Source organism: Solanum verrucosum, unplaced genomic scaffold (assembly GCF_900185275.1).
Source record: "Solanum verrucosum unplaced genomic scaffold, falcon-dt-bn FXZP01000198.1, whole genome shotgun sequence".
Lineage (NCBI taxonomy): Eukaryota > Viridiplantae > Streptophyta > Magnoliopsida > Solanales > Solanaceae > Solanum > Solanum verrucosum.
This window is the reverse complement of record NW_026020173.1, coordinates 725,037-869,215: the sequence shown is the minus strand read 5'-3', so window position 1 is coordinate 869,215 and position 144,179 is coordinate 725,037. Positions and strand designations below refer to the sequence as shown.

At 36.0% G+C, this 144,179-nt stretch overlaps 6 protein-coding genes and 1 pseudogene across 6 annotated transcripts; 4 read left to right on the top strand and 3 right to left on the bottom strand.

Moving 5' to 3' along the window:
- Nucleotides 1–15,881: 15,881 nt before the first annotated feature.
- On the bottom strand, nucleotides 15,882–17,276 carry LOC125828842 (uncharacterized). Its single transcript, XM_049508165.1, has 4 exons — nucleotides 17,014–17,276; nucleotides 16,557–16,897; nucleotides 16,040–16,249; nucleotides 15,882–15,943 (listed from the first exon to the last, which is right to left on the bottom strand). Exons 1-4 carry the CDS (start codon nucleotides 17,274–17,276, stop codon nucleotides 15,882–15,884), a joined length of 876 nt encoding a protein of 291 aa, XP_049364122.1.
- Nucleotides 17,277–26,302: 9,026 nt separating this feature from the next.
- LOC125828828 (uncharacterized) lies at nucleotides 26,303–38,078 on the top strand. The gene is made up of 3 exons (XM_049508152.1): nucleotides 26,303–26,493; nucleotides 37,311–37,418; nucleotides 37,520–38,078. Exons 1-3 carry the CDS (start codon nucleotides 26,398–26,400, stop codon nucleotides 37,736–37,738), a joined length of 423 nt encoding a protein of 140 aa, XP_049364109.1. The 5' UTR covers nucleotides 26,303–26,397; the 3' UTR covers nucleotides 37,739–38,078.
- A 6,008-nt stretch (nucleotides 38,079–44,086) lies between these two features.
- Nucleotides 44,087–44,905, top strand: LOC125828841 (uncharacterized). Its single transcript, XM_049508164.1, has one exon. It carries the CDS (start codon nucleotides 44,087–44,089, stop codon nucleotides 44,903–44,905), a length of 819 nt encoding a protein of 272 aa, XP_049364121.1.
- A 5,628-nt stretch (nucleotides 44,906–50,533) lies between these two features.
- On the bottom strand, nucleotides 50,534–52,367 carry LOC125828831 (uncharacterized). The gene is made up of 2 exons (XM_049508156.1): nucleotides 52,188–52,367; nucleotides 50,534–50,919 (listed from the first exon to the last, which is right to left on the bottom strand). Exons 1-2 carry the CDS (start codon nucleotides 52,304–52,306, stop codon nucleotides 50,697–50,699), a joined length of 342 nt encoding a protein of 113 aa, XP_049364113.1. The 5' UTR covers nucleotides 52,307–52,367; the 3' UTR covers nucleotides 50,534–50,696.
- A 3,913-nt stretch (nucleotides 52,368–56,280) lies between these two features.
- Nucleotides 56,281–59,132, top strand: LOC125828813 (uncharacterized). Its single transcript, XM_049508141.1, has 7 exons — nucleotides 56,281–56,754; nucleotides 56,826–56,911; nucleotides 57,895–57,973; nucleotides 58,054–58,113; nucleotides 58,287–58,408; nucleotides 58,483–58,554; nucleotides 58,814–59,132. The coding sequence occupies exons 1-7, from the start codon at nucleotides 56,356–56,358 to the stop codon at nucleotides 58,914–58,916; spliced, it is 921 nt and encodes a 306-aa protein (XP_049364098.1). The 5' UTR covers nucleotides 56,281–56,355; the 3' UTR covers nucleotides 58,917–59,132.
- A 1,511-nt stretch (nucleotides 59,133–60,643) lies between these two features.
- LOC125828840 (protein NETWORKED 1A-like) lies at nucleotides 60,644–85,548 on the bottom strand. The gene is made up of 4 exons (XM_049508162.1): nucleotides 85,082–85,548; nucleotides 69,958–70,181; nucleotides 62,513–66,708; nucleotides 60,644–61,984 (listed from the first exon to the last, which is right to left on the bottom strand). The coding sequence occupies exons 1-4, from the start codon at nucleotides 85,546–85,548 to the stop codon at nucleotides 60,851–60,853; spliced, it is 6,021 nt and encodes a 2,006-aa protein (XP_049364119.1). The 3' UTR covers nucleotides 60,644–60,850.
- Nucleotides 85,549–86,720: 1,172 nt separating this feature from the next.
- Nucleotides 86,721–90,523, top strand: LOC125828806 (serine/threonine-protein kinase STY13-like; annotated as a pseudogene).
- The last annotated feature ends 53,656 nt before the right edge of the window (nucleotides 90,524–144,179 follow it).

Below are 144,179 nucleotides of genomic sequence, written 5' to 3'. Positions count from 1 at the left end.
ATCACTAATTAAAAACACATTTTTAACTAAACAAAAAAATTAGAGAAATTATTTATTAGACTATACTTCAAACAAACAATATAGACTACATCACATAATAAAAAATATGGTCTAAACACTATTAAGATAGTCTGAATAAAAAAATTACAAACAAAGTTTCCAAAACTATCAAGAGTCTCACAAATTTTCAAATACTCATACAAATGTAAAATTCATTGGAGCGATTATAGCTAACAAAAGTCAGATGCTCACTTCTAAGTTGTATTACAATAAAATACGATAGAGAACACAAATTTTCATCATGCACTAAAATAAGATATTACCAATTTGTAGTGAGCAATAAATCACTATAGTTAATTTACGGTAATTAATTTAATCCCAACAAATTGATGACTAAATCAGTTAAAAAAAATTACTTTTCAAAAATACCAATAGTCAAAACCTCTGCAACAAAAGTTACAATTATTATTATTAAATCATAAAAAAAAAATTGCGATCAAAACTCTCTGCAATTCGTTAGTATATTTCCTTTACTACATATGTGGAAAATATTAAAGTTTAAGATATTTTCTACTAATTAACATGTAGACTTTATAATCAAACCAAAAAATACATATTACCAATAAAAAATATTAACATGTTGTAACAACACAAGTATATCATTATAAAGTAGTATCATTAGCCTTACCAACTAAATTTAAACACAACATTCAGTTCAATCATTCTAATATGTATAAGCGGAATTACATTATCGTAATATCTAATTAAATTAGAAGAAACTTTAATAATTTCAATAAGATTACTAGTTGTGAATGATTTTCTAGTGTCCATAGTGATATGCATTCACTAGCTAAATTACTTGTGTGACTATCAAATTTAGAACCGTAACTGATACTAAGGAGTAGGATTCAAAGCAAACCTTAACAATAATTTATATAAAATTGGGCAGAGTTTTCCCTATTTTTGGGCTTGTCTAAAAATATTCCTATCTTAGAAATCAATAACATATCCGACCAATATCGCCAAAAACAAGTCATAATAATCATCAACATTCTATTCAAAATATAATAATACTAAATTCATCTCAAAATACGAAAAGATACTAGTCACAAGTCGATAATGACAAAAGAATACATATCACAATAGTGAATTGACTAATGAAGCGACTTTAAGAGTTAAATAGAAAAGAACGATATCAAATGAATATCTTCTTGCCCACACAAAGCAATTTTCGCTAACCAAAAATTTGTCAACTCGTGCACTCTAGCTAAAGAAAGCATCATCGACATCACTTGTGATCTCTGTAATATAATATAGCAGAGAGTGAGTCGCTAGCTCAATCAGTAATAACAATTAACTACATATTTTTATAATAATAATAAAATATAATGAAATAAACACCCTTTTCAGAAATGATAACAATAATCAGTCTTGTTTGTTTCATATAAGCATAACTCAATTAACAATTCGGTAATAAAATCAATAAAAATTTACTAATGAGCTCACTCATTGCTAAGAAGGACTGAATTTCCAATGATCTCTCATCACCACCACCCCTTGGTTCTTAAATTACTCGCAGCACCCCAGATTTACAAGACTATGTTCAGATTGTTCAATGTTTAAGTTGATCATGAATAACTTTTCCCTATAGTCAATTATTTGTAGAGACAACAAAGAGACCAATGGAGTATGAATAATGTACGACTTAAGCTGAGAGAACTCAAGTCACTACTCAAAAGATTGAATAACAGAGAATTAAGGAATGTGAGGCAACAAATTGACAATGCTAGGACACACTTGAAAGTAATCCAATAACAATTGACTAGGCAATGTAGTGATGTGATGATCAATGTAGAAAAGACCCTCCTCCAGGAACTAGAGAAGTGGTCAGAACATATTGAAGTAAAAATCTACAACAAGATGAATTAAGCTTGGAGATTCCAACACCAAGTATTTTCTTTGTTGTTATTAAGGAAAGGACCTAGAGAAAACAAATATCTGAAAGTAGGTCGTTATCAAGAACAAATCTCACCACACCTGGAAAAATACAAAGAGAAATTATAGATTTCTACACGAGTCTTGTGGTTTTAGTATACGTTGTATTACCAGTAATAGACAAATTAGTTATGAGAAGAAAACCTACACGAAGATATAAGAGTAGGAAACAGACCTATGTACTGAAGTCATTGGGCACATCTCTATTCCTACCAACAAGCATTATGAAAGTTGTTGATGCCTATTGTAGGAGCTATGTGTGTTAGAGACAAATAAGATGACTAAAGCTTTAGTGGCTTGGGAGAAGGTATGCTAACCTAAGGTGTGTGGTTTACTCAATCTTACTAGCCTAACATTGTGGAATAAGGGTGCAATTGCTACAAAGTGTTGGGACTATGCCAACAAGCATGATCGGCTAAGATTAAATGGGTTCACTTATAATATATCAAAAATCAAATTATCCTCACAATACCCATCCCTCAATAGGCAATTGAGATGGTCAAACAAATTATTGGTACCAGATAGATACTTAAAGATAGCCCAGTAGCCAGAAGACGAGGCATAATCATGATTGGTCTAATCTATTTTCAACTACTAAACATAACTAAAGCAGGTAAGGTGGAAATGCATGATGTTCCAGAGTGATGCAAAGCCAAAAGATAAGTTACCACGTGGTTACACTTTCATGGGAGGATGCTAACAGCTGACAGATTGATCAAATGGAGAATAAATATGGAGCCAAAGTGCAGCATTTATAGAATCACCGGTGAAAGCAGATACCCTTTATTCTTCTCATGCAGTTATAATCTTAACATATCCTCAAGACTCATGCAATGGATTAGAAGACCAATGGTTACTTCCAAAGCCTGGGAACTACATTTAGATTGGGCAACTCATAATCGAAAAGGGAGATCACACACTGTCAAGCTTTTAGAATGGTTTTCACTGAAGCAATTAATGCCATTTGGATAAAGAGGAACTTGAGAATTTTCGAAAAGAGGAGCAGGTATGTAGAGAGTACAGTCGGGGAACTAGTTTGCAATGTTAGAGCTACCAATGGAAATCAACTCCTATTCCAAGAACTCCTATTTTAAACAATTGAGCTAGACATTAAGATTAGGCTATGTAAATAACTATGTATACTGATTTAGATAGCTAGTTTGAGATTTAATCATATATAATCAAAATGTGTATATATATATATATATATAAATGATTGAATTTCTACAAAAAATATCACTGAGAAATAGTTTTTGATTCAACTCCAAAGGGTCAAGACTACCATAATCGACATAGCTTAGTTAATATTTTCAAACCACATGAAATTTCAAAAATAATCTCAATTATATTGAATCACTTCAGAACAAGTTTAGGTAAAAACAACACTATAACTAAGATATTAGTAATATAACGATATCAACAAAAAAAGAAGAAGATAAAACTCCAAATGAGTAATTGAAATCCAAGAGGCGATATAAAGATTTCAACATAAAGCACATAATAACATATGCAATTTGTCAAAAAAAGTTGATAATCAGAGGCAATACATGCAGAAAAAAAACATGTTCATCCATGAGGATGCCTCGAAACTAAGGCTGGCAAACGGACCGGTTTTTGTCCGGTCCGGTCCGATTCCGGTCCCGTTCCCGTACCGGTAAGACCGGTACCGGTTGAACCGGTCTTATAGGTACCGGAACCGGTACCGAAACGGAACCTGGATTTTTATCCGGTTGATCCGATTCGGTAAGAACTAGTTCCGGTCCGATAAAACCGGTTCAACGGTCAATTTAATTATTTTTTTTTCAATAAAAGTGAACGTTAAGAGCCGTTGGGCCCTTTTAGCCGTTGAGCTGGGGCCCAAAACGGCTCCAAACAGCCCCCCCACCCCTCTCTACCCCTTAACACTATAAATACTCATATTTTTTCATTTAAATCACAAATTCACAAACTATGTCATTAATATCTTATAAAATCTCTTAATTTTCAATCTCTCATAAATTCATAATTATTATTTTGTGATATTGACTTGGAGTTTGAATTTCGGAGATTTATTTGAAGTAAATCGGAAGCTTCAATTGGCATCTCTCAATTCCGGCTTTGGTTATACGTCTACTTTTACGTAGACGTTCGGTACATTCGTTCCAACTTTAATTTTTTATTTGTTTATTAATTAAGTTATTTTATTTTTTTGTTATATTATCTTTGCTTGTTTTTCATAATATTAATTATTTTAAACTTGAACATGAATTTTGAAAAATATAGTGGTAAAAGACCAATGTCGGAAAGAAAAAATAATAGGGGAGGAGGAAGTAGTTCTAATTCTAAAAATTTGCCACCTCCTAGATTTAGAATTAATACTAATGATTATACTCATGTTAATGAAACTTCTTTTACACGAGACTCACGACCTATTGAATTTAATTCCGAAAATGAAGTAGATCATGAAACTTTAAATAGATGTTTTACTAATTTTGAGGAAGAATTAGATGAGGAAGTAGAAATAAATGAGGAAGATGATGAGACCCCTACCCCTACTAGTCCGGCTACCGAATTACCGGAACAAGATGAAGTCCCCTCTTTACCTACTTTTTCAAAGACCGTTGTACGTGTTAAAAGATCTTTAGTATGGAAATTTTTGGTACAAAATGAGGAAAAAACTACTGTTACTTGCACGAAATGTAAATTGATCATGAAACATGTAACTACGGGTACACAAGGGGGAACGGGACGACTAAGAACACATTTGAGAAAGTGTAATAAAGAATTTGCTCGCCTAGATGATATAGAAAGGGCTAATAGAAATGGAATACCTCAACCTGAAAATTCTATGGGAGCTGGAGGTTCTAATATGGTTCAAAGTGTATTAAATATGACTAACCCGGCTAGCTGAAGCACACACCGCACATATAGTAAAGAAAAAGATCGTAGAGAATTAGCTAAAATGGTTGCTGTTTGTGGTTTGCCTTTTTCATTTCCTTCACATCCTGGTTTTATTCAGTATATTCGGAAATTGTATAACCCAGATTATGAAGGTATTCCAAGAAGTACAATTAAAAGTGATCTTTTTAAATATCAAAAAGAATATTGTCATTTTCTTCGTTGTTTATTTGTTTATTATGATGGTAGATTATCTATTACTTCTTATATGGGACGTAGTCCTAATGGTAATGATTATTTTACAATTACTGTCCATTGGATTGACCATGAATGGAACATGCAAAAACGAATATTAGGATATAAATATGTTGAAGAAACTAAAACCGGTGCTTATATAGCAACAAAAATAGGCCTTGTTTTACAATTTTATGGAATATGTGATAAAATAATGAGTGTCACTTTAGATAATGCTTCTAATAATTTGAAAGCAATTGATTATTTAAAATGTAGACTTTGTCCAATTGATAATGATTCTTTTCATATTAAGTGTGCCGCACATGTGTATAATTTGATAGTAAAAGATGGTATTTCTCAATTTGGAATTTCTTGTGAAAAAATTAGACTTGCTTGTAATTGGATTTTTAAATCTAAAATAAAAGCTAGAATTACAGAATTTAAAAATCGTTGTAAAGAATGTGGACTTGAATATAGAAAAGTTCCAAAAGAAGTATGCACTAGATGAAATTCTTTATTTGAAATGCTTCAAGTTGCTTAAATTTATCAAGAGCCGGTACAATTAGTTTTTAATGTTCATAATGCGGACCCGAATTTGAGAATTGGCTATGAAGATTGGGAAAATACAAAAGAACTTATTGAATTTTTAAGTGTTTTTTATAAAGCAACAAATGCTGCTTCTGGTCAATATTATCCAACTATTTCTTCTGTTTTAGTAAATATTTGTGTTATTTCATCTGAATTTGTAAAATATAAAGGAAAAGATCGATTTGAAAATTCCCTTGCTTTTATTATTGAAAAATTCAAAAAATATTTTTTCCCTATTCCTCAAATCTATTTGACTGCTACTACTTTCAACCCAAATTACAAATTAAAAGGTGTTGAAAGAATGGTTGAAAAGATTTATGCAAATTTAGAAATTAAAGATGATGAAACTCCTAGTGTTGAAGATTGTAAAAGTAGCATATATATAAAAGCTAGAGAGTTATATAATACATATAAATCTATTGAAAAAATATTCCAATAGTTGAACCTCCATCTTGTAAACCTAGAAGCGATGATACGGATGATTGGATGGATGATTATCTTGAGCTTGAATCAACTACTAATAATGATTTTGATTTATATTTCAATCAGGCACGGGAAAAGATTAGGCATGAAGAAGGACAACTTCAAGCTCCAATATTAGTATGGTGGAAGAATCGTGAAAATTAATTTCCGACCCTTGCTAGGATTGTTCGAGATGTGCTAGCGATTCAAGCATCATCGGTCGCTTCGGAGCAAGCCTTTAGTGCGGCGAGATTTATGATTGGAGATCATCGATATTCATTAGCAAAGGATAGTTTGTAAATACGGTGTTGTTTCGAGATTGGGTCAATGCCGAAAGAAGAAATACCGGACTACCACAATTAAATAGCCAAATAGAAGATGAAATAGATGAAATATTTGGTGATAATAGTGATGATGGTATGGAAGCAATGGAAGAAGAACGACAAATACAAGTTCCAAAAAATGTTTCTTTTGAAATGATACAAAAGTTACGAAAAGATTTTAAAAAGAGTTTCAATTGTTAGTACAATAATTAATATTCAATACCTAGATTATGTACTCTTTGTCTCTTTCTAATATTTTTATTGTACAATTTATTTATTTGAATAAATATACGGCTATTCGCCTTGATTTTCTTTTAAAATAGTCTCTTATATTTAATCCAAGTCATTTTAGAAATTTAATTTTCAACTATTTTAATATTAGTTTAAAGTTTAAACTTTAATATAAAATTGAATTTTAAGATTTAAACTTTAAATTCAATATAAACTTTAAACTTTAAACTTTAAAGTCAATTTTAAACTTTAAAATTTAAAGGCAATTTTAAACTTTAAAGTTTAAAGTTTAAACTTAAATTCAATTGAAACTTTAAAGTAACTTTAAAGTTTAAAGTTTTAAATTGAAGTTTTTTAATAATATAATATTATATAATAATTAAAGTTAATAAAAAAATAAAAAAAATTACCGATACAAAATGATCCGGTAAGAACCGGTTGCGGTCCGGTCCAAACCGGTTCCAATCCGGTAACTAAGGGACCGGACGGAACCTTTGGAAATTTCCGGTAAAATCGATTCCGGTAACAAAATCCGGTTCCGGTACCGGTTCTGGTAAAACCGGTCCTGTCCGTTTGCCAGCCTTACTCGAAACTAAAAGCTAAACACGGTAAAACCATTTTAAACAAGGTAATAACACTAGAATTCTTAGTTGATTCACTATATTAGAGATAAGTAGCTACAAAAAGAGAGGCAAACCTGCAATTTCATCTCCTTCATATACATTTAGTCTGAAAATATGGATCCCTACACGAAAATATAAAAAACAGAAGCGCTTAGTGATGTAAAGAAGGGGGGGGGGGGGGTGGAGTCTCTAAAGTAAAAAAACTAATTTGAGGAAAAAAGGAATTATCCTTTGAATGCATAAAAGAAAAGTAGGGAACGAAATAAATTATGAATGAAAGATAAAAATAATAAATTTTAAGTACTTGATAATCTACTTGACCTTTACTGGCTATTACCTTCAAGTACAGACAAATAATTTTCACTAAAAGTGATTTTCATTGTAGTGATAAAGACTACTACTTTGACAGTTTTCAAACATGATATACATAATGCAGAAGATCTATTAACATGTAATTGCCTTACTATTATGAGGTTACATCACAAGCCAATATCATCACCATCACTTGTTGTATCAGCTTCATTGTCATTAGTACCATTATTACCTCCATTCTCCTCATGATCACTGATGTACTCTATCATAGTTTCATCCTCTCGGTCAGAATTTTCTTCATTATAATGAACTTCATGTTCTTTTTTAGCCTCTAATTCAATTACATTTGCATCCAAGATAACTGAATCAACATCATCTCTATGTAATTGACTCAACATATCCACTGTATCACAGACAACTGAATTACCTTTCAATGACATGTCTTGATACACTTCATCATATGTAATATATGACTCATCACTTTCAGTCTCCAAAGTTTCTTTCTCAAGCACATCATATAAGTGTCTATCTTGAAATTTGAGCACAATTTGCCAATTCTCACCCAATTTTGGGTCATCAATGTAAAATACTAGCTTTGCTTGAGTAGCTAGTACAAAAGAATCACGTTCATACCAAAATCTTTTAACACAAATGCTCGTAAAAATTTTATCTTTTTGCATCCTTGTTTTCTTGCGGAGATCAAACCACTTGCATTTGAATAAGAGAACTCGATTTTCCTCAACATACTCTAACTCAAGGATGTTAATTATAATACCATAAAAGTCAATCACCTCATTTTCATGATAGCCTGCAACAACTATACCACAATTTTGACTTTTACGTAATTCATCGCGTCGTTGAACATGATACCTAACACCATTTACAATATAACCGTTCTTCCACGCACATCAGGTCCCATTGCCAAAGGATATAATTTCTTGATAGATGTTGACATTTCTTTAGTATATAACTGCATAATCTATGAGAAAAACTTATTGTGTTCAATTAGTAAAGAAGAAGAAGAAATTAAACACAACAACATGATTATTATCTAAAAACACTTACTTTTCTTTTGAACTATAAAGGAAATTCTTCTTTGTGTTTCTCATCTATATTTACAACATCTTGGTTCAACAACTCTTCTTTATGCTCCCTGCATATAATAAAAAATTATATATAAATAATTAAAATAATAAAATGTCCACATAAATATATAAAATAAAAAAATTACTTACTGAAAAAAAGGTTCTGCTTCTTCGCAATTATTCAACACATACCACCGAGCTATATCAAAATCTTTGTTTGGTCTGACATCATATTTTCCATCTCTATATGGCCTAAATCTCTTTGAAAATATGTCTAGAACAAGTTCACCATTGTTGCTAAATCCATCATCATTCCGATCTTCACGATTAAATCTTGTCTCAACGTCAGTAAGATACATAGAGCAAAATGTCAAACACTCATCAATAATATACCCTTCTGCAATAGAGTATTTCTATTTTTATTTTGCTAACTCAAACTTCATGTTTAATAAATTGTAGTGTATACAAATTCATTTATATCATGATGTACAAGTTAATACCTTACCTAAAACAGATCAATATTAAAAACATGTCCAATACTTTAAATTTCAGTTGCTTCTAATGTTACTGGAAAAAAAGTGTAGAAAATGATATAGTACATTATAGAGGGAAGCATTGCTAGTAGCTAGAGATTAAAAGGAGATTTCCTTCTTATTACAAAATTTTGTAGCTTTTAAGACCATGTGAGTAGGATATGAACATTATAGAGTTACAATTGCTATCATTATCAGTCTCTTACTCCTTGTTGCTAGTGTATATGTTCATCGAGTGATGGTTTGGTATGCTTTTTGTTAATTTTTTATAGCAAAATTTGATAATATGAGGCAACTAGTTTGATAGGTATTCAAGAAAATGAAGATTGACATAAAGTGGGGGTGTCTCAGTATGTATATGATATAGTAGTTGTAAACAACTCATATTAGGACAACCAATTCCTTGAAACCAAATACTGCAAGTGTCACAATAGTCCCTTATTTTCAACCCCCCTTGCAGCTTTGGTCTAATCATATTAGATCATTTAACTAGGAAAAACTTGTGTGCTTTACTGTTACCCTCCAAAGGAAGGTCCTGGAAATTGTTGTTAGAATTCTTAGTAGTTAAAAAAAGCATGTTTAGACTTGTTTGTTACTTTTGAGATCTCTTATTATCCATGATAGTATTCATTAATCTCTTAATTAGAATGTTGTTATTGTTAAAGCTTATATTACTCCTTAGAGTTGTCTTGGAGGTGTGTTACTTTGTAAAGGAAAAGTTAATTAGTACATTACAAGATGATGTGGTAGTCAACAACTTGAAGAGAGTAGGAGATCAAAAGAAATATAATGTCTATCTTTTTTATTTTGGTAACCATCTAAACATTACCATTACTAAAACAAAAACAAACACCTAAAGAGCCCTTGAGCACAACAACTGCATCTCAAGCCTCCAACAAGACACAAAACTAGTTACACTTTCAGCCTTTGCAGAAAAACACTACATCTGGAAGCTCTCTTTAATGAACTAAGTATGTCTATTATATGTAAAATCTCCCTCTTAATTTGTGTGTGTATCTCAGCTGTTTGTATATGTATTCCTTTGAAAAAAAATCAGTTCTGGGCTCTCCGAGTATGGTAGATCATTGCCCCCCAACTCGCAGCTATCACTTATTTCTGAGACTGCTTCCATTTCTTCTTTTTAATTTTCAGCATTACTTCTTTCACCTCCCCCAGTTGTATAGGCAAGCATGTCCATTGTTCAACACACCTGTTGACCTCAATGATCCATGGGCATTCACTGAACAAGTGTTTGATTGTCTCCAGCTTTTGAGCATCACATAAACACCAATTAACTTCCTCCACTGAGATGTTCATCTTCATCATCCTTTCCTTAGTTAGTAGTCTGTCTTGGACAACTAACCATAGAATAAATCTATGTTTAGGTTGAGCCACTGCACTCCAAATGAATTCAACAATATGTGAAATGTTGTGGTGCCCTCTAATATCAATATAGCTCCTTCTGATTGAGTATTCACCCCCCTTAGTCAGCCTGTACCTATCATGGTGTGAATCTTACTCCAGTACCAGCTGCTAACTACAGAAGCTTTCTGGTTATGCATGATAGAAGGTGATTCTTTTTACTATTGAATTACAAGTAGTTATAAGCAGATTAACTTAGTAACTTAATTGAGCAAGAGATTAACTAATGAGTTTAGTAGCTTAAATACTTCATAGAGTTTGTAAAGAGGTTGGGTCTTAGTCTTAGACTAAAGTAGGAAATTTTATTGAAGCAAATGCTTTGCAGGAACATATATAGGGCTGAGTAACTTGGTACAAAGAATGCAAAAAAAATTGATTGCTTATATCATAATAGAATTACTGTGCTTGGTAAGTAGGATAAACCATGAAGGCAAAGCCTTACTTGTACTAATTGTTAACAAAAACAAAATGAAGTCCATTTGGATAAACTAATGAATCAAAAGTAAACATCAACCCCCACCCCACGAGCATAAATCCTATTATTATTATTACTTATTATAGTTTACAATCAATCATATTGGTCCTAGCAGAAAAGTAGTTGTCGTATCTGAAAATGAAAATGAGACTGAATAGAACTCTTCCCAGATGGAAGAAATTGAATTGTAATACCAGGGACTATCTATCCAATAATCTTATCAAATTTGTGCATTACAACATATGAAAGACAAATTGTGTTGTATATTTTACTTTTAAACTTAGCATAAATAATTTAAATTAAATCTTAATTTTGTTTTATTTTCTTTTTTCACAGGTATAAAAGGGGAGAATTGGATCAAAATCGATTGCAAGCTATGTGTCACCACATTATTGCTACTTTGGAAGGAACTTTTAATTATTTGTCTAAGTTTACGAGTAATATTTAGTATATTTCAATTAGATTTTCTTGTTATTGGACATATGTTACTTTTATTTAAGGAGTTTATAATGAGATATTAACTCAATATTTTCGTTGTTTTTAATTATATGATCATGGTTGAATTTTATTATTTTCTAGCATGTTTTAATGTTTAATTTTTAATTTATGCAACTCTAATTTAATAAATAATACCAATACAAAATAATTAAATGTCATTATTTATTTGTAATTAGTGACAAAATATTTTATCATCAAAAGTAATTTTTAGCAACAACTATATTAAAATTTTCAAGACAAATGTTTTTTCACAAAATAAATTAGTTCATTACAAGTTGACTAAATTTAGTGACAAAAAATGTATTGTCCTAGTACCTCTTTTTTATTGAATACGAATTATTTTTTTATGTTGTGACAATTGTAATTGTCACTAATCGTGATAATTTATAATGACAATATATATATATTGTCAGTAAAAATAATACTTTTAGTGACAAAATGATAGATTTAACCACAAAATTATTATGTTTTTTTATAACAATAAATTTGTCCCTAATTTATACATTTAAGGACAAAATATTTTTTTGTATATAAAAAGCAGTCATTAGTGACGAAACTACATTTGTTCAACTACGAAATACATATAACTTTAGAGACAATTAATTTCGTCACTAATTGAACTAAATAATTCGTGACGACATAATTTTGTCAATAGTAATAACATTTTTAGTGACAAAACATACTATTAACTACAAAAAATTATACTTTTTATGACAAATAAATTCCTCACAAATATTAATGCATTTGGAGACGATTTTTCTTTTTGTAGTTAATATAATACTTTTAGTGATGAAGCACTAAATCGTTTTTGTATACTTTTAGCGACCCATGTTTAGTGACGACTGATTGATGAAATTTTTTTCGTCACACAAGATTTTAAGTGACAAAATTTGATTTATAAATGATGAAATTATTCATCCCTGATAATCGAATTTGTTGTAGTGGTAGTATTCATGACAAGTTATTGTTGTTGGTTTAAACTTGGTATTAATCTTGTATAAAATTTGTAAGAGACGATTTTAATGCATGATTTTTTGTATAAATTATTAAATGATGTCTAAATACACTTTATTTAAATGTATACATTAGGATGATACACATCAACATGTTCAAGAATCTGACAAAGTTGGAATGGATCAGCCATCAATTTCAATGAAAGAGTATGTAGATATTTTAAACACCGATGGTATGAAAACCAATCTAGTATAATGTGTATATTCACTTACAAAGTTTTTTTAACATTAGTTTTTCTGTTTTAATAGATAGCTGAAGCGCAAAATTCAATTGACTAAGCAGTCGGTGGTGTTTTTAATTTGGACATATCTGGATCATCAACTTCAAAACCACCAACATTGGATGATTATCCTGATTTGACCATGACACAGATTGTTGAACTTGATCCAATTCTCAATGTGATTACTACTCTAGACTTGCAATCAAGAAATAGGAACCTCGATAAGAATGGCACATATTTGTACATTCGATTGTCGGAAGGCGAAAGCAGTGTAAGAAAAGGTCCTATTTTCTCTCGAATCAAACATCCTTTTGAAAGTCATAATGGGTTTGAGGTTGCAGCTGAGTTGATTGATGAGTTTAACAAATGGGTTTTCAAAGATGTTTCATCTAGGCGTAGCAGGTATATGTGTAAATAAAGCTAATTTTTTTTTTGAAATACTATCCAAAAGATGCGTATACGATATTTTTTTATATTTTTAATGAACACAGGAAATCTGCTTATTTCAAGGCCAAAGATAAATTTGAACCTCAAATGGACTTTGGTGTTGTCAAAGTTTCAGAAATGGATTTTTTCAATATACTGATTAAATCTAGCAGGCCATGGGAAGACAAGGTAAGTCATATCTATCAACTTTTTTAATAGTTAATTTATGATTCATATTCCAGATTTTTGTAATTATTTTTGGAGTTTTTGTTTTTAATTTGTTATGAAATGTATTTTGTTTTAAATGGGATTTTATATTTTTAGTTGGCATGAAATTGATATCCATTATGTATAATTTTTTTATACAATAGCCATCATGTATGCATTTTGAATGATTTCCGAATAACTTTGGTATAAAATGTTCACTAATATGAACAGTACCTTGCATGAATTTGATATCCAACAATATGCATATATGCAATTGGTATGATTACTGAATGAATTTGGTATAAACACCAACTTACATTAACAGTACATTAAACAAGTAGCTAGAATGAATTTGATATCCATTATGTATATATATATTTAAAACCATTTTTTGTGGCTTGTTTTTTGGTAACACCGTGTTAATATCATTATGTATTATATGCGGAAGAAGGTAAAGTATTCTCCACAACCACTATCATATAGTACGGTTGTCTGTTGATTTATGTCGTGGGTTCATCATGGATATCAACTCTGTGTGTATGCAAAGATACAATATAAACTCTGAAATGTATATAAAAATACAAAATACTGCTATGGGAGTTTCTCTAACCGACAACCATCACTTAAGAGCTATTGTGATGATACAGTGTTTTGCCTCACACTGCCAGGGCCGTCATATACCTTGTCGAGGGTATAGAACCTGAGTACTAAGTGGATCCACTAGTCTATGCTAAAAACCACTAAGGAATCATCTAAAAAGTATGACCCTTTACTACCCATGGTGGCTACATGGTTTATGAGGGCTGGGAGTTGTCTAAACTCTCCCCCATATATGTGTTCAATATTACTCCCAAAATATACTAGCTCAATATGTTTAAAAACATAACTCTGTGGTTTGAGATAATTGCTCAAAACTTAGCTCAAAGGCTCTCTTGAAAATCAAAGTTTCCTCTCTTGCTTAATTGTGAAAGCATTTACTCTTTACTGAAAAACTAGCTCAAAGGCTTTTTTGGAAATCAAAGTTTCCTTTCTTGCTTAAATGTGAAAACATTTACTCTTTACTGAAAAACTCACTCAAAGGCTCTTTTGGAAATCAAAGTTTCCTTTCTTGCTTAAATGTGAAAACATTTTAAACTCTTTGGGAATACATAGTCAACATATACTCTTTGAAGAAATGTACTTCAACCTTTACTCTTTACTCAACTAAAAACTCAGGTCTTAAAACAAAGTTAAAACATTTGTAAAAGACTCTTGGAAGACTCTATGAACTTCTCTTGACTTGGCTCTTAACTTTCCTTCAACAGAATTATGGATTCAAGGATTGTGATTTGTGATACGAAAGATCTCATGATGTTTAGAAGTGTTTTTAGATAGTTAAACATGAGAAAAGATCAAGAAATCACTGTCTGGAAGCAAGTCCGCGACACAGAGATGCATTTAAATATTTGGTCGTGAAATAAATTTTGAGGCAGAACGGTCTGTGACCACTCCGCGACGCGGAGAAAATCTTGTCAATCCTGAGGAACATGTCCGCGACGCGGACCTGGTACCTAGATTTTCCCGACTTGTTTCTTTTTTATTTTCTAACCCCAATTTGCCTAAACTCGATTCTTTTTGTCAAATTCCCTTTAGATTCAGATACCCAGTATGTATACACAAGAATCTAACTCAAACAACTCAAGGAAACAACATTATAACCTTAAGGAACTCCTCAATCTCAACCTAACTCAAGAACGAAGGCCAATTTCAAGAACACCATTCAAGATTCATCAACTTTCAACTTTGTAGAACGAATTTCACTGAAATAAACATGATTGGCGCGTGGGTGAACGAACCCAATGCTATGAAAGTCTCACATACCTCGTAGGGATCACCCCTTAACGAAATCCACGATCTTAGCTTCAAGAACTTGACGATTCCTTGTCTCTTCTCCTCTTTTCTCCTCTTCTTTTCTCTTCTCTCAAAACCTTAAATCTTTTGAATGAAATGTAAACTGAACTAAATCAATCTAGACCCCATCTTAATTACCAAAAATCAAATTAAATAATTGGGTAGTGAAAAGACCATAATACCCTTCTAAAATCCGGTTTTGACTTTCCTTCTCTAGATAGCCCAACTTCAAATGAACATATCTCCCTCATACAAACTCGGAATTGAGAAAACTCTGCAGCGTTGGAAAGATAAATCAAAGATATTTCCTACGGTATCTTGTAGCACACCTAACTTATCCTAAGCTAGGATTTATGGTCGTTTGAAGTTGACCTAAAACTCATACTTAACTTTGTCAAACTTTCCAAATTTGATTATTTCCAAAAACGGTTTCTTTCTAATTTTAGTTCTTTCAAGAAGCGGGGTATTACATCCACGATGCATCATTCTCAGAATCCACTATGGCATAAGCAAGTGGAAGTATGTGACCTGATGCATTATTTTTTTAAAAAAAATCATACATAGTGGAAACACACCTTATATCATAATTATTATTGCATATAAATATAAAAGATCCAATAATACCTCCTGGATTCATAGTGCTTGCAGTCAACATTGTACCACCATATGTGCCTCTTAAGGCTACCCCATCAACCACTACAACTAGCCTACAATACTCCCAACCTCTAATACATACTTCTAATGCGACAAATACATATAAGAAGCTCTCACCTTCTTTTCTTTTCAAGCTCAAAACAGAACTAGGATAGGTCTGCTCCAATATGTATAGATAACCTGGAAGTTTTTCCATTGTTACAATTATTTTTATAATTTGATATCTAAATATCACAACACAATAATATATTACTTGGATGCAAAACTAGATACCAATTAAATTCAAATTGGATACAATATGGATTTCAATTGGATACACAATGGAAACCAATTGGATAATGGATACCAATCTGTAAACAAACTGCATGCCAAATGGCTACCAATTTTTTGCTTTGCTAAAATTCATACCAATTTAGTTCCACTCTTAATTTTCAGTTTGATATTAATTAGACATAAAGTAAAATAAAAAATTTAATTCGAAAAACACCTGGTAGTTTAGCATATGACTCAACCGGATCTCCACGCAATAATTTTATTCCCTTTTCTTTAGCTCGCCAGGCCTGCTTGTATGTCAGTGAAACATCATGTAATTTCAACATGTCTTCGGCTATATCTTTTGGAGTGTATACAGTTGTTGGATCAACAAATTTATCTAATATCATAACATATACAACGTCAGTAATTACCTGACACCTTGCATAAATTCTATCTCTAACAGAACAAGTGTGACCCCCACAGTATTTTCTGATTTTGAATAGCCCCGGTTGATTTATACATGATGAATTCATTAACCAGGAACGATTTTCAGAAGGACACTTCAGGTAATAACTATTTCAGAAAACAAAAGATGATTAATGAAAAGTTTATATACCAAATTCATACAAAAAAACTACACATACAAATAAGCAAATAAATTATTACCAAGAAGAACTAGAACGATATACAAGAATTTTTTGACAACTCCATAATGTCGCATCACCTCCATAAGTGTGCCCTTATCTTTGTAAATCTGATTTTCAGATATCAACAAATTAGTAAGGTCACTGATTACTTCTTGTCCTTCATCATTATTTTCATCAACAATTCCACCCGAATTCATTCCTATCAAGCGGATTGAATTATTTGAGTATAAATCAAGATTTGTTAGAGGTCTACTAATATCATATTGTCTTCTATCCACAACAACTATAGATTCCAGATTATCCATTGTTATATTCTTCAGAGTTTGCACAATAGATACTTCGTAAAGAAATCTACATTAACTTTCTTTTGATCCAAAAACATCTGCACACCTACATCATTATGGATACAAACAGGTGGACATCGATCACTAACTATATATTTAATCTATATATCATTAATATTAACATCTATCCTAAGTTGCGAAGTTATCGCATTCACTAGACCACTATACAGACAAGAAGATTCATAGATAATCCCCTCCATCTGAAAATCAACATATTTCCCTATTTCATTAAAAAAAAATAACAGTCAGTCTTACATAATACTAAGGAATAATAAATATGTTGTATTTATATTCACTTTTCATACCAAGATAATACAAATTTCACCCAGAACTTCATTATTCTCACATAAATTTATACACACTCATCATTACTTATTCATATCAATATCATTCCAAATAGTCTACCAGAATTCATACAATAAAACACATTTCATACATTTATTTTTGACACACATTTTATAGATTTATAACAATAACATCATCACTATTTAATACACTGTCGCGAAACAATATAATCAAATCATTCAAATATAAATACAAAAATGTCACTCCATGGTGTTTACAGTATACAAATTAAAAAAACTATTATACAAAAAACTCATAACATTATTTATTCGTGTTTCACAGAAATTATTTTGTAATATGAAACAAATGAAGGTTCATACAAAATAAATCACAATTTAAATCTATTATACACAACCAAAATCAGAAAAATTCATTTTCAGTTTCATTGTTTTTAAATTTTTTTAGTGAAGTTGAAATTAAATTACAAATAATAAATCGCAATTAATACTAAAAAGAAGGATCTTATCTATCACTGTAACACCACGTATCCTAAAACAGACCAAACCAGCAGATTTTCAGAAGTTGCAAGTGCGACCCACTATTGTCACCCACGGTCCGTCCTGGTGGTCCGTGGATGGCCACATGCAACCCTTCCAAGAAAAGTCTAGAAAAATTGGCTAAGGGTAGACCCACGCCAGGACCTACGGACCGTAGGTCAAACCACGGTCTGTAGTCCAGGGTTGTAGGTCAAACCCTCGAATTCCTTCCCTTTGAAGCCAAACGATGGTTGACCAGAACGGACCGTCGGTGGCTTCGGTAGATTCTTAAGTCAAGGGTCATTTGGTCTTTTCCTTATATGTTGGACCTTAAACTACGTCGTTTAACCCCTAAACTACGTCATTTAGGAAAACTTCCCTTTCTTGATATTCTTATCGTGCGTGAGGTATGATCCAATTTTCTCGTTCTAAGCCTTCATTATGCATTTTAGATCATGGCTTCTCATAGAGCCTATGGAAGGAATCTGAATGTGCACAACGCTAACGCAACTCCTCCAGCCCCAGATTAGGAAGTTTTGAATGTTGAGTTTCGGAACGCCATTTAGTTTTTTGCTCAGAGTATGACCAACTAGAACTACCAGCAAGTTCCAGTTCCTGCAAATTCTAGTGGTGGATCAGTGGCAGCCAGGGTTCGTGATTTTGTTAGGATGAATTCGCCTAAATTTTTAGGGTCACTGATTGGTGAGGATCCCCAAAACATCATAGATGAGGTCAAGAAGATCTTTAGAGTGATGCAAAAGACTAGTAATGATAGGGTAGAGTTGGCATCCTATCAGCTTAAGGATGTAGCTCACATCTGGTATACTCTATGGGAAAAAAGCAGGGGTACAGATGTAGCTCCTATCACTTGGGAATGCTTTAGTGAGACTTTTCTTGACATGTTCTTCCCAAGAGAGTTGAGGGAGGCAAAAGCTCAAGAGTTCATGAATTTTAGGCAAGGTAGCATGACAGTCCAAGAGTATGGACTCAAGTTCACTCAACTATCCACTCAACTATGCAGGTATGCTTCTCACATGGTTGCCGATTTCAGGGCTCAAATGAACAAGTTTCTATATGGGGTATCCCACTTAGTGAAAACGGAGTGTAGGAATGTTATGTTGCTGGAAAATATGAACATCTCTAGGTGATGACTCATGCTCAGTAGGTTAAGGGAGATAAGCTTAGGAAACAAGCTAAGGATAATAAGAAGGCTAGAATAGGAAACTATGAGTATTCTCAACAGAAATTGGGTGGTGAAAATCGCTCGTAGTTTCAGCAAAAGTCTTCAGCTCTAGCACCTTCGTCAGCTAGTGTTCCATCCTCCAAGTTCTGACAAGATCAGAAAGGTAGGGCATCAGGCTTTAAGTCTCAGGGGAGTATTTCAGGTACCAGAACCTACCCAACTTGTCCAAAGTGTGGTAAGAACCATCCGGGCGAGTGTCTTGCAGGAAATGAAGGATGCTTTGGGTATGGTCAGTCTAGTCACAGGTTGAGAGATTGTCCTTCTGCTAAACAGGGTCAATGGGGAAATAATGGTAGAGCTCAATCTACGACTTCAGCAGCACCAGCAGGTTGAGCGACTCAACAAGGTAACTCATCTGGTGCAGATGGCGGACAGCGCCAAAACAGGTTGTATGTTCTTCAGGCTCGCCAGGATCACAAAGATTCTCCTGATGTAGTCACTGTTACATTACGAGTTTTTAACTTAGATGTTTATGCTTTGTTAGATCCACAAGCTACTCTTTCCTTTGTAACTTTTTATATAGCAGTCAACTTCAATGTTAGTCGAGAAACTCTCTCAGAACCCTTCTCAGTCTCTACTCTAGACGGTAACCAGTTATAGCTAGACGGGTATACAGATATTTCCCCGCCATAGTCTCTAAGAAAGTCACCTCAGCAGTCTTGTAGAGTTAGAAATGGTAGATTTTGATATCATTCTAGTCATGGATTGGCTACATTCCTATTATGCGTCAATTGATTATAGAACTAGGATCATTCGTTTTCAGTTTCCAGACGAACCAATCTTAGAATGGAAGGGTAGTAGCTTAACGCCTATGGGTCGATTCATTTCTTACCTTTAGGCCAGAAAGATAATATCTAAGGGTTATCTCTATCATCTAGTTCAGGTTAAATATTCAAGCTTCGAAACCCCAACTCTTGAGTCAATTCCTGTAGTTAATGAGTTTCCAGAAGTGTTTCCAGAAAATCTTCCCAGAGTTATTCCCGAAAGGGAAATCGACTTTGGAATTGATCTCCTTCCAGATACCCAGCCTATTTTTATTCCTCCTTACAAAATGGCTCCAGCTGAGCTTAAGGAATTGAAAGAGCAGTTGAAAGACCTTCTAGATAAGGGTTTCATCAAACCTAGTATTTCCTCATGGGGTGCACCAGTGTTGTTCGTGAAAAAGAAAGATGGTTCTCTCAGTATTTGCATTAACTATAGGCAATTGAACAAAGTCACAATTAAGAATAAGTATCCTATCCCCAGGATTGATGACTTGTTTGACCAACTTCAAGGTGCTAGTCATTTCTCAAAGATAGACCTCAGATCTGGTTATCATCAGCTTAGAGTCAGAGATAGTGACATCCTGAAAATAGCCTTCAGAACTCGGTATGGTCATTATGAATTCATAGTTATGTCATTTGGACTAACCAATGCTCCTGCAGCTTTCATGGATTTGATGATAGAGTGTTCAAGCAGTATTTGAACTTGTTCATTAGCGTCTTTATTGATGATATCCTTATTTACACTAGGAATGAGGAAGAACATGCGAATCATTTGAGGGTTTTTCCTGCAAACTCTCAAGGATCGCAAATTATTCGCTATGTTTAGCAAATGTGAGTTTTGGTTGAAATATGTTTCTTTCTTTGGGCATATTGTATCTAGTGAAGGGATCCGAGTGGATTCCCAGAAAATAGAAGCAATGAAACAATGGCCCAGACCTACCTCTCCTACAGATATCAGAAGTTTCTTGGGTCTAGCGGGTTATTACAGAAGGTTCGTGGAAGAATATTCATCCATAGCCTCTCCATTGACTAAGTTGACTCAGACAAAGGTTAAGTTTCAGTGGTCAGATGATTGTGAGAAAAGCTTCGCAGAACTAAAAACTAGGTTGACTACAGCTCCTGTTTTGACTCTACCAAAAGGTTCAGACGGATATGTTATCTATTGTGATGCATCCAGAGTCGGTCTAGGTTGTGTGTAGATGCAGCGGGGGTAAAGTTATAGCATATGCTTCTAGATAGCTTAAGGTGCATGAGAAGAACTATCTAACTCATGACCTCGAGCTTGCAACAGTGGTGTTCACACTTAAGATTTGGAGACATTACTAGGATGGTGTTCATGTAGATGTGTTCACAGACCATAAGAGCCTTCAGTAGGTGTTCACTTAGAAAGAGTTGAATCTTCGCCAAAGGAGATAGCTTGAGTTCCTCAAGGATTATGATATGAGTGTGCATTACCATCCTGGTAAGGACAACATAGTAGCAGATGCTCTTAGTAGACTATCTATGGGTAGTGTAGCACATGTTGAGGAAGAAAGAAAGAAACTAGCAAAGGATGTTCATAGACTTGCTCACTTAGGAGTTCGTCTTATGAGCATATCAGATGGTGGTGTAACAGTTCAAAATGGGGTAGAATCTTCATTGGTAGCGGAGGTTAAGGAAAAGCAAGACAGTGATCCGATATTGCTTCAATTAAAGGGTGCAGTCCATCAGCAGAGAGTTGAGGTTTTCTCCAAGGGGGAGATGGTGTGCTTCGCTATCAGGGTCGATTATGTCTTCCTAATGTGGGTGAGTTGAGACAGCAAAGCCCATAATTCCAGATATGTTATTCATCCAGGCGCCACTAAGATGTACAGTGACCTGTGGAAAGTCTTTTGGTGGAATGGTATGAAAAGGGATATAGTGGATTTTGTGGCTAAGTGCCCAAATTGCCAGCAAGTGAAGGTAGAACATCAGAAACCAAGAGGTATGACTCAAGAGATTAACATTCCTACTTGGAAGTAGGAAGTGATCAACATGGACTTCATTACAGGTTTCCCTCGTACTCGCAGACAAAATGACTCCATTTGGGTGATAGTTGATAGAGTTACTAAGTCTGCGCGCTTTTTGGCTGTTAAGACTACAAATTCGGTGGAGGACTACGCCAAGCTTTAAATTAATGAGATAGTCAGGTTGCATGGAGTTCCTGTGTCTATTATCATCTCAGATAAAGGTCCTCAGTTTACCTCTCATTTCTGAAAGTCATTTCTGAAATATTGTGGTACTCGGGTTAATCTTAGCACAACATTTCATCCACAGATGGACGGTCAGGCAGAGCATACCATTCAGACCTTAGAGGACATGTTGAGAGCTTGTGTGATCAATTTCAAGGGTAGTTGGTATGATCACCTTCCTCTTATAGAGTTCGCCTACAATAATAGTTACCATTCCAACATTCAGATGGCCCCTTACGAGGCATTGTATGGGCGTAGATGTAGATCTCCAATTGGTTGGTTTGAAGTAGGTGAAGCAGCCTTGATAGGGCCAGATTCGATTCATGATGCTATGGAGAAAGTGCAACTCATTATAGATAGACTTAAGACAGCCAGAGTCGCTAGAAGTCCTATGCAGATGTAAGGAGAAGGGAATTAGAGTTCCAAGTTGATGATTGGGTTTTCCTGAAAGTGTCACCTATAAAGGGGGTGATGAGATTTGGCAAGAAAGTGAAACTCAGTCCTAGATATGTAGGCCCTTACAAGATTTTGAAAAGAGTTGGTAAAGTAGCATATGAGTTAGAGTTGCCATCATAACTAGCATCAGTGCATCCAGTTTTTCACATTTCGTTGTTGAAGAAGTGTATGGGTGATCCAGCATCCATCGTACCTTTAGAAAGTGTGGATGTGAAGGATAGTCTCACTTATGAGGACGTGCCAGTTGAGATTCTTAATCGTCAGGTTCGAAGGTTGAGAAAGAAAGAAGTCGCTTCAGTTAAGGTTTTGTGGAGGAGTCAGTCCGTAGAGGGAGCTACTTGGGAAGTAGAAGCTGCCATGAAGGCCAAGTATCATCATCTATTTCCTTCTGATCCTATTCCATCTTGAGGTAATAGTTCCTCTTAATTTTTTCAGTCATTCATGCATAGTTTCAGTCTTAGTATCATGTTCCTTCAGTTTGTACTTGTATTTTCATCGTATTTACATGTTCTTGGAACTTAGTTCAGTCAATAAGCAGCTTCCAGTATTTTAGTGGTAGGGTTATTGCAGCTTTTCCCCTCCATATTCAACTAGTTTAGTCTTCATTCGAGGATGAATGTTCCCAAGGGGGAGATAATGTAACACCCCATATCCAAAAATAGACCAAACCAACAGATTTTCAGAAGTTGCAGGTGCAACCCACGGTCCGTCCTGGTGGTACGTGAATGGCCACATGCACCCTTCCCAGAAAAGTCCAGAAAATTTGGCTAAGGGTACACCCACGCCAGGACCAATGGACCGTAGGTCAGACCACGGTCCGTGGTCCAGGGCCGTAGGTCAGACCCTCAAATTCCAGCCCTCTGAAGCCAAACGACGGTTGACCAGAACGGACTGTGGGTCAGTCCACGGACCGTCGGTCAGTCGGTCAGTGGTTTCGGCAGACTTTTAAGTCAGGGGTCGTTTGGTCTTTTCCCTATGCGTTGGACCCCTAAACTACGTAGTTTTGGTCATTTTTAGCATAGTAAACTAATTAGAACCCAACATAATCAATTATTCACCAAAAATCAAGCGAAACTTAGAGCAAAATAGAGGAGAAAGTCGAGCTGCCCTAGTTTAAGAACGCAACGAGTTCTCATCAGTTCCAACCCCAAAATCGAAAGATTTCTTCGTGAATTTTGTCACCAGGTATGTGAGATTTCACTAGTGGGTTTCTTTCATCCATTAGGTCCCTAGATTTCAGTCGAAATCTTGATTCCCTTAATATTATCTAGACCTAGGGTTTCTTGAATGTTAGAAATTGTTGGGTTTTAACTGTTAGAATGAGCAAAATCAGATTGTCATATTATTGCTTAGTTTCTTGTATGATATTCAGAACCCTAATTGTGTAGATTCGTTTAGTTCATGAATTACACATGCTAGGTCAATCTAAACATAAATACATGTTTCAGTTTACGAATGTCACATTATCAGTTATAATTGTTGCATTCTCAGAGCTTGCATGTCAGTAATTGAGTTATCCAGTACTTCAGTATTTCAGTCATAATATTGTTTATATACATTCTAATTGGGAGTAGGCTTAGACCGAGTGGACTAGGGTTCAGAGTACCCGAATAGTTCCAGAAATATGTGCACCCGTAGGTTTATAAGTCCCCTCTGTAGGCATTACATTTTAGTGATCACGCCAGTCATGCCTCTATACCTCTAGCAGGGTATATTGGGTCCTCTCGATGGGACGTATACATCGAACTCCACATTTAGCTCATGTGGTTTTATGTCGGTTATTAGTAGTTCCCACAGTCAGATTATATTGCATTGACTATGTTACTAGTTACAACCAGATTTCAGTTTTAGCATGTTATAAACTTGGTCATTGCATTCAGTTATTTCATGTTCAGTATTCTCAGTATAGTATCATGCTTATCTCATATCATTGTTCAATTATATGCTTTGTTCAGTTATGTATATTGTTCAGCTTTACTCTATCATGCATGTTCAATACCCTTCAAGTACTGACGCATACTCTGCGCTACATCTTCTTGTGATGTAGGTTCAGGTCCTCAGTTCTCAGATCACGCATAGATCGGTTCTCGATCTTCAGCTCAGTAGCATCAGTGGTGAGTCCTCGTTCTCCAAGCACGACAAGCATGTTTCTTTTTTATTTTTAGTCTTTAACTTTTGCTAGATTTGGCAGGGGCATGTCTCAGCACTTCTAGTCAGTTAGAGGCTTATTTTCAGACATAGTTAGAATCAGCTTTAGTATTTGAGATTAACCTTTCAGTTGTTGTTAAACTCTCAGCTTTTATATATTCAGATAGTTTATGGGTATTCCCCCATCATTTCAGTTTATCTTATGATTTAACTATCGCACAATATTTCCTTACTTCAGTTTATTTAGTATGCTTATGATATGCAAGTAGGGTTAGCTTGGGGTCACTCGTGATCCTAGGTCCCGTGTCTACGTCCTGGGGATAGCTTCAAGATGTGACAACCACCATGTTTTATTAATATTGATAACAATCCGTCCATTACAACAAAATAAAGATTTTTGAACCAAGAATATTTTGGAATTAGTCGTGAATGACGATAATCACAGAAAAAAAAAATTGAGGGAGAGAGAAACATTTGAAAAAAAAAAGAAAATTTGATTTTTGAATTAAATTTAACTGATTGAGTAAAAAAAGGAAAATAAATTGACATGAAAAAAAATTAGAGGGAGAGAGAAACATTTGAAAATAAAAGAAAATCTGATTTTTTAAATTAATTTTAACTGATTGAGTAAAAAAAGAAAAACAAATATTCCTATTTTGTTTTGAATCCCCTAAATTTATGGCATTATTAATTATCCTTAATGTATTCAAATTAATGACTATAACTATATCCATTTTTTTCTTTTTATGATTTTTAAAAAAACGTTTTTACTATTATTTTAAAAATCCTTTTTATTAATAAAATGTTACAACCTGAAATTTTTTATTGTTACAACTTAAAAGTTTTATTATACTGTCATAACTTGAAAATATTAGTCTTATATATGTCATTTATAAAATTTTCACATACAAAAAATGTTACTACTGTGAAAAATACGGAAATACAACACCAAAAGTATATTATTACTCCAACTAAAAAAAAGTGATACCAGGGGTACTTATTTTTCTTTTTTTATTAATATAATTAAATAGGAACCAAATCTTGGAGGATAAGAGACTATGAGAATAAAATTACGTAGAAATAATAAATAAAATTACGTAGAAATAATGAAATGTATTAAAACTTGAAACATAAAGATCTTTTACGAATATGAAAATTAAGAAACATATTTTTAAAATATTTATAACTTTCAATATTATATAAATGATAATTTATAAATTTAATAAGTTCGATCAGGACCGCGCGAGCGCGGCCAAGTTAACTAGTAATGCCTTTTCGGATATTAATGTTGATACTTAAGAAACACCCATAATTCAATTTTCTCGCAACTTTGAGGTGAGTATTGAAAAAATAGGGGCCGGAGTGTAGTAAAAAAACCTCATCGTGCCACAGTCGATTTTCGTACAAGCTGGAATCTGCTAAAGAAAAATCGTTCCAGGTATGGCCGATGGAAGCAAAGAAGGTCCAACATCACCTCAGGCAGCTGTGGCAGCCAACTCCCAACTATTCGGAGTTCTCTCCAGTCTTCTCCAGCAGGTATGCAACTTACATATTCTTATTTCAAATTTGGGCCTAATTCCTGATCTGCATATCTGGATATAGTGTTTTTTGGGATATGGGAGTTTTGGTCTGAAGTGGGCATATTTAATTAGCTGAATCATCAATCTTGATCTGACCCATTAAAAATGAAACAAAGAACAATGTCAATCAGCTTTGCTGTGATTTGTTCATTATTCATTAGCTTATTAAAAATCCATTGATTACTGGTAGCTGTGCCCAAGAGAAATGTGTATGTTTGGTTTGAGTGTCTATGATCAGATGGATCTATATGTTTCCGGGTGGTGAGGGGTATTACAGTATGGCCAAGAGGGCTAGTTAGCGCCATGAAGTACACAAAATACCTTCTCAAACAAAGCAGGTGAGTCGAACCCACTAGTGGGGCAATTGATGGTTCAAGCAGTGAAAGGCCTTGGAAGTTAGTTGTAAGGGATTGAAAGAAGATGGTTCCTTGAGGTTGGTGGTGTTTACCCAAAAATTCGTACAGTTGAATTTATATGTGAGGTTTAAAGGACACGTGGACCGAAATGATGATATATGTAAGTAAATAAAGTTGTAAATGATGAGATAAAGACAAATTGACTGAATGAAATATAATAGTATATAAATACAACTTGTGTTGGTCTGGTTCCAATGATATCTTCGATGGAGATATCCTCGGACAAACTTCACGGTTATTGAGAGCTGATGATCCAATAATGATATTGACAAATATAGGTAACGAGAAATTAAAGTACTTAGAGAATTCAGCGTCTTTACAAGGTGGTGATTCTACTGTAACGTCCGATGTTGCTTCTTGGATGGTTTCATAATGGCTATTGTTGGCAGGGCAGCTGACATTTCCTCTGGGTGTTCCAAGCTTGGTCGGGTTATATTTTTGCAAAATGAGCTGACTTTTTGTTCCCGGTGTAATACTGCTGCCCTTGTTTCTTTTCACATGTCACCATCTAATACGCCAAGCGTCATGTCTATTTTTACCCTATGCAGGTAGTATCTTTGTGCTTTTCTTTAGTTAAAGCCCCTTTTATGCTAGGGAACAGAGAAGGCTCTTTAAGATTTCTTCATGTGCTAGTTTCTTTTCCTAATGTTTCTATAAGATCAGGGTGTAAGATAGTACAATTATCGAAGTCATTTCAGAAAACTGAAGTCAAAAAAATGTAATTTGTTGTTCCTCCATCTGCCCCTTATGTTTTAGCGGAACAACTACCATAAGAAAGGTTATAATTCTTTATCTTTTGAACAATAATAGCCTTATGCGTAGTGGTAAAATGCTGAGTAACTCTTCTGAAATTCTTTGACATAATTATTAAGGAATAGAGAGTCTAGTGAATATCTTAACATATCTGTGATTTACAGGAGAAAGGGAAGTAGTGTGCCAAATCAAGCAGTTAGAGGGCACCTGAATCATTGTGGTGAAATTCTAGAATTTGCCAAACTAATTTTTAGAGCTCAAATCAAGATGGACACTGATCCATTGTGGTGAAATATTTCCCATTTAGACTCAAAAGCATCTCAGAAATGCTAGCTAATGCTTGTAGATATCGTTAGAGGGCACCTGACAGTATTCCGGTGCACTTTTTGACTTTTCTCTCTTTAACAAGTTAATAGGGACAGAGTCACCTAATACACGTTGCTAGTGGGAGGTGGTGGGTACCCCGTGGAATTAGTCGAGGTGCGCGCAATCTGGCCCGGACACCACAATTATATAAAACATGAAGAAGTTAAAAAGGATCATTGGAAGCATTGTGTATAAAGTTCGTAATGATTATGTCATTTTTGATGCTTGAATGAGTGATTAAGTGTATTTTGTATAATAACAGTATGTTGTAATTAAAACTCATCAAATAATTAAATATTGTATTCTTAATGAGTATGCCTTCATAATTAAGAATCTAGAGAATATGAAAATTTTTCCAGTTCATCAGCTCACATTCTTACCTGAAGATCCTCTTGTTTGTTATCAATCACTAATTCAACAAAAAGTGTTTCTCTTTTCTTTTACAGCACATTCATTATCTTAAGAAACCTTAAGAACTTTTACCCACTGGAAGGATGCCTTACACATTCGCCCAGCAAAACTTTGTTTCCTTTTCTTAAATGATTTTACTACTCTTATCGGTTCTGGTTGCTATTTCAACAGCACTGCATCTCCCATCCCTATGCGTCTTATCAATTGTGTAGTGCTGATGTCATGAATCCTTGTCAGCTAACATGTCGAATCAGCTCTCTATATTTTTCTTGTCATTAATTTATGTTTGCTAACTTGTCAAAATTAGCTGTCTATGTCAGTTAACCTTTAGGACAATTTTCCCCAGTCAACAACATGTTATCCACAATCGATGAGCAAACTGGAAAATATAGAACCATATTTGTCTTTGTCACTAATCTAGTTAAGCTGACTATGCATATCCTCAAATTCTCTATATTTATCTAGTCATTAATTTACTGTCTAGGTCATTAACCTTTAGGCCACAGCCCACAGGCTGTTTGGAAATAGCTCCGCCAGACATAGAAGAAAGGAGTGTAGGATTGGAAAGCAGTTTTCCCCAGTCAACACCATGTTATCCACAATCATTGAGCTAACAGGTAAATATAGAATCATGTTTGTCTTTGTCATAAATCTAGTTAAGCTGACTATATGCATATCCTCAAACTCAGTCAAATCTGACTGATTCATCCATTGTTGTCGAATCCCTCCTGTTGACGAGACAAACCATCATTCCTTTTGTACTGGTGAATTAGCTACTAGCATATGGAAACTTTTTGGTGATCGCTTTGACATTCCTTGGGATCCTGGATCTATTGTAGGTTTCTTTGCTCGATGTGGTCTATGAAACCTTTTAATTCATTGCATCAACAAATTCTTAAAATTGCTCCTATTGTTATTTGTTGGGAACTATGGAAAGCGAGATGTGCGGCTAAGTATGGCTCTAAGAGAATTTCCTATGCTAGGTCGAAGCATCAAATTATTTTCCATCTTAGATGGTCGATAAACAAACTGGCTGGTGGCAGAGATTGGCCTTGGCAGTGGCCAGATCTATGTTCTACTATTTTGTCTCTTAGGCCTAAAATTGATAGCATTGTTGTTCTACGGAAAAAACCACAATGATTGGGTAAAAGTCAATACAGATGGCAGTTGCAACTCTGAAGGATCAATTGGTGTAGACGTTCTTATAAGGGATTCAACGGGCAATTTAATAGTACCCTTTGCAAAACATATTGGCAGAGGTACAAGCAATATAGCAGAGGCCAAAGCAGCCTATTTTGGAGCCAGATGATGTGTGGAAAATTGCTATCCGAACTTTATTTTAGGATGTGATTCCCAAATTACAGTCAATATTGTGAGAAATATATACGAAAAATATTATTGAATTGTGTATCTAAATAGTTACATTGAGACCCTATTTATAGACACTACATTGGAATCCTTTTCCAACTAGGATTCCTATTCTTATTCCTATTCCTATTCTTATTCTTATTTCTATTCTAAGTAGGAAATACTTATTTCTATTCTAACACTCCCCCTCAAGCTGGTGCATACAAATCATATGTACCTAGCTTGTTACAGATGTAATTAATACGAGGACATGTGAGGGACTTGGTGAAGATATCTGCAAGCTGATCATTTGACTTCACAAATTTCGTAACAATATCTCCCGAGAGTATCTTTTCTCTGACAAAGTGACAGTCAATCTCAATGTGCTTAGTCTTTTCATGAAACACTGGATTTGATGCGATATGAAGAGCCGCTTGATTATCACACACAAGTTCCATCTGATCAACTTTGCCAAATTTTAGTTCTCCCAGCAACTGTTTGATCCAAACTAGCTCACAAGTTGCTATCGCCATTGCTCGATATTCTGATTCTGCACTAGATCGAGCAAACCACATTCTGTTTCTTACTCTTCCACGACACCAAATTACCTCCTACTAAAACACAATATCCGGATGTCGAACGTCTGTCAGAGGGTGATCCTGCCCAATCAGCGTCTGTATATCCAATGATATGCTCATGGCCTTGATCCTCAAAGAGTAGTCCTTTACCGGGAGCTGACTTTATATATCGCAGAATACGAACAACTGCTTCCCAATGACTATCACAAGGGGAAGTCATAAACTGACTTACAACACTCACAGGAAAAGAGATGTCAAGTCTAGTCACTGTGAGATAATTCAACTTTCCAACAAGTCGTCTATACCTTTCAGGATTACTAAGTGGCTCCCCCTGTCCTGGAAGGAGTTTAACATTCGGATCCATAGGAGTGTCAACAGGTCTACATCCCATCATTCCTGTCTCCTCAAGAATGTCTAAGGCATACTTGCGTTGAGAAATAACAATACCTGATCTAGACTGAGCAACCTCAATACCTAGAAAATACTTCAATCTGCCAAGGTCTTTAGTTTGGAAGTGCTTAAAGAGATGTTGCTTCAAATCGGTGATACCATCTTGATCATTACCGGTGATAACAATATCATCAACGTAAACAACCAAATAGATACATCGACTTGGTGCAGAATGCTGATAAAACACAGAGTGATCAGCTACACTACGAGTCATGCCAAACTCCTGAATTACTGTGTTGAACTTCCCGAACCAAGCTCGAGGAGACTGTTTTAGACCATAGAGTGACCTGCGCAATCGACATACAAGGTTACTAGACTCCCCCTGAGCAACAAAACCAGGTGGTTGCTCCATATAGACTTCTTCCTCAAGATCACCATGCAGAAAAGCATTCTTAATGTCCAACTGATGAAGAGGCCAATGACGAACAGCAGCCATAGATAGAAAAAGACGAACAGATGCAATTTTAGCCACAGGAGCGAAAGTGTCACTATAATCTAGCCCAAATATCTGAGTATACCCTTTGGCAACAAGGCGAGCCTTAAGTCGATCAACCTGACCGTCTGGACCAATTTTGACTGCATAAACCCAACGACAACCAACAGTAGATTTACCTGCAGGAAGGGAGACAAGCTCCCAAGTACCACTCTTATGTAAAGCAGACATCTCATCAACCATAGCCTGCCTCCATCCAGAATGAGAAAGTGCTTCACCTGTAGTCTTAGGAATGGAAATAGAGGACAAAGACGACACAAATGCATAATGGGGTGATGATAGACGATGATAACTTAAGAAGGTATAATGTGGGTTAGTATTTCGAGTGGATCGTATACCTTTTTGAAGTGCAAGCGGTTGGCTAGGAGGAGGCAAGTCCGCAGTAGGAGCAGGGTCCGGCGCATGACATGAATCATCTGGGACTAGGGTTGGACGTGGACGGCGATGATAAGTTAGTAGTGGTGGCACTACAACTGGAGATGTAGAAGTAACCGTAGATTCCTCAAAGGTTGGCACAGGTAAAACCTGAGGTATGGGTAAGACCATAGAGACATCAGGATGATCAGAAGATGTATAGTAAGGCTGAGACTCAAAAAATGTAACATCAGCGGACATAAGGTATCGATGAAGATCATGTGAATAACAACGATACCCTTTTTGGACTCGAGAGTAACCAAGAAAGACACATTTGAGGGCACGAGGAGCTAATTTATCTTTTCCTGGGGCTAAGTTATGAACAAAGCATGTGCTCCCAAAGACACGAGGAGGGATAGGATAGAGATGTGACTGAGGAAACAGTATGGAATGGGGAACCTGATTCTGAATAGAAGAAGAGGGCATTCTATTTATCAAATAACAAGACGTAAGAACTGCATCTCCCCAAAAACGTAGTGGAACATTGGATTCAAGGAGAAGAGTACGAGCGGTCTCAATAAGATGCCGATTTTTTCTTTCAGCTACACCATTTTGTTGAGGGGTGTATGGACAAGTAGTCTGGTGAATAATGCCTTGGTGAGTCATAAACTCCTGAAATTGGGAGGATAAGTATTCTAAGGCATTATCACTACGAAAAGTACGAATAGAAACACCAAACTGATTTTGTATTTCAGCAAAGAAACTTTTGAAAATAGAAAATAACTCAGAACGATCTTTCATTAAGAAAACCCAAGTACATTTTGAATAATCATCAATGAAACTAACAAAATAACGAAATCCTAAGGTGGAACTGACTCTACTAGGACCCCAAATATCAGAATGAACTAATGAAAAAATAGACTCTGAACGACCCTCAGTACTACGAGAAAACGTAGCACGAGTGTGTTTCCCAAGTTGACACGACTCACAATCTAATGTGGATAAACTAGACAAACTAGGCACCATCTTTTGCAGTTTGGATAGACTCGGATGTCCCAAACGTTTGTGAATTAGATCTGGGGAATCTGTAACGGAGCATGCTGCTAAGGAATTTGAAGAGGTAAGATAGTAAAGGCCTTGTGATTCATGTCCTGTTCCAATCATCTGTCTCGTACTGCGGTCCTGCATGAGAAAAAAATCATCGAAAAAAGTTATGCTACAATGTAGGGCTTTCGTCAAACGACTAACAGATGCTAGATTAAAAGGAGAACCAGGGACATAAAGAACAGAGTCTAGGGTGACAGAAGATAGGGGTTTGGCTTTTCCAACCCCTTTTGGTTTTGTTTGGATCCCATTGGCTAAAGTAATAGCTGGAAGAGATTGTGAATAAACAATATCGGATAAAAGTGATTTATTACCAGAGATATGATCAGAAGCCCCAGAGTCCATGACCCATGTTCCAAGAGTACTAGATTGCGACACACAAGCAAAAGAATTACCCGCAACAGAGACATCAGGTTGTGCAACCGAAACTACTTGTGGAGACGTTTGCTTATTTGCACGATACTGAAGGAACTCATCATATTCTGTCTGGGCAATATGAGCATTATTGGATGGTTGATTAGGTTGAGCACCATATGCTACTGGTGGAGATGTTTGTTTACTTGCGCGATTTCGAAGGAACTCATTATATTCCTTTAGAACAATAGGATCATAACTGGGTGGTGGACCATGCAAACTATAACATATATCACGAGTGTGTCCAGGCTTATGACAATGACTACACTTGGATCGAGGTTTCCCAAAACGCCCTCCCCCTCGCCGATTCTCCATAGATTGATATGTACGCTTTTCAAAGGTTTGAGATGCGAGAATAGATGAGTCAACAGTGGGTGATGAAACTACCTTGTGACTGGGAGGTGCCGCAAGACGAAGGAGACGAGAGAATAATTCATCGATTGTAGGAACTGTAGGGCTAGCTAAAATCTGATCACGTACAGAATCATGATCAGGAGGAAGTCCAGCAAGAGTATGAACTAGAAACAATGTTTGTCTGTGTTCTTGTTGTTTTTCCACGTTCGTAGTAACTGGCATTAATGTGTCAAATTCCTCCATGACTGCTTGTACCTGTCCCAAGTAAGTAGACATATCGGATTCTTGTTTCTTTAAGTTGGTCAATCGAGATATCACATCATAGAATCGAGATATGTCATTAGTGTATAAAGCACGAGCCTTTTCCCAAACTGTATAACACGTCTGGAATGGGCGAAACAAGGGCATCAACTTGGAATCAATAGAACGCCATAGGAGACTACATAATTGAGCATCTACTTTCTCCCATTGTGCTTTGGCTTTTGCATCTTCCTCACTAGTCTTTGCCTTTACATCTACCACATAAGCCTTGTTCGTTAAGTGATCTTGGACACCTTGACCCTTGCACCAAAGCTCAACCGAGGAAGCCCAAGATAAATAGTTTGAACTTCCCAATAAAAGTTCTGAAGTGATTATAGGGCTAGAACTTCCAATCCCCATATTTTTGGAACCAAAAACATCACACCCAAAAGACATTATGCTAAATTTGTCTCGGAAAATTCAAATCTTGAAGAAAAGTCGCCGGAAACTGCCTGGAAATAGCCGGAACCCTAATTCCGGCGATCGGATCTGGTCAAAAATAGTATGGGCCTGGTCGGAATGGCTGGACGACCCCAACTGTCAAAAAAAAGCTCAAAAAATATGCACAGAAAAGCCCTCACGCGCCGGCGCGTGAGACAGATCTCGCCGGAAACTACCACCTCCGATCGGCGCGTGAGAGCGCGTGGGGTGGTGTTTTCCGGTGGTTTTGGCTGGGGTTTGGTCGCGGGGGCTTTCCGAGCCTCGTGGTGGTGTTGGTTTTCGCACAACACCAACAGAAAGAAAAAAGAATAACAAAATCAGACCCAACAGTCACCGGTAATTGACATAGACATACGGTGACTTGTTTGTTCTCACCAATGCTCTGATACCATGTGAGAAATATATACGAAAAATATTATTGAATTGTGTATCTAAATAGTTACATTGAGACCCTATTTATAGACACTACATTGGAATCCTTTTCCAACTAGGATTCCTATTCTTATTCCTATTCCTATTCCTATTCTTATTTCTATTCTAAGTAGGAAATACTTATTTCTATTCTAACAAATATGATCAAAGATAAATCTAAAATGCCCTGGAAATTGTGGGATACTATTATGGAGACTAGAAGAATTACTTTACAGGCCAATGCGATAGTTCGACATTGCTTCAGAAAGTCAAATCAAGTGGTGGACGCACTACCTAAATACTGTTTATATAACAAGGACATCTTATTTTTTATCCTAAAGATTTGCCAAAGGATGCAGCTGGCCTATACACCCTTGATGAGATTGGGATGCCCTCCATAAGACAGGCAAAGAAAGAATATATTTTGAGTCACTAGCTATGATCTGTCTTTCTTTAGTTTTTGCTGTACATGACCTGTTTTCAAGGTTGTATATTAATGCTTATTTCCGGAGGTTTAGGCTATCGTCCCCCTATGCTTGTTCTCTGTATAGATCTTGGATGAAATAAAAGGTTTGCGCCACCGAAGGCATAAAATTTACATTAAAAAAAAAAAAAAAATCTGACTGATTCGCAGTGGTGTCATGGTCAAGTCAGTCTCCATTACAAGCCCAGTCAATCTTATTTTCTGCTACACTTTACAAATATGATTTGCAAACTTGAGTTGTTTCACCACCTTGTGTTTGTGGGGTTTGTTGAAGTGCAGAGGATCATTAAGTATATTGTAGACTATTCTTGATGATAATAACATTATCAAATGTCGAGAATCATGAAGAGTATGTGCTGAATTATTATGATTAGGTCATGATACTAGTGATCTTAAGAATTAGAAAACTTTCTTATAGGAGCTATCTAGATTCGTCACTAATTCAAAGAGTTTCTCTCTTTAATTTGTCCTTTTTGCTTACTCGTCAAATCTTGGTGAGACTCTTTTATGCATTGATCAGAAAAGAGAAGTGTTAATTGTGTTGATTAATTAGCATGATTTTTGGAGTTTCTATTATTTTTTGGATTGAATAGAATATTTTATTTTGTTGTAGTTGATTGTTTTTCCGTAATTAGTTGAGATTCACGTGTACAAATACACCTTCTTATGGGATGTAAATACATGGTATTAGAGTCATTGTTGCCTTCTGTGGTGAGTTTTTTCTCCCTCACAGCACTAGGATTCCTTCCTTTCAATAAAGAGGTCGAGTTTTCTCCTTCCTTGATGTTGTCAGCAACTAAAGCTCTGTTTATGTCCGTGTTTTTGAAAAATCTAATACCACCACAGTTTTGCCAATCAATTTCGAGTCTACCCTCTAAATTTCAGATATTTCCAATCGTCGGAGATAGGGTTTCCAATGATTCCTTTTGGATATTAAAAATAGTCTTCTTTTGATTATTTATGTGACAATGATCGATTTGAAGTACTAAATCCCTTCATTCAACTGCAAAATATCCTACAACCGATCAAAGTAGTGAAGAAATTGAAATATGTCTTACGATTAATTAATCAATAAATTCCTTAGGGAATCAAAAATCAAATAAACACATGAGAAAAGGTGAATAAATCACTAATTAAACCTTAAGGTTCATCAAAACTCAACTACAACAGAGTTACTCCATACATGGAGATAGGTAACTGTGACTATAATAAAGATCAGCAAGTTCATGATCCAAGAGAATAAAAGAGAAGATAAATTGAAGTCAAGAAGAAACTCCCAACAAATCTTCATTCTCTCATGAAACGTTGGAATCTTCCGCTTCCTTTCTGTATTTGTTCCTCCAATAGCTGCATCTGTCATGGTGTCTGCCCTTGCAAGTCTCCAAAAAATTCTCTATATATACGTCATTCAGCCCTAATAACCTAAATTCTAAGAACTATTGCATTCAGGTCGCATTGTCACAGTGGTCAATACTCAAGCACTACGATGGTTGGGCTGTTTAATGTGTCCTACAAGTGCTGAAGGAGTGTTGCAGCGCCCAAAGTTCCAGTGCTGCGATGGCCGGGGCTGTTTAGTGCACAACAATTCTTCAACAAGTTTTTTCTTCATTTCTTGCATCTGTTTTGCTTGAATCTTGTTTGTTTCCTCCTTAACTCCATTGCATATTTATCATCAAAACAACACAAGTATGTGAGGAATAACATCATATAACAATTTAAACCTAATAATTCAAAACATGCGAAGACATAAATACACATATAATTGTGGTTCATCAACAAGGAACTCAAATGATTTTATTATTTCCCCCCTTCAGTTGAATGTTTAAATATCATACATTTTGAGTTTTTATGTTCCTCTCCTTGGTCAATTTTTTTCGTAAAAAATGGGTTAGTTGGAAATTTATCTTTGTTTATAGGTAGGATTATTCTTGTTCAGCTTTGGATTGAATATCTATCTGGGTGCTATCACCAACTTTTCTTTTCTTCTTATACCTTATGGTGGTGGTAGGTGTCTGTGTTTGACATCAAGTCCTGCTGTGGTTTAATAAAGTACTTCAAAATGTCCTGACTAGAAAGATTGTAAACAAACATGTGCAGGTGGAATCATTGACTAATCAAGAAGAAGTGGAGTTGCGCAGTAAGATCCAAGCACTAGGACTGGAAGTTACAAAAGTTCCTTCAAAATCAACACAAAATCTTGACGAGGTAGGTTGGTATTTATTTTGGTTCGAAAGAACCGTATTTTCATTCTTTCCTCTTTTTTTTCCCTGGTAAACATAATTTATTCATTTTCAAATGTATATTAGATGGAGATTGCGAAGCAGATGGATAAATTATCAGAAAAGCTGGATGACGTGGATAGGATGATATCCTCCGCTGTTGCTGCGGATCCACAAGTTGGGTCTCTCTTAAGCAGTACTGCTGATCTTTGGATGCCAGTTATTACAGCTGGTTCTGAGGAAAGGTGTAACCTTAATGCGTCAGTTGAAGATGATGTTGAAGTGAAAGGCAAAAACTCTCAGTAGCTTTTAGTTAAAATCATCGTCATATGTTGATTTTGATTCTTTAATAAACGGTAAACAGATTCCTTCTATCATCAATTACAAATCATAGCCAGAGGGTTTATGTAGGTATCCTCAAGTTGAAATCACATTTACATCTTCTGATGACAAAGATGATACTTCAATTTGTTAAGAGATGTTCTGTAAGTCATTTCTAGATCTTGAAAAGGCAAATAGGACTTGGTGATGCTTGAACATATTTCTGTAAGAATACTTGGAGACCTTCCTCTCTGGTGTAAAATAACTATACATGATATGTTTACTTTTTAGCTGTGAATGAACAGTGCGTTGAACATTTTGTGTATTGATGTTGTCTCACTATTATGTTTAATACTAGACACAAGTGCACGGATCCAATATTTTGTTAATTTTGTCTCAATTTATGTGATATAGAAAGAATTTAGAGTCACTTACATTTTAATATGAATTTTTTATATTTTAAATTGTTAATTATTGTGATTTATATACATTTTTTATTTTTAAAAAAAATAGATGTTAGTCTCTTATCTCAATTTATATTACACTGATAAAATTTTGAGAATCACCAAAAAAATTTGTCTTTTAATTTTCAATTTTTTAATTATTGTGATCTATATTACTTTTACATCATTTTAAAACAATATATGTGACTCATCTATCCCTATTTATGTGGCACTGAATTGAGGGTCAATTGAATTTTTTATGTCTTTTAAATATTTCAAGTTATTAATTATTATGATTTTTACTACTATTAATGTAATTTTAAAATATTATATGGTACTCCATTTGTTCCAATTTATGTAGCACAAATGAAGTTTCAAGAGTCAATCATTTTCTTTTAAATATTTGAAAATTTTTAAATTGCTAATTATTGAGATTTACAATACATTTTATGTAGTTTCCAAATGACACATTTTACTTCTTTTGTCCAATTTTACGTGGCACTGATAGATTAATTTCAAATGTTAATTATTATTATTTTTTGTATGAAAAGGATTTTCATATATATATAATAATATACTAGTCGTCCAGGAGTATTGAGCATCGACCGCGGTGGCATATGTACATTTAGTTATAGTTTGGCCACACCCTAGTCCTAGGAAATATTAAGATCTTTCTAACATAATTAGTTCCTAAAGTGCCGGCTTCCATCTCCTTTTTTACAAACACCGGAGGAACAGTTGGTTCATAAAAAACGGCCTTCTTGGCTATTACATCTGCCACTCTGTTTTGTTCTCTACACATATGAAATAGTCTTTTTATTTCCAGCTTCTTTATTAAATATATGTACTCAACAAACAGATTATCATAGAGCAAATTGTTATGATTTATTATGCATACTACTACTTCAATTGAGTCGATATTGATTTCAAGAGGTTTAAGCTTATGTTTTATTATTGCTAATAAGAGCCCTCTTCTCAGTGTTTGGTGGGGTTGGTGAAGCCTAGAACCTAGCCCCATGTGGTTTCTAAAGTCCGTCTGATCCAGATTATTTGTTTGTCACAAAGCCATATATATTGAGCTTGAAGTTTCTCATATCAGGTGGTTCCCATTTGACATGAATGGTTGTTTTAGGGTCTTTAGCTTCTGTAATATTAGTTTTCAACAGTGGCCTGATCTGGGAGTATGTTGGGTGGTAATGGTCTATTTAAGGCATTTGTGCATTGGAAGAAGATGTGATCTATGTCTTCTTTGGCATTTCGGAATAACATTCATACCCTTATTGTGGAAGGAATAGTTTGTTAGAATTCTACAATAGTATAGGAGCCATATGAATGTTAATTAGGGGCCTTAATTGACCAGATCCAACTGAATCTTTTGTAGGTTTCTTATTGATTTTTTTGAAGGCTTTCATTGATGTTACTGTAGGATGAACCAATTGAGAATAGGCCATTACTAGTTACAAGAATGTTCTCTTTATTCTCACCAGGTGGGAAGGAGTAGTTGGTAATGATGTTTTTGAGGTTTTAAAGGAGGGAGAAGGAGAGTTTTCCAAAGTCCCATTCTTCATTTTCATGAATGTCTCTTATCTTAAGGTGTTCCTCCTCTCTCAAGATGGGTCCCTGGATACTCTGTCGAATAGCATTTGAGTGTGGTATCCAATGAAGTTGACTTTATCTCTCTTATGAACTATCCATCTAGCTAGTAGCATCAACACATTCTGCCCATCCCTTTTGGATGTTGTTCCAGGTTCTGGACACAGTTTTACTAGATTTGTTGTTAGTATTGGGCATGTGGTACTTGTAAATCAGTACTTTTCTCCAGAGCTTATGGGATTTCGATAATTCTCCATGCAGTCTAGCTAGGATGGCTCTATTCTTGATTTCACTCTTTTGGAGCCCTAGGACAACATTCTCTTTCTTGCTAGTAATGGTATCCCAATTGATTAGATGAAGCTTTCTTTTATCTATTGTTGTCCTGTTTAGATTTTATTTATGTTGTCAGTTATTTTCGTAGGGAGCCTGGTGTATTGCATCACATCTTAGGGGATACTGCTCAGTGTGGACTTTGGGAGCACATTCCTACCAGTCATGTTGAGGAATATGACTTTCCATCCGGCAAGTCTTTCTCATGTTATCAATCAAGAATTGGAAGTTGATAAGTTAGAGATTTTAGACTCAATTGAGGCTTTTAGTTCACCAAATAGTGTCCTCAATGCCTTTTATGTCCATTTCTGATATAAATTTGTTGAATTGCAGCTATGAAGGATAAAAGACAAGTCAAAGACAAAAGAATTAAAAGAGAACCCTTCGGGGTGGCCCAGTGGTTTGAGCTTGGGACTTCCATGTTGGAGGTCTCAAGTTCGAAACCCCTTGCCAGCGAAAGCAAGGGGTTTGCCTTCTGGGTCGAGCTCGTCGCACCAGGCTTGCCTAGTGCGGGTTACCTCTCCTATGTGGTTTGCGAGCTATTGCATAAGAGCGGGGGTTTTACCCTGTGCGCACCAAAAGGGTAGCGGATGCGGGTTTCCCTTGTCATCAAAAAAAAAAAAAAAAAGAATTAAAAGAGAACCCAAAAACTTAAAAAAAACAAAGAACAAAGGCAAAGTTAAAGCTCGCCAAGTGCAAAGGGCAACTCGCCAAACAAGCTGGAGCTCACTAAAAATGTCAAAGCAGATCGACAAGGAAATTATTCTAATGACGACTCACCAACAATGTCGGTGAGCCTTGGTGTCTTCGCCGAATTCATCTGAGAGTTCTGCTACAAATAAAAGTCAATTTAGCGAGTAGTTATTGAAGTGGCGACTCACTGAATAGTAATGTAGAACTCAATCGAGCTCACCAAAGGTGTTCAACACATGAAGCCTTGAAGCGAAGCTGAAAGGCGAGAAGAAGTGATAGTTGACGACTCATCGAGTGAGTCAGTGAGCCCGACTAATGTCGCTGAAGTGACCTAGAAGTGCAATTTTTGTCAAACTTTGGGAAGGTATAAAAGGTTTTGAAGAAAAAGAAAATGTATCTTCCATTGCTCAAAACTCACAGTACTTAGAACATTCTTGGGACTTTGGGTTTTTGACTTTTTTACCCTTAGAATTTTGATGGTTTTGAATTGGGTGTCTTTGAATTGAAGCTTGAATCATCTTTCATTGAATGGACTACAACTTCTTTGGTATAATTCAATTAAGTTCTAGCATATGTAGTTAAACCCCCTCATTCTAAAGGTGTGCAATGTAGTTGAGTATTAGATTGTTTGTGGGTTTTTTGACTGCTCAAAACTATGTTAATTTACAATGGATTTCATTATCTTAACATGTTTTAATGTATGATTAGGGGTTGCAAACTCAAATCTATTTATGTTAATTTACAATGGGTTTAATTATCTTAACATATTTTAATGTATGATTAGGGGTTGCAAACTCAAATCTATTTTATATGTCTATGCTTTCTTGTGAAAGATGCTTAAAGTAGATGAGTTAATTGCTAATTGTTGATTGATTTCAATTGCTAGTTTTTCTTGAAAGAGGAAACTATATTAAGGTATTAGATCGATTTTGTGTATTACGCATGTTGAGATTTGAGAGAACTCTCATGAAAGATGATTTTTTTATTGAAAAATGCTTCTTGTATTACTCGTCGATTTAGCCTACCCATTAAGAATTAACTATGTTGAACAACATAATTACACATATTTGGAATTGATACTCAATTACACACACTCCTGGAATTCATCTCTTACTTAATAAATTCCCTTGTCCTTTGCTTTTGTTAACAATTCGTTGACCAATCTCTCTATTGACAATTTAAAACTTCTCGAATTTGAATTTATGTTAACGTTGATTCTACAACCTTACAAGAGATTAGTACATAATTGTTATTTCATAATTGAAGTCTAGCCTATACTACTCCCTGTACATTCGACCCGAACCTCTTGTTGGGTTTTTTATTGCTAACGATCGTGTGTACGTTGAATAATAAGGCATACACTTGAGCATTATCAAAATGGCGCCGTTGCCGGGGAATGGTGCATAGATTTCTTTAATTGATGTGACTTTGTGAACTAATTTCTTGTAGTTGAATACTCTTACCATTGTTTGGTTGGTTGTTATCTTGATAGGTGATGACACGAGTGTCAATGGCAGTGATGCTTCTAGCAACCATGGTCGAATGGGTGATAGTGGTGATTTGGAAGATCTCGGTAGCGCTAGTGCTATCTGATACCCCTAACCTTGGGAAATGCAATATTTCATGTTACAAGTACAATGCTCCAATTGCTTCTAATGAAGGGGTTGTGTGGAGAGTTAGCTCATGAAGACCCTCATGATCATCTTCAGAATATTGTGGAAGTATTTGGCCGTTCACTTTCAATAACATCACCCAAAAATCTATCCGATTGAGGTTATTCCCATTCTCCTTGATGGGTGATGCTACGAAGTGGTTGGCGGAGTTACCAAGGGACTCAATTTCTTCATGGGAGGAGTTAAGCGAGGCATTTCTTGAGAGGTTCTTTCCTCCATCTAAAATGTTAAAGCTCCAAGATGGAATTCAAAACTTCCAATGTGATGATGGAGAGCCAATTTACGAAACATGGTTGAGGTTTCAAAGAAGCTCTTGCAATGTCCTACTCATGGGTTGTCAGATAAAGTCCTTTTGCATATGAGATGACAAAGATAAACTGCGCTTGGCACACAACTATTTTTTGGTGGAATCACGAGACAACTATTTCTAGTGGCTTCTACTTTGCTTAATGAGATGACAAAGATAAACTGTGCTTGGCACACAAGGGAAAATCAAGTATCACCTCATGCTATGGGTATGACTAAATAACAATTGGAGAAGAACCAAGAGTGAGATGAGAACATGACAAAGATGATGACTCGGCACGATGTCTTATTAAAACATGTTATGGTTGGCGGTTTCGAGAAGGTGAATGAGGTTGGAACAAGTGATGGATTATGTACGGAAGATGAAAAATTTGAAGCTATGTACAATAAAGAAGTTCCGTTTTTGAGTAATCAAGCGGGGGGTTCTCGTTGGAGCTATCCAAGGCCAGGCGGGAATTAAGGTTGAAATAAGGAACATGATAATGTTTGGAGAGATAGAGAAAGAGATTGGCATGATCAGGGTACCAATTGGAGAGAACATGGGGGTGATCAGGATCAGTATGTGCCACCACATGACTGACCAAAGCCCAAGGAGCAAAATGCCAATCCGAAAAGTTTTCGGACTGAAGATATGCTTGAAGAAACCTCAACAAGGTAGAAGGTTCCGACAAGGTACTTAAACTTATGAAGATAGACTTCTCATCCTTGAATCAAACTATTACCTCACCTCAGTCTTTATAAAGCAACTTGAAACTCAAATAAGTCATATTTTGGTTCATTTGAACCCTCGACTGAAGAGAGGTTTACCTAGTGACACGGTCGCAAACCCAAAGAATGATGCTCATATCATGGCAATTGTAACCCGAAGTGGTAAGGTATTGAAAAATGATTCTATGAATGAGAATGATGGCTCAAAAAAGTGATTGACGATGATGAGTCACCGATGGAAGTATATGTTGATGAAGCAAATGTTGTTGCTAATGATGCTAGTACTGATAATATCGGGGTTGATTATATTTCTAATTTGGGAAGGTGATATTGCTACTCTATCAAGCAAGGTGAATGTGCAAGTATCGATCAAGGTGACCCCTCCTTTTCCATAACGCTTTGAAGAAAAAATATTGTGATGCTAAATTTCAAAAGTTCTTGGCCATGCTTAGGGGTTTGTCGGTAAATATCCCTTCAGTTGACGTGATGCTTGAAATGTCGGGGACACAATTTATGAAAGAGTTGGTAACCAAGAAGAAAAGGATGGAGTTTGAGACTTTGAAATATCACATAGTTATAGTGCCATTATGTCAAGTAATGTGATTATTAAGAAAGATAATCCAGGGGCCTTCTCCATTCCTTGTACCATTGGGGTATATCTGTTCTCTAAGGAACTTTGTGATCTAGGAGCAAGTATCAAGTTGATGCCCTTAGCTATCTTCAAAAGGCTTGGGTTAGATGCTCTGAATCCAATAACAATGCTGCTCTTGATGGCTGATTGGCCTATCAAACGATTGATAGGTGTGCTTTATGATATCTTGGTAAAGTTGGATAAGTTCATTTTCTTTGATGATTTTGTTGTGTTGGATTGTGAAATTGATGTCGAGATCCTAATTATCTTAGATAGACCTTTCTTGGCTACCAAAAGGGCCTTAGTGGATGATGAAAGTGGAGAGTTGAAGTTTAGAGTGAACAACAAAGAGGTCAATTTTAATGTGTGCAAGTCTATGAAACACCCATGCGATATGCATGTCGTATCTTATGTTGATGTTATTGATGATGATGTGGCAAGTGTTAGTGAAATTACTTGTCATGGAGAGTCGTTGGCGGTTGTATTATTGAATTATGATGGGGAGGAGATCTGTGATTATGATGAGGTAGTCGTTGCACTTGTGGGGTTGGGTTCCTTTCCATCCAACCCCAAGAAACTTGTTATTGATTTTAAGAATAGGAAAAGTCCATCAATTGAAGAACCCCCAAGGTTAAAGTTGAAAGCCTTGCCTTCTCATCTTCGCTATGTGTTTTTAGGAGGTAAAAACACCTTGTCAGTTATTGTTGCAAATGATTTATCGGAGGAACGGGTTGATGCATTGATTGGGGTGCTAAAAAGATTCATCAAAGCATAGGTTTGGTCGATTGCTAACATTGTCGGGATTACACCCCGCATTGCACACATAAAATCCAATTAGCTAATTATTGTAAAACGAGTATAGATAACCAAAGGAGGTTGAACCCTCATATGCAAGTAGTTATGAATAAAGAGATTATAAAGTGGCTTGATGCGGCGTGTCATGTATCCCATTGCGGATAGCAAGTGGGTTAGCCTAGCATAATGTATTCGAAAATCATAGGGGTATGATGGTTGTACCTAAAGGAATGAGCCTCTGGCTACGAGAGTTGTAACAGGATAGCGAGTGTGCATGGGATATCATAAGCTTAACACATGGACTGAAAAAAACCATTTTCCAATGCCATTCATGGATAAAATGCTTGATCATCTTGCGGGTAGGGGATGGTATTACTTCTTGGATGGGTACTCAGAGTATAATCAAATATCTATTGCCCCATATGACCAAGAGAAAACTACATTCACATGTTCCTATGGTACATTGACATTTAAAAGGATGCATTTTGGGTTGTGCAATCCCTCAACGACCTTAAAAGGGTCATTATTAAATACTGGTCTAACAGTTCCTAATCCAGGCAAAGTTCAACTTCCTAATGGTGATTCTGGTATAACCACTCAGTTTGGCAACTATCAATTGGAAGGAGGTGTGTAGTTCACAATGTTTTATGTATAATTGAGTTTCACTTCACTCTCTTGTCTTTATCAAAATTGACAAGAGAATTGAACTGTTGTGCAGCATTTTTTCCTGATTTTATTGTCTTTTGGAAGGTGAAGGGGATTCGTAATGAGAAAAATGGCCTATACACAATGAGATCACAAATAAAAAATGAGGACTACAAGAATAAGGCTCTAGATGTGACAGATTAGAGAGAAGAGGGCACTATATGGCATCAAAGAATGGGGGATGTGCCCATGATTGTTATTAGAAAACTAGTTTTGTTAAAAATAGACATAATCTAGTTTTTAAGCATTGTGATATATGTCCAATTGCCAAACAAGTCAGATTACCTTTTCAGTCTAGCAGTAGTAGATCATCTCAGTGTTTTCATTTGATTCACATGGATGTATCACTACAACAAAATTACTTTTTAGCGGCAATAAATATACACATTAACAAAGAGTGTTAAACCCTTTATCGACATTAGTTAATTGTCATTGGATTCAATGTTACTAAAGGCTTTAGGGACATATACAAAGAGTACTAATTGCCGTTAAAAATATATATTTAGTGGCAATCAAGCTATTGTCGTTAATTAATTGCCGTCAAAGATCATTTTTGATGTAGTGTATGGGGACCATATAGGTTGCTACTCATAATAACATGAAAATTTTCCTTACTTTGGTGGATGATCACTCTATATGGACTTGGGTGTTCCTATTGCATCTTAAATTTGATGTGTGTACTTTGCTTAAGAACTTTCTAATCATGATTGCAACTGAATTTTGTAAGAAAGTAAAACACTCAAATCTGATAATCGTGGTGAATTTTCCAATACACAGTGCAGAATTCCGGAGAGAAGACACGTGCACATACTTAGAACTGTAAGGGCTGTTCAAGGCCACTTACCTATTAGGTTCTGGGGTGAATGTATTCTAGTTGTTGTCTTCATCATCAATAGAGTTCCTTTTACTGTTCTAGGGAACAAATCACCTTATTACATGTTGCACTTATTACATGTTGCACAATAAACAGGATGACCTCTCTTATCTCTTACATGAGAACTATTGGCTATTTATGTTATGCCACCAACTTAATCAAGGGAGACAAGTTTGGAACTAGAGTCATTAAGTAAGTCATGTTAGGTTATATTCTACTCAAAAAGTCTATAAACTTTATGAATTGAAATCTAAGTCCTTCTTTGTTAGTAGAGATGTACATTTTTAGAGCACATCTTTCCTTTTCAATCTTGTAATGGAGGTACTCTTGATGTTCTTGTCATTGATGATAAGTTCTTGGTTCCTATAAATCAGTCATCTGCTCCTCTCACATATGAAGTTCGACATGAGTCCCTCCAATCAGAAGCTCCTATCCTACCCACAACACCCTTGAGTGTTGCACACTTGCCATCAGGATCAGAGGTTACTCTCCTTCCACAAAAAGTTCCTATAGATGTGCTTGAAACTGTAGGAGTTGCCCCTGGTGAGGATCCAGAATTTTCTCCTATAATTCTAAAAAGACGTGATGAGATTTTATCCCCTACCCAAAAAACCTTAGGTAGATCAAATAGGCCTCCTATCTGGCAAAAGGACCTCATTACTGATCCAAAGTCCAAATCTGCACTTTTCTGTTTATATCCTATTGCTAATAGTGTTGCTTATAGTAGTTTGTCCAATTCATACAAAAGTTATGTCTCAGATGTCTGCAGAAAAAGAACCAACTTCTAATAATCAGGCAATCCAGGATGTAAGATGGATAAAAGTAAGCAAGATGAGACACAGGCCTTGGAGGACAATGGGACTTGGAAGATTGTTTCCTTACCAAGTGGGAAGAAATCCATTGGGTGTAAATTGGTGTTCAAAGTTAAATACAAACCTGATGGACAAATAGAAAGGTTTAAGGCCAGGTTAGTGGCCAAAGGGTACAGTCAGAGGGAAGGTCTTGATTATCAAGAAACATTTTCACCTGTTGTGAAAATGGTAACAGTGAGGACTGTGATTTCTTTGGCTGCTACTAATGGCTGATCCATTCAACAAATGGATTGTTACAATGCCTTCTTGCCAGGTGATTTACAAGAAGAGGTGTATATGTAATTAGCACAAGGTTTTAAAGAGAATGGGACAAAGGATGTCAAGTCAATGAAATGTAAAGCTTACATTTGCTCTTCTCACAGCAGGATTCCAATATAGTCACCTAAACTATTCCTTATTAACAATGAAATCATCAGATGGCATAGTCATTGTTCTGATTTATGGTGATGATGACTTATTGATTATAGAAAGTAGTAGGACATTGATAGATGATGCTAAGAAGAATCTAAAAGACAACTTCAAGATCAAGGATCTATGTGATCTTAGGTATTTCCTTGGTATTGAGTTTGCTAGGCAGACAAGTGGTATCCTCATGCACCAGAGGAAATATGTCATGGATCTTATATTAGATTTCGCTTTGAGTGGATCTAAGCCTATTGCCACACCTATTGAACTGAACCAAAAGCTGACAACTTGTGAGCTTGACACTCATATTGGAGATAGTCAGGGTCCTTTTTTAGTAGATCCAAGATTGTATCAAAGACTTGTGAGCAGGTTGTTGTACCTCACCATTACTAGGCCAGTTATTACCTTTGATGTCCAAAGCTTCAGTCAATTTGTGCATGCTTCTAAACAGTCTCACTTAGAAGCTGCACTTAGGGTGGTCAAATACATCAAACAATCTCCTAGCATTAAAGTTTTGATGTCCTCTTCTGGTTCCAACACTCTTCAAGGATTTTTTTATGTTGATTGGGGATCCTATTTTAACACAAGGAAATCCATTATTGGTTACATGGCTAAGTTTGGTGATTCCCCGATCTCATGGAAATCCAAAAAGCAACCTACCATTTTCAGAAGCTGAGTATAGACGCCTGACCTCAGTTGTTGCTGAAGTTCTTTAGTTGATTTGCCTATTCAAGGAACTGGATGTTAATTTACAATTGCCAATACCTCTATATTGTGACAACAAAGCTTCTCTACAGATTGTTGCTAATTCAGTCTTTTATATAAGGACTAAACACATAGATATAGACTGTCATTTCATCAGGGGGAAAATCCAATCTGATTTGGTGCATACAAGATACATATCTACCACAGAGATATCCTCACTAAGAGTCTGGGACGATTTCAACATTCTCATCTAATTTCTAAGCTAGGGATGAAGAATATCTTCATACCATCTAGCTTGAAGGGGGTATTGAGAATATAAGAATTGATACAGTCTAAGATGATTTATAAGTTGGTTAAAGTTAGTTAGAGTTGGTACAGGATATGTTCACATTTATAGTTAGTAGGCAGTTAGTTAGTTAGTTAGTTAGAGGTTTGGTTAACGTAACAAAGGTGATTAAATTAACTATGGTTAGCTGAGGTGGTTACTAGTTAGGACTACTATATAGTCATTTGTACATCATATCAAGATTGAAGAAGCTATTTGTAAATCATTTTCTTTCAATACAATCTGAAAATTCTCTTGACAATGTTTTCAATTCCTCTTTATTCTGGTAGCTTAGAACTCCAATTGGAAATTTGTTCTTAGTTTTAACGAGGAGAGAGTAATTTGCTGCTTGATTGGCGTGTCAAAAATTATGGTGGAGATCACTCCATCCTCTTCAGAAGCAACCTGCAAGAGTCAATCACATGAGCATAAATAGGTTGAGCATAGCATTCCTTTTTCTTTCTTTTTTTCATTTTATGGGAGGAAAGGAGTTAAGATCCTCGTTGACAACATGAATTGGTACGCAAGATGATCTCTTTCATAGATGGAAATTGATGAATTAAGGAAGCAATAGCAATGAGATTCAAACTATGGGTAATGGCTACTTGCGGACCATGAAGAAGGGCCTCTGGTTCAGCCATTACATGATTCTGAGCGTTGATATTTTTACAATAACATGATCGCCAGTTACCCTTGTGATCTCTAACACCCCCAACTACTCCTCATATTCTTGGAGTATGAGTCATCCGTGTTTAGTTTAATTTTTTTGGCGGGAGGGGGAAACCATTTGATGTGAATCAGTTTTGTGGAGTTAGAGTTGGTCGAGTAGTTTGAATAGAGGACATATTCGCTGGGTTTGTTCGACATTAACATATACTATAATTTTAATATATATTTTAAAACTTCATATATTTGTTTAATTCATTATCAGTTTTTATTGGAGGTTAATTTAGTTGTTCTTTTATATTCGCATTTCAAGATATAATAAAAAACGTTTATATTTCTTCGAATTGGAGATGCTATAATATTATCTGTAATTTTGAAATTTAACAAAATATTAATTTTTAGATTTTATACTGACTTTTATGTTTAATTACTAAAATTTGGTTAAGTTTGAACAAGTACATTGTTGAAAATTTATTGATAGACTAGCAAGATAACTATTATGTGTTTAATAGTAGATATGTTTGTCAATTTATCAATTACTACTAAAAATATAGTATTAATTAATCAACCAATATAGTTATTTTGATTTGGTTTGATAAGTAACAAATCAAACCACCCCGTGTAAACCCTATTAATGGCCAACAATGGGTTTTAAGTTTTTTCTAAAGAAAGTCAATAAATCAGTGTTTGACTAAAAAATTATGCATAAATAATCAACAGTACTCCAAAGATTAAGTAATAATCAATCCATATCCTATAGTCTTGTATCAACAGTCAATACATAGTTGGCTCTGAAATGTCTTTATATTTGAAGAAACATTCAGGCAGTTAAATGAAATTACATGATAAATATCCAATAATGGTTAAGTCAATAATAGATTGGCAAAATCTCAAGGTTGGATCTGTCATGCCTTAAGAATAAAGTATAAACCTCTTATTCAGAAACTAAAACAGAAAAAAAAAAAAAAAAAAACTTTGAAATTTAGATGAAAACAGAATGAGTGATACTTCCTGGTATGCTCTAACTGAAGTATTATGCCATTTGAGCTAACCAGAAACTCCACAAATGTTTCAGCATTGTTAGAAATAATTAGCAACTCAGTATTTATCTCACACTTGGTAACATAAAGGAAAGCATCACTATTTAGGCTGCAATCAAAAGATGGCTTTGTCTAGCTAGTGATCAAAGCGCAAACAAACTACAATGCACACTCTGGTTTTATTTTGATGGCGGGACATTAGTTATGAGACTTATGAGCCAGATTACAATAGATCCTACGATCCAACAGACGGCACAAAAGACTAAGACACCAGCCAAAATGGTGGCTAATGGTGGGCTTGATGCATCCTTGTTTTTCTCTGGTCCTCCTGAAGGATTGGTGCTTGATTTTGATATAGGTAGTAGTCTCTGCCTTAGATGTACACTCAAAACATTGTTGAATCTGAAAAACAAAACAGAAAACAAAGTAGTTACAACTATCTCTGATAACATCCCATCAAAGTATAACGAAAAAGATATCATAAACCACCAAAGTTATACTAAGGAGACATCAGTAATCATCTGACTAACACAACACCTCGACCTTAAAAAGTCTGTATTTTATTATTTTAGGGGGCTCCTTATATACAACAAAGTCAGGCTACATTAATTGTGTCCAAATTTGGATAACATATACTGAAAAAGGGGTCTTCTATTTCCAAACATCTGATCCAATAATAAGAACTGGAGCTGACTGTTATCCGCACTCTAGTCTTGGGTAGTGAAAACAACTATAGACCTTTTAAGGCGTGACAACGTAATGTAAGATTGCTAATGCCTGTAGGACATGAAAGACAAATTCATTAACAATAATATGAAGATTGAAAATTGAAAATACTTCACCCCATAAACTAAGCTTGTCTAGATGTCATACAATATTATTTTTTTTGTTTTTGTTGCCCACCCGGTGTCCGGAGCCCACATTAGAGCTCCGACTAAATTTGGATCGCGCACTACAGGGCCCAATCGGGGGTGACGCTCCCAACATAATTTTCTCCATACTCAGGGCTCGAACTCCAGACCTTTGATTAAGAGTGAAACACGTCCACCAAAGCACCATAACTCATGTTGGTGTCGTACAATATTATTAATTCAATTACCTTTAATAGTTTCTCTTTTGTACTGTGCAAGTGTGGTTTTACATCAAATAATCAAACCGTGAAGGAGGGGAAACATCTTTCAGATCTATTTAGCAGATTTATGAAATCCTGGTACATTATTAAGCCTAACAATAAACTGCAGGGTTCAACCAACAAGGATTGTGATAGAGTGATAAGTACTCATTCATCCTTAATTAGAAGTCTTGGGTTTGGGTTTGGGTCCCCTGGTACGGAGTCACATTTGTATCGCCAATGTGGGCATGTTCAATCACATTCTCGTCCTCCCTCCCCCCTCTGAACTGATACCACACTCACTCAATTACTTGGTATCTAATTAGCTGAAGAAGCATTGTATGTCACAAATAAATTCTACGGAAACACGATTTATTCAGAATTCAAACCCCTGTTTTGTCAAAAATGAAGAAAGAGGAAAATGAGAGCAAAAAACTCAATTTTGGATGCAACGATTGCTACAGCCTTTATTAAATTACAACAAATTATAGACTTAGACAAGTAAACAGGAAGAAGATAAAATTGAGTAGATGAGAGCTTAAAATTGAAGCTTTTGTACCTGAAATTGAACTGGGTAGGAAAGGCATCGCGTGTAGAAGTAATGAAGGAAGTTTGAGGTCTGTGAAGGGGACGATGAAACCCTACAATACTTTGGAACGGACAATGGAGAGACACCATTTTTGCGTAGCAGGACGTTTGTTTGTCTCTACTCTCAAAGTCCTAGTTGATATTGTGAACTATGAATCTGAAATTGTGAATGCAAATAAACGATTGTGACATGTTCAAATAGGGGTGTGCCCATAAATATAAAAAATCTACAAATTGAACTCAATCGATCTAATTTTGTTATCCAATTTTGATTATTTCATGTTTCAGTTCGATTTGGCTTCGGTTCTTTGGTATTTCGGTTTAGTTTAGATTTTCTTTTTCTTCACAAATTCAATATTTTGGTTCGGTATACGGGTCACGATTAGAGGTGTTCACGATTTTTATAAAAACTTATCAAAATCAAACCAAACTGATTTTATTTGGGTTTGGTTTGATTTTGATTTTGTTGAAAATGAAGAAATAACCGAATTATCTGTTATTGTGATTTATAGGTCTTGTGTTACGTCTAGGGATAGCCTCAGGGAGTGACATTTTTAATATGATTTTAGAAATTTCAAATTATTTGTTAACAGTACTTTACATAATTTTTAAATTTTAAATAATATACGCTACTTCCTCTGTCTCAATTTATGTTGCATTGTTAAAATTTCGAGAGTTAAACAAAAAATTATGAGCCAGTGAGCTAAGTTTTGTCTCTAAGGAAAGAGTTATAGAGCATCTAACAAGTACAAACACAATGAGGTAGTGTCAAGCCTTATTTATGGGGAATAATGTATTGTTGTTCGAAAGCCCCTGAGCAAAGTTTTGCCTCTAAGACAAGAGTTATACATATTCTCATAAATCAAGATACAATGAGGTAGTGTCAAGTCTTGTCTATGGGGAATATATATGTATATATTTATGTTCAATTTAAAATAATAAATATTAAAAAGTTTATTTTGAACCTTGATACTTGAATCTTGGAGTAAATATGATTTAAAAGAAGTACAAAATGAATGAAAGAATAATATTTAGCTTCTTATATTTAACAAGAACATAAATAATGATATAATATAAAGCGTCCTTCAATTTGTTATTGTCCTGGATAACATTTGGAATGATGAGATTATTTATAAAATTTCGAGAGCTAATTCAGAATCACTTACTCGATTGACAAGCATAACTTTAATAGCTTCTTTATCTATTTGAAGTTTTGTAAAGTAACGAGTAATTTATGATAAGTATGGTATCTAGGTATTAATTAATGTATCTACTAAGGATTATTTATGTAATTGTATATGTATAAACTCTTGTATAAATACCTAAATATATGATCAATGAAGGTTATCTTGAACCTTGATACTTGAATCTTGGAGTAAATATGATTTAAAAAAAGTACAAAATGAAAGAAAGAATAATATTTAGCTTCATATATTTAACAAGAACATAAATAATGATATAATATAAAACGTCCTTCAATTTGTTATTGTCCAGGATAACATTTGGAATGATGAGATTATATATAAAATTTCGAGAGCTAATTCAGAATCACCTACTCGATTGACAAACATAACTTTAATAGCTTCTTTATCTATTTGAAGTTTTGTAAAGTAACGAGTAATTTATAGATCTCGATGACAATTTTGTTAAATTAAATATCATTAAATAAAGGGAAAAAGATCAAAATTACCTCTCAGTTTTTATTTATCAGTTGACTTTATCATTACCTCTAAAATGAAGTTATTCTTATCCCTACCGTCTACAAGCTTAATAAATATACCCTTTAATTTGATGATTTTCCCAAATCGACCAAAATTATCCAATTGAAATTGAAATTACCCGATTCCTTCTTTAGCCCAAACCCAACCCACTAAACTAAACAGAACCCAAACCAAATTAACTCATTTCCAATGTTCTTTTTCTCAGTGTTCTCCCCCTTCTTTTCAGTGTTCTTGGTTAAGAACCGTGAGAACTCTCACATCCTTTATCATAGTCTACACATAAATTCTACACAATCTAACAAAATCAATCAAAAAGACCTGAAATTCATCTCCGAATTGTTGGTTTAAGGTTGCCTTAATGGCTTCAGTAAATGCCTTGTGGCCCCCACATCAGTAGCACTCATCAAAATTAGCACCTTTTTTGGACATTCTGATTCAACACCATTAATGGATACAACTCCTTCATTCTTGGGAACATCTCCATCTTCTCTCAACCCATTGCTATCCTCACAATTAACACCAACAAAGACAGACACAAGTGAAATTCTCTCACAATGTAGCATCATATCTCTATAGAATTGAAGAATAACTCTTTTAATTGCTCGAAATATCACCATTCTACTACTATTCAAACTAAATAAGGGTTGTAATGACTTTTTCTTATGATTCAAACACAAAAAAGCCCAACTTGAGTGTACATATACAATATATTACTCTAGTTTATTTGGGTTATCAAACGCAAAAGACCCCAACTTTGATACAAAATCAAAGGGGTTGGCAGATTCTTGAGTCATAGAGGAAGGCTGTATCATTTTTAAAATTTGGGAGATGATAATATGCTGAAAATCAGTGTGCAATCTGAAAATGTGATAAAATTGGGAATTATTTCTGACTTCTTTGGGAATTATTTCTGACTTCTTTGGGAATTATAGGTCAATAATTTTGATTGGATAGGCATATTTCTTTGGGTTAATTTAGTTAGATGGGTCGGGTTTGGGTTATATTAGGGAGATGGGTTTTTTTATATAAAAATTGAGTAATTTTAATTGATTTGGGGGTTTCCGTCTAAGGAGGGGTACAAATGATAAGTTTGTAGACAGTAGGGGTAAAAATAACTTTATTTTAACGGTTAGGGTAAAGTCAACTAATAAATGAAAGTTAATGGGTAATTTTGACCCTTTTCCCTTAAATAAACAAAAGAGGATAAAAAAAAATGTCCTTAAACTATGTAAAATGGATAAAAATGCCCTCGTTTTATAGTTTGGTCTAAAAATGCATATACCATCAATATTTTTGTCAAAAATTGTCCTTATTATTATTTAATGGGTCAAAAAAGCCCTTTTCAAATAAATGTATTGTTTGCTTTTTTTTTCTTATATTTTTTTCTAATAAATTTTTTTATTAGCAAATGTTTATCATACTACAATTCAAAAGGAATTTAAACTAAAAATTAATGATGGGTTTACTATGATCTTATATATATGACATATATTATCCGTTAAAAGGATACATATAGTTATTCTATTTTAATTGATAAAATGAGATTAAGGAAAAAAATAATTTCCTACGTTTCTCTTAGTTAAAGTAATCTTAAAAGACAGAAAAAAAGTATATGGTTCTTTAAAAGTAATATTTTTTTATCAAGAACCACAAGTGTTAAAAAATAAAATAAAAAAATTGTTTGGGAAAAAAGCATTATTGACCCATTTAATAACAATATGGATATTTTTGAATCAAGCTATTAACGGCAAATTTTTTTTAGATAAAGTATTAGTAATAAAGACATTTTTAGATCAAATTATAAATAAAATATATTTTTATTCATTTCACATCACTTAAGAGCACTTTTGACTATTTTTGTTAAATAAATAAAAAATATTTTGTAAAGTTTTTTATGGAGGGGACAAAATATAATTCGACTTCTCCAATGAAAACCAATGTCCTCAAAGACAAGGTTTTAATTTTTGGTTTATTATGTTGAACTTTTTATATGTTCATAAAATTAAAAAAGGGAAATAGACAAATATATCCTTGAACTATCGTAGATGATATGCAAATACCTTCCGTTATATTTTTGGGACGTTGATATTTTTGTCGTTCAAAAACTAAAGCATATATACCGTTTATGCTAACAGACATACACGTGTCATAATCTTATCTACCGACCCGATATTTATTGAATATCGAATCGACGAATTAGATTGCGCCATATTTCCTATTTAGTCTTCTATTTGAGTGAAGGGCATATATACTTTAATTTTTGGACAGAATGACACCAATGTCTTAAAGTACGAGGCTCTATAAGAGTTTAGTACTAGCCCAAGGATAAGGGTTTTTGTAGGATTGTTTTTTCTCAAAGGGTATGTTTGTGCTTCTTCTCTCTATACCTATTCTTTATCAATCCTCTATATTTTTGTGATGATTTTAGTTAACTCTACTGTAACGATGCATCTCCCTCATTTGTCGTATACCAATTTGCGTCTACAAATTACTGAAAAATTGTGTTTGCAGATGTTTACACTGCAGCACACTGCATTTCTTTTCCAGGTGCCACGGAACAGGGTTTCACCTCAATGGCTGACATATCTAAGCTCTCCCATTCGTTCCCCTTTTCATTTTCTACCTAATCAAAGCTCATCCCAAAGGGCAAAAACCACAGATTTCCTAACCTTATTTGAAGAAGAAGACAACAACGATGCTGATGGGGTTGGCGATTTTCAAGGTAGAGAAGATGATGAGAAGAATTATGACAAAGATCCTGAACTTGCTGATATTCTTGGGACCTGTCTTGATGATCCCGATAAGGCTAAGTCAAGGGTCAGTTTTTTGTTATGATCAATTGATTTAGAATTAGAACTGTTTTCTTATCATATTTACTTTGTTATTAGTTGGAGGAGAGATTGAGAAAGAAAAGGAATAAAATTGTACATACAAAGACAGGCTCACCAACACCCATGACAGTGGAATTCAACAAGTAAGAATATTACTGCACTCCATCTTTTTCATATATCAAATAGAATCCGCAATGTTTTTTTCATTCCAGCAAGTTGGTGAGACATGTATGCTGATGCATATTGTCTAGCATACATTCACTCTGAATGTTGATACAAATTTGTAATTTAAAATTTTAAATATACCATTAAACACACATGAATAATTGCTGAGAACATATTTCATCATTTTGTAGTTTGCAATATACATAACAAGAAATAGTTCACATAACAAAAAAGTGCCAAAATACACTAACCTTTGCCTTTTTGTGTTTGGTCGAGTTTAATTGTTCTATTTCTTATTATTACATGAAACAAATCACCTCTACCTTCTGAATGTATGAGATTGGTTCATAAATTATCGAATTGAGGAGCACTTGGTGCATCTTGTGTCCTGTTATTAAATTGTAATATTTCCATTTGTAAGAGACACCATGTGATGGTGTTCTATTTGTGTCATATGTGTCGTTAAGAACTAGTAAGCAGCCATAGATTTGATATTAGCACTTCATAGGTTGTGCATGACATTCTTTGGAACTGCAGTCAGTTCCATTCCAATTAAATTTCAGGGAAGGATTTCTAATTCAACAATAGATGGCTATAGGCTAGAAACACCCCTTTGCTGATATTTGAAATTTTGTTTGGCAAGTATAGGAAATGCCTGTTTGAGAGAGAAATCAAAAGTACAAGGACATATTCTTCTTCTGGAACCCTCCCCCCCCCAGCAACTGTGTCAGCAATTGAACAGAAAGTGTTAGTTCTAGCAATTTACTGTTCTAATACTATGTCTTTATTCCTAAATCTCATTAGAGTTACTTTTGCCCACAATCCAGACGGAAGGATAATTATCTGACAAGTATTCTGCACGCCATAGAAAGACTGAAGGAGTGTCTTGCTTATTTGACTTTTGCTGGCAGATCCTTTTAGGAGTGAAATTCATAATAAGTTCTGTTTACTTCTGATTCAGATTTGATTATTCAAACACCTACATATGGTTTGAGTTCTACAATGCCCCACTGGAGAAGGATATTTCCTTGATTTGTGACGTAAGTAATTTATTCTTCATAATTCTGGACACATTTGCGTATGGATTTTATTGACTTAAATTTCATCAACTTTGTTGCAGACAATTCGGTCTTGGCACATTGTTGGACGTCTTGGTGGATGTAATTCGATGAATATGCAAGTAGAGTTTCTCAAATTATCTACTACTTATGTTCTTCTTTTAGATGGCGGTAACAAAAAGACATAACCAATCATTCTAACATGACAGTATGCTTAGTCGACAAATTTCAAAGAGTAGCTTTCAGGACACTTGAGTGTATTATATGTAGGCTCAACCAAGCTTCTTCCTTGCAGTTGTCCCAATCTCCTTTGGACAAAAGACCAAATTATGATGCTGTTCAGGGGGCAAATGTAACACCTACTACATTCTATAACATTGGAGATGTTGAGATTCAAGATAACTTGGCTCGCATATGGTAAAGGCTGAATCTGTTATCCTTAGATCTGAAATGATGCTTGATGCTTATAATCTGACCTTTTCTCACGATAGGGTTGACATTGGGACAAGTGAGCCTTTACTGTTGGATGTATTGATTAATGCTTTGTCACAGATAAGCTCCGAGTAAGCTTCAGTTCCTTCTTCATTTTGAAGTAGAATCTCTTTCTCCCAACATCAAGCTATTTTTAGACTCATGATGAATATGCCTGGAACGTAAATCCTAGCCATTGCAGACCCTTTTTGCCAATCACTACCTTCTTTTTTTTATTTCAATTTATCATATATACTAAGGTTGTTTATGTTGTATCCTTGCCATTTCTTTTTCGCATGTTTCTAATAGTTTGCGGCTACAAGACTCACCCTGAAAATATCTTCTGTACAGTTATGTAGGTATCAAACAAGTAGTATTTGGCGGATCTGAATTTGAGAACTGGAAGGAGAACTTGACATCGGAGGATGCCGGTTACAGTGTCCACAAGATATAGATGATTTATTGATTCTGAAAGCTTCTGGTTAGAAGATGAAACACAGTCATAGGAGGTAAAGGGCTCTAAGAAGTGGCATTTGGCAACACAAAAGCAACTAGAGAGCAGGTTTTACCACTCGGGCTTTCAAGCTGCTAATACTAGTGCATGCTAGTGTCAGTGTATGGGACAAAAACAGTTTTAATAGAAAGCTGCAAGTTGTCCATACCATAGAAATGTATGTTTGTTTGTTTGTTACTATCTTTGCTTCCAGATGGAAAGAAAATTGTTTAGAGTGAGGAAGAAGAGCGTAATTCGGATTCATACAAGGTAATGAGTTATTCTAAGTGATATGAGACAACCACTTGGCAAAAGGGTTTCATTTCTAGGGTGAGTTGTGCCCTGCATCCATGAAATCTCCTGTCACCATTTTTTTTAAAATCAGCTTTATCATATGAGGCAGCAAATAAGGATCTTAATTTCCCAGTAGCCATGTATTGGTCAACTCTGAGATTCAAGTCTAAACAAGTTGATGATTCAAGTTTCTTTCACCCCATCCAGGAGATTATCTTCTCTCAACACATTCTACTTTGACAACATATTTGCACACTACGTATCTGTTTGTCAATCAAGGTCAACTCAAAAGAGTAGGATCAAATATATAATGTATTTATTAATAAATCATGATTAAAAATTTACTTTGATCAATGCTCTTTTGACATTTTCTATCCCATCAATAAAAGGGGGGGGGGGGGGGGGGTTAAATATGCTCTCCTTCCCCCTTTTTGTATTGCTCCAAAGTCCAAACCTTCACCTAGGTAGGGGGCAGAAATGCATAAATTTGTTCCTTTATTTTCAGACTTAAATACTCCATTAATTGTATGATTATGTTATTTAGTTTTAATTAAACACGTGATATTTATTTATTTATTTATTATAAGTCTACATAAAACTTTTGCTCAACCCAAAAGGACCTAACCCTTTCATGACCCAACATAAAACCAAGGTAAATCACATAACTATGAGTTTTTAAAACCAAAATCAGTTAAACTATCTTCTCTAAAACAAAAAATATAAATGCCGGAAAATTGAACTTAGTGGGTAAATCTTTTTTACTATTTTTTTTTTGATCTAATAATACAAATAAGATCAACCCTCCCTATCCAATTCAAACCTAAATTTGATGAGTAATATTTTTTTACTCTTTTATTTTTAATTAGTTTTTAGTTGAATAAATACAACCGGATCAAACCAAAATTTATGTACAAAAAAAACTAAAGTACTCTTGTACTTGCTTTAAACGTTTTGCTATATAAGGAACATATCTTATGCTATAGCAACTAAATTTGTCAATAAAAATATAAAATCGTATGGTTCCCTTTCTTAAAAGGATAAAGGTATGTTTTTATTCTTTTCAACTAGAAACTCCAAAATATTATGTGATGGAGCTATTCCAGCCCAAATTCCCTTGCTAAATTATTATCTACTTCAATGTAATCAGTTTGATGATTTACAATATGAAATACAGATGTGGTCATATATAATAGAGGTCAAAATGAGATAAAAGTAGGTTGATTGGTGAATATGTTTGACATCAAGAAGTAGTACTAATAAATACAAAATAAGCAAATGTTGGTTAGAGAAGGAGATTTGAGTAGCTTGACTATTGAAACTTGGTGCTTTTGCAGAAACTCTACATACACAAGATGAAGATGAAGATAGTTTCACTGTTAAACACCTAAATTGGCTACCAATAACTAGAAAGCTTAAATTACAAATCCAGAAAGTATTGTTGTTACTAAAATAGTCAAAACTGAGTTAAACAACAAAAATACTCCAATCTAACTGTTATGATTCATCTAAAGGGCTAAAACTGAATGCGTATCAGTTTTCCAGTTTCGTACTACAGAAGAAACGACACAAACAGTAAAATATCTTGGAACATCTGAAGCATTTCAGATGTGATATCTATTACTACTGTTGTTGCTGCTACTACTGTAAGGTGTAAAGCATCCACAAAGATGGGCCTTTTTTTCCTTTTCACTATTTCTCTTCCCAATATGAATCAACTTCTTCAATGCAATACTTGTGTAAAATCTGCTTCTGACAATACTTTTCTTTTCATCCCCCGGTTTCAGTAACATGCACTCAAGTTTTTGAACCTCCAATTGTACATGTCCAATCTTCTCGGACCCCTTTCTTGCCTCTTCTGAAACTCTCTGTCCCCTGATATTCAACAACTCTTTTGAATATGTCGAAGTGCTTCCTGTGAAATGTGTGCTTTCTTCTGTATTCTTCATCAAATGGCCATTCAAATTCACCAGCTGCACAATTGTTAATTCAACTTCTTGTAACTGTTCTTGTGCTGCTACAAAATCAACATTTTTGTCTTTCCTAGCCTTTCTTTTCTTATCCAATTTCCTTCTCATGTTATCAACAGTCATTTGAAGACTAATCAATTTCTCTGCATCAGAGGAAAGCCGGTCCAGAATCTGCTTATTTGTTTCAACACTTGCATCAAAGGAGTTCATTAACTTATCAACACCAAACTCCTTCTCCACCTCTGATTCTGTTGGTGGATGATTTGCCCGTTCCTTCATAATTTTACTGGGACTACCTTCCTCTATGGTTTCCCATAGCTCAAGCATCTGATCATCTGCTCCGTCAACATCAGAAGAACCTCTTGTTCTAATTCTTTGTAGTGAGCCATCAGAAACATGATCAAGTGGTATATCTTTCATCAGTATCCTCTTTTGGACGTCAAAGGATTTAGGCTTGGTTTTTCGCCTGTTATGACCTTCACCATACTCATTCCTTGGACTCCTCCTTTCTATATGCTCATCTTTTTCTAGATCAAAGCTATGCCGAGATTTTAATTCCTCAACTTCACTTTCAGCACTATCTCGACGTATCTTGTTGTATGAAGATACCTGTAAAATAGGCTTGTTCCTCTCTTTCACTACTTTGGCAACTGCTTTAATCCTATCTCTGAGCTCCTGCAGATCTTGAATGTCTTTTGTCATGACCGATTGATTTTCTATCAGATTTACAAATCCACTTTCATCTGGATGAACCTCAATGTCAACACACTGCAAATATATGCAAGAAGAAGAAATTTCAACACAAAATTGCAGCTGATCCCAAGTTCTCCACTTTTATGTCTAGGTAAAAACACAGCTGGGAATGACCTTCATATTCTTTTGCTTTAATTTTAAACTCAAGTCCATACAATATTATACTTACAAGTAAATTAGGAAATATCAAACCAGTGTAAAATTAATACTTTTGAACTAGATATCCTTTCACAATCTAGATGCAGGTCATGAGACCAAAGCAAGAAACAAGTCAGTCTAGTCCTAAGAAATGCCAGACACTGGAAATAGTTCTGAGAGAATGAATCCTCAAGAGGAAGAACTTCAAAGAAAATCCTGAATAACAATAGTATTTAAAGTAATAGCAAACATATGCCATGTTAATTCCGATCAAAACACTGATTGACGTTCTAAAGCTAAGGCCATGTAAAAATGCAAAAGGCTTGAGTAACATTCAGGCCCAATTTTCAGTAAGCAGGATAATACAGAGACATGTATATCACTTATTATAAGAAAGTACATTACCTTTGGTTCCTGAGAGCCAGCTAGCTTAAGGCTCGTCTGGAGGAGCACATTATGCTCAAGCGATACCACATCATTCCTTAAAGAGGCTATTACAGGAGCATATGCATGTAACTGTGACTTCTGTTCTCCAATTTCACTCTCCATTAAATTGATTAACATTTTCATATGTTCAATCTCCAAACTTTTGGAAGCATTTTCATTCTCGAGTCTCCCGTAAATCTCGGTTAACTCATCCATCTTGTTTTCCATTAATGCTTCTCGTGTGGAGGAAATCTGCAAATCGAAATAAAATGTTGCTGCCTCTGCCTCCCATAGTCCAAATTCATAGTCTTTCTCTTGGAGCTCTGAACTTAGGCAGTATTCTCTGATTCGCTGCTCTTCAATTTCTTCATGCAATTTTCCTAATTCAACCACCAAATTCGTGTTCGCTTCTTGAAGAGATTCAATTTCCTTGTTCTGAGTGGTATTATCTCTCAACATTTCAAATATCTTCTTTTCTAGATCTTCATTCAACTTCGAGGATTCTAGACAGTCAGTCTTTAGTACATCCAGAGCCCTATGCAATTCTGAGTTCAATTTTTCAGATACTTTAAAGCTCTGTTCTGCTTCAAAAAGCTGAATTTCCTGCTTACCCTGAAGTTCTTTTCCAGTTGACATTTCCAACTTGCGATGATCATTAGATTCCCTCACCCCATGGAGCTCTTCTTGTAACCTTTCAACTGATTTCTTCAGGAGTAAGTTTTCAGTTTCCTTCATCTCCAGCTTCCCATTCAATACATCCATCTCCTTCTCAAAGTCAAGCATAACACCATGAAGTTTGCGCATATCTTCAAAAATTGACTTTAGCTCAGCAGTTCTTTCACTACCATAACTCTTCAAAATGGTAGAGAAATTACCCAGCGCCAGTGTCTCAAGTAGAAAAACATCATTTTCCTGCTCCACTATCCATTTCTCCTCCTTGATCTCTGAGATTTTTGTCAACAATGTCTCGTTCTGATGAAGTACTTGAGAGTATTTCTTTTGTAATTCAAAGTAAGCTTTCTGCAACTCACCATGCTTGAGACAGACAGTCCGAACCTCCACCTCAAGTATGGCATTTAGCTGAGTACTGTTGCTCATTTCTGACTGTAATTTCTTGTTCATTTCTAGTAGGCAATGGTTGTGTTTCTGCACTGTAACCAGCTTCTCTGCCACGATATTAAGCTCCTCCTCTATAGATTTCTTCATTGACTCCAATTCCAGGCCCTCTGATTTCAGCTGAGCATGCGTAGTTAGAAGAGCTGAGTTTTCAATCAACAACTGTTGCTTATCATACTCGAACATTCTGAGTGCACGTTTCAGATCCTCAACACTGCGCAATAAACAATGCAGGAAAGTTTGTTCATTTTCCACCTTTCCTTCAGACACAAAGTCAGAATCATTTCCAAGGGCCTTGAAAACTTGATATATCCCCATTCTCAACCTTTCAATCTCATGTACTAAAAGGTCTGCTTCAACCTGCTGTTTCAGGTTGTGATCTTCTAACTCTATAATCAGTTTGTCAGACAATTTTGATGTCTCAATATGTTTCTGGCATTCAATCAACAGAGAAAAATTCTTTTCTTCCATATCTTGCATAAATTTTTGCAGGATGAAAATTTCAAACTGGGATTTTAAAGCTTTGTCGAGTTCTTCTTCAAACTCTTTCTTCCTCCACTTACTCTCTTCCTGTAGGTGATGGATATGGTTTTCCATATAAATTAATCGGGTTTCACTCTGATGCATAAAGTTGATCTTTTCTTGTTTCTCCATTTCAACAGAAACTCTAAGTTCTTCAAGTTGTAGCTGTTCTGCTTGTTTATCCTTCTCTAGGCAAGCATACTTCTCTTCCGATTCCTTAACTCTTGTCTTCAGCAATTGACATATCTCTTCAAAACTATTTGCTTTTTCAGTTAGACCTACAAGTTCAACTTTTGCACCCAAAAGAGAGTTCTCGAGCATAGCATTTTTCTCCAGGAGTTTCTGCATTTTCTCAGTTATAATTTGCAACTGAGAGAGTAAAGCGGCTTTCTCAGCAACAAGAATGGATTTTTCTCCATTGAGAATTTGACAAGACTCTTGCAATGCTTTCACCTTTTCCTGCGATCCCTGCAACTCACCAGTTACACCTGAGAGGGAACTCTCCAGAACAGCCTTCTTCTTCAAAAGTTCATGAACGTCCTCCAACTTCTTGTGGAGGACTTCTTTCTCGCATTTGGTGTTCTCACAGATTATCCTGAGGTTGGAGTTCTCTTCCTGCAAGCTCTTTATCGAAGAGTCGACACATTCAGGGCTTATACCTGCCGCCTTCACTTTCTCTAATAAAGCTTGGTAGCTCCTGTTCAGGTCCTTGATTTCCTCTTTCAAACATGCAATATCTTGTTGAAGGTTGCTACTTAGTCCAACTTGTTGTGCAACCTCCACTTCAAGTTTCTCCTCCATCTTCCTCAAGCTAAGGATTTCATTCTCCAGCTTCTCGATCGAATTGCTTGAGGAAAATTTCAGTTCATTCAGGCTATGGTTTTCATCCGTCACTCGCTTAAGTTCACCTTTCAAACTACTTTTGTATGCTTCCACTTCCTTCAACAGCTCAAGACTATTTCTGAGCTCCATGGCCAGAGCTCTCTGCTCTTCTTGCGATTGACAGTGCAAGTGTTGCAGAGCCTGAAGAGTTGCTTCAACTTGTGCATGGCTTAAGTGCTCATTTTGCAAATCAGTTTGAAGTTTCTCTAATTCCCTCTGCTTCTCATAGAGTTCTTGATCTTTCATTGCAATCTTCTTTGCCAAATTATCTATCTCTAGGTACAATGAATGCTTTGATATCTCCAGCACAACACACTTGTCTTCAGTATCTTTAAGCTTTGCAGCTCCTATTGAAATCTCACCATTCAGGCACTTTATATCCTCTTGGGAACAAGCTAGCTCATTCTCAAGGTTTGATATTCTGTCCAGACAATGTTTATAGTCACCAGCAGCAGCTTCTTTCTCTTCAATTAGTTCCATCAGAACAATTTTCAGTTTGTTGATCTCAGCTTCAGCTTTATCAGTTATCTCCATAAGCATTCTGGATTCTTCCTGAGCCACCAAGAGTTTTTCCTCAAGGTCAGATATGTTTACCATTCTTAGCTTATACTCATGAAGGACAGCATACTTTTCAGACTCTAAATTAGAGATGTCATTCCTAATATTCTGAGCTTCGGTTTCTGCCTTAATTGCTCTCTTTTTTAGTTCTTTTGTGTCTTCAAGTGCTTGAGAAGCTGTAACTTCCATATTAGATATCCTTTCCAGACACTTGTTGTGTTTGCTCAAATCAGCATCTCGTTCAGCCTCTAATTTGATAAGGGATTCCTTCATCTTCTGAATTTCATTTTCAGCTCTGCTAGCTTGTTCACAGAACTTCACGGAGTCCTTCTGTACGCTATTGAGTTCCCTCTCTGCAGCATATAACTGATCCATGCATTGCTGATACCGAATGACGATAGTTTCTTTTTCTGCTTGCATGACAGCTAGGATTTCCTTTAGGTTTTGAACTTCAGCTTCAGCTTGATCAGCGTGCTCCGACTCAGCGAGAGTGAGGATCTTGGAATTGATATTCCCATTCTCATCTGACAATTCAGATACTTTATTATGCAAACATTTTTTCTTTTCTTCTGTGTTTCTGTTCAATCCTTTACTCAATTTTCCTTCGAGGAACTTTGTGTTCTTTAGCATTTCTTCTCCTGCCCCAAGCATCTCAAGCAACTGTTTTAAGCCCCAGTCACTTGTTCCCTTATTAGAATCACCATTATGAGATCCAATCTTCTGAGCAGCATGTATACTAGATGGTATTAAACCCGTAGTGGACTGATGAAATTCATGTGTATCAGACGATGCACTAAGGCACAATATTTCTGGAGTATGTGGTTCAGTAACTTGTGTGGAAGATCTCATGGGTGAATCTTCAGCCAGTAGAAAAGGTAGTTGGTCGGGAAATGCCTCTGACATGGTTTTTTGGGCCTGCCTGAGCTCCCCAATTACATGATCATATCTTTCTGCTAGTGCCCGGTATGCCCTGTAGAGCTCCTCAATTAGCTTCATTAGCTCAGGCCTTCTCTTGTAATACATTTCAGCCCTTCTTGTAAATGAATCTGCATCTTCTTCAATGATCTTGAACATTGCCTTTACTTTAGCATCCATTTCTGTTGAAATAAGATACAAGCAACATCAGTTAAGTTTCCTATGAGATTTTAGAAAAAAGAGAAAAAAAGTGCATGAGAAGAAACTTATAGATTAGAAAAAAACTACTACAAATAGAAGACCATGTAATGAGATATTCAATGTTGTGTGAACTATCGTAGCTAGGGTTGTCAAATGGGTGGGTTGGGTTGAAATTGGAGATATTAAAATGGGTTGGAGATAGAAATCGGGTTGGGTCTTGACCCGCCCAAGTTTACTTTGGGCTCAAATGGGTTGGGTTCAAATGGACTAAAAACGGGTTGGGTCTTGACCCGCCCAATTTGACCAGATTAATCTCAATAATTTTAACATAGTGATATTTAACTTTTATAATCACAATTCGAATTTCCGCTAAAGATTTTTTTTTTTTTTTTAAAAGTACCAAATGGATAGATAAATCCTAAAGATGTTAAATATATAATAATTCATACATTTAATATAGGAACATATCTTAGTAAAGAGTTTTAAAACAGGTTGAAATTGGAGATTGAATTGGGCTCAATTGAGGATTCTCTTAAAATGGGTTAGGCTTGAATGGGTTGAGATTGAACCCAATCCAAAATCCAAATTATCTTGAGCCCAACCCTTAAAATTATGGGCGGGTTACCTATGTTTGGGTTCATTTTTGACACCCCTAATCGTAGCATTAAATATGAGTCCTACAATGAACTTTCGGGAAAGAGTAATAGAGAGTAAACTTAGCGACACTACAAAAGTGACAGAGATATAGTTTAAATTTATGGCTGGTAGGTTTCGGAAACAGAAGTGCTTCAAAACTGTGTGGTCAAACTCAAATTTATGCAGCTCTAAAGTACTTATACCAAGAAGGATTTTTCAGAAAAAGCAGATCCTGGAAGCTTAGCCAAAATTGCCCTAAGAGTTTAGGAGAAGTAGTAGTGGGAAGAATCATTGTGAATTCGGGCAGCATAAAGAAGAGTGAAGATGATGTGTGATTAGACACGAATGTGGTGCTAATGCAAATAATTCAGATACTTAATATCGTTGTCTTAGGAGAATGACATATAGATGAAACTGTGACATATAGAATCAAAATAGCATTGTTAAAATAGAGAAGTCCTACTAGAGTGTTATTCCATGAGAGGATACAAGGCAAGTTCCATAGATGGTTGTAAGACTGATAATGTTGTATGGAATTAATCTTGGGCCACTAAGGTCCAACATATCCACAAAAACACGAGTACAGCGGAAATGTGGATAATAAGATAGCTGTATGGTCATAGAAGATTAGAGATGATAGAAGGTGAAAGTAGCAATATAGAAGATAAAATAAGAGAAGTCACTTGAGATGTTTTCGTCATATCGTACATTGACTTCCAAAGGCACCCGTCCACAAGTATGAGATCATGGTGATTAAAGGTATCAAAAAGAGGAAGAGGTAGAGACCTAAAATCACATGTAACGAAGTTGTCTCAAATGACCAATAATTTCTTGAAATTTACGACAGCTAAGCGAAAAATAGGACACCACAGAAGAACTTTAGGTTGAATGTTTGTTTGCAAGGAGTCTTCTAGTCTTGTAGAGATCTGTATGTCAGTAGAAACTGTAGAGAACTCATAGTGCTAGAGAACCTAAATTTTCTTAAATATTAATTGGTCTGAAACATGTCTAAATTGTCTGACATAGATAGAGAAAATTCATATAGCTGGCTGCAACTTAACTTGGGATTGAGGCATAGTAGTTACAGCTAGAAGACTAACGAGAATATGGGTAGAAGACAAAAATGTAAGCCTAAAGCTACCGGCTTCTCAACTACTGTTCACCTCTACATCGTCATTTTCTGCTCCTTCTCAACAGATTTGTGTGTAACATAACAGTGATGAACTTGAACAGATTTAGTTTATAGAATAAGTAGCTATTGCCAGAGGCAGAGCCAGAATTGGGAGTTTGGGTTCTAAAGTTTAGGATAGAAGAGAAAAATATTGCAAAACATGCTTCCTTGTGGGGTTTGAACCCATAATACTAGTGTGAAAGGCAGTTTCACCGCCGCTTCCTTATCACTAAGTTGTCAATCAATTTTGTCAGGGGTTCACAAGTGAATATACACATATATTTGTTTAATTTTCTAATACAAATACAGAATCTATGAAAAAGCTAGTGAGTTCGTCTAAGCCATGATCCCCCACCTAGCTCCGCCACCGGCTATTGTGCATATAATCTCTTACACCATTTATAAGATATCCACATAAAGGAAGATGTCTAAGTAGTTGGTAAGTAGATTTGGTTTTGAATGCACAAGGGAGCTTGTTGGGGATAGCAAGGGTGGTTGTAATAATATGTATGGATGTGATGGATCTGCAAAAGGAGCGTCCATTAATAATGCAGTCTCTTGTGGAGTCAGCATAGCAATTCCTTTACTAATAATGCATTGAATTGATTTCTCCTGTCTAGAGAATTTCCTATCTATGTTCCAGTTTTTACATTAACCCCCTAAAACCAGATATTTTGATGATTGGTATGTCCAACTGCCTCTCTATTCATTGGTAAGTGAAACTGCCTCTGAGGTCGCTCGAATCACTCAACCTAAGATGTGAAACACAGAATTTTCAGGAACCATTCCAATGGAATTCCCAATCTGCAGCGGATTTTTAAGAAATGATTATCACAATAGTTCATTGATCCTAAAGCATGAAGATGAAATCATCAAAATCAATATAATTATATGGTTTCTAGTTCGGAAAAGAGGACAACGGAAAATCTGAGATCCAAAGCAGATTATCTATCCTTGTATCACAATGTATGTAATGCAGAGAAGAGAGGAAAAGGAAAACAGGAAGAAGTGTAACCGCTCCAGATACGAGTATCAACTTATCCGATAGTCTAAAGTAAAGATATAACTTTATATGGTAATGGAACAGCAGATGTATGCATATTCAATCATGTGACCTCTTGATTGGCAAACTAATCATACTCTAGTTCATACCACATGCTGGTAATAGACTCACAAGCACAAATTGCATACACACATTTTATGTCAGTGCAATGCAGATTTACTAAGTTTTTGTAAAACCAGAAGATATACCATCATCCATTAATCGGAGTAAAAGCTTAACATCAAAATGACAAGAATCATATAATATTGAAAGAAAGCGGTAAATAAGAGGGTTGAAGTCTAAGGAAGATCCAACAGGGAAAGCAAATCTATTCATGTATAGCCATTAGAAGAAGAAAGGTTTTGATCCCTCAGCACTCACCAGTAAGATTATGTTGAAGCCATTTTGAGTTATTTGGAATATGGCCAGTATCCCACCACGAAGAGTATAAGCGTTTGGTTTCAGAATGTAGCAAGGTGGCCTTGACTCCAGCAAAGAACAAAATGGCAACAGGTTTTGTCCTTGCAAAATCCTGGTCTTTGAACCAGTACAAGAAATTATCAATCCACGCCAGTGTTGCAGCTTTGGCTCTCTCACATAGGCAACTGAAAATAATAGAAAGAAACAATTTAGAAGTAATAACTATAACCCATAGATAACAATATAAACTTAGCTTTGCAGCATACCTGCTCTGCTTCTATAATTCTGTAGTTCTTCTGAAAATATATGCAAGTGTTATCAGTTTCGCTGAGGCAAGTGTAATTAATGCTCCCCTTGTCTCAATTTATATGATTTACTTTTTTTTTTAGTCGGTTTAAAAAAAATAATGACACATTTCTATATTAAGTAACATTTGATTTATAATCACACAAATATCTATTACTTATTTTAGATCACAAGTTTCAAAAGTCTTTTTTTTCTTTCGTCAAATCAAACTAATTCATACAAAATGGGACAGATGTGAGATGGAGTAATGTATATACCAGCATTGACAACAAGCATCACAATCACAAATGAGGAAAAACACACACACTTTTTATCAAGTAGTAATACTCTACTCCTATCCAATGTCAAAGCCCAAAGCCAATGGAATTTGCAAATCCTTTGGATCAAACAAAGAAATCTATTTTAAAATTATCATTGACCTTCAAATGGACATCAAAACAAAATGAATTGAAGCTTACGAAAATACTGAATCTGATCAGCTCAGCAGCAATGGGGTTCACTGCTTCATTGCCTCCTCTGCATTCTTATTCTTCAATACTCCCAATGTGCTTAAAGTGGAAACAATGTCAAATGCACCATTAAATGTTGTTGACTAAATTGACAAAGAGAGGAGAGGGGTAGTTCCGGAATACGAAGATTTCAACATTAGCTATTTGCACGCCCAAATCAATTCAAACAAGAAAAAAAAAAGCAAGTTTGTTTGAACCTGTCCTTAGCAAACTTTTGACTTGTACAAATTTTCAAATATTCTAAAACAAAACAACTAATATATAGCCACTTTTTACTTATCAAATTTTGACCTCACACATCTATTAAAAAAAAAAATTGGTGCAGTGAGTTTACTATTTTAACTTTATTAATCAATAGGGTCCCAAATATATTTACTCACTATATTTTTCAAAGATATTAACTTAATTTTAATAAATTGAAGGTATAATAAGAAAATTGTCCTTCCTTGATTTGTTAAAAAATGACTAGTAAAAACAAAAATCAAATTAGGAAATATTTGACAAGTAAATAAGAACGGAAGGAGTAATTTTTGGGTGACGCTCACTCTATTCCATATTAAATTATTTCAACTTTTTTATAGTTCAAAATAAGTAAATTATTTAATTTCAAGAAAATTGTTGGAATTTATTTTTATTTAACCGTTCATATAATGACAATCCTAACTTTGAATAACTTGGGAATAATAAAAAAGGTAATAGTGAAAGTAGCATTTTATCTCCTTAAATATTTTTCTTAAAAGATGTAACATGTCTAACAATTCACTTAATATGAACTAGAGTGAGTATTGTAATTAACTAGGGTGTGTTTGGTATGAAGGAAAATATTTTTCAATTTTCTCATATTTGATTGGGTTATATGTTGTGGAAAATGTTTTCCAAATCAACTTATTTTCCTCAAATTTAAGGAAAATGACTTTCTTTCAAAACTTAAGGAAAACACTTTTCAAAACTCTCTTCCAACTTCAAATTACAATTTTTTTTGTTGAAAAAATCAATTTATTTTGTCCCTACCCTCAAAAGTTAAACCAGCCCCCTAACCACGACCCCCCAAAAAAATAATTTAAAGCTTGTTTTTAAAAAATATTTTTAACTTCAATATTTTTACCCCACCCTCACCCCTACCCCAGCCCCCTACCACCACCCCCTCTCCCAAAAAAATAATATTAAAAGTTGTTTTTAAAAGATATTTCTAATTTCAATTTGTTATTTTTTTTACCCCCACCCCCTTCAAAAAAATAATTTAAGTTTGTTTTAAAAAAATATTTTCTACTTCAAATTCTTATTTTTTCGCCCCTACCCTCGACCCTCCCCCCACCCCCCCCCCCCACACCCCCAAAAAAAATATAAGTTTGTTTTTAAAAAATATTTTCAACTTCAAAATTTCATTTTTTTCACCCCTATCCTCGACCCCCACCCCCCACCCCTCCAGCCCACCCAAAAAAAAAATTAAGTTTGTTTTTAAAAAATATTTTCAATTTCAAAAATTATTTTCTACTCTAGTAAGAATAAAAGATATTTCTCAAAAACATTTTTCATTCATAAATCAAACACTAAAAATCTTTTCCGAAAACTATTTTCTACTCACCAACCAAACATGAGAAAATAAATAAAAAATCTACTTGTTTTCCAAGAAAACATTTTCCTTCATACCAAACACACCCCTATAGTAAAATAATAAAATGTGTATAAACGACATTAATAAAGGTTAAGTAATCATTATTTTTTAATGTGTAGTTTTAAGAATGGGCATTGGGACCGAAAGAGTTAAACATAGGAAAAATAATAATTGAATTTCTGAAAAATGATTACACAGTGCGATGTTGTCCCTCCTCTACAGTAGTACCAAAATGGTTTAGACCACGTTTGAGATCTCAAAATATTCTTTTTTGGGGTTTTATTTCATCTTTTTTCCCTTCTTTAATCATTCCTCTTCATTCATGTCTAGGTGTCTACTATGATTATGAATTAAATGTGAACAATCTACATAGATCCAATCTAGAAGTAAGATCCACAACTTTTTATTAAACTTGTCAACTTGGCCGGGTTGACCCGGTTTCGATCCAATAAGCACGATCCAGGGTCTTCTTGACCATAAGGTCACTAAAACAATGACTTGGGGTCTCAATTTTTGGGTCTCCAAGTCATTGATTTAGTGATGACTATAGTATTCTTTCTTATGTGACGATCTATTTTGTTCACTTATTTATATTCTGAAGAGTAATATGAACTCATACTATTATTCATATATTTCCATTTTCTTATTCTTTTCTTTTTTTCATTTTTACATTATACCGAATCTATTGTGGGTTGTTTATAAAAAAAATTAAAGAGAAAATACATCAAATCACCCTCTGAACTTGACGACAAAATTTATTTTAGCACTTTAACTACATGCACATTTAGATACCCCTCCCTTAACAACTTTCAAATGAACTTAATTCCATCTAAAAGCTGAGGTGACAAAAAATATAATTAAAGACGTGTATTTAATTTTTTTTGGTCACGTCAGCATATTTTTAAACATGACAAAAGTTAGTACTACTTATTTTGCCAAGATATAAAAAAGAAGTAACAAACCATTTGTTTTTGGTGGGAAAGGATATATAATAATAATAACTTAAGTAGCGGATACAGTTGGGATAATATAATTCCCTAATTTAGCTAGCTAGGTTAATACAAGCTACAAAGGACACTCGTTTAATACTAATGTGTCCTGCTACATCTGATGTCATGCTAGAAGTTACCCCAGCAGGGAGAGTAGAAAATATTACAAAGTTATTAGTAGTTCTTGCTTCATTATATTATCCAAGTGATGGGCCACCTTAACCATCTCTGAAGTTATGGTTGATAGGGGGATTTTGCTTCAGTCAGTACCTACATATATACCAGCTGAAGAGAGGAGAGAGTCATACATTAATTGGATTTGAGTTATCAGTTAGAAGAGTAATTACCTCTGTAGGATCACTTTCGATTGCCAGCGGAAATGAAAACAAGATTGTGGAACTCAATGCCTCTAAGCAGTGCAAATATTTCCATTGAAACCTTGATGTTGTTGGTGGAATCCCATCTTCTAATTTCCATGTTCTTCGCAGATGACCCCACCAACCAGTGCTGGTGAAGAGAAGGAGCCATCAAAATTAAGCTTGTAGTGACCGTGGGGAGGAGGTTTCCAGCGAACTATTAACATGAATAGTGATCTTTTCCGAAGGGGGGGGGGAAGAGATGGATTTGCCAGTAAAAGCATATTATAACTATGGGGATAGAAATTGAGCTGCTGGAGTTGTTAAATAATATATTATTATTTCGATTTAACCAGATATGCCAAATGGCAAAAGCTAAGGGAAGAAGATCTCCCAATGGAGAAGCTGATTGGCAAAGGTATGGTTGAGGTTTTTAAAGGTCAGAAGCATGTCGACGACATTGTTGCGGATGTTATTAGTAGGGGATGTACGTTGGTTCCAGAAATTCTGAGCAATAATGCAGTCAACGAAAATATGTTTGGTGGTTTCTGTATTGGCATTACAGATATTTGTGGGAATGATTTGAAGTTTGTGAAGGTAGTAAACTGAAGGGATTCGGTCATGCAGGTAGCACATCCAAAAGTAGAATAACTTGATCTTTGGTAGAGTATTGAGTTGCCATATACATTGAAAATCCTTAACATGGTTTGTAGGGTTAGGAGGATCGATTATTTGGTAGACGAAGAATTTGTCTGTATTAGTGAGAGACCAGATGGGAGTATCGAGTTGGAAAAGTCGAGATAGAGTGAATGGCATGAAGGATAGCCGGAGGGAATACGAAAGAACAAGTGTCGATCGAGATTCCACCGGTGAAATAGGGATTGGACCTTTAATGAGAGATCTAAGATTAGTTGAAGGATATATCCAGTTGAAATCCCATATGTTCATACTTTCTCCATTAGCAATGAACCATCTAACTCCTCTAGCACAATACTTCCAGCCTATCATGAGATTTTTCCATGTAAAAGAGGTGTGAGCAGGATTAATACACAAGTTGTTACGACATGACTTTGTCCACGGGGAAGTCGGAACATTCTCCAGGCTAGTTCCGAAAGAATGGATTTATTTTTGGAAGTGGCATCACGAAGACCTAAACCACCTAGATGTTTTGGAGTGGTAATGGTTTTCCAACTTAAATAGTGCATCTTTTTCTTACGATGAGAACTACCCCAAATGAAGTCTCGTTGGATCTTATTTATAAAGTATAGAATTTTCTGGGGGAGCTTAAAGTATTGCATAGGGTAGTTGGAAATGGAATTCACAGTGGATTGCACTAGAGTAGTTCTACCTGCCAAGGTGAGGAAATTAATTTTTCAATCGGCAAGTCTTTGTGTAACAACCCAGAATTTTTTTGAACTAAGACTCGAACCATCTTTCGTTGTGAGTAGGATTTTACCGAGGAATTTAATTTTTTTCTTAAGTGTTAAGGTCACCGAATGTAGCACCTTGAGTTCCAAAAAGAACTAAAGAAAATTCATTCAAGTCATTCCTAGGTTCCTTTAAGTTTTCGGTCAACTTCAAATGACCATAACTTTCAGTACATGATGAGTTAGGTGGCCCATAAGATATCAAATGAAAGGTCTTTGAGTTATCTTTCCAAAGCCACCGAGTTTGCTAAGTTTAGAGTTCGTGAGATATTCTCTTTTGAAGTCAGCCTGTCCATTTAAGTAAAGTTGTCCGAAAATATGAGGGGTATTTTGATCTTTTCCTTACCCAATCAGATTTAATTCATTTTTAGTAAGGTTTTAGGAGTCTAAACTGATTTGGTTCAGTTTTATAATCCTAATCTACGCTTAGGGTTTTAGAAGAAAGTTCAAAAAGAGAAAAGAGGAGAGGTCCAAGGCGTTTGTCAAGATTCTTTAGTTTTCTTGCGGAGTTTTGCCAAAGGGTTGATCCCTAAGAGGTATGTGAGTTCACATAGCATTGGGTTCATTCGCCCACGCGCCAATCATGTTATTTTCAGCGTAATTTCGTCCTAGAAAGTTGAAGGTTTGATGTTCTTGATTAGTGTTCTTGAGTTGCTTTCGTTCTTGAATTAGGATGGGTTTGATGAGTTCTTGAGATAAAAATTTAGTGAATTGAGGGTGGTTTGGAGTATATTATCTTGTACATAAGTTGAGTATTCAAATCTAAGTGATTGGGAAAGAAGCCATTCGATTCTAGACGAATTAGGGTCGAAAAACGAGTAAGAAAAAGTCAGACAGAAACAAAGTAGACGCGGGCCTGTTCCTTCAGAGTGAAACTTGCCTCTCCACGTCGAAGAGAGAATGCGGACTCCACTGTCAAAAATTATTTCGACCAAATATTATAATTCATCTCTACGTCGCGGACTTGCTCCCCAGATAGTGTTTTTCAACTGTTTCTCATTATTAACTATCTAAAACTCATTTAATCATCACGATATCTTTCCTATCACAAATAATAACCTTGAATTCAAGGTAGAGCTAAGAGTTAAAGTCTTGAGAGTTCTTTCAAACATTTTGAGAAAGTTCCTTTGAGTCTTTTTGAGGAGTCTTCTACGATTTCTAATAATTTGTTTCAAGACTCGAGCAAGTGCGTATGAGAATGAGGAGAATGTGTTCATGAGTCTACCTTATCATCACGAGATCCTTCATATCATGAATCATAACTCTTGAATTCATAATTCAAATTCAAGAAAAAGTTAAGAGTAGAGTTCAAGAAAATCTTTGAGTTTGATTGTGAATCTTTTGAGATCAACTATCGATTTTGAGTTAAGTTTTGAAGAAGTAAGTATGAGAATGAGAAGAGTCGTATACATGAGTTCCATAACGTTCTTTAGACCCTTCAGTTGAGTCGTTCATGCTCATAAATTTTGCATGAACTCCATACATTGAGTATCTTCGAAAGGAGTAGCATCTTCGATAATTCTAAGTCTTGAGTATTGAGTTCCTAATCATTTTGGGATTATATTCCTAATCATGGGGCTACTACATGTTACCCATGAAGGTCCTTAAGTTGAGTAGTTCATGCCCATAATTCCGCATGAACCCCATGAGTTGAGCAATCTTGAGATGAGAGGTATCATTGAGTCCTTGAGTTGAGTAGTTCATTCCCATAATTCCGCATGAACCCTCTGAGTCGAACATTCTTGAGATGAGTAGTATCATTAACTCCTTGAGTTCTGGAGTTGTTGAGTTCCAAGTGTTGATTTTTATGCATGGTTATTGAAAACCTTGAATTGAGTCGTTCACGTCCATAATTCGGCATGAAACCTATTTTAAGAAGTCTTTTTACAAATTATTTTAAAACTTGTTTTAAAGACTTGAGCACTGAGTTGAGGAATAGTAGAGTTGAGTTCATTTTCTTTAAAATGATATATGGAAACTAAGTACTCCCAAGAGTAAATGTTTTTACATTTAAGATGAGAGGAAACTAAGATTTCCAAAAGAGTTTTGAGCAGTTTGAGTATCATCTCTTTTAAGAGAAAGATTTTTGAGTAATATTCTCAAAACACAGAAAGAGTTATGTTTTTAAACATATGAGCTAGTTATATTTTGGGAGTAGTATTGAACACCAATATGGGGGAGAGTTCAGATAACTCACAACCCCCATAAACCATATAGCCAGCGTGGCTAGAAATTGTCATACTTTTTAGATAATTCCTTAATGCTTTTAGCATAGACTAGTGGATCCACTTAGTAGCAGGTTTTATACCTCGACAAAGTATAGGACGGCCCTGACAGCGTGAGGCAAGACGTTGTATCATCACATAACTCATAGTGATGTTGTCGGTTAGAGAAACTCCCACAAAGATATTTTGTATTCTTATATACACTTAGTTACTTTGTATTTTCATATACAAGCAGAGTTTATCTTGTATCCTTGCATACAAACTGAGTTGCTTTCTACTGTTTTGAAAGCTTTCCATATATTACATATGTATTGTTGCTCTATATTGAGTTGAGTATCTAGAGTTGAGTACCCAAAGTCGAGTATCTTATTATTGAGTTGAGCCTTATTTCACAAAGTTTCATTGAGTTGGACTATGTTCCTTTGATTCGAGTTGAGTTGAGTGAGTTGAGAAGAGGTAAGTATGTTTCTATTCCACCAGTTCAAGCTTATGTTTATGCTTTAGAATCCCCCTTATATGCTCGTACATTCCATGTCCTGAGCCATTTGGTATGCGAAATGATGCAGATACAAGTATTCAGGATCATCAACATGCATTTCGTTGAGGTCATGGGATGTTCTAGTCAACTTTGGTGTGTCTTCTTATATTCCGGAGGACTTCACCTTTATCTTACAATTAGTAGTTTTGAGATTTCGTGGGTCTTGTCCCGATATGCTTCTGTAATAGTAGATGCTTCATAGATAGACAAAGTTGAGTTATTTTCAGTATGTATCTTCCTTGAGTTGTTTTTACAAACCCTGAGTTATCTATTGAGTATTGTTCAAATTATTTTAAAGTTGAGTATATTGAATTTAATTTAGTTTTAAGCTTTTATATGCTTGAGTTAGTCTTTTGCTTATAGTCAGCCAGGATGAGGATTTTCTTGGGGACCAGTAATGGTTCTCGAGTGCCGACCACGTCCAGGGAGTAGACTCGGATCGTGACACTTTGCTTCATCCTATCAACGATGTGAAGAAAATCTCGAGGGTTTGGGGAATTATTGAGAATAGGGAAACCGAGATATTTCCCAAAATTAGAGGTGTGGGTAATGCCAAAAGTGGAAGTGAGGTGGGAGATGGTAGTAGCATTACAATTTGACGAAGGAATAATTTTTTATTTAGTTTTGTTGATTGTTTGGCCAGAAAGTTGGCATAAAAGGTCTATGCTTTGATCCATGGAGTGGATAGAGGAATTATTGACTTTGGCCATGAGAGTGAGATCGTCTGCGTAGAATAGATGCGAAAAATAGGGGCCTCGAGACGAGATTTTAATGGGATCCCACTTCCCAGAGACCTATATCTACTTGATAATTTATGTAGTCGGGAAGCATTTCCATACATAAAATAAAAAGATAAGGGGAAAGAGGGTCCCCCTGTCGGATTCCTCTGGAAAGGTTAATGCCATTTATGAGGACAGCCATAGAGGAAGAAGAGATGCAATACATGATGAGTTTATAGATTTTAGGGGGAAATTTAAAATAAACTAAAGCTCGGTAAATAAAGGACCATTCCAATTTGTCGAAAGCTTTTTCAAGATCAAGCTTTAGCATGAAGTTACCCGTAGAAGCTTTTGTAGTTTTAAACTTATTCATCAGTTCTTGGATAATAATAGTGTTGTCTGCCTTTTAAAAAAACTAAATTGATAAGGACCTATGATTTCTTGCAGGAAGGTTTTATCCGAAAAACGATGATTTTTGAAATAATTTTGTAGATAGTATTACAAAGACTTAGGTCTAAAATTATGAAGATTATTAGCATTTTGGGTCTTGGAAATTAGACAAAGATAGGTTTGATTAATGGTAGGAGAAACTTCAAGATTGTTAAAGATATCATGAATGAACTTCATCACTATGGGGCTAATAGTATGCCAGAATTCTTGAAAATAGAAAGGATGTAAACCATCCGGTCCCGGAGATTTAAAAGGTTTGAAAGAGTTGACTGCATTAAAAATCTCCGCATCTTTGAGGGGGTTGTCAAGCTCGACCGTCGTAAAGGATGTGGTAATTTTTGAGGTGCAGGGTATGGACACTGGAAACAATATTGGAGGTGGTGTAGATATTTTGAAAGTAGTCTACAATATGTTTTAGGAGACGTTCCTGGTTATCAATCCAGTTGCCTTGGTCATCAATAAAATGCGAAATTCTAAGAAGTAAAATCAGAAACATGAAAATCACATACTCGGTATTATGAAATTTGTTTTCAATGCCCGTCTCTGTAGCAATTTAATCTCTTTTGTACAATGATTTTGCTTGCATTTCTTTTTATTATTATAATTTTATATTTACGTAAGAATTTATAAATACTATACTACATAAACTGCATTATTTTTTTTATAATTTTTGTAATATAACTTTTTTTTTCTTTGTGATATAAAAGGATAAAATTTATTTTTATTTGAATGGGAGATGAGGAATATTTTTTATTTAATTAATAGAGATAAGTGTCAAAAACACACCTAAATTATTCCTATTTTTTAGTTTCATACTTAAACTATTGAGAGTGTGAATTTCATACTAAAACTATCATTTATTAGTTTGAGAAACACACCTCAGTGGTGTGTGTAATGCAATTTCTCTTTTATTTGAATAAACCTTGACACATAACATTTCACATGGATAAAATATTCCACCTTGACAAAAAATAAATAATAAATAATTAATATTAATTAAAAACTAAATATTAAAGTATTACTATCCCCAAAAAAGATTTAAATTATTTTTCTTACCCACCTCCTCCCTCTCCCCCCCTCCAAAAAAAAAAAAACCACCCATTCATTCCCTAAAAAAATGATATTATTATATTCTTAAAAAATAAAAATTCTACCCCACCCTACTTAAACATCCATTGCTATTTTTTTTTTTTTTTTTTTACATTTTTCTCGTTTTGTGTTAGATATGTACATATATTTTTAGGAATTTTTTTCTACTTGTGTAGCAAATATAACATAAATAAAAAAATTATTTAAAAAAAGTATTGTGGCGGCAAGTGAAAAATATTTTTGATATGTATATATCTAACACAAAGCGAGAATTTTTTTGGAAGTGGGGGTTAGGTAGAATTTTTTTTTTTTTAAATAAAAAATATCTTAATTAATATTTGATGGGGGTGGGGGGGGGGGGAGATATTGTAAATTTTTTTTAAATATTTTATAAAAGAAATTTAAGCAAAAAAAAAAAAACTAAAAAAATGTGTGTGTGTGTGGGGGATACGTTGAGAGGAAGTGATGGAGTGGGGTAAGAAAATTATTTTGCATTTTTTTTGTGATAATAATTTTTTAATCTTTAATTTTAACTAATATTAATAATTTATTTAATTTTTGTCAAGGTAAAATGTTTTATCCATGTGGAGTGTGATGTGACAATTTTCTTAAATAAAAGAGGGAGTGTATTACACACATGATGATGAGACTGTTATAAAAGATAGATGTGTGTTTCTCCAACTAATAAGTGATAGTTTAGGTATAAAACTCACACTCTCAATAATTTAGATATGAAACTCAAAAATAGAAGATAGAGTGTGTTTTTGACACTTATCTCTATTAAAATCACAAAAGTTATCAGTGGGTGGTTAGTTTTTTTTTAATGTGGGGCCTTTTTATACATGTATTGTTAATTATTTATTTTTAATATAAAATATGAATAAATTATAAGATATATATTAAAAATTTACAGTTTTGGAGATGGTTATATTTTTACACTTTCTCCAATGTCAGTTTCCAGAAAATAGTTCTTGAATTTGAAGATTATACTTACTTACATTGTCATGAATTGAAAGATAATTTTTGAGCATGAATTGAAAAATTATTTTTTCTTTGAATTTTAAGTTAAAGATAATAAATTTTCACGCACAAAAAAATTGCTCTCAACTGCTTAACCTAAAAACTATGATATTTAACACTTCTATTTTTTTCAGACATACGACAATTAGATATTGGATATTAGTTTGACTTCCAGAAAAAAAATAAAATGAGACTTACATTTTTACTAGATAAAAGTAAGTAATTCCTTTTTTACGAATACTTGAATGAACATATGACTGTGAAACAAAATTTGATATGCTCAAACAAATAATATATATGTTCAAATATAATGTATAATGTAATCACTTTTTCTAATATTATCCGCGCATCACGCGATAATATATACTAATTCCTTTTAATAATGACATATTTAATTATACCCTCAAGCTCCACACCTTTCATCAACAAGGTGTGTGCCTACATTAGAACTAAAAATTTGATGCAACTTTCTTGAATTTTGGGTGATTCATTGTTTGACATTTTATAATTATGACGCAAAAAGATGTCTTTTAATAATAATAATAATAATAAAAATTTAAATATATAATTATTTACGTGGCTCTGATGTCCCGTTGATGTGGCACTAATGTGGCGCACGTGTAATGCACTTTTCAGTGTAAGAATGGTATTGTGATGTTAGAGTGATATTAAATTAACTTGAAAGTTGTTAAAGGGGAGGGATACTTAAATGCCCGTGTAGTTAAAGTGCTAAAGTAAGTTTTGTTGCCAAGTTCAGGGGTAATTTGATGTATTTTATCAAGATCAAAAATGTTTTTATGTCTTTCAAATTTAAAACATTGTAATAAGTTATCATTATATTGAAGCAACACAACACTATTACGATATCATTATATCAATTTATCAAATTCTTGAACAAGGTTTTATCATTCTAAACTTTATATTATATTTATCACTGAAAATTTGTTTTTGTTTGCATTCTTACTTCATAAGGTATATATACATCACCCTTCACAAACCTCATTTGTAGGATTATGCTAGCCGCTAGGTATGTTATTGTCATTCAAATTATATATGTCAACTAAAAAAATCAAGGTCTCTGTCATGACCCAAACTTGAGGGATGCAACTGACACCTAATGCCAAAACATAGGCCTGAGCCGACCCTGCTGAACCATTTGCTAATGGCGCATGACAACCACACTCAAGAAAACAAATAAGTATATCCCGTCTTAAAAATAAGCCCTCTACCAACAATGAGTTTGTCAACAACTTTAAAAAGAAAATAGCTACTCCCAATAGTTCATATAAAACAATAACTAGATAGCACAAAAGTCTGTTTGGACTTTCGTGATCAACATTATATCTAGGAATACATAAATTCTATGTGGGCTATCAAAGCCACCATGATCTCTATATAGAAGCCATAACCAAGTATAGTCTAAACAACACATTAAACAACTATGAAAATTCATCCGACCAGCAAACAAGGCCAACAACAAGGCTATACAAACCAACACACTAGTCTGTAAGCCTCTATGAATACAATACTTGGACGGATAGGGCCCCGACCTATCCAAAATATATAAAAAAACACATTAATATATATAAATATATATATTACTCCACAACTACAGCCTGCCCGAGCTGTAGGTACGATCTACCCGATCCGTAGGCACGTTCTACCTGGCCCATAGGCACGATCTACCCGGTATAACGATCAATTTGTAGGCCCAAGAACCCTGCAGTATCAAAGTATCAATATATCCTGAGGCCAAAACAAGATCATAGGCGGCATCCGGACGAAAAAATATTACAATAATAATAAGTAATCATCATCGATCCAAACACAATCATAATATACTTTTCTAGGCCACTAAGTAAGGAGTAGAAAGCTGCTGATAGTCATTATATCAATTTGTATGCACTCTCTCTTTTTATTTTTTATTTTTTATATGGGTTTGATGATAACAGAAAAGAAACACCTTTGAAAAGCCTATAATTTCAATTTGGGAAATCATTATAGGAGAATCGGTCAATGGCGATGGCAATGACGACATATACCATTTTTTGATGAACAAGGGAGGCTGGATTTACCTTTTTTACTCCTTTTGAATTCTGGTACAACACTTCCTTAGTGTTTTGATTTGATATCAATTATTCTTTTATCACTAATTGGAGTTCATAGATAATAAATCTAGTGATGGGGTAAAGCATAAAAAGAGCATATAGTTTTCAGATCAAAAGAAGAAAAAAAACAAAGAGGGAGAGTAGAAAAGAGGGTGGTGCCGTATCACTGACCATCTCAAATTTATGATTAAAAAATAACTAAATATTAATTAATCACTAATTCCAATACTAACTAATGAAGGGTAAAATTGGAAAACACTTAATCTTGAAAACTAAACAATTAAGTTAATTTGAAAAATGGGAAATGCCTCAAAAATTAACTTAATATGGAATGGAGGGAGTACTAATAATTTATTTAATTTTTGTTAAGGTTGAATGTTTTGTCCATGTGGAGTGTGATGTGACAATTTTTTAAAGTAAAAGAGAGAGTGTATTACACACACCATGATGAGAGAGGAATAAAAGAGAGAAGTGTGTTTCTCAAACTAAAAAGTGATAGTTTAGGTATGAAACTCACACTCTCAATAGTTTAGATATGAAACTAAAAAAAAAGAATTTAAATGTGTTTTTGACATTTATCTCTTTTTATTTTGATGTTTTCATTTGGTCTGTTAAGATGTATGATGAGGTATAATAACTTTTGGTAGCCAAGCCAAAACTTTTCTAGCGGAGAAGACTCAAACTTGTTGAAATTTGTGGCATTCTTTAGAAAGTTTCAAATACTTTTAATATAGTGACATCACATAAGCCAAAAAATCAAATTGGTTATTTAAATATATATGGTTTTTTTACATAAAAAATATTAGTGCAATTTTTTCTTGACTTTTTATTAATGTATTGTTGTGTTCGCACTCTTTTATTATTTTCACTATTAAAATAAAAATGATAGAAATGTTTCAGTTTGTTACTCCCTTCGTTTCTATTTATATGTCATTATTTTAGGTTTAAGAGTCTTTAAAAAACTACGTAAGTTTATCATTGTACCTTTATTTAGTGTTCTTTTGAAGTCAAGTTTTCAATAAATGAACGTGAGTTAATTTACTTTGATTAACTAATTTAACCAATGAACATGAATAAATTACTTAGTTTTTCTATGTTGAACAAATGTATATTTTCAAGGCTAATAACTTTCAATGGGTAAAATAGGAAGAATATTGTCATTTATGCATTGATTTTGTGAAATGACAAATATACTACTATCTATTTTTTATAAGGACGACATATAAATAAAAATAGAGGGGGTATTATATTTAATTTGATTTTTAATATTTAAATTTTCAAAGTACATATAAATTGAATTTACAAATTTCTATGTTTAATTTATCTCATAAAAGAAAAAGAAAAGAAATTTCAGGCAAAGTATATATAGTAATTACTTTTAAAATATTGATATAAGAAAATTTAAATAAATGTAGGAGGAATCTAATAAGGTTCTGAAAAGGGTCAAAAATACCCTTCAACTTTGTTTTATTGGTTGACTATGCCCTTACAGTTAAAGTGAAGTTATTTTTACCCCTGCTGTTACTAATTTCACCATATATATCCCTCATTAGACGGAAAGCCCCAAATCAACTAAAATTAACCCGAATCTTAAAAAAAATGACCCGTTGGCCGTTACCCATTTTTAAACCCATGCCCGACCCTCTAACAATTAACCCAAGAGATGAACAAAGGGAAAATAGGGGAGGAAGAAGCAATAACTTCAACCTTTGTTTTCCCATTTTTCCGACCAACCTCTCATCTCTACGCTGATGTCCAGCCATCAAACAACCACCCCTAAATGATCCAATTTTTTCCATTTTCACAGCAACCATCACCCACTTTTCGACCGACGACCAAACCCACCTGAAACCAGCCCACTCCAGCGGAAAACAATCCTTAAACCACCTCACAACCAGACGCCAACTCCGGCGAACCAGACCACCCTTACTGGCTCTTTTCTCCAGCCAAAATGTCACAAGAAAACACCCAAATCGACCCCACTGGTTGACTTCCCTCAACCCATCTTCCTTCTCCAACCAGAAACTCCGGTGAACCACATCGGAAACACCTCCAAACAACCACCACTCACCTCCAAATTGCCAGAAATCACCACCCCAAAACAACCTTTTTCGCCGCCGCCTCATCGACACGGAAAAATCATCGCGAACATCCTCAACTCCATGAGCTCGTGAAACCCAACAACAACAAGCAACCACCATCGTTGCTACCTTTCTTCCCCTCCCCTTTCACAATTTTGTTTGTTTTGTAGATTGTAGATCTGCATTTTCAGCAAACCAGAACTCATCAGCCCTCCAACTTCGACAACAACAATCAACTCCGTCAAAAATTACTTTCTTTTATTGTTTTGCTCTTTTTGTTGTTATATTTTACTGCATTTCAAGTGAATTATTTGACTCTCATTTCAAACTTCGACCATCTTATTGTGTTTTAATGATATTTAGTTATTAATAATTTTTGGGTGACCATTGTTCTTTCTTTCAATTTGTGTTATTCCAAATGTGACAGTATTAAGCACTTTATATATTTGGTGTGTTTTGCTTTATTAATTCCCATGTTAAAAATGAAATGATGAAATTGTTCCAAAAAAAAAATTCGAGTAAAGTACCTCCGACGATTTCAGTAGTAAGTGTTTTAATGGTGGAAGGAGATGAAGAAGATTAAACAAATGGGTTTGGGGTTTTAATTGAGTATGAATTAATTTGGTTTAGTGGGTCGGGTCGGGTTTGGATTAAAAGAGAAATGGGTCATTTTAATTGAAATTGAGTAATTTTGATTGATTTGGGGCTTTTCGTCAAATGAGAGGTATATATGGTGAAATTAGTAACGACAGGGGTAAACATAACTTCACGATAAGGGTATAGTCAACCAATAAAACAAAGTTAAGGGGTATTTTTGACCCTTTTCCCTTCTTTTTATGACCGAGAAACTGAGGGATAAATTCACATTTTGAAGGCAAACACCGCGCCTTTTCTCTTCTTATAGAAAAGAATCTTTGGCTAATTCAATCGCTAATTCTGTGTATTCTTCTTTCTCCCTTACTTTTTTTGAAGAAATATTTTATTTTTTAAAAGGGATGATTGTTCATAAAATATTTGCTTTGAATTGTTCTATGATTCTTCCTTTGACAATGATTTCAGGTTTAATTTGTAAAGGAATTTAATTTAGAAATAGAGTTTGTGTTGTTGGAATTTTCTATTAAAAATGTTGTGTCACTCCATCTTTGACCCTTTCAAGCATATTTTTTGGTATATTACTCTTTTTTTTTTTCCAGATACCCTTTTTCGTTCTATTTGATCAATCTTTAGACACTACCAATAATTTTTTACTCATCAATTTCCCAAAAAGTTGAAGCTTTGTTAACTGGTGGATGAAGGTCTCTACAGTTGAAGATGGAGACATGTCTAAATTGAAGGGTCTAGCAAATCTTGATGAAAAGAATATGGAGAAAAATATAAGTAGCAGTGATATGATTTTTCGAGCGGACAAAAGTTATTTGAAAAGTTTGGATGCTCAATTGGAGAAGCACTTGAGTAGGGTTTGGTCAAACAATGTGGAGAATCAAAACCAAAGGCCCAGGGAAGTGTGGGAGATTGATCCTTCAAAGTTGGAAATAAGGTATCTTGTAGCTCAGGGAACATATGGTACTGTTTACCGAGGTACCTATGACAATCAAGATGTTGCAGGTAACGCATCTTTCCCGCAAATAGATTGTTTCATGGTTGACAATTATAGGAATCATGACTCCAATATTGTTGAGAAACTGCAACCCATTTTTTACATGTTTATAGTCACAAGCTGTACTATTAGGGTGAAAATCATCAATTTTTTAACATCATATAGTACCATGATGACCTTCTTGATGAGCTTATGATATTTGAGGTGAACTTAGATACCACCAACAACTTATTACTACCTCGTGGAGGTAGAAAGACTGCTTCCAAAAGATCATCAGCTTAAATATTGAGCGGGTTGGGTCAAATTTGGATGGGCCATAATGGGTTAAGACAACAATTGGATCAAGACCCAACCCAACCCAAATTTTCTTGGGTCAAAACGGGTTGGGATAATATGGGTTAGGTAATGGGTTACATTACGGGTCAAGACCGAACCCAATATTTACTAAGCTTTATTATTTTATTAGTTCTTTTAAACTATTTTAGTACCTAACAAAATTATTTTTTCCTTTATTATGGCTATACACAAAATATCAAATTGAAAATAAAAATTAAAAATTATTTTGACAAGATTTTTCATAAGTCAATCCGGGTTACATATCAATCCAATTTTTAATGGATTGAAATGGGTTGAGCTAATGAATGGGCGGGTTAATTTTGCTAATCTTAAACGGGTTGGGTTTGATGTTGCCACCCCTACGTAAATGCAGCAAATCCAAGTTCAAAGAAGAAGAAAACAGTGCAGAGATCATAGAAACCAAAAGTTAAAAAACATTTTTGAGATGAACTTTTGAGTAAAAGATGGATAGGACAATAGTTTCACTTGACAAGTAGAGTAAAATACATTGGGATGAGTTTGCCATTTGAGAGAAGTTTACTATAAAGGAGATCAGTGATTGGACTAACTTGGATCTACTTATTTTGAGTGTGTTAATTTTTATGAAAAAGTATCCGACCCGTTAATGTAGATAGTTGAGCAAATTCTCCAACATCTTTCAGGGAATTTTCGCAACACAGTCGTAAGAATTTCTTATGTAATATTATTTGTGCAGTGAAGCTGTTGGATTGGGGAGAGGATGGCATGACCACTGCTGCAGAAAATGCTGCTCTGCGGGCATCATTTCAACAGGAGGTTACTGTTTGGCAAAAGCTCGACCATCCAAATGTTACAAAAGTACATATTTTCTTCTTTATTATGTGCTTTTCAACATTTAATCATCAATATACTATAAATTTTTTAGATTAACACATGCTCACAATTTTATATTTGGTATGATGTTTATCTGATCAAGCTACCCATGCTTCCAAATTTTATTTGATATCGTTTTCATTTTCAGTTTGTGGGTGCTTCTATGGGAACCTCAAATCTTAAGATTCCTTCAAAGAATCCTTTTGAGGGTTACACCACACTTCCTTCTCGAACTTGTTGTGTACTTGTGGAATTCCTCCATGGAGGAACATTTAAAAAATATTTGTACAAAAACAGGAAAAAGAAACTTCCCTTTAAGATTGTCATTCAACTTGCTTTGGATCTATCTAGGGGGTAAGTGTCTTTGTATAACATTATTGAGTTGGTCATTATACTGGATGATATTTGTTTTCCTCTTGAATTTGTAGATTGAGCTATTTGCATCCGGAAAAGATTGTACATCGTGATGTGAAAGCTGAAAATATGTTGTTGGATACGGATAGAACTCTAAAAATTGCTGATTTTGGGGTTGCTCGTGTTGAGGCGCAAAATCCTTAGGACATGACTGGTGAAACTGGAACTCTTGGATATATGGCTCCAGAGGTATACATATTCTTTTACAAGATATGTAGGATTGCTATGAATGCCTGACATGATGCTTGTATCATATTATCATTCGTTTACCCCTAAGTTGCTCGGACTCTCCAAAAATGTTGCTGCACCCGTGTTGGATCCTTCAAAAATATACTATTTTTGGAGGATCCAACACATACCTATCGATATTTATTAAGAGTCCGAGCAACATTGGTTTACCCTCTCTTTTACGTGTAGTGTTTGATATCTACAATCCTTTTACTTTTCTTTAAAAGTAATCTTTTCTATCCACAGAAAATCCAATTATTCTGATGTACTACTTATAGATACTATATGGGTACATTGTTTAGGTACTTGATGGAAAGCCTTATAACAGAAAATGTGATGTATACAGCTTTGGTATTTGCTTATGGGAGATTTATTGCTGTGATCTTCCTTATCCAGATCTTAGCTTTGCTGAAGTTTCTTCTACTGTTGTCAGACAGGTTTGCCTCTTGTTCACACCATCATTTTCCCAGTATATTTTTGTTCGTTTTTGCATATGTCGAGTTCGGCATAAGGCAAAGTGTTGTTGTTTGAAGCGATCTTTGATGACGGGTCAAATGTCTAAGTGCGTGGCTCCAATAATCTTTCAAATACTTTTATATTAAATAAAATGAGGTCCTATATAGGTTCTTGTTTTATGTATCATTCAACTATCGAGTGAAAACCAAGGATAGAACTTTCCATGTCAAATCTGAAGAAGTCAAGAATATAGCTTCTCAAATTTCCTATTATACTTAGCAAGTCACAGTTATAAAACTGTGCGGTTACTGATATATTGTCTTTTTTTTTTGGAACTTGACTCGATATTATGTATTCTTATTATTTAATTTTTGAAATCCAAGTGTTTAAGTAATCTGAATATCTAACCTTGTATTTCTTCCAATGCATATAGTCATGGATGGATGGTCCCACGTGTAACTTAATTTGCCAACACTTTTTCTAAGGAATGGTTGCTTCCTTATGCTATTATTAGCCATCAAGACCATGTCATGCTGGTTTAACTACACATAATTTCTTTGACACTATTTCTTCAAGTATTCAACCCTTTAAAACTAGAACAATTATTTGTTTTTTTCTAGAGGTTGCATTGTTATAGTGATCATTTTCGGCTTGCTGCTAGTATGTTGATCATTTACATATTTCCACCTTTAACTATGTTTGGTCCAAAAGACACATATGGGATGCTTTCTCCTAAATGATTCACTTTATTAAAAACCTAATTCTTGCAGAATTTGCAACTAGAAATTCCCCGATGTTGGCCAAGCTCGCTATCCAATGTGATGAAGAGTTGGGATGGACATCCAGAAAAGCGACCTGAAATGGAAGAGGTAGTAAGATTATTAGAAGCAATTGATACGAGCAGATGAAGAGGGATGATACCCGAAGATGTTGCTGGTAGCTGTATCTACTTTCGTCCAATCAGGGGTCCATAATTTTCTGTAGTTTATATTTGTTCCCTTTGTCTAAATCAATGATATTGTACAATCAATTAGAAGGCAAGCAATACTTGTTGAACTTGTGCTTTTGGGTTATTGACTTATCCAACAAATGAGAGTTGTTCTTGGAAGAAAAGGTTGTAAATTGTTATGCTTGGATGTATCTTTTAATTAGTGTAGAATAACTTTTGATAGTTCATTCATGAATAACAGGGTGGCATTACCAATTTGCTCTATTGTCATGATGGTTCTTGTTTATTCTACAATCTATGTTTCTGGTTGTGTTGTTTTATTTGTGATTTACTGTTGATACTCTTTTATGCATAAGTAGTTCACATATACCCTTTTATCATAATGTACATTATGTTATTCTAAATTCATTATTTCACGAAAAATCTTTTTGAACTCAAGACACTTTTGCAGGAGCAGGTTTAGTCTTAACCCATAATGTAACGACATGTTCGGTCGTTATTCAAAGGCACCTCATGTGGAACTTCGGGGAATTTTTGAAATACACCGCAAATTTCAAATAGGGGTGGCATGATGAAAATTTTGAAATTTGAAATTGATCTAGGTTGATGTCATCCCGCCATAGCGGAAATATTTTTGCTATGGCAGCGAGCCAGCAAAGCTATGGCGGCGTGCCAACCGCTATAGCAGGTTTGACGGGAAAGAAACTCAAAAACACAAATTCTTTTAATTATCCCCTTTTTCAGTGGTAAAATAGACTAGGGCTATTTCAAAAACCCTCCCAAGCTGCTCTAAGCTTGGAGATAGTGGAGATGAGGAAATTCTGCACAAGGAAGGCCAAAACCTGGCAGCAACAAAGTAAAATATGTTAGACTCTTAGCTTTGAAGAGAGAGTTTGAGCTTTTGAAGATGAAAGACTCATATAGTGTGAAAGAATACTCTTCCAAGCTGAATGAGATTGTGAACCAAATAAGAATACTTGGTGAAAACTTTTCAAATTAGAAAGTTTCAGAGAAGATCTTGGTTAGCCTTTCATACAAGTTTAAATAAGAAACCTCAACTATTGAAGAGTCTTGTGACTTGACAACTTTACAATAGTTGAACTAATATCCAAATTGTAAGTCCAAGAGCAGCGGGTAACAATGAGAAGTGAAGGGATAGTTCAAGCATCAAAAGAAAGGCCAAAAAGTCTACTTGAATAAATCTGGAGAGGTAAAATGTCATGACCCAAAGTACACCCTAAACGTGACATAGCATATAAGACCCTGAAAGGCTGTACACAAGACACTTGACATGCATATACAAAACATAATAGAGAAAAACAATAAATCTCATAAAAATGTAAAGAGTTTGACATCAGCGGAAGTACATCGAAGTCTAGACAAATCATCTATTACATCAATGAAAGTGATTGGGATGTAATCCGTACATCACATACAAAGTCTGAAATATAAAGACATAAGAAAGCAAATTGAAGCAACATGGTCCCTGGAGCATGAGGACTCACTAACTCTTGATCTTCGAATCATCAATCAGAGCAACTATCCAAGAATAGAGGAAGAGGAATCGAAATGCCCTACATTAACAATTTAGGCACAAATATGCATCAGTATATGAAATGTACTAAGTATGAGGGGAATGTAATAAAACATGATACATGATCATAAGGGGACATAATTGAAAACATGACATGCATGACCAAGCTAATCATACTAAAATCCTTTTAGAAGAAAAATCGTAAATCATAAATGTGGTCAATGCATCATAAAATCAGAAGGAAAACTTCATAAACATTTGTAAGTAACTTAGTTCATTTTATGGATATTAGTTTTAACCGACTAATGAGTCAGAGATTTGGACTCACTTAGGGCTTTATTTGCATAGGTTTAGTATCCTTGTTTTGTGCCAATAATTGATGTAGAACCCTTGATTTCCAGGTATATGGATTAAGGAACAATGCAAGGACACTAATGTGCAAAAAGAAACGAAGTAAGCTGAAACAGTGAAGAAAAGGAAGCTTGGTGATTGCCAAGTCTATTTGGTGAGTCACCGAAGGGCTTTTTGACCGCCTAACGTTCCAGTGTGCCAAGCTCTGAAAGAGAAAATCAAGTCGGCGAGAGAAAGGTGCAGTCGATGGATTGTCGAGTGGTTTCACGATGCAGTGTTGGATCGCCCCAGAACTTGAGGATGCTGAAGGCTAAGACAGAAAGACGATGAAATTGGCTAAAGGGCACATCGCCAAGTGGATCGGCGAGCCCGGATTACTGCGCCGAATGGCCCTTCGCAGCATATTTTTGGCAACTATAAATACATTTTTGAATATTTAGTTTAGGATCATATTTTCATTACATAAAATTTTCAGTTGAGAATTGTAAGACTTTTGAGTATTGAGACAAGTTTTCCTTAGCTTTGAAGAATTAAAGTTTTTCACTTTTGAGAAATTGGAAGTGGGTCTTTGAGATTCTTTAATTTGGACCTTTGTAAAGACGAATCAATCGTACCCAGTTGATGGAAACTCAATTTGGTAACGATTTTTATCTTTTTATATTGTCTAGCTAAAATCCCAATTCTTGGGGTGTGATTATGTGACTATGGGCTAATTTAGTTTATGGGTATTGTTAATTGTTAGTGTAAATTCTCTTTAAAAGTGATTTCGATCAGTAATTGTGATTTAATTTAAATAATTGTAGTTGCAAATGCAGTTCTACCTTTGTGGTTTTGGCTTGCTCTTCCTAAGAGTTGCAATTACTCATTTGTCTACATTAGCCTATAATCAAATCACATCCCAAGAACCTGTCTCATTATTGTCATTTTCATATTGTTTTGCTGCTGCTGTAGTTGATAATTAAAATCAAAACCCCTTATTTGACATTCGTGTCACCCCCTGATTTGAATTATATTGTTATTCGTAAATGTCTATTCCTATGACTGACTTGATCATATTCACACTTTACTCTTGAATCTTAAACACGTACCACTCACTGTAGGATTGGACCCCAACTCATTTAGTTGGGTTATTATACTGACTAGCGATCGTTGACACTTAGAATTGGATGAAGTGTCCTTGAAACGTTAATCGAAATGGCGCCGCTGCCGGGGAGTGGTGTTGGTTAAGATTCTTTGGTTAAGTTGAATTTTGTTCTTTTTAGTCATAGTTGAATCTACTTACTTTTAATTTTGGTTTATGTGTTGCTGTTTTGAACATAAGAAATGAGTGTAAACGGAAGCAATGGTAGCCATGTGGGCCACCAAGATGACATCGGCAACCTCAACGATGTCAATGAGCATAATGTCAATGACCCTCATCTAATGGGTGGAATTGGTGCCATTCGCTTGCCTCCGGCTGAAGGGAACGCTATGTTTCACATTACAAGTACCATGTTGTAGCTCTTGCAATTGAAAAAGTTGTTTGGTGGGTTGACTCATGAGGATCCCCAGAAACTTTGTTGAGCTTTGCGGGCCGTTCTCCTTCAAGAACATATCCCAAGAGTTGGTCCGGTTGAGGTTGTTCCCATTTTGTTTAATGGGAGAAGCATGTAAGTGGTTGGCTGAATTGCCAAGAGAATCAATCACTTCGTGGGAAGAGCTTGTCACCACATTTCAAGTGCGATTTTTCCCTCATTCGAAGATGATGACACTTCTGGACAACATCCAAAGCTTCAAGTGTTTGGAGGGTGAGTTAATTCATAAAACTTGGCTACGATTCAAGAAGTTGGTACTGCAATGCCCAACTCATGGTTTGCCTGACAACGTTTTGCTGCAGTATTTTTACCGAAGCCTTGATTCGGTGAACAAGGGTGTAGCTGACCAACTTTCTCTGGGAGGTTTGATGCAACAACCTTACATTATAGCAGCCCAACTTTTGGATGGTATGACCACAATTAATCGGGCTTGGTACACCCGTGAAGATCAGGTCTTTCCTCTCACGTTTAAATTGACCAAGGAGCAGCTTGAGAAAGACCAAGAGAGGGACCACAACATGGGCAAGATCATGACCCAACTTGACATTTTTTCCAAAAATGTCATGGGAGTTGGTGCAACAAATGTCATTGATGTGGGTGTTGGGTGTGTTAATCCTGATGAGACCAATTTTGAAGCATTGTACAACGAAAAGGTGAACTTCCTAGCCAAACAAGGAGGTGGTTATCATTCAAACTATTTGAGGAAGAGTGGTAACTAAGGTTGGAATAGGGATGAAGGCTAGAAAAATTGTGATAGAGAATGGAAGGATCGTAACCCCCTTGGAAGGAAAGGGATGGGGAGAAGGACAGGTACATTCCTCCCCACGAGCGTCAAAAGCCAAAGGATTTCGAGGGTGGCCGGTCTGAGGATATACTGTTTTGTATTCTCAACAAGGTTGAGGGGTTTGATAAATTTTTGAAAGAGATCAAGGAAGATGTGTCAACCCTTAGCTAGCCGGTTACCTCTCATTCCGTCTCTATCAAATAGTTGGAGACCCAGATGGGTCATATTTCGTCTCATTTAAACCCGAGACAACAAGGGGGGTTGCCTAGTTACACTATGGCTAACCCCAAGAATGAAGTTTGAGTGAGGAATTGTGTCGTTCCATGACGTTAACTAAGGCGCTGCTTAGGAGGCAACCCAAGTTTTTATTTTCTTTCTTTTGTTTTCGAAATAATCGTGTGTTAATTGTGCAGGTTAAAGTGTGGAATGTGTTTGAAAAGTGCAGATTGGTGAGCTAAAATGTCCAGTCGCCGACTGACTGAAGAGGTTGGCAAGCCCGACTTGGACCGCCGTTGAACTCAAGAAATTCTAGGGTTGGAGTATGTGAAACTCGATGAGCCCAAGAGCAAATCGGCGTGTCACCAAACGGGTCGGTGACCATGACTTTGCCCGTCGTTTCGACCCCCATATTAACTGGAGGTCCTGTAATACTCGGCGAGGTAAGTGCCCTCTCGGCGTGTCGCCCAAAGGATGAGAACTGGACAATTTTAAAGGCCAAAAGTTCAAAATCATTCACATTCCCTCACTTTTTAACTTTCCAAAATCACACTCGCACTATATTTTTCTATAGTTTTGCATTATTTCCGCTTGTTAGTCATCGATTGTTTTGTTCGGAGTTAGATATCTTTGCCGCCTAGCATTTCAACTTATTTATTCAGAATTAAAGGTTGGTTTTTCTGAACCCCGAACTCATATTTAGCGGTTTTACTCATTTGCAATTGATCTTATCTTAGTGATGTGTGCTGGGCCTCTCTGATATGTAATTGTGTGCTTGTTTTAATTTGAATATCTTGCCTAAAATGAGTAATTGTTGATTTCTTGAATTTTTGTGCTTTAAAGTTGATTGAAATTGTTGGGTTGTGCTAATTTGTTGTTGGGTCTAGTCGGGTGAAGTCTGAGTAGCCCTTAATTGTGCTAAATGACGTATTTTACCCTATGATGGAGTGTTTGACGTCATTTCGAAGGGCGTAAGTCGTCAAATGGCCAATTTTGGCCAAACCAGGAGAAATGTGAGTATCCCGGTGGCATGGGTAGTATGGGTCTAAGTTTAATTGCATGAGTGCATGTTTTTATTTTGTTTTTCAGGGGTTGCTGGGTTGAATTTGGAACTTGGGGTAGAAAGTAGGCACGTTGGGCAGTTTGGCGAGCTGGGTCGAGCTTACTGAACTGCTCGGCGGTTCACCGAATTCCTCTTGATTGCCTTTAATTTAATACTAATCTTGAGTTTTGGTCCTGTAACTTTCGGCAAGAAGCCTGAGTTTGCTGAAAGTCTTCTTTGATAGCCCTTTCTGCGCCTCTTACCCCTAAAATGCAATTTAACTTTCGACTGGTTGGTCTATGCTTGCCGAATACTGTCGGTGATACGCCAAAAGACCCATTCCATCGCCGACATGCCATTTTCTGAGAAAATTTTGTGCCAGTCCTTTCGGTGAGCCTAACCTGCCTCGCGAAAGGGTTAGTCGACTCCTCGATCGGTTCGGCGAGTCTGTCTTTAACTATTTTTCTGCAACTTTTCTTGAAATGAATCTAACTCGTTTTTATGTTTTAGCAGATATGGCTAGAACCAACCTCGACATTCCATCCCGTAAATGAGCACGAGTTGTGGTAATAAATGAAGGGGGAGCCAATCCTCCTAAAAAGGGAAAGACAGAGCCTCCAAAGAGAGGCAAAGGCAAGGGCAAGAAGCCCATGACTGAGGTTCCAGAGCACAACTCCGGCAGCGAGGGAGAGTCCTTTGACTCCCAAGCTGTATTCTCCGAGCAAGATGATGACCAGCCACTGAGTCCAGGCGAGCGGAGATTCGTTCTAGGTCTCACCTAGATTCATCTAGAGCTCCAGTAGCCACTTCTCCTGCAGCAGACACAGTGCCAGCTTTGGCACCACCTGTGGCCCCAGAGCCACCAATACAAATTCCTCATCCCAGGCTACTCAATAGATTAAAAGCTGATGGGTTGCGAACAATTCTAAAAGAGAAGCTACTTTTACAGAGGGCTTACATGGCAAATACTCCAGGGGAAGGGATACACTCCAGTTTACCAGTCCCCGATGCCCATATATCCCTACATGGGTCTGGAAATTTTACTTGGAATATGGTAACCTGGTCCCTAAAGGCAAGAAAAAAGTCAGTACTTTCAGACCGGTGGGGTCCATCATGGTATGAGGGACAGTAGTGCACTGTAGCCGTGATCACATCAACGCGGTATTTGATAGAGGGTCAGTCTTTGACTACCCTAATTTGGCTACCACTACGACACCCGTGGATGAGATTAAGGGCTGGCTAGCTCCCCTCATCTCTGACACCACCCCGAGATGGATTGAGGCTGGAGTTACAATCAAGATAAAGGATTTGAATGTAGCTACGCGATATTGGTTTGGATTCATCAGCATCTCCATTATGCCATCCCAGAACGAGTCCATCCTCCGCCATCCTAAGATGGCCTACCTCTAGTCGATCATATCTAGGAAGAGCATTGACATGGGACTTTTCATAGAGCAGGATATGTCTATGAGGGCCAAGCAGAGACAGATGTCCCTTCCCTTTCCAGTTTTGATTATGGAGCTATGCCGGCGTGCTGGAGTTCCTCGTGATGAGACGAGAGATTTAGAGGCCACTCCTACATCCTTTACTGATATCCGGCATATAGAGGTCGAGTACACTCGGGAAGAGGCAGACAGGAGGAGAGCAACTCCGGTGGACACATCCCCGGAGATTGATGTAGATACAATATCTACAGAGGTACCTTTGCCTACTCCGGCCTCCGGGCCTTCAGGTACATCTGCTCCCACTTCTTCCTCCCAGGCTCCTGGTACTTCTGCCACTTCCCCGCCCGCCAAGATTACTCATGCTATGATCCTGAAGATGGGGCACTTAGCCCATTCTGCGGATGTGAGGGCGACTCGATTGGAGGCTGCGATACCATGGATGATTGAGAGTGCTATTCTTGCTGCATTGACACCCCTCCAGACTTCTATTGATGATTTGATGGCGAGAGTCGCGACTTGTGAGCGTTGACAGGGGGAGTTTTCTGAGGTTACGTCTTTGAAAGCCGAAGTTGCAGATCTGAGGAAGGACGTGGACAACTCGAAGTCCACTGACTTCACTTCATTATTGGAGGCAACAGATGATGTGGATACCCCAACCAAATATGACATTCCTTCGGTCTCCACCAGAGATATGCCGATAGATGATGTGGTAGCCGATGAGTCGGAGGCAGAGATCAAGGAGGAGAAGATTGAGGTGCCGGAGGAGACCATATATGGAGACCTGCATGTCCTGGAGGAGACGATTATACTTCAGACATCGCTGACAGAGACATCTATGGCAGGCCCTAGTGGATCGAATACTGTTGATGTGACTCCGGGCACTGATGCCCAAGATCAAAGCGATGGACCGGACCCTAATGCCCCGACAGATGGAGCGACTGCGTAGACACGACTTCTCTTTACCTCCCTCTCTATCTTCTTTATTGATATTTAGTACTTTATTGCATTTAAGGACAATTGCTCTTTTTGTTTGTGGTGAGGGGAGGTATTTCCATACCTACCTCTTGTGTTGATGATATTTTCTGTATATATTGGGTTTGTGCTATCTATTATGTTGTGGCACTGTGTTGTGGATATTTGAACTTGTGGTTCATTGTTTTAATTGTAAATGATTTTTGGACCCTTTCGAAAAATAAAATAAAATTTTGCCACCTTTTGTGTATTTAATTATGGCTGTTCTTGTGTAAATTTTAGTATCGGTTGTGATCAATGCCGATGACTTGAATAGTGCTTTCAATTGAACAAAAATGAATGTGCGGTTACGATGAGGCCAAATGAAGTTGCATAGGCAATATGTGAACTTTTTGCCTCTCGTTGTGACCAGTCGATTATCGAATTGAGTCTCTTGTAATGAACATTGCACACTAGCAAAAGTGTGGAGTCTTGTTTGATATTGGTGCCAATGCCTTGTGTGATGAGCCTACCGTGAACCTTGAGTGATGACACCTAGAATTTGCCCCGTTGGTCCGGTTGACTAAGTGATGCAAGCTCTTGAAATGATCTTTGGCAACAATTTTAAAGACTGAATCAATTTGACATTATACCTCTTTTGTGGCCTACCTTGTGAGTGTGTGGACTTTACTTGAGCACCCTGTGAGCCTTTGCCTTTTCTTGGAAGAAACTTGATGAAAATGAGACCTCTCTTTTTCCCTTCACCCATAATCCTCATGAAGTGTGGTCTGTTTGAATAGCCAACTTAGGCCAAAACCCTAAGTTGGGGGTGTGGTGAAAAGAGAAGGTAAATCAAGAAGTGCAAATAAGTCCCCCTTGACCCATGGTTTTGAGAAAGATGGAACCCCTCCATACAAAAAAAAAAGAGAAAAAGAAAATAAAAAAAATGAAAAAGTTATGGAATAAAGTTGTGAAAGTTGCAAAAAAAATGGGGTGTCTGGTATTCCGTTGAAAGTGAATAATGGGTTGAATTTTGAGGATGAATGAGAATGATGAAGAAAAGGAAAGGAAGTGTTGTTCATACCACATTTCATGAGGATTATAGCCACTGAGCCTAAATGACCATACCTTTACACTCAGCCCTGTTACAAGCCTTGAAAATACATTTTTGATCTTGAGTGAGCTGAAAAAGTGTTTATTGGAAAATAAAGGCAAACCTATGGGTGAAGTCATGCATGTGTTCATCTTTGTGAGTGTGAGAGTTGTTTGTGATTCCGGAGCTATAAATTGTTGAACAATTGTGTGTGAATATGGAATCATCTTTGTGTGAGGGCATTTGAGTACCTTTGTTGAGCTTGAACTTGCATTTGAAGCAACTATTGTGAACTTGAGAATCTTTGATAATGGTGAGTCACAACTTGAATCTTTGATTGCACAATTAATCCTTGCATAAGTAAGTTGAGTCTTGTTGTGTGTATTCATGATTGAGTCTTGTGTAGCACTGTATGAGACATCCTTTTTGAACTGCTGAACTTGAGTTTTACTTGAGGACAACCAAAAATTTAAGTTAGGGGTGTTGATGAGTCCGAGAATTAGACTCATTTAGGTCTTTATTTGCATAGGTGTAGTGTCCTCAAATGCTTGTTTTGTGCCAATAACTGATTTAAAACCCTTGATTTCCAGGTATATGGATTGAGGAAGATGCAAGGACACTAATGTGCAAAAAGGAACGAAGTAAGCTGAAAGAGTGAAGAAAAGGAAGCCTGGTGATCGCCAAGTCTACTTGGTGAGTTGCCGAGGGGCTTCTTGACCACCTAACGTTCCAGTGTGCCAAGCTCTGAAGGAGAAGATCAAGTCGGCGAGAGAAAGGAGCAGTCGGCGGATCACCGAGTGGTTCCGCGATGCAGTGTTGGATCACCCAAAGTTACAGACCTTCGATGATGCTGAAGGCCAAGATAGAAATGCGATGAAATTGGCTAAAGGGCGCATCACTGAGTGGATCGGCGAGCCCGACTTACTGCACCGAATGACCCTTCACAACATATTTTTGGCGACTATAAATACATTTTTGAACATTTAGTTTAGGATCATATTTTCATTACATAAAATTTTCAGTTGAGAATTGTAAGACTTCTGAGTATTGAGACAAGTTTTCCTTAGCTTTGAAGAATTGAAGTTTTTCACTTTTGAGAAATTGGAAGTGGGTCTTTGAGATTCTTCAATTTGGACCTTTGTAAAGACGAAATCAATCGTACCCAGTTGATGGAAACTCAATTTGGTAACGATTTTTATCTTTTTATAATGTCTAGCTAAAACCCCAATTCTTGTGGTGTGATTATGGGCTAATTAGTTTATGGGTATTGCTAATTATTAATGTAATTTCTCTTTAAAAGTGATTTCGATCAGTAATTGTGGTTTAATTTAAAGAATTGTAGTTGCAAATGCAGTTCTACCTTTGTGTTTTTGGCTTACTCGAGAGAGAGGTTTTAAAACCAAGGTTATTGATTGATGGTCTGTGGGTATTGGGTTGTCATGGGTTCAGCTCGAGAGAGTGAATCCTAAACCCTTTTCCACACATTCAACTTGAGATAGTGAATGGACTAAGGCATAAGTTGTTCTTATTTTGCATGCTTGTCGATGTTCGAGAGAAATCAACTTGATTCAGGGTAAATTGTTCGAGAGAAAGTTTACCTCCCCTATAGTCTAGCTTATTCACTAATATTCAGCTATTTCCTAATAGTTGCAATTACCCATTTGTCTACATTAGCCTATAATCGAATCACATCCCAAGAACCCATCTCATTATTGTCATTTTCGTATTGTTTTGCTGCTGCTGTAGTTGATAATTAAAACCAAAACCCCTTATTTGACATTCGTGTCACCCCTTGATTTGAGTGATGTTTTTATTTGTAAATGTCTATTCCTATGACTGACTTGATCATATTCATACTTTACTCTTGAATCTTAAACACGTACCACTCTCTGTGGGGTTCGACCCCTACTCATTTAGTTGGGTTATTATACTGACTAGCGATCGTTGACACTTAGAATTGGATGAAGTGTCCTTGAAACGTTAATCACCGACATTAGACCGTGCGAGCTATAACATGGAATCCGTTGCAACTCCCACATAGAGAAGGGAGTGTCTACTTACCAAGGTTGAACTCCGTATCATATCATATGCTATATGTGGATCCACTAGCTTGGCCAATTAAGGAAAACCTACGGGGGCACATAATTAGGAACTAGAAGTTGCTACTAGAGACTACCCATTTGAGGCTCCACCTCCAAGTTCACTTGGTGCTAAGTTAAATCTCAACAGAATAGTCATTTTCATAAATTCATCATCATCCATGGAAAAGTATAATTCAATAACTGATCCAAGCTAAAGCAACATAAAGTAGCTTATTAAATCTTGAATCAAGTTTAAGTGAGAAAACCTTTCAACAAAACATGATCCCTTAACATGTGATAAAACCTTTCACAATTCATTGATGCTCAACCTAAATCATAAATCATTCCTTTTCATAAATCATGCATAACTTCATGAAAACATCATTCATTGATTCGTATCTTTTCTTCAAATTCATGCAAATTACGGTTCACAGTCAAAATCATGATCAATGCATGGAGTCACATGGAATTAATTGCAAAACATGTAATTGAATCTAAATAATAATAATATGATCAAAATCAATTAATTGATTCCATACAAATAGAACCAATGAGGAATTGAATGAAAACCTAAACAATTGAATTTGAATTAGAGAATTGAATAATTGGAGAATCTTTGGGGACTCAATGGGTGAATGAAACCCATTGATGATCTCCCTACATATCTTGATTGAAGCCCTGGAATCAATGATGAACAAGGAGACTTGATCTTGAAGATCCCTAGCTTCTTCTTCCTTGATCTAGAGAGAAGATTTTTTGAGAGAACTTTTGGGAGAATATAGGAATTTGATTGAATTAGGGAGTTGGGGGAATTTCTACGGGAAAAGGGTAAGTATAGGGCTTATATTTAGGGTAAAAATGACATAGCAAAGGCATTAAGTGCATTGAAAAAGACCTAAATACCTTTAAAAAATGCTAAACTGATCTACGGGTCCGACCTACGGTTCATCCTAGTTGACCGTAAAACCAACTTTAGAAACCCAAATATTTAATCATTTCCCACGAGACCATTCTATGGCCCGTTGAATCTTCTACTGTCCGTAGAACCCATCCGTACAACTTAAGTTTCACTTCAAAATTTCACCAAGTCTGGAACCTTTCTACGGGACCTTCCTACGGTCCGTAGAAAAAATGACGGCCCATCAAACCCTTCCGTAGGACTGAGGTTCTGAATGAAATCTCTGGGTGCCATCTACGGCCCGTCAACCATCCTACGGTTTGTCGTGTCAAGTCGTAGGTCAAAACTTCAGAAACTTATTTTTCCAAAACTTAACCCAACTTCTACGGTTGCCCTTCTACAACTCGTAGGACATTATTATTGACAATCAATTTCTTCATTTTTCTTTCCTTTTTGACTTTCCAACTTTCGGGGTATTATATTATCTCCCCCTTGGGAATATTCATCCTTGAATGAGACTCAAGATAACATGAATACAGTGAGAGAGAAACTAACAACCCAACATAAATGCAATGCACATAAACATGGAGAATCACTCCAAGCTAGATCATAACATCAAAAATCAAGTTTTCATGAACATCATGCATATGGAAACATGAAAATGACTAAAACACATGAATCTGAAAGAATAAACCTTGTGGAACTAATACCTCAAGCTAGAGTAGGAGTGGAGGGAAAGAGATGAGGATACTGGGACATCATATCAGCTTCGGCCTCCCAAGTAGCACCCTCAACTAATTGATTCCTCCAATGAGCATTCACAGAAGCAAATTCTTTGTTTCTTAACTTTCAGACTTGTCGGTCTACAATCTTAACCAAAACTTCTTCATTAGAAATAATTTCTTTTACTCCCAAACTGTAACACCCCAGATTTTGAAAGGACTAAAATGCAGATTTCCAGAAGTGCAGGTGCCACCGACAGAGGCCACCTACTGACCATAGGTGGGACCACGGTCCGTGGACTAGGTTTGTGGTTCAGACTCCCCAGAACCCCAGGAAAATTAAGCTAAGTCCAGAACCACGCCAAGACCTACGACTTGTAGGTGGGACCCCGATCCGTGGTTCAGACTCCCCAAAACCTATCCTCAGAAGTTGAACGATGGCTGACCAGGGCAAACCGTAGGTGGGACCACAGTTCGTGGACTAGGTCTGTTGATTGGTCTCGATAGCTTTTAAGTCAGGGTCAGTTTGGTCTTTTCCTTATGCGTTGGACACCTAAACTATGTCATTTAACCCCTAAACTACATCGTTTTGGTCAGGTTTAGCCTAGTAACTTAAGCACACTTTACCCTAAGCGATTCATTCTTAAAAAAACTCAGAAAAACTTAGAGCAAAAAGGAGAAAGAGTTGACCACAACCCTCTCCAAGAATCCAAAAAGGTTTACTCCAGTTCCAGCTCAAAATCGAACGATTTCTCCGTGTAATTCGTCACCAGGTATGTGGGATTTCACTAGTGGGTTCCTTTTACCCATTAGGTCCCTAGAATTCAATCAAATTCTTGATTCCCTATATCATGTTTAGACCTAGGATTTCTAGAACATCAGATTTTTGTTGTGATTTAGCTGTTAGATCAATCTTAATCATATTATCACATTTTTGAGAAATTTTTGCTCATATTTTTGCATGAATTACACTTGCTAGGTCAGTTTATTTAGCTATACATGCCTCAGTTAAGAATGTTTCATCATCAGTTTATTACTGTTGCATTTTCAGTTAGTATGTTAGTATTTTGAGCTATTCAGTATTACAAAATTCAGTTATATTGTGTTACTTACATAATCAGTTGGGAGTAGGCTTAATATCGAGTAGATTAACGTGATAAGTCCATAAATTGGACTCAATTAGGACTATATTTTAATAGAAATTGTGTCCTCAAATTCTTATTTTATCTCAATATCGGATGAAAACCCTTAAGTTTCAGGTATTTGAAGTTTGAAGGAAAACATGGCAAAAAGGAATGAAGAGGCTGAAAAGAACAAAGAAATGAAGGCCTGAGGATCGCCGAGTCCACTTGGCTAGTCTCTGGAGGGTCTTACTTCGCCTTTTGTTCCAATGTGCTAAGCTTTGAAGGAAAGGATTAAGTCGACGGAAAAAAGGAGCAGTCGGCGCATCACCGAGAAGGTCCGTGAAGCAGTACCATGTCATCCAATGACCCAGAGCACGACGATGCTGAAGGCTAGTGCAAGACTGCGATGAACTACACCAATGGGTGAATCGTTGAGTTGATCGGCGATTTCGACTAACGACGTCGAATGATCCGCTGTAGCACAAATCTGTGAAAACTATAAATACTAGTTAGAGTTGTAGTTTTAAGTGTCGAACAATTATTATAATTTTCATATAGAATAGTACTTTTTGATATTTTTGCTCTAAGTTTGAGAGGGTTTTGAAGACTTGAAGATCAAAGGGTTTCGTCTTCAAGATTTGGATTTGGGTCTCTTAGATTCTTCCATTTTGGCCTGTATCACGACTTAAATCTTCATACCCAGTTGAATGCGAGCTCAATTTGGTATAAATTTCTATCTCTTATACATGTGTGGCTAAAAAACCTAATTTCTTGGGGTGTGATTTAGCGAATATAGGTTAAGATAGTTGATGGGTCTTGCTTGCTGATAGTTTAATCGTAGTTTAATTGTGATTTCGTTTAGTAGTTGTGGATGAATTTAATGAATTTGTAGTTGCAAATACAAGTTTATTTATGTGTTTTCATCTTTCTCGAAAGAGAGGTCGTAATACTAAAGCTACTAAATTAATGGCCGGTGGGAGTGGGTCGACATGAGGTTCAACTCGAGAGAGTGAATCCTAGTCTCATTCCCACACACTCAGCCCGAGAGAGTGAGTGGGTTAAGGCGTAGGCTAGTCTTCATGCGGCAAGTGGGTGTCCGAGAGGAACGCATTTGAAACGAGGTAAGTTGCTCGATAGAGAGCTTATCCCTCTTAAAGTTTAGCCTAGTCACAATTATTCTATGAATCTTCTATCGAAAGCATGTACCCAATAATCTCGCTTAACCCGTATTCCCGTCACTTCCGAAGGATCCCCTCTCATTACTTAGAAATCCTTGTTTATTTTGCTATTTTTACTTACTAGTGACAAAACCCCATTGTTAATTGATACTCTTGTGTCCCTCTTTAATTTACAATATTGTTAATCATTAATGTCTTTATCTACGACTAGTTAGAACTAAATTTTATTTTTCTATTAATTCTCAAGAACACTCTCTTGGGAACGAACTCAACCCTTGGTTGAGTTACTAAAATATTTTACGATCGTAGACACTTGCATCGGAAGTTGTGTTTTGATTACGCAAACATAAAAAATGGCGCCACTTTCGGGGAGTGGTGTTATTTGGGAATTCTTAGTTAAGTAGAGTTTCTATTTTTAATTGTTGTAGTTTTACTAATTTTATTTTTAGTTTTGTTTTTCTCTAAGTTGTTGTATGCAGAAACCCTGAGAATGGCTGAGGGAAGTGGTGGCAAGTTAGCTAAGGCGAACCAAGAAGTCGAGGGTGACTTCAAGTTAGCTGCACTGGTAACTCAGCTGAACGACTTGGCTAGCAAAATCTCAAAGGTGGAAAACTATTACAAGAGTCAGGGAAGGTACATACCCCCTCATGAGTAACAAAAGTCTAGAGATAGAGAGAGAAATCGTGTTGAGGACACACTACAAATCATTCTCCAAAAGATCACCAACCAAGATCGAGTGTTAGAAGATATGTAGTGCATTGACCAAGTTATCAGTTACAGTTCAGTATTCAGTCTCAGCATGCCATGTACTTGGTCATTGCATTCTGTTAGTTTAGTATTCAGTATAATTCAGTATTTACATCATGTTCAAATTACGTCATTTCTCTTATTTCTTTGTTCAGTTATGTATATATTGTTCTGCTTTAGCTTATCCTCCATGCTCAGTACATTTCAAGTACTGACGCATACTCTGCGCTACATCTTCTTGTGATGTAGGTTCAGGTCCTCAGTATTTCGATCACGCATATATCGGTTCCTAATCTCCAGTTCAGTAGTATCAGTGGTGAGTCCTCATTCTTCGAGGACGATTTACCTATGTTTTCTTCAGTCATTCATGTTTTAGTTTCAGTTTTGCTAGAGTTAGCTGGGGGCATGTCCTACAGTCTCTAGTCAGTTAGAGGCTTTCATTCAGACATAGTTAGATTCCATTTTAGTTTGAGTTTGATCTTTCAGTTGTTATTGAACTCTCAGTTTTTATATATTCAGACTTAGAATAGGTATTCCCTATCATTTCAATTTATGTCATGTTTTAAGCTTCCGTACAGTATGTCTACTTTCAGTTATCTTAGTATGCTCATGATATGCCAGCAAGGTTAGCTTGGGGTCACTTGTGATCCTAAGTCCCGTTTCCACGTCCTGGGGGTTGCCTCGGGGCGTGGCATAAACCTTCTAAAGGAATAATAGATGTCAGATCTCCAACAAAAAAATTCAACAAAGAGACATGGAATATCAGATGTACCAATACCAAGTCATTAGGCCACTTAACTTCATAAGCAAACCTTTCCAATGCGCCTCAAAATTTGATATGAGCCCACATACCGGGGACTAAGCTTCTCTTTATTTCCAAACCTCATGACACCCTTCATGGGTGAAATTTTCAATTAGACCCAATCATTAACATCAAATTATAGTTCTCTTATTCTAACAGTGGAATAAGACTTTTGTCGACTTTGAGCCATTTTCAACCTCTCACGAATAAGTCAATCTTTTTCTGTAGGCACATACACTAATCGACCCCTATCAAAGCAACCTCACCAATTTCAAACCAACTAATAGGATACTTACACCTCCTACCATAAAGAGCCTTAAATGGTGCCATCCCAATTCTAGAATGATATCAGTTATTATAAGTAAGCTCAATCAAAGGAAAATGATTATCCAAACTTCCTTTGAAGTCAATTACACAAGCTCTCAACATATCCTTTAAAGTCTGAATAGTATGCTCGACTTGTCCATTAGCCCGAGGATGAAAAGTCATGCTAAGTTTAACTTGAGTATCGAGACCTTTCTGAAACAACTTCCAAAACTGAGATGTAAATTAAGTACCTCGATTGGAGATAATGGACAAAGACACACCATACAACCTTACCATTTCTCTAATATAAAGCTTGGCATAATCCTTTGTTAAGAATCATGAGGTCTTAACCAGAAGAAAGTGAGCCGATTTCATCATTCGAACCACAATAACCCAAATCGAGTCAAATTATCGACGGGTGTGAGGTAAATCGATAATGAAGTCCATAATCAAATCTTCCTACTTTCATGTAAGAATGCTAATGTCTTGAGCCAAACCACCCGACTTCTGATGCTCAACTCTTAATTGTTGACAATTGGGATATTTAGCCACAAATTTTGCAATATCCCTCTTCATCCCATTCCACCAATAGACCTCCCTCAAATCACGGTACATCTTGTTGGCTCCCTGGTAAATAGAATACCGAGAACTGAGGGTTCCGCCAAAATCTTATTTCTCAACCCATCAACATTCAAAACACATAACCGACATTGATATCTAAGGACACCATCTTCTCCTTGGGAGAAAGCCTCAATGGCTTTTTTTGGAAATCGACTTCTTCAACTCAACCAACAACAAATCAATATCTTTCTTAGCTTTCACGTTTGATACTAATGACGATTCCAAACCATTATGGACCACCTTGATTGGAATCAACCACTTGAACACCCAATTAGGCCAATCTTTGAACATCACGACCTAACTCCTTATTATTATCGTCAGCATGATCAACACTACCCATCGATAATCGATTAAGAGCATCCACCACTATATTCACCTTTCTAGGATGATAGAGGACATTCATGTCATAGTCCTTTAGCAACTCAAGCCACCTTCTTTGGCAAAGATTCAAATCCTTTTGGGTAAATACATATTTCAAACTTTTATGGTAGATTAACACATTTACCTGAACACCATACAAGTAATATCTCCAAATATTTAGGGCAAACACCACCACTGCTAACTCCAAATCATGAGTACTATAATTCTTTTCATTCACTTTCAATTTCCTCGAAACATATGCAATGACTTTCCCATGTTGCATCAAAAGAAAACTAAGACCAACCTGTGAAACATCACAATAAACCACAAAACCATCCTATCCTTCGGGTACTGTCAAAATAGGGGCCAAAGTGAGTCTATATAACTCTTGGAAACTCGTCTCACAAGCTTCTGACCATAGGAATTTTACCTTTTTTGAGTCAATGTTGTCAAAGGCGTAGTAATAGAGGAAAACCCTTCCACGAATTTTTTATAATAACCAACCAAACCCAATAAACTTTGTATATCAGAAGTAGACAAAGGTCTAGGCTAATTCTTAACCACCTTAGTTTTCTAATGATCGACTTGATGCCTTCACCGGAGATAATATGGCTAATGAAAGAAACATACCTTAACAAAAACTCACACTTGTTAAATATAGCATACAAGTCAGGATCCTTGAGAATTTGTAACACAATTCTCAAGTGCTCAACATGCTCATCTTCACTCTGAGAATAAATTAAGATATCATCGAATAAACACAATTACAAACATATCAAAGTATTGCTTGAATACGCTATTCATCAAATCCATAAATACCATCGGAGCATTACTCAAACCAAAGGACATTACCAAAAACTCGTAATGACCATACCGAGTTCAAAAAGCCATCTTTGGAATGTCACTTTCTTTCACCATTAATTGGTGATAACCCGACCAGAGATCAATCTTAGAGAAGTAACTCAATCCTTGGAGTTGATCAAACAAATTATCAATCCTTGGAAGAGGATGCTTATTCTTAATTGTAACCTTTTTCAATTGCCAATAGTCAATACATATTCGGAGAGAGCCATTCTTATTTCAAACAAATAAGATCGGATCACTCGATAGTGAGATATTCGGTCTAATAAAACCCTTATCCAACAAACCCTTCAATTTGTACTTTAACTCTTTACGTTCTGCCATGACCATACAACCATAAGGAATAGAGATAGGTTATGTATCCGGGAGAAGGTCAATCTTGAAGTCTATTTCTCTTTTAGGAGGAATATCGGGAAGATTGTCAGAAAACACTTCCAGAAACTCATTTACAATCCGAACTAACTCAAGAATAGGGGTCTCAAAATCTATATACCTAATCCAAACAAGATGATAAATGCAACCCTTAGAAATTATTTCCTAGTCTTTAGACAAGAAACAAATTGACCCTTAAGCATAAAATATCCCCCTTCCTATGACATGATAGGTTAGTTCAGAACCTTGAATGTGACCAATTGGGATCTATGGAAGCATAGCATGCATGAAGCCAATACATCTCAAGAATGACATCAAAATCTAACATATCAAGCTTTACAACATCAACATGAGTGACTCCATCATAAACGTAAATAGGATAACTTCTACAGACTCTCTTTACCACAATAGCATTACCCACGGGAGTAGAAACATGAAAGGGATTAGAAAGGATTTTGGGACCAACATCAAAGATCATGGCCACATGAGGAGTAACAAAATATAAGGTAGCCCCCGAATCAAGTAAATCATAAACATCAAGATGAAAGACTTTCAACATACCAGTCACCACATCCGGAGAACCCTCATTATCCTGTCGAGTTAGAAGAGAATAAAATCTATTTTTCTTTTGAGCACATGAACCAAAACCACTAGGCTGAACTTTCCTACAATCCTTACCCTTTATAGTTTGAAAAGGAAAATCTTTTACCTTGTGACAACTGTTATCACAACCAAAGCAACTATCCGTACCGACTAAACACTTTCCCGAGTAACCCTTACCACAACTTGGGCAAGTGGGGGATAGAAAACCCATTACTACCACATCCTTGAAGTGTAGAGTTAGATACCATATCTTTGTGGAACTTAGGAGTTGATTTACTAGAACCTTCACGGAAAACTTTTGCCGGAATGAAGGATGCCCATGTCCACCAGACCTAGAATGTGAAAAGTCACCATCACTGGTCCTTGCCCTCTTGGACTCTTTTGTCTTTTCCTTAAGCTTTTCCTCCTCAATTTGTTGGGGATGTACCATCAAACAAGAGATATCCATTTCCTTGATCAACATAGTGGTACGACCCTCATTGACGACCAAGTCGGACACCTCTAACACAAACTTACTCATCATTTCCCTAAAGTCGGCAACCATAGTTGGAGTATACTTATATAATTAAGTGAACTTCAAAGCATACTCCTTCACACTGAAATTACCTTGACAAAGATTGATGAATTCAAGCATTTTGGCTTCTTTGATTTCAAGAGGACAGAAACGATCAAGAAAATCTCCACTGAATTTCTTCCAATCAAGAGGACTCGGATCAATAGCCCTCTCACTCTTCCATTGTTCAAACCACACTTGAGCAACACGTTGAGTTGATAAGAGGCCAACTCCGCCTTTTCAATCATAGTCAATCCTATAATGCCTTTTATTTTGTAAACCTCATCAATGAACTCTTAAGGATCCTCATCAACCTTTGAACCATGAAATTCCAGAGGATTCATCCGAGTAAATTCCCTTATCCTTGCCACCGCCATACCCATATTTGGGTTCACGGGAGAATTAGCCTCTCTATTGGCTTGAGCCGTCATAGATTGAGTTAGCAAATGGAAAGTGGCTCAAAATTCAACATGAATCAGTTGCTCAACCAACAGATCAACCCAAACTTGAGGAACCTCAAGCTCCACATTATCGTTACCCGTATTCCTTATCACATAAGCTCTTCAAGGGGCCACATCCTGAAAAGGATCAAACATGATTTAGGAGAATGATATTTATAGAGATAGACTGTTTGGCACAACTTTAGAGTAATGAAATAAGTGAATTTCCTAAAGGCTTTGGAGTTTCCTATTCATAAATATGGCGCGCTTAACACTTATAAATAAGACTCTACTCAATGTGGCTTGTAAGACTTCCTAGGACCTTTTTCTAAAACCTTGTGCTCTAAATACGAAGTTTGTCATGACCCAAAGTACACCCTAGACATGGAGTATAAGACCCTGAAAGGCCTTACATAAGCCACTTGACATGCATATACACAATATAATAGAGAAAAATAAGAAATCTCATAAGCATGTAAAGAGTCTGACATAAGCAGAAGTACATCAAAGTCTAGACAAGCCATCTATTATATCAATGAGAGTGGTCGGGAAGTAACCCGTACACCACATACAAAGTCTCAAACATAAAGACACAAGAAAGCAAATAGAAGCAACATGGTCCTCAGAATATGAGGACTCACCAATTCTTTTTTTTGTCAAACTATCCACATATTATTAATAACACAACATAAATAAGGTCCTCCCCTTACATCATTCTTACAACCCTTTCACAAAGCTAACACATATATAAAAACTACCCATCCATCCATGTCTTCCACTAATTTATGCCTATACATTGTATCTTGTAATATATCTTCCATCCACCCCTTATCTTTACAAGTATGTTTCCTATGAAGTATCTCCATGATTTTGTGTTTAGCATCCATATTTATCAGCTTCAGTACTTTTGTTTGGATAGGGACAATGCTTTACCTGAGCACCTCATTGCGATCCATCCAAATATGGTATACTGTTATTGCCAATATTGACCATATAAATGCTCTACTTATCTTGCATCTGGCCTTTCGTGCACACCTCCTTCACATGTATTGTATTTTTTTCAATATGTACTCTTAGCTGCATTCATTGTAGTGCACCACTTAGGCACTGTTGCGAGCAATCACATTGGAAGAACAAATGCTCTCTTGTTTCTAGTTTGTTTCTGCATAGGATACACGTATCCTCTTCACATACACCAAAAGTAGCAAGTCGTGTTTGTGTGAGCAATATATTGTGCATCATGACCCAAAAAATAAAGCTATGTTTTGGTAGATTTGCATTATTCCATAACCCTCTCTAGCTAGGCTAGTGTTCACCTGCTCCCACTTTCCACTGGTACCCACTTTGAATTATATATTTCCTAGCTGCTGTTAGCTATCCATTTTCACATATCCTGAAGCAAATTTCTCCTTTAGTGTGAACATTCTTTTCCAATACCAACAACTATTAATTTGAGGCCTATATTGCTACCAATCCTTCCCTTTGAGGTAGATGTGATTGATCCATTTAACCCATAGATTGTTTGTTTGGCTTGAAGTATTCCATACATACTTTGCTACAACAGCTTCATTCCATGTCATACATTTCCCTCCTTTATTGGTCTGCATACTCGGTCCCATGCTATCAATGGGGCTTTGCTTGTGTGCTCCTGTCCACTCCATAGAAAGTTTCGACATATATTTGTTATCTGTTTAGCACTTTTCTCGGTAGTTAGAAAGTAGTGGCCCAGTAGAAATACATGTGTAGAAGAATAAAGTTCCCTTGTTCCACCCTTCTAGCATAGGATAGTTGTTTGGATCCCCATAATTTTATTCTACTAGACATCTTATCAATCAACACTTCCCAATAAATTGCTGAGATTTTCTTTGATGATATTGGAATCCCTAAATACCTAGATGGCATCTTCCCTTTTTCATATGTAGTCAACTCACAAAGATCTTTTATTTCCTTATTTTCCATATTCGCTGAAATATGTTTTATTTTGCTTCATTTGTATATAATCCAGATGACAATGAGAAAGCCTTCAATTCTATTAGAATTAGCACTATTGATCCGGAAGTACCTTTACTAAACATCAACATGTGATAAAACAACAAAAATGGTTCGGCCTGATTGCTTTTCACTTTGAATGAAATTCTAAACCTTCTAATGCAGTTACCCTTCTCATAACTTTGGTGAAGTACTCCATTCATATCATAAACAACAATGGTGAGATATGATCTCCTTGTCTCAACCCTATCTTCCCAATTATACTCCCATGTATTCCTCCATCAATGACGATTGAGTACTATGTAGTGGATACACATTCCATTGTCCATTTGATAAACTTGCTTGGGAAATTCAGCCCATACAACATCTCTTCCACAAACTCCCACTTTACAGAATCATACGCTTTCCTTAAGTCCACCTTTATCAAACAAATTTTTGTAGTGTTCTTCCTATTATATAACCTTACTAGGTCCTAACATATCAAGATATTCTGTGATTCTCTTAAATTATACTTGGCAACACTCTTTTCAATTTGTGACATAACATTTTTGATATCACTTTGTATGTTGTGTTACAACATGCAATTGGTCTAAAATCCCTTACATTATCAACATGTATTGATTTAGGGATAAGAGTGAGTATTGTATTATTTACTCCTTTCAACATTTTCTCCATATGGAAGAATTCTAGCAGACCTTCCATCATATCTTTACCCACAATATTCCTCCATATGTCTTTAAAGAATTTGCTACCTAGCCGTTAGGGCTTGGAGATTTATTCACCTCAATCTCCCATAATGCTTCTTTTACACCGGCCTATATGAATTCTTGACTCAACATTTATATTTTTTCCATAGTAACAAGTTCCCCTTTTTTGACCACCTTACTGCATACATGTTGCCACTCCCATGTCTTTGTCACGACCCGGGGGTGCACCCCTGATGCAACACGGTGTACTCGATCCCACAGGGGTCTAATACAAGCCTAATAGCATTCTTGAACATAAGAACATAGAAATGTAGAGAAGAATTAAAACTTTCTTTACAATCGAAGACATTTTCATTAAAAGCAAGTAGAAGACTTTTTAGATTTGGTCTCAAACCATCTAATACTTTCAATACAACATTGGGATTTAGCCCATACAAATTTTTTAGCATAAACTAAAAGACATAAAGGAAAGGGTTGGGTTCGTCCTAGAAACTATGAGGACGCACCAAATCTTCGACTCCATGCTCCTTAGAAACCCATCTTCCATGAACAATACATCCAATCACCAAACCCTACACTTTGGTAAAAAGGAAGAAATATGGGTTAGCACATTAGATGTACTACGTATGAAAGCCATGCAAAAACCATTCTTAAAACAAACATTTTCTTTGATAGTCACGATATATGCTATTTTGATAAAACCTTCATGAACATGAACATAATAGGCATAATATTCAACCACAACCAACATACAAGTCATTTAAACCACATTAGAACATGCTCATCATATAAACCTTTACCTTCATATTAAGCCTTCACTTCAAGTAACCCTCAAGCTATACTTTTTGCAATGTATGGATAGCATCCCATACCACCATCCACACCAAAGTGCCACCTTAAGGTTACCCAAAGTGAACTTACCATTCAACCTTTCCATCCTTACACAATACTCATACACAAGAGATATACACATTAAATAAGTCACATCAACATATCAAGACCATCACCTAGGGCAACTCTAAGTCATACTTGTGCAATGTATTGGTAGCATCCCATACTACTACTCACACTAAGTACTTCTTGAAGTCACCATAGACAAGGCCCATTCATATTCATTAAGTCGTGACAAGGAAGTAACTCATAATACCATCCAAGTATAGCATGCATCTTCACATTAATCATATAAGTCAACATTCTTCATTAACTTCATTACATTAAGAGCACCTTCATTCATTTTGACATTATATCAACATTCTTCATTAATATCATCATAGGAGCACATTCATTACACTTAACATTATAAAGGAACACACCACAACCTCTCTCAAAGCCTACTTGTGCAATGCATAGATGGCGTCCCATACCACCACCCACACTAAGTAGTGCATTCTTAAGAAGCCATAGTTCATTAACATTCTTTGTGGGGTAAGCCTTAACCGACATAGACCATGTGAGCTTGACATGGAATCCCGATGTCACCCTCACTGGATAAAGGGATTCCTACTTTCCTAAGGTAGGACTATCGTTTTATAGCTTAAGTGAATCCACTAGCTAGACCTATGTGGGCACATAGTTATGGGATAAAGAGATTGTTACTAAACACCCCGCCTCAACTCACGGATGAGCATCCATCTCAAGAGGTTGCTACTAGATACCCCGCCTCAACTCACGAATGAGCATCCACACCAATTTATATCCACTCGGTGCTTGGCATTATTCCCCATGGAGTACTTGACATTCATTACATTAGTTAATTATGGGATAAGAGATTGTTACTAGATACCCCGCCTCAACTCATGGATGAGTATCCATCTCAAACCCAACATTCACTGAAATGGGATATAGGGATTGTTACTAGACACTCCGCCTCAACTCATGGATGAGTATCCATCCCATCCCAAGATTCATTCATTGGAAAGCTCATAGATTCAAAGATGAGAATAGCCTTTCACCTAAGAATCCCCTTATTGTGAGAAAGTCCTTTCACAACAAGTCATTATCATTCATTAGAGTATAATTGAGAATAGCCTTTCAATAAGTACTTCATCATTAACATAATCATAGAACTTCATTCATTATTTATTCATGAGTATGTGTGAGCATGTGAGAATAGCCTTTCACATAAACATCATCATTCATAAGGTTAATTGAGAATATACTTTGAATCACCACATACTACATTCTAAACATGATCATTATAGATTTATTGAAATTACACACATACTTTACATCATGATCACACATAGATCCTTCATATATAGAGGTACAAGGAAGATATCCATAAATTCAATACCACATATACATAGTAAGTAAACACCTCCACCTTTCAAGTGGATCAATAGCTCAAGCACAATTCTACTTCAACAAGTAATTAGGTCATAACTTGCCTTTCAAGGCCATAAACCAACATCAACCCATAAATCCAAACTACTACAATATAATAGGAAATTGACATGATTCAATCACTTAATTCAACATGAACATCAATAATTTAACAATCTAAATCAATCTAAGCAATTCCATCAACATTCATTCATGATCAACAAACCCACTTCATAAAGGCACAATTTAGGAATTGAGAGAACTCATGGGTTCATAGAGTATTTTCATCATAAATCATCAATTAAACACTAATAAAATCATAATTTGTCATTAGAAATCATTTGAAAACATTTTATGAAAGAACACATGAGATTGAGTAAAACCCTATATTTTTCATACTTTGAAATCAGCTTTGAATTGGCTCCTTGAATGAAAATTTAGACAAGGATAAATACTACCATACCTTTCTATTGATTCCCCATGAAAATCCTTTGAAAACCTTGAAGATTTGACCTTGAGAGCTTGAAGTCTTCACCTCCAATGGAGGTTTCTAGAGAGAGATTTTGGAGGGGAGGGGAGGTTTTGATTTTGGGTTTCGAAGTAATGAGGTCTAAATGTGTTTTAATACTTTTAAAATATCTTAATAAACCTTAAATAACCGTCCATACACTTAAAATAATTAATTAGACAATTACCAATTAGACCTTACCTTGGCTGCGTTCTTTATAGCAAAGTAGGCAGTGACTCACCCCCTAGATCCACAGACCGTGAGTCCACTAACGGACCATGCTATTGGTCCGTGGTCTGGGGCTGTAGCTTGAAATATGGGCCCTTGACCTACGGAGGCCATCCACGGGGCATGGATGGACCTAAAGGGCGTGGACCCCTTCCGTAGGTCACCACATTTTGGCAACAAAACTCATTTTGGGGCAGCCTTGGGGTTAGGCTAAGGGTCCTCCTCAAGGACCCCTAGGGTGGTCCTTGGGGAGTCGTACCTTGAATTTTAACCCCTAAACCCCTTAACCATAGCTCAGAACAACATCAAACCACCTCAAACCTCATGAAAAACTCACACACTCACTAGTTAGGCTCTAGTTTCACTTATTCATTTTACGGGTCGTTACAGTCTTTGTCCCTAACAAGTTTGTGTATTAATCTATGAATGCCCTCACAATCCCATCTAACTCAGTTTGTTGTTACCCCATCTTGTCTGTGATTCAAAATATTCTAGTCATATTCCTCCTTGCCCTAAGGAAACTATGGTAGAACTTTGTATTCGTGTCTCCCTCTTTTAGACATTGGATCTTACATTTTTGATTTCAGAATTGATCCCTTGCTTCCTTGCATAATTTTTATTTATTAGTTGCTATCACCTCCTCCACTTGTAGTCTAGGGTCCCTAGGGTCTGTCTGGAGTTTTGCTTGACTCTATAATAGTGCTTCATACGATTGATCATCCTATTTCTCAACTTCGTTAAATCTATCCTTGTTTAGCATATTGAGAACTCTTCGCAACCTATTTAATTTACAACCCAGCCGGTACATCTTCCTTCTACGTATGTCAATCCTCCAACTCTCAGCTACTCTGGATTGGAATTCCGATACTAAACTTTTCTTATTAAAGTATCTGAATAATGTCTTACTTGGTTGCCATTTTCCCAATGAATGATTGTTGTACAATGATCATATAATCCTTTTGCCATGTACTGAGACTTTACAACATGCATTTGCATTTACCATTCACCATTAATGAGAATTTGATCTATCTATCTAAATACTCTATCCACCCCCTATTGTTTGTTGTTCCATGTATAGAAGGACCCACTTGATCTCATATAATGTAGGCCACAATGGTCAACACAACTCTTGAAGTCTCTTGTATCAACTACCATCACTTTACTTCCCACCCTTTCTCTATTGTTCAATACACAATTGAAATCACCCATCATTGTCTATGCCCCTTGTATCTTATTATAGATATTTTCAATGTGTCACCATAGATTTGCCCGCATGGCTTGGTCATTAAATCCTTAAACCAATGTTGCATTAAATTTCCTCTATGTATTACCTCACTGTGTATTAGTGTCACATTTACTATGTATATGTTGGGCTTCTAGACAAGCCAGATCCTCCCCCCTAGGTGATCTGTTAAGTTTGTTGTAAATGACCATCTGTTTCAAAGGTTTAAGGCTACTTTAATGCTTTTTCCCTCTTAACCTTTGTCTCCAAGAGTCCAAATAGACCGACCTTATTAGTATGCATAAATAAATGCACTTCTCTCTGTTTATCAACCCTATTTAGACCCCTTAGATTCCAAAAACTAATTTTATCCATTGGGGATAGGGTTTCCCCTTTCCCCTGATTGTACAGAACATGTGCTGGTGCTTCATTTCTTATGAATAATGACATGTTCCCTCTGTCCCATTTATTTCCTCTTCATCATCATCCTTCACGTTTCCTACTTGTGGATCCTGCTTTAGTCTAGCAAATATATTTCTTGTATTGGTGGTATTCATTGTCTACTGGGGAATTACACTCTCCTATTTGCCACTTGTTTTACTTTGATAAACTCATTTGTTGGTGCTTGATTTATCTTGCCCATCTGTTGCTCTTTGTTCATTTGAGTATTCCTTGTTTCCTCCTTTAGCTTCCTTCCGCATTCACTTAATTCACGCCTAAAATTCCTACATCTTGAGCATAGAACTGGTTTCCATTCATATTCCACTTTTTGCTTCATAATCTTTCCATGTTCATTTTCAAACATCACCTCCGATGGATACGTATTATTCAACATCATTTCAACCAGTACTTGGGCAAACATCAATCTGTCCCTTTACTTGGTAGCTTTATCATCCCATAGTGGTTGTCCGACCAATCTTGAAATTTTTGTTAGTGCAACTTTTCCCCAATACTTTGCTTCTAATCCTGACATTTTGATCCACTAAGGAACCTTGTCTACTATCTCCTTTGTCACCTCAATATTTGGTTTCCACTGTTATATCACAATTGGTTTCATGCCGAACATAATGACTCCCTCTTTTACAAATGCATCTCTTTCTTCACTTTCTAGGAATGTCACCATGAAAAACCCCTATTCACTTGGGTTATTTTTTCAATCCCTCGGTTTTTCCAGATTCTCTTAAAGAACCCCTCCATGACCACTTGTGGTGGGTTTGATCCTAACACATAGCATATCATTGTTGTTCTCCAATACTCAATCTCCCCTTGCACGTCTTCCATTGTGATTTTCACGTTTACATTCATTCCTTCTACATCAGACAAGTCAATCCCTATGATTTTGCTAGAGTCCCCACAACCTGACTCCAAGTATTAGGTGTAAAGTTAGGTTGTTTACCTTCCATCATACTGCTTGCATCCATTGTTGCCTCCAAGTCCTCCTCCACCTGGTCGGACCATGACCTCCTTGATTTCATCTAAAATAATGGTGAAGTACCTAGGTTTCTCGCTTTTTGAGTTGCCATTGTTCCCTGGCTAGGGCTCAGATCTATTGGTATAATCCCTTTCATTACATTTACATTCTTCATCTTCTTTGCATCCCCTGTGTGGGCCCCTTCTGCTTTTGTGTGTGTACTTCTTGTATTCCACCATGGTTCATCATCCCCTTACCCCCATTTTTGGATTTCCTTGTCATTTCAACTATAACTGAGAAGATACCATTTTAGAGAGAGAGAAAGTGTTGATGTTTTTGTAGTGTTTTTTCGAAAAGATTACTCACCAACTCTTGATCTTAGAATTATCAATGAGATCAACTAGCCACGAACACAGAGAAATGAATCGTCATGCCCTACATTAGTGAAAAAATATAGGCAAAAGTATGCATTAGTACATGCAATGTACTAAGCATGAGGGAAATGTAATAAAACATGAGACATGATCATAGGGGGACATAACCGAAAACATGATATGCATGACCAAGCTAATCATAGTAAAATCATTTAAGAAGAAAAACCGTAAATCGAGAATGTGGTCAATGCATAATAAAATCACAAGGAAATCTTTATAAAACATTTGTAAGTAACTTAGTTAATTTTGTGGGATATTAGCTTTAATCGACATTAGACCTGCGAGCTATAACATGGAATCTCATATAACTCACACACCTAAGAGAGAGTCTTACTTGCTAAGGTATAACTCCATATCATATTAAATGCTATATGTGAATAAACTATCTAGGCCAATTAAGGCAAACCTATGGGGGCATGTAGTTAGGAACTAGAGGTTGCTACAAGAGACTACCCTATATGAGCCTCAACTTAGTTCTCTCAGTGCTAAGTTAAATCCCAACATAATAGTCATTTTCATAAAGTCATCATCATCCATGGAAAACGTATGATTCAATTACTAATCCAAGATAAAATAGCATATAGTGACTAATTAAATCTTGAATCAAGTCTAAGTGAGAAAACCTTTCACCAAGACATGATACCTTAACATGTGAGAAAAACTTTCACAATTCATTGATGCTCATCTTAAAGAAACCTAAATCATAAATATTTCCTTCTGATAAATCATGTAGAAGTTTATAAAACATCATTCATTGATTCATTGTTTTTCTTCAAATTCATGAAAATTAGGGTTCACAGTCAAAATCATGATCAATGTATGAGCTCACATGGAATTGATTTGAAAACATGTAAATGAATCTAAATAGTCTTAATATGATCAACATAAAAATATTGAATCAAGACAAATAGAACCCATGAGAAATTGAATGAAAACCTAACCAATTAAATTGGATTTGAATTGGAGAATCCTTGGTGACTCAATGGATGAATGAAACCCATTGATGAACTCCTTACATACCTTTATTTAAGCCCTATAATCAATGGTCAACATACAAATTTGATCTTCAAGAACCATAGCTTCCTCTTCCATGATCTAGAGAGAAGATATTTGGAGAAAACTTTAAGGAGAGTTAAGGAATTTTATTGAATGAGGGATTTGGGAGGATTTGTAAGGGTAAAGGGTAGTTATAGGGCTTAGATTTAGGGTAAAAATGACGTAGCATACGCATTAAGTGCCTAGAAAAAGACCCTAATACCCTTTGAAATAACTGCCAAACTGATCGAGGGGTCTGACCTACGATCTATAGAAATTCCTATGGTTCGTCATGGTTGATCATAAAACCAACTTTGGAAACTCGAATATTCAATAATTTCCCACAAGACTATTCTACGACCCATCGAATCTTCTACATTCCATAGATTCCATTTGTACAACTGAACATTCACTTCAAAATTTCATTAAGTCTGGTACCTTTCTATGGGAGTTTCCTAGGCTTGTAGAAAAAATGACGGCCTGTCAAACCCTTCTGGAGGATTGAGGTCCTAAATCAAATTTCTGAATCAATCATATGGTTGTCATCTACAGCCCATCAACCATCCTACGATTCGTCTTGTCAAGTCATAGGTCAAAACTTCAGAAATTGAATATTCTAAAACTCGACACAACTTCTACAGTTACCCTTTTACGACTAGTAGGACATCCTATGGTCAATAGATGGGACTCGTAGTTCTCTGCTAACAATCAATTTTTGCATTTTTCTTTCCTTGTCGACTTTCCAACTTCATGGGTATTACATAAAAAATCTGATGGAAATAAAGTTGATTTGTTGCGAAAAGAAAAAAATTGATCTTGTGGTATTTGTTTGAAAACAAACCACTTGGAGAAAAATTATTGGTAGAAGTCCAAGAGTTCTCAATTGAATGTAGATATTGTAAGAAGTATGGGCACACTTAGAAGTATTGTAGGAAAAAACATTATTAAAATGGTCAGTCTGTTGAACGAGTGAATTTCACAGATGATAACAGAGTTGGAAAATCAAAAGAGGTGGTTCTAATTGCCTCACACACATTCCAGGTTAATCGATTTAATTGGTATGTTGATAGTGTGTGGACAATTTACTTGAAGATTGATGAAAACTTATTTCTTTACCTTCGACATATCCGATAGAACTAAAGTGAAGCTCAGAAATGGTGCAAGATCATCTTAGAGTGCAGTAAAATTTCTATTATTAATGATGTTCATTATGTGCCAAATCTGACTCAAAGCTTGTTAAGTGTTGCTCATTTTCTTCATAAAAAAATATTTTCTTAATTTTTAGGACTAACAATGTGTCATTTATGAGCCTAAAGGATGTAAAGTAGCTAATATTAGCATGATTGACGATTTCTTTTCAATTTCATGCTATATTTCTTGTAATTTCTCCTTCAATGTTAAATTGAATCATACTTGGCTTTGGCACAAAAGGTTCGATTATTACAACCTTAGCTCATTAGTGTATATGCAGTCAATGGGTATATTGCTTGATGTACCCAATATCGTCATGTCTAGAGATATTTGTGAGTCATGTCAATTTGGTGAAGTTCATAGGCGATCCTTTCCTAAAGAAAGTCTTTGGAGGGATAAGAAAAAGCTAGAGTTGATTCATACATATTTATGTGGACCAATGAGGATGGATTTTTGAATGGAAAAAAACTTCATTTTCTTTGTGGATGATCTAACTCAAATGACATGAGTCTACTTTCTTAGCAACAAATTTCAAGTGTTTTTTGTTTCGAAAGAATTTAAGGTTATGATAAAAAAAAGAATGGTTGTCTATTAAAGTATATCAGATTAGATAATGGAACTGAGTATACTTCATATCAGTTCAACAAATATTGTAATGATTTAGTATCCATCAATAATTCACTATTAGCTACACTCGAGAACAAAATGAGTTTTCTAAGAGGAACAACAAAACAATGATCGAGATAGAGAAACACATGTTCAGAGAATACAAAATGCCTAATATTTTTGGGCTAAAGAAGTCAATACCACTATCAATTTTTTATATAGATTACCAACTAGAATAGTTCAAGGCATGGTACCATTTAAAGCTTGGAAAGGTATAAAGTCATGTGCAAGACACTTGTTGGTATTTGCTTCGGTGTGATATGTACATGTTCTTGATGCTAAAAGAGGAAAATGAGATAGCAAGATAGAACTTTGTGTTCTGTTGGACTTTAGCACAATTGTAAAAGGGTATAATATTAGTAGCAAAAAGGTGTTTGTGGGTAGAGATCTTGTAGTGGATGAGTCTAGCCACTATGATTGGGATGAATATATTATTGTAAAGATAGAATGTGGGAGTACTTCTGTTTTGCAACTCCAAATTCACAAAAAAATGATGCCTCCTCTAGTTCTATTGCTGAAAAAAACCAATAATTCAAATGTTGAATTAACTATATATTCTCCTATTTTGAAGACCAAATCACTATCTGAAATGAGCAATGCAATTTTGCCCTTGTTGAACCATCCTCATTTGAAGAAGCAAAAAGTCACAAAGTTTGAATTTCACTACTAATTTTACTGAATTTACTAATAGAAACCTAGTTTTGAGAGAAATGTACCATTTTTGCCTTATAAGGCATATGTTGATAAGCTCAAGTTGCCCATAGATTGAATTCCAGGTTTTACTTTTATTGCATCTACTAAGAAGTGGAGGCGGGTTCCATAGTTGTGTTAGAGGTCCATGGGACATCACTGAGACAATTCCGAAACTTTTTACATTAAACATGCATTGGCAACATGTGCATTGCATCTCATTATGTGATTGGTTGTATGTGTTGTTTGGATTGTGTGGTAGAACTATTATTGCCTTTCTTGTCAGTAGTGTTTGTTTACTTTTAGCCTTATCAGAATCATTTCAGAACTATCGTGCTGCTTATTTATATGTATGATCTTGCTGAACTCAGTCAACCATTGATGCCTATTGGGTACCCCATATTTTGGTATTCATACTACACTTCTTCATCTTTTTCTGATGTAGCTCCCAATACAAACCACCTTTAGTGAGTAGAGGATCTTTCTTGGCCATCACAAGCTTGGATCATGGTGAGCTCCTGGCATTCAGAGACTTCTGCCTTCCCTCTTTTGTACTGACTTGTATTTTGTATTTTGATTAGTCAGTTCTCTTGTATATATAACCTTCTTTTGTACTTATTAGTAACTATTGTAAAGGTGGCACCAGGTCCTGGGTTAGGTCTTTGTTAGTTTCCCTTCTCGGTCACCTTTGGGTCTCTTTTGTATATTTTCTATTGAACTACAAATTTATGATATGAGCCATTTTCTATATTTTATTCTTGTATTTCTCTTATTCTTATTATTATCAACTTGTAGTCATCCGCATGTTTTGTGTGGGTTTAGGCTTTCCAACTCGGGGGTTATAGTAGCCGCCATCATGACCTAATTTTGAGGTGAGACAATGTGGTATCAGAGCTTTAGGTTCACCGATCTTACTAATATAGGAGTAAGTTTCTAGTAGAGTCACAAAAATTGGTAGGATGATGTCTGTATCTTATCTTTGAGAGGCTATAGGACATTCTTAAGAGTACTTCAATATTTCTTGTTTCTTATCATGTATTGGTGATTGTAGTAATATCTAAACTTTATTGTTTCATTCTTCTGAAGATGCTTAAGATGAGATCATCCACGGGTGGGTAAGAGCCTCCTCCATCTCTAGATGAAGCCCTAACTTGGGGCAGAGGTTGAGGCCGATCTTGAGGTCGAGGTAGAGCATGGGTGCAACACTAACTCGACATCAGGAGCTGGCACAATCACCAGAGCCTGAGATAGAGGTTGAGCATGTTCAACAACAATTGCATGGTGTGGGGCTAGCCCATCTCCACTAGAATTCATGGCCATGCCAATGCTATAGGATACATTAACCAAGATCCTCTAGTGTATGAAGGGTTTGTCACATGCAAAGAATTTTCCTGGTACTTCAGCTAGACCCTATGTTCGAGATTGGGTTTTAATTTCCTCCCAGATAGGGGTACATGCAGTTCAAACTTTAGGAGCACGTCATGCTTCTACAACTCCTCATTTATTGGTTCAACCGGTTTAAACTTTTGCTCTATCTATGAAATCTAGGCCAACTATGTCTTCTGAAGAAAAGAAGATGTTAGGGTTGTTCATCAGATTGGGTCCTCCCAGGTTCTTAGGTGCTGCAGGCAAGGAGCCCATGAGCTTCTACTTAGTTATTTGGAGAGGTTGCATATCCTTGGTCTAATGGATTCTCATGGGGTTGATTATACACCCTTTCAGCTCAATAGGTCAGCAAAGTAGTGGTGCAGGTCCTATCTTGAGTGCAGACCTTTTGCATCACCTTTGATGATTTGGACTTAGTTCTCTAAGGATTTCTTTAAGAAGTATATACCTCGCAGCCTCAGGGAGTGGTTGAGGTATAAGTTCACATACTTGACTCAGGGATCATTGTCAGTTACAGACTATGAGATGCGGTTCCATGAGTTAGCTTGACATGTGTCTATGCTTATGTCGACTGAGCACAAGAGGGTGAACAAATTTATTAGAGGGCAGTTATTTCCGCTTTGGTTGGTTACAGAGGAGATGGTGGTGTCGGGTTGTTCATTTCTCTAGGTAGTTGATCATGAACACGCCATTGAGGAAATCTATCATGAGGCATATGGAGGAAGCAACAATAGACCCCGTCTTTAGGGTAGTTTTAGAGGGTTTTTGTATTGTGACAGAGGGTTTCTGGGTAGAGGTTACCCACAATAGTTTCAGCCCGCTAGAATGGTTCAAGCAACTCTTCAGCTTACAAATGGTTGCACTACTATAAGTTCTAGTGGTAAGTTGGTTCAGACTTATTGGGGTTCACATTCATGGTATTTTGGCCATAATGTCTATACGGTTCCAGAAGAGTCATGTTAGTAGGTCACTTCTGGTCGGGTTTGTTAGGAGAATGATGAGATTGACCACTTTCCTATAGAGTGCCGTTGGGGTGGACCATTCAGACAACATGATCAACAGGTTTAGGCCCCTAGGGATCTAGTACCATCGACTAGGGGATGTCCCAAGGGTACTCGAGGTGGTTCTTAGGCAGGCGGGTTGGGCACTCAAGGCAGACGCGGCCATATGTATGCTTTTTCGGGGAGGTTAGAGGAGAAATGTATAGATGATGTTATCACTTGTGCGAAATATATCTCTCATCAATCTACATATGTTTTAGTTGATTTGGGGTCTACATTTTCATATGTGTCTGCTTATTATGCTAGGCTTTTGGAGTCATCTTGTGAGGTGATGATTGTACATATGCATGCAGTTACCCCCATAGGTGATTCTTCAGTACTGGATCGAATTTACAGTTCTTGTGTTATGATCATCTTGGGGTATTATACTTGGGTAGACCTTATTGTAAGATAAGGTGAATTCTTACTTGACTCTAGCCATGGATTGGTTATCTCCCTACCATGCGGTCTTGGATTTATTCTCCAAGATTATTACTTTGTGTATGCCTGGTATTCCTATACTTGTAAGGACCGGTACATGTCAAGAGATGTGAATTTTTTTTGTGATTTCATGATGGTTGGTGGGGAATGTCTGTCTATCCTATCTAGTTTATGTCCGTGATACAAGTGTCGACACCCCTCATCTTGAGTCAGTTCATGGGTTAGAGAGTTTGTTAATGTGTTTCGTACCGACATACCCACTGGTCCTTCTAACTGCGATATTGACTTTGGTATTGATGTTGAGCCGGGCAAGTAGCTCCAGGACCTATTAGGTAAGGGGTTCATTATGTAATGCCCCATAAGTTTGTAACATTTCAAATAACAAGTTTATGTTTGACAAGTCGAATTATCATATTTAACGTCAACCCTCATTAAGATGAAGGGAGAATAATGGAAAAGTAAGTGGTTACACTAAAGAATTACTATAGTAAATCACTTGAATTCATATATGGAAGTTAGAGGCCAAGGGAAACCTAGAAATAATTTTTTTTAAGTGAGGGATTTATTATAAGAAAGTTTTAACATGATCTTACTTATGTACAGACTAGAGAGGAGTATATCTCCTAATATGTATAGAGTTACAAAGACTAGAACATATCAAATCAAAGGTCTACGAGTCTAGTTTCCAATTCACAAAACCGTTATATATATGACATAGGAGTGCAAAGTTATGAACATTTTATCGCAGACTATCCGGACAAATTGGGTAATAGATCCGGGTTGAGTTTGGCCGACTTTAAAAAGTGCTTTTTGACTTTTAAAAGATAGCCTTCACATTTTCTCAAAGGAAAAACTTCCAGCATCTATGGAAGATTACTCTAAGTTGAATTAATAAAACACCCCCTTGTAGCTTGATTTTTCATTGACTTATGTTCAGAGAAATATTTTCCATGTCGCAAGCTTTATTTTGTGATGTTTCTTATCATTTTTTGTTGTGGTTGACTTTCGTGTTTAATCTAGGTTTTAAGTTAAGTATATGGTTGAGCTACTTTGAGGTAAGGTTGTACACCTATTTTGCTTAGAATATCATGGTTGAATGTTTGAAATTGACTCCTACGACCTGCACTTCAATTTGGGGTTTTCTCTTAAGGTTGTGGATTTAGTAGAGTGTTTGACCATTGAGGCAGATTGTTATGCTTGACAAACAGAATCTTTTTGGTTAAGGTAAGTTTCCTCTAATCATCTCCCCCATGTTTTTACATTTTTGTTGTTTTGTCAATTTTTGAGCCAGGAGGTTGTTTGAGTGCTATGGCTTCACACAACATTGTTGTTGTGTCATTTTGAGTAATTTTGATGTGTATAGGATGCTATTAAAGTTATGGAGGGATGGAATATTTGTGCGCCACTTTAGATGTCACATACGACAAATTATCAATTGAACGGCGTGACATGCACCTTGTTATATTTTCATAGGAGCTTGCCGTTCTTGTGAGCTGTTGATAAACATGTGTTGTTGTTAGAAGCTGCTGGTTATTTTTGAGATTGTGACTTTGTTTGTTTGGTTGAAAGTGGTCTAGTCGTAATGATGACCTTAACACCTTATTGACTAGTTATGGCTCGTTTTTGTAGCCTGGTTGATTTTCGTATTATTGCATTACTTTTAGTTGGTCAAGCTTCGTAGTTACATATCTTAGGCTTCGGTTGAAAAGTATGTTAAGGCTATTATTTCTCTTATGGCATGATACTAATGACCTAACTTGTTATGGCCCGTGTATTATCATTATCTGACTTATAGTCTTATCCTATTGAGTTGGCTACCACCTTATGATATAATGTCTATTGTCGACAGTCAACTCCTTGCTTAGTGGCCTAGAAAGTCATGTTATAATTATGTTTTGATTAATTATAACTAATTATTATTGTTGTGATGTTTTATCGTATGGTTTCTACCTATGAGCTTGTTTTGGCTTCAACAAATACTAACACGACACGATTCTTGAGAATACATATTGATTTCTATACTAAGCTTGTGGGTTGGGTAGACCGAGCCTACGGGCCAGGTAAACCGAGCTTATAGGTCGGGTAGACCATGTCTATGAGGTGAGTAGACCATGCCTATGGGTCAGGTAGGTTGTACTTATGGGGCATCATATAAGTATTATACCACATAGCATCAGATTTGGATGATTCAGGGCCCATGTAGATTTAATTACTCCATATCAAATTATCATTGGACCCAGGTAAGTGGACAAATATGGGTATTTGGTAGATGTTTGTGCTCATTAGGACTTATAGGGATCCATAATGTGAAAGAGGATGATGTGGGATGCTGAAGAGGACATGAAATCTAGATATCCCCACTCGTTCACTTCTTCAAATGTTCTACAAGGTAGACAGAGAATAAACCCGCATTTGAGTGTTTGATGTATGTTACTTGATATTATATGAGTTTCTGTGTTGTTTTATATTATTCCATGTACATTATTATCATTCGATCATGAATGTTCCTAAGGGGGGAGAATATAATACCCCATAAGTTTGTAACATTTGAAATAACAAGTTTATGTTTAAAAATCCGATTTATCATAATTTACGTCAACCCTCATTGAGATGAAAGGATAATAATGAAAATTAGGTGGTTATACTAAGTAATAACTATATTAAGTCAGTTGAATTCATAGATGGAAGTTAGAGGCCAAGGGTTACCTCGAAATCAAAATTTTAAGTTAGGGATCTATTATAAGCAAGTTTTGATATGATCTTAGTTATGTACTGACTTGAGAGGATTATATATCCCAATATGTATAGAGTTCCGAAGACTAAAACATATTAAATCTAAGGTGTATGATTCTAGTTTCCAATGCATAAAACCATTCATAAATACAACATAAGGTAGATATATATGACCATTTTACCATAGACTATCCGAGCAAACCATGTCACCGATCTGGGTCAGGTTTGGTCCGCCTTTAAAAAGTGCTTGTCTTTTACTTTTAAAAAGAGAACCTTCACATTTTCTCAAAGGAAAACGTCCATCAGCCATGGAAGAATCCTCCAAGACCATTGAGGTAAGAAAACACCCCTTCTAGCTTAATACTTCATTGGCTCATGTTGGGAGAAATGTTCTCCTTGTGGCAAGCTTTGTTTTATGCCATTTCTTATCATTTTTCATTGCGGTTGGAGGATTTTTGTGTTTAGTCTGGGTTTTAAGTTAAGGATATGGTTGATCTACTTGAGGTAAGGTTCTACTCCTATTTTTCATAGAAAATCATGGCTGAATGGTTGAAACTGACACCTACAACCTTGGCTTCAATTTTGTATTTTTTTTGTTGTGGATTTGGTATGGTGTTGGACCCTTGAGACAAATTTTTATGCTTCACAAATAGAATATTTTTTGTTATGGTAAGTTTCTTCCAATTACCTCCCTCGTGTTTCTACATTTTTTGTCATTTTGTCAGTTTTTGAGCCACAAGGGGTGTTTGAGTGCCATGGCTCCGCGCAGCCTTGTTGTTGTGTTATTTTGAGCTATTTAGATATGTATATGATGCTACTAGAGTTATGAAGGGACGAGATGTAACACCCCGGAAATTCTATGACTTAAGTTAGAGCCTCACCTTATGAATAATGATTTAAAAATAGTTAAAATGATGTTTATAAACCTAAACTAATGTAATTGACTTGGTTTGGAAGAGTAAAAGTCTAAACGTCAAGAAACGACCACGACGTCCGAAAACTAGAGAAGAATGTGTTCTAGTGTGTCCTTAGGTTTTGGGCAGGTTTGGGAGTGTCGTATGATGGTATAATCTGTTGAAAAGGTTTAAAATAGGTAAATATATGTTCCTAGGGTCAAAACGTTTGAAAACGACTCCCCGGGGCCACCCTAAGGAACCCAAGGAGGACCCCAACCTTAGCCAAGCAAGCTGCCAAGGCAGCTTGCAAATTGCATTTGGAAGGAATAGGGGTGCGTCGCGCACTTGCTCCCCCAAAAATAAAAAAGTCAGTTCGCGATGAGGTCGTGTCGCGGACTCTACTGTCTCAAAATTTAATTACAGGGAACAGCTCCGCGTCGCGGACTTGTTCTGCGACGAAAATGTAGAAATTCAGAATTCTATTTTTACTTCATTAAAGAGTCCATTTAAGTGAGGGGTATTTAGGGTACTTTAGGGGATGTGGATATAATGATTTTTAAGTCAATTTACCTCACTTTTATCACTCAAACACAAAACCCCAAAGATCTAAACCTAAAGTTCCTCATTCTCTCTACTCTCTCTCTTCTCAAGAACTCCATTGAAGAAGATTTGGACTTCTAGAAGAAGACCAACTCTCCAAGGTTTCAACTTGGATTTTTGTGGTTAATTCATCTATAAGGTATGGTTGCTTATCACTCTTGGGATTCCTTTGCCCAAGAGGCCCCTTCAAGATAAATTTCAAAATCTCCAATTTCTAGGTTTCAATCCAAAAATGTGGGTCTTCTTTCTAAAGTGAACTTGATGTTATAAACTGACTTTGATTGATGTTATATGACCAATTATGGATGAATTTATGTTGTATTGGTGGTTTCTTGAAGAATTTCCCATGAGACCCATGTTTCTCCTTCTTTTCCTAATTCTAACCCTAGTTTGTGTTGGATAATGATTAAAGGTTATGAATTGAATGTGATGTTATGTAATTCATGTTTGTATGATGATTCTACCCTAGGTTATGTATAATTTCTATGAAATTAGGGTTGAGTCTTTGAATGAAGCCTTGAAGGCTATGAAGAGAATATGTCAATTGCTTATATTGATGTTGATTATGTTATTACTTCATGAATTACCTTGTATTATGTATTGGTTATGAATTTTTTGGTAATTGAAGTATGGATGTCCCATGAAGGGCAAAAAGGTATGAAGGTTGGTTCTTCTTTGAACTCAAGTATGAATGGTGAATTACTTAAATCGTAATGATGCTATACCTAATGTGTTGTTGTGGTGTTGATGACTTTGTTTCCTCATCCTTAACCCTCTACACTTGAATTAGCTATGAAGTATGTATGTTACAGGTATGATTGCTATATGATTGAAAGGTAGTCCTCATGATTATAGTGTAATGTAAAGTGAAAGGTTTACTCACTTGCTAAGTGTTTATAAAGTGAAAGGTTTGTTACTCACTTATGAACACATATGAGCTATTATGATAAGATGTCTACATAAGAGTCTAGTAAAGGCTAATGTGAACTTTTGTGATGACTAAAGATGATTACAAAAGGGAATCAGATGCTTAGCACCGAAAGGGCATGTAAATGAGATGGGGGTCTCACGTTTAGTAAGTCCGGCTCCCCACATGGGTTTCCTAACATTTAGTAAGTCTGGATTACCTACGGTATGTGTTGTCTCATGAGATGGAAACTCCCACGTTTAGTAAGTTAGGGTTTCTAGAAGCAATCTCCTTGACCCTTAAATATGTGCCCACATAGGACTCTAGCTTAGTGGATCCACCTAGATAGCTATGTACGAATGGTTACACCTTAGGCAAGTGTTAACTCTCTCTTTTCGGTGTGGGACTAGAACACCAGATTCCATGTAGCTCTCATGGTCTATGTCGGTTATTGCAATATTTCCCTAATGTAAAAGTAAATGAAGGTATGAAAGGTGTGAACTCTTACTAGGGCTTTCTTAAGGGTTTCTACATAGAGTAAGGGAGGGTATGAGACTTCTCTTGCACATTGCACTTGTGGGATCCTAAGAGATTGTTGTAGTAATGTTCTCTTATGATTATGATTATTATGACTTATGTATGTTGAAGCTATGTTATGTATGATCATTATGAATGTGGTAAGTTCTGATGAAATATGATCTTATGAATGTATGCATGAAGTAGGTTGCTTAATGTGATACTTGGCTTTGAATAGGGTTATGGGTTCTATTCTTTGCATTGCACTAGTATTGCTTGGGCTGTCTACATGATGGGATGATATTATGTTGATTTGGACTATGATACTTAATTTGTGTGCATATTTGATTTACTTGGCAAAAAGAATGTTTTGAATAAAATGTCCTTTTATGCATGTTTCAATGGTTTTTATGCATAGTAGCCATACTTAGTACTTGTGTTATACTAACCCATATCTTCTCCCTTTTCCCAAACATTTAGGTTCAGGCCCTTGAGGATTCAAGCTTACTTCTCAAGACACTTGGAGTTGCTTCCCCAAGTTGGTGAGTCCTCAAGTTCGAGGACAAGACCCTATGATCTAGCTTCTATGTTTAGTTCTTTGCTTATGTTGAAAGACATTGTTGTACTTCCTATTTGCAAGACTTCTTATTGATGTAAGGGCTAAGTCCCATTTTCGATACTTCTATGTCTAGATGGTGCATTGTGACGAAGTTAGATTATATTTTTCATATATGAAGTGAAGTTGAACTTTTAAAGTAAAAGTTTTAAATTTTTCGTGATTTTATTCTATGATACATGTTATGACGAATGCTAAGGGCTTGTATAAGACCTCTTTGAGGTCAAATACGCCAGTAACGACTAGGGGTGCTCTCGGGTCATTACACGGGATATTTGGGCTCTACTTTTAGATGTCACATACAAAGGATTATCAATTGGACAACATGACATGCACCTTGTTATATTTCCTCGGGTGCTTGTTGTTCTTGTGATATGTTGATAGACTCATGTTGTTGTTAGCAGTTGCTGGTTATTTTTAAATTGTGACTTTGTTTGTTGTGTTAAAAGTGGTCTGGTTGTAATGATTACCTTTAACACCTTATTGATTTTTTATGGTTCATTTTTGCATCCTGGTTGATTCTTGCATTATTGCAGTACTTTTAAATGGTCAAGCTTCATAGAGACACCTTTTAGGCTTTGGTTGGACGGTATTTAAGGCTATTATTTCTCTTCTGGCATGATCCTAATGGCCTATGCTTTTTATTACCGGTGTATTATATGTATTTGACCAATAGTCTTGTCCTATTGAGTTGACTACCACACTATGATATAATGTCTATTGACAAAACTTTACTCCCTACATAGTGTCCTAGAAAGGCATGTTATGATTATGTTGTGATTAGTTCTGATTACTTGTTATTATTGTGACGTTTAATCATCTGGCTGCTACCTTTGAGCTTGTTTTGGCCTCAATAGACATTGACATTGTAGGGTTCTTGAGCATACAAATTGATTCTTATACCGAGCATAATGGCCGGGTTGACCGAACCTACAGGCCGGGTAGACCGAACCTACGAGCCGGGTAGACTAAGCCTATGTGCCGGGTAGACCTTTCCTACGAGCTGGGTAGACTATTTCTACGGGCCGAATAGGTTGTACCTATGGGAAAACATATATGTATGGCACTACAAATCATCCGATTGCATTGATTCATGGAACATGGACATTCAAACAGTTCGAATCAGATTATCATTGGGATCCAGGTAAGTGGGCTAATATTGGTATTTAACTATTGTTTGTGCTTGTCAGGACCTAAAGGGATTGTGTGCTATTTATACCTGTCGGGTTTATGGGGCCAAGTTAGGTTATTGCTTGTTATGTGCTTATATTTTCTTGTTATAGGGAGATATGTTATTATAATTCTATTTCACCCTTGCCCTTTTCGTTCAGTACTTTTACTTCAGTTTTAGCTTTTAGTTTACCTTAAATGCTTGGTACATGATTTTTTACTGATGCCCCTTACCTGGGGACACTACATCCATGCCTGCAGGTTACTTGCCAAGTAGCACAACCGCCTATCCAACATATTGGTTCACACAATTCTTTCAGAGGTTGCTAGAGTCCTAGAGGTTTGCTCATTTTGATTTTTAAAGATTTTGGGTAGGTGGGGGGTCTTGTCCTTCTGAGTGTTATATTTATAGAGGCTTACAGACTAATGGGTTGGATTGTAAAGGAACGTTATTGTCCATGTTGGCCTTGCTTCGTAGTCAGCGGATGTTTGATAACTACTTGGCATATTGTTTAGATATGTACCTATTTTCAACTTCTGTATATAGATCATCGTATCTTCTGTTTATAAACTATTAGGAGTAGTTGTTTTCATTATATAGCTGTTGACGGAGGCCTTGCCAACCGAGGGCATATTTTGAAACCGAGATATACTTGTATTTTTCTTGACTATGTGTGGCTGTCCTGTGCCATTAGCAAATGATTTAGCAGGGTCGTCTCAAGCCTAAGTTTTTGCATCACGTGCTAGTAGTACCCCTCAAGTTTGGGGTATGACCCATTAGACCGAGCGTATCTTCTTAGGGTGCTCCTATCTTGTTCATGATGAATGAGGATGGGACCTTGCGTATGTGCATTGTCTACATGTAGCTAAATAGGGTCACCATAAAAAATATGTATCCAATGCCATAGATAGATGACTTATTTGACCAACTTCAGGGGGCAACAATGTTATCTAAGATATACTTGAGATCGGGCTACCACTTGTTGAGGATTAAGGTGGCGACATCCCTAAGATTGTCTTTAGGACTCAGTACAACCACTATGAGGTCTTAGTCATATCTTTAAGGTTGACTAATGCCCTAGCAGAATTCATGGAGTTGATGAACCGTGTGTTCATGACCTATTTGGACAGATTTTTTATAGTGTTTATCAATGATATCTTGGTTTACTCTAGGAGTAGGAAGCAACATGAGCAACATCTGGGGATTGTACTCCAGATAGTGCATTTAATGTCCTGGAAGTGGAAAAGTCAAAATTGTAAGAAAAAAGCTGATTTGGGCGGTCACTAATGGACTACAAGTGCCATCTACGGACCATAGGATTTTCTACGGGTAGTAGAAGGGAAACTGTAGAAGTTGGGTTGAGTCTTCTTTTGGAAAACTAAATTTCTGATGTTTGGTCTACACCTGAACAGGACGAACCGTAGGAGTTATGATAGATCATATAGAGGTCTCGTAGGAAGGTCCCAAACTATGTGAAATTTTAAAGTTAAAGTTGAGTTCTACGATTGGGGTCTAAGGACCGTAGAACGTCCTACGGGCTGTTGACATGTCTCATCCAAAGTTGGTCCAATTTTAATGTTTCTAAACTTTTCTACGGTTGACCAGGGTGGTCTGTAAAAAGTTTCACGGACCGTAGAAATGGGTCAAAAATTATTTTAAGGGGTGTTTGGGTCATTTCCCCAGGTGTTTAATATAAAAACCATGTCATTTTAACCCCTATTTGAACACCTATATAAGTGAATTAAGTCCTAAAACTATCCATTCTAAATAATTCACCTAGTTCCTAAATTTCCCTCCAAGATCAGCCCCAAAACTCTATGCAAAACTAAGGAAGAAGAAGCTAGGGTTTAACTTCAAGATTCTCAATTCACCATAATTTTGGGAATTTATTGCTAAGGTATGTTAGTATTAACCTATGGATTCCTTTCCTCCATAGGGTTCCTAAAATCCTCAAGTTTTACAAGTTGGATTTTCAATTCAACGTTAGGGTTTTCTTCAATCTTTGTGGGTTCTTTTCAATAATAATTCAATTGATTGTTTTCTATCTTTTTATGCATGAATTGAAGTAATTACATGATTTTAAGTTGAATTCATGTGAACCCATTCATGATCCATGAAAGATGAATATATGAAGATATGCATGTTTTTTATGAAGTTGATGTAAACGATTTGAGGATGCTTTGAGAGTAAAGTATCAATGTTGTTGTGAAAGGTTTTCTCACACACTACTAAGAACATGATTATGAAAAGATTTCTCACATAAAAGATTCGTAAGGTTGAAAGGTTTTCTCACCTAAGTTGAAACAAGTTACGGAGCTAATCTAAACGAACTCTATCTTGGATTGGTTATTTAATTGGGCCTTTCCATGTATGATAATGTGAATATGATTAATAACTACTTAGTGGGAATTTACTTAGCACTGAGTGGACTAGTGGAGATTACCCATGTCCCATAAGCTATGGGCCACCATATGATAATTGTCTTAGATAAACATTAGCTAGTGGATCCACTTAAGCTCAGACTCATGGTTCTTACCTTGACAAGTAACGACATCTCTTTTCAGTGTGGGATAGACACCGTATTCCATGATTTAGCTCACATGGTTTATATTGGTTACATGGTAAACTTCCCACCATGTAAAGTAGCATGATTTCACAACTCTTATGCGTTGCCATCATACTTAGTACATTTCATGTACTAATGCATACTTGTGCCAACATTGTTTCACTAATGTAGGGTCCAAAGCTCCTACCTCTCACAATTTTTTTTATTGATCTTTTGGAACTCAAGCATTGGTGAGTCCTCATGTTCCTAGGACCGAGACACTTATATTGCTTTCTTTAATTCAATTTTCAGACTTTGTACGTGATGCATGGCTTACGGTTAATAGACTCCACCAAGGGTGGTGTTATGGTCTACAATGGTTCAGAATCATATTTTGTCACGGATGTGAAAGATAAGTAATGTCTTGATCCAACCTTAGTAGAATTAAAAGAAACGATACTTATAAAGTCTATTGAGGCTTTCTCCCAAGGGGGAGATGGTGTACTCGGATATCAAGATCGTTTGTGTGTCCCTAATGTTTGACTTGAGGGAACACATCTTGTCAGAAGCCCATAGTTCTTGGTATTCCATTCACCCGAAAGCCACCAAGATGTACCGTGACTTGTGGGAGATCTATTAGTGGAATGGGATGAAGAAGGATATTGCAGGATTTGTGGCCAAGTGTCCAAATTGACAACAAACGAATGTTGAGCATCTTAAGACGGGAGGTTTATCCCAAGAAATTAGTATTCCTACTTGGAACTGGGAAGATTTGAATATGGACTTTATACTAGGGTTGCCTCGTACTCGGCGACAATATGATTCGATTTGGGTTATAGTAGACCAAATAACGAAATAGGCTCATTTCATTCCTGTCAAGTTTCTTATTCGGCGGAAGACTATGCTAAGTTGTATTTTAGGGAAATTGTAAGGTTGCATGGAGTGCCCTTGTCCATTATCTCTGATAGAGGTACGTAGTTAACTTCTCAGTTTTGGAAGTCTTTCCAAAAGGGTCTTGGCACTAAAGTTAAGCTTAGCACGACTTTTTATCCACCAACCGATAGGCAAGCGGAGCATACTATACAAACTTTGGAAGATATGTTGAGAGCGTGTGTCATCAATTTCAAGGGAAATTGGGATGCTCACTTGCCATTGATTGAGTTTTCTTATAATAATAGCTATCACTCTAGTATTGGTATGGCTCCATTTGAGGCTCTTTATGGTAGGGGGTGTAGATCTCCTACAGGTTGGTTTAAGGTGGGTGAAGTTACCTTGATAGGACGTGAGTTAGTTCAAGAGGTTATGGAAAAAGTCCAACTTATTAGAGAAAGGTTGAGAACAACCCAAAGTCGACAAAAGTCCTATGCCGATGTTAGAAGAAGAGATCTTGAGTTTGATGTTCATGATTGGGTTTGCTTGAAAATCTCACCCATGTAGGGTGTAATGAGATTTGGGAAGAAAGGAAAGCTTAGTCCCCGTTATGTAGGTCCATATCAAATTTTGAGACGTGTTGGTAAGGTTACTTATGAGATTGAATTGTCTAATGATTTGGCATCCGTGCATCCGGTTTTCCATGTCTCTATGTTGAAAAAGTGTGTTGGAGATCCGACATCTATAGTTCCCTTAGAAGGTTTGGGAGTTGATGAAAATCTTTCTTATTAGGAAGTTCCAATTGAAATTTTAGACCGACAAGTCAAGAAGTTGAGAAACAAGGAAGTTGCTTCCGTGAAAGTATTGTGTAGAAATCAATTAGTTGAGGGTGCTACTTGGAAGGCCGAGGCCAATATGATGTCCTGATATCCTCATCTTTTACCTTCTACTCCTACTCTAGCTTGAGGTAAAAAGTTCCTCATGGTTTACTCTTTGTTTGGTGTCATGTGTTTTAGATATTCCCATGATTTCCTTATTTTATGAATGTTCATGAAAAACTTGTGTTTTGAAAGAAAATGAGTTTACATGATTGATTTTCCTCATGATATTGTTCATTGAGTATGAATTGCCTAGAGACTTCATGAGATGATGATGAGCATGCCTTTAGCTTAGAGATGGTAGTTCCTCCTTGAATATGAGTAATCTTGAAATTTCATGCATATTAGGGTGTTAGGTCTAGTTCCTACCTTCCTTATGATGCATTGAGTATGTTTATCTTAGAGTCGATGTTTCCTCCTCGATATGTGCATTTATGAGATTGCATGTATGATGGGCTGTTAGTTTTGAGTCTCTTCTTTCATGAGGTGTCTAGAATTATATTCGAGGACGAATGTTCTTAAGGGGGAGATAATGTAACACCTTGGAATCTAGTAGTCTAAGCAAGGGACAAAGTGAGAAGTCACAAGCCAAGATTTGAGCCTGGGCACCCTTAACAAAGGCCCACACGGACCGTGAAGGGTACCACAACTCGTGGACCCTCACAACGAGTGGCCAAGAGAGGTTCACCTCCCACGAGCATTATGATGCCCCATGAAGGGAACCACGACCCGTGAAGGACTAGGCAGTAGATACCAAAAGGCAGTCTCCTCCCACGAGCCACTTGACGGCTCGTAGAGGTGGGTATGTGGGGTGAAATGTTTTAGGGCATGTTGTCGCCGGGTGCGAGGCAAACCAACAATAAAGTCCATATTCAAATCTTCCCACTACCAAGTAGGAATGCCATTGTCTTGTGATAAACCTCCCAGTTTCTAATGCTCAATTTTTACTTGTTGACAATTAGGACACTTAGCCACAAATTCTGCAATACCCTTCTTCATCTCATTCCACCAATAAGTCTCCCGCAAATTACGTTACATCTTGGTGACCCCGGGTGAATGTAATATTGAGAACTCTGGACTTCTGACAAGATTTGATCCCTTAAGTCATCAACCTCGGGGACACACAAATGACCTTGCTATCTAAGTATACCATCTCCCCCTTAGGAAATAGCCTTAACAGACTTTTTAAGCACCACCTCTTTCAATTCATCCAAAGTCGAATCAAGACATTGCTTAGCTTTTACATCCGCCATAAAAGATGATTTCGAATCATTGTGGACCATAACACCAACCTTGGTGGAGTCCACTAAATGCACACCCAACCGGGCCAATCTATGGACATCTCTAACCAACTCCTTCTTCTCTTTTCTAATATGAGCAACACTACCCATAGATAACCGACTAAGAGCATCTGCAACCATATTCTCTTTGCCGGGGTGGTAGAGAACACTCATATCATAATCCTTCAATAACTCAAGTCACCTTCTTTGGTGAAGATTTAGATCCTTCTGATTGAACACATGTTGTAAACTCTTATGGTTGGTGAAAACATCTACATGAACACCATACAAATAGTGCCTCCAAATATTTAAGGAAAAAACAACCGCCGCTAGTTCAAGGTCATATGTAGGATAAATCTTTTCATGAACCTTAAATTTCCTTGAAGCATAGATAATAACTTTTCCATTTTGCATAAGCAAACATTGTAGCCTAATTCTTGAGGAATCACTATAAACAATGAAACCATCAGTCCGTTCCGTCAACGTCAACACCGGAGCAGAAGTAAGTCTATCCTTCAAATCCTAAAAACTCTTCTCACATGCTTCGGAACATATGAACTTAGCCTTCTTTTAAGTCAATGTTGTCAAGGAGAGGAAATCAACGAAAACCCCTCAAGAACCTTCTATAGTAACCAGCCAAAGTCAAGAAACTTCTAATATCTGAAGGGGATAGAGGTCTAGGCAAACTCTTGACCACATCCGTATCCATTGGATCATACCTCAATACCCTTACTTGAAACAATAAGACCAAGAAAAGCCATGAACTTAGCTAAAACTCACATTTGCTAAACTTTGCAAAGAGTTGTTGATCCTTGAGAATTTGCAACACGATCCTCAGATGATTAATATGATCATCCTCACTTCTCGAATAAATTAATATACCATCAATGAACACAATCACGAACATGTCAAGATATTATCTAAACACCATATTCATCAAATCCATAAAGGTAGCCGGAGCATTAGTCAAAGCAAAGGACATTACCAAAAACTCAAAATGACCATACCGGGTTCTAAAAGCTGTTTTCGTAATATCATAATCCTTCACCCTCAATTGGTGATAACCCAACCGGAGGTCAATCTTGGAAAAGTAACTCACCCCTTGAAGTCGGTCAAACAAGTTATCTATCCTTGGAAGGGGATACTTATTCTTAATGGTCACTTTGTTCAATTGTCGGTAGTCAATACACATGCGAAGGGAATCATCCTTCTTTTTAACAAACAAAACTAGAGCACCCCATGGAGAGATACTTGGTCGGATGGAACCCTTATCCAACAAATCTTTTAATTGCTCCTTTAATTCCTTAAGTTCTACTGGAGCCATTCGGTAAGGAGGGATAGAAATAGGTTGCATATCTGGGAGAAGGTCAATACCAAAGTCTATTTCCTTATTGGGAGGAATATTGGGTAGATCATCAGGTAAAACTTTTGGAAACTTGTTAACAATAGAGACCGACTCAAGAGTAGGGGTTTCAAAATCTACATCCTCCACCCTAACTAGATGGTACATGCAACCCTTAGAGATTATATTTCTAGCCTTAAGATAGGAAACAAATTGACCCTTAGGCATATAATTTCCTCCTTTCCATTCTAGGACAGGCTCATTAGGAAACTGGAACTTGACTACATGGGTTCTAAAAATAATAGAAGCATAAAATGAGTTTAACAAATCCATACCAAGGATAACATCATAATCTATCATATAAATCTCTACCAAATCAACAAGAGTAACTCTATGAGACAAGGAGATGAGACACTTTCTATATACCCTCTTAGCCATAATCGAATCACCAACATGAGTAGGGATAAAAAAGATCTAACAACACACCCGAAAGAACATCAAACCTCGTGGCCACATATGGCATCACAAAAGACAAGGTAGCACCAGGATCAAGTAAAGCATGAATATCAAGTTGAAAAACTTTCAGCATATCGGTAACCACATCGGGAGAACGCTCTTGTTCACCACGAGTCTGAAGTGCATAAAATTAATTTTTCTTGGGAGTATTTGAACTCGAACCACTTGGACCGGATGAAGGATAGGGTTGAGCCCTACGATGGTTATCTCCTTCATTCTTAGCAACTGAAGGACAATCTCTTATCTTGTTCTGCTTCTTACCAAACCCAAAACAAACATTGGAACCCACTATACATTTGCCCTCGTGCTTCCTTCCACACTTAGTACAAGTAGGCAATAGAGACCCACTACCATTCCCTTATTGATGCTTAGGGTTAGACACCCTCTGTTTGTTGAACCTAGAAGGAGCATTGGATGAATCTTGACCAGACAACCTTTATCGAAACCTAGGATGACTGTGTCCATCGGACCTTGCATGAGAGAAATTACCATCACCGATTTTAGCCCACTTTGTCTCCCTAGACTTTTCCTTAAGTTTCTTCTTCAATCTGTTGAGCATGAACCATGAGATGAGAAATATCCATGTCATTAAAAATCATGGTGGTACAACATTCTTTAACCACTATTTCGGATACCCTCGAAACAAACTTGGTCATCCTTGACCTAGAGTCGACAAGAATAGAGAGATCATACCTTGACAATTGTGTGAATCTCAAAGAATTTTCTTTCACACTCATGTTTCTTTGTCGAAGGTTGATAAATTCAAGTGCCTTTTCCTCCCTCATCTCAAGAGGAAAGAACCTATCAAGGAAAGCCAACTTGAACTTTTCTAGATCTAGAGCACCCACATCTTCTATCCTTCTTTTCTTTCATTGGTTGAACCAAATTTGAGCAAGGCCCTTAAGTTGATAAGCGTCCAATTCTGCCTTTTCAATCGGCGTCACTCCCAGAATAGCTGATACCTTGTAAACCTCATCAATGAACTCTTGAGGATCTTCCTCAACCTTAGAACCATGAAAATCCGAAGGATTCATTCTTGTGAAGTCCCTTACACTACACACCGCCATACCCATATTTGGGTTAACAAGAACCGCAACCTCCCTATTGGTTTGAGCCGTCATGGCTTGGGCCAACACCTGAAAAACAACCATAAACTCTGCATTAGTCACTTGTTCGGCCAAAGGGTTGACCGGAGCTTGAAGAGCTTGAGGAGGAGCTTCTTGTTCCACATTCTCCCTCACATTCCTTCTAGCATAATCTCTTTGAGTAGCCATATCTTGTAGAACATCGAATAAGGATTAGGAGAGAGACCTTATAGAGTCAAACTCTATCACATGACTTTAGAGTAATGAAAAAGTGAAGTTTCTTAAACATCTTGTAGCCTCTCATTCATAAATGTGACGCGCTTCACACTCATGAACAAGACTCTACTTGATGTGGTTTTAAGACATCCTAGAACATTAATAAACCTTGTGCTCTAATTACCAAGTTTGTTATGACCCAGGGGTACCCCCTAGATAATAGAAATCGATAAGATTTAAAACATTATTTCAACATAACTAAAATTTTCAAAACAAAGCAAAAGTTTAAACACTTGTCTAAAAAACAATCTAATACAATGAAATCATAGGATGTAGCCCGTACATTAGTGTTCAAAACTTGAAATGAAAAGAACATAAGGAAAGTAATGTCCAAATCCTTGGATGAATGAGGACTCACCAATCTTACTGTTCTTCTACTATGGATCCTAGCCATGAAGGTAAAAATTGGGTCGGCCACTACATTTGGATAAGAAATGTAGGCAAGAGTATACGTTAGTACAAAAATGTACTAATTATGATAGCATTCATAAACATAACATGAAAGTTAGACAACATAAGCATGAAGCATAATCAATGCAAATAATAGATGATTTCAACCTATAAGGAGTACTTCTTGAAGTAACCTTGATTCATCCTTAGTAAGGACATGAGTAACTACCTCTAGTCTCTCATCATGAAAGGCAAACTAAAGCATTAATCCAAGCTCATCATCTATCATAGAATATCATAACTTATCTTTTAAGGACATGGGGAATCACCTCTAGCCTTCTTATAAAGGATCATGGGTAATCGTCTCTTGTCCTTTCACTTTGGGAGCATGGGTAATCTCCTCTAGTCCAACTGGCATTATAGGAACGTGGGTAATCACCTCTAGTCCTACTCCAAGGAATATGTGTAATTGCCTCTTATCTATTTCATTTAGGAGTCATAGGTAATCGCCTCTAACCTCATCATTTTCATAGTTCCTTAGCTTAGATTCATTTTAGGTGAGAAATCCTTTCAATCTAGAATCATTCAATATGAGAAAGCCTTTCACACTCATTCATAAGAAATCATGTGGGAAAATCCCTTCCACAACAATCACATCAATATTTGTCAATTAATAACACATATTTCAATCTCAAAGTAATTCTTATCATAAATCATCACATATGCTTCAATATCAAAGTAATTCATAGCATACCTTATTTATCCTATAAGAATACACGTAAGTCATAAATTCCCCTTTCATAGAGTAAAACCCATTTTAAATCAATTTCTTCATAGAAACATGGGTTAAGCATGGGTACATGGAATTTTATCATAAAAGCATATAATCCTTTCAATTATTGCATAATAAATCATAGTTCAATCAATTGAATCAACATTTATGAGAGCCCATAACTTGAAAGAAAACCCTATGTCAAATTGGGGAATTTCTACTTTTCAATTTGGGCAACTTGGGGGCTCCATGCATAAAAAGCTATCATACCTTGCTATCAAATCCCAAAAGCAATTGAAAATAGAGGCTTGACCTTGAACCCTAGCTTGAATCTTCTTCTTCAAACTTCTGGAGAGAGAAATACACTTGGAGAGAAAGACGTAACCTCTTTTTGGTAACTTTGAAGAGAATAAAGTGAATGAATTAATTTGGGGTTTAAATCACATATATAGGGGTCCTAGGCATAGGCAAAACAATGTAGTATTGTTTTAAAGAAATCTGGAAAAGACCCAAAATGCCCCTGAACTTACAGTTGACGAATCCCCCACACAATGCCCTTCACGAGCCGTCAAGGATCACACGGTCCGTGGTAGAAGCC

What these genes read in the sequence shown, in the direction of transcription:
- LOC125828813 (XM_049508141.1), top strand. Translation starts at nt 56,356, where the DNA reads ATGATTTTAGTTAACTCTACTGTAACGATGCATCTCCCTCATTTGTCG. An exon ending in ATGACAGTGGAATTCAACAA is followed by an intron (nt 56,912 to 57,894) that starts GTAAGAATATTA and finishes CTTCTGATTCAG; the next exon opens with ATTTGATTATTCAAACACCT. An exon ending in TTGTCACAGATAAGCTCCGA is followed by an intron (nt 58,555 to 58,813) that starts GTAAGCTTCAGT and finishes TCTTCTGTACAG; the next exon opens with TTATGTAGGTATCAAACAAG.
- LOC125828842 (XM_049508165.1), bottom strand. Translation starts at nt 17,276, where the DNA reads ATGGATAATCTGGAATCTATAGTTGTTGTGGATAGAAGACAATATGAT. An exon ending in GGAGTTGTCAAAAAATTCTT is followed by an intron (nt 16,898 to 17,013) that starts GTATATCGTTCT and finishes TTTCTGAAATAG; the next exon opens with TTATTACCTGAAGTGTCCTT. An exon ending in GTCATATGCTAAACTACCAG is followed by an intron (nt 16,250 to 16,556) that starts GTGTTTTTCGAA and finishes AAAAACTTCCAG; the next exon opens with GTTATCTATACATATTGGAG.
- LOC125828828 (XM_049508152.1), top strand. Translation starts at nt 26,398, where the DNA reads ATGGCCGATGGAAGCAAAGAAGGTCCAACATCACCTCAGGCAGCTGTG. An exon ending in TCTCCAGTCTTCTCCAGCAG is followed by an intron (nt 26,494 to 37,310) that starts GTATGCAACTTA and finishes AAACATGTGCAG; the next exon opens with GTGGAATCATTGACTAATCA. An exon ending in CAACACAAAATCTTGACGAG is followed by an intron (nt 37,419 to 37,519) that starts GTAGGTTGGTAT and finishes AATGTATATTAG; the next exon opens with ATGGAGATTGCGAAGCAGAT.
- LOC125828831 (XM_049508156.1), bottom strand. Translation starts at nt 52,306, where the DNA reads ATGGTGTCTCTCCATTGTCCGTTCCAAAGTATTGTAGGGTTTCATCGT. An exon ending in CCTACCCAGTTCAATTTCAG is followed by an intron (nt 50,920 to 52,187) that starts GTACAAAAGCTT and finishes TTTGTTTTTCAG; the next exon opens with ATTCAACAATGTTTTGAGTG.
- LOC125828840 (XM_049508162.1), bottom strand. Translation starts at nt 85,548, where the DNA reads ATGGTGGTTGCTTGTTGTTGTTGGGTTTCACGAGCTCATGGAGTTGAG. An exon ending in CATCAGCGTAGAGATGAGAG is followed by an intron (nt 70,182 to 85,081) that starts GTTGGTCGGAAA and finishes TATTATTTTCAG; the next exon opens with TTGCCTATGTGAGAGAGCCA. An exon ending in CTGGCTCTCAGGAACCAAAG is followed by an intron (nt 61,985 to 62,512) that starts GTAATGTACTTT and finishes ATATATTTGCAG; the next exon opens with TGTGTTGACATTGAGGTTCA.
- LOC125828841 (XM_049508164.1), top strand. Translation starts at nt 44,087, where the DNA reads ATGTCAAGTAATGTGATTATTAAGAAAGATAATCCAGGGGCCTTCTCC.